Genomic DNA, 141,411 nt, shown 5'->3' with positions numbered 1-141,411 from the left:
AATTGGCGCAGCCACTATGGAGAACAGTATGGAGGTTCCTGAAAAAACTAAAAATAGAACTACCATATGATCTAGCATCCCACTCTTGGGCATATATCCAGAGAAAACCATAATTCGAAAAGATACTGCACCCCAGTGTTCATTGCTGCACTATTTACAATAGCCAAGACATGGAAGCAACCTAAATGCCCATCAACAGATGAATGGATAAAGAAGATGTGGTGTGTGTATATATATATATATATGTATATAGAGAGAGAGACAATGGATGGACCTAGAGATTATCATACTAAGTGAAGTAAGTCAGAGAAAGACAAATATCGTATGATATCACTTACATGTGGAATCTAAAAAAAATGATACAAATGAACTTATTTACAAAACAGAAACAGACTCACAGACACAGAAAACAAATTTATGGTTACCAAAAGGGAAAGGTGGGAGGGAGGGATAAATTAGGAGTTTGGGGTTAACATATACACACTACTATATGTAAAATAAACAACAAGAACCTGCTGTATAGCACAGGGAACTGTACTCAATATTTTGTAATAACCTATATGCGAAAAGAATCTGAAAAAGAATTTATGTGTGTGTGTATATATATATATATATATATATATAACGGAATCACTTCGCTGTACATCTGAAACTAACACAACATTGTAAATCAACTATACTTCAATTAAAAAATAAATAAAGTTTTAAAAAAGAGAAACAGTTTTCTTCCTGTGTAACCTGTTGAGAGCAACAGAAAAAGATGAATAGACATCACCAACTCCCTTCAGGCAGATGTTGTGTCTCCTCCTTGACACCCCAGGCCCAGCACAGGGTGAGGGTGGCACAGAGGCACAGTGAAGTGTGTTGGTAACCAACGGCTTCTATGACTAGGTTTCCTCAGACCCTCTGGGATAACCACTCTGGATGCGTCCTTACCCCTCAAAACCCCTCATTTCAGCCTAGAAATCTTCCAAGAGGGGTAAGGCACCCCAGGGGAAACGCAAAATGACCCAGTGGGGCACAGAAAGAAAATATTAGCATTTCTTTCCATTTAAATTTTGACTCTCTTGGGCTTCCCTGGTGGCACAGTGGTTAAGAATCCACCTGCCAATGAAGGGGACACAGGTTCGGGCCCTGGTCCGGGAAGATCCCACATGCAGCGGAGCAACTAAGCCCGTGTGCCACAACTACTGAGCCTGCGCTCTAGAGCCCACGAGCCACAACTACTGAGCCCGCATGCCTGCAGCCCGTGCTCCGCAACAAGAGAAGCCACCGCAGTGAGAAGCCCACATACTACAACCAAGAGTAGCCCCCGCTCACCGCAACTAGAGACAGCCTGCGTGCAGCAACGAAGACCCAATACAGCCAAAAATAAATAAATAAAATAAATTAATTAAAAAAAATTTTTTGGCTCATTTTTTGGAAACTTCTACTTTGCATATGTTTAATATAGAGTACACGTATATAATTTGTAAATAAATAAACAAACAGGTACACCTTGAGATCTGACTTAGGAACTGAATAGATTCTGTTCTAATAGATTCTGTGATCTCTTTCATACCCCAAACTCAGGAACCAAACGTATTTCAATAATGGCCTCAGTAATCAAACTTGGCATTGGATTCTTGCCATTCAAACTCAGGAGCCAGACAGATTCTGACAGTGAGGAATATTTGTACACATTTGGGACATTGTGCCCCCCACATTTTTACTGAGAAGGACACACAATCAAAAAAGTCAGAGACAGGGACTTCCCTGGCGGTCCAGTGGTTAAGTCTCTGCACTTCCACTGCAGGGGGCACATGTTGCATCCCTGCTCTGGGAACTAAGATCCTGCATGCCGTGCGGTGCGGCATGGAAAAAAAAAAAAAGTCAGAGACAGCTGCCTGGACCGTTAGAGTAGTGAAGTCTGTGGCCCCATTTAAAGGATGGAAGAGGTGAGACTGTCATTTTCACACCTCTCACAGGAGACAGATGCCATTATGCCCTTTTATAGGTAATGAAACAGGCTCAGAAAGGTTCATTAGCGGGACTTCTCCAGTGGTCCAGTGGTAAAGAATCTGCCTTACAATGCAGGGGACAAGCGTTCGATCCCTAGTCAGGGAACTAAGATCTCACATGTTGCAGGGCAACTAAGCCCGCGCTCTCTCAGCTAGAGCCCACATGCTGCAAACTACAGAGCCTGCGCGCCACAACTTGAGAGAGAAAACCCGAACGCCACAACTAGAGAGAAGCCTGCACACTGCAACGAAAGATCCCACGTGCCACAACTAAGACCCGACACAGCCAAAAATAAATAAAATAAGTAATAAATAAATCTTTTAAAAAAAGAAAAGAAAAAAGGTTCATTAGCTTCTCCAAGGTTACAAGGCTAGAAAGCATCACCTGGGTCTAACCCTTGAACTATACTATTTCTTCTGGAGTTCCTCCCCACGAACCATGAGGAGGAGATCGGCAAAGCAGCCCCGAGGCCAAGCTCCCTCTTTATCAGCAAGCTCTGGGCCACTCCCCGACAACACACACACCCTGCCTGGACTTTCCTCCTTATCTGCACACCTGAATAAGGTTCAAGGACGCCTTTCCCCAGCTGGGCAGTCCCCCAGCCCAGCCCTCCCTTGCTGGCTGTTGTCCCCCAAGGTGGCAGTGGGCTCCCCGAGGATCCTCCTCTGTGCCCTGGATGCTTGGCCAGGGGCCTGGTACACGATAGGCCTCAGTGAGTGGTTGAGTGAAGGGGCAGGAGTGACATACACAGAGCAGCCCTCTTACTCGGGGCCCCGCACTTGTGGGTGTGGCACTCAAGTTCCTTCAGACAATGACACCCTATAATGACCCTGAGGTAAGTGAATGTGCAGCTGACCTTTGGATGAGAAAGAAACCCCAGAGATCTGGGGGTACGGGGGCTAAGAAAAAGGATACGGAGAACACAAGAGGACGAGGGCATAGAAACGTCCAGGGGCCATCTTCCACCTATTCGGCTACTGGACGGTGATGGCAAAAAAGAACCAAGAAAACAGTGGCAATGGAGCGGGGGATAAGCAGCAGACCTTCAGACCCCACCTGACCTTCTCAAAAGGCACTGAAGATCCCGGCTGCAGTGAGCTGCCCCACCCACGTGATGAAGGGATGCCACCTTCCTCCCTGACAGTGGCCTGGCCTCAGCTGGTGCCCCCACTCTGTGCCCACCCTTGTCCTCCCATAGGACTCCCTCTGTTTGCCTTGGGCTGGTCTATTTCCCTTGACAGGTTCCTGTGAATTTAGGTTGTGCTTGGGTGATCTGGGAGGTGTGTGGTCCACAGGGTCATAACCAGGGCCCATAACCTGAGAGTCTCACTCCCCCACCGCCTCCTGAGGATGTTCTTGGCAAGGTCATGGACTGTTCCAGAGAGGGCTGCTCCTGGAGTGCTTCCTGCTACCAGACAGTGGGTCACGGGCTCTCAGCTGATGGGTTGTCAAGGGCTCAGATGCCAGTCATGTGGGATGGCCAGGACCCTCTGGGGATGCAGAGGCTGAGGGCTGAAGAAGGGGCACCAGCAGCTTGGGGATGGAGGGAATGTAGAGGGTGGAGGACAGTGTCACCCTACCCCCATGATGACACCACCCACAGCCATACACGTGCCCCCCCAAACACATGCATGCTGTTACCATCACACTCCCAGACAGGCACATCCATACACACAGCCCACAGGCACAAGTATTTCCCCATCAACACACTCCCAGCCCACATACCTGCACACATGTCTACACACACATTCACGATTCACCATGCAAGGCATGTCTGCACAGAAAGAAGGGCCAGATGCCCCTGAAATTGCTCTTTCTCTCCTGTTCCACCCTCTTCCACCCCGTCCCACCCTGGCCACTCTTCTCCACGTCAGCCATGTTTCCCAACCCCAAACCACCCCCAAGAATCTGTTGGAAATCCTGAGGGCAGTGGCTTGGTTCTCACACCTCTGGAGAGCCTGGGGAGGATTTCACCTGCCCAGGCCATCTTGACCCTGACCCGTATCTGACCCCCAGCCTCCCCTGCTCACAGGTATCAATCGCACTCTGGTCTTCTCCCATGGGCTGCATGGAGAGATGTTGCCTCACTGGCAACCCTTGTGCTGTGCTCTCCTGGCACACCCTGGTGCTGCCAGCTCTGGTGACGGCTTCTGGAGATTGACGTCTGCCATGGAAAACCTTGGTGAGCTGAGCCATTAGAAAGCGAGATGCAAAAAAAAAAAAAAAAAAAAAAAATGCATATTCAAGAGTTCAGCCCCAAACAATGTCACCTAATAGTAAAAAACACAGCCTCCGACTGAGTCCTGACCCACAGCCACAGATGGAACCTTGACTCCAGTTAGAGATCGTCCATCGAACCAGGGTGATAGTCTGAGCCTCGACCCCAGCCTGCACCTGAGGCCTGACCCTGACCCTGACCACAAGCAGAGGCCTGACTCTAAACCCCAGATGGATGCTAGTAAAGCCTTCTTGGCCACAGATTGGAGCCTCATCCTGACACCAAAAATGAACACTTCCCCTGTTCACAGCCTGAGCCCTGACCCCAGACTGAGCCGTTACTCTAGCTCCAGGATAAACTATGTCAGACATTATCTATAAACTGAGCCCTGTTCCAAGCCATAATGATCCTGGTCTTGACCCCAGAATGAACCCTTATCCTGGGTCAAGCTTGAATCCTGACCTTGACCCCAGACGGAGCCCTTGCCCTCTCCCAGAATGAACTCACCCCAGCTGCAGCCTGAGCCCTGACCCTGGCCCCGAACCGAGTGCTAATCCTGACTGACTGCAGCCTAGCCCGGATCCTGACCGAAGCCTGGGTCCTCACCCCGAGCTAGTCCTCTCAGAAAACTCTGCCTTTATTCACAGAAGCAACGGCCCCACCTTCCTTTCCCAAGGACAGGAAACGCTAGATGAAGCCTAGGAAAATCTGGAGAACTTTCCACAAGAGCCACATGACAGCCTTTGCCACGTGGCAGGAGGGCAGGGACGATCCTTCTCATTTTACAGGCAAGGAAACTGATTCTCAGGGAGGCTTAACTCGTTCCCTGTGGTTCCAGTGAATAGAACTGGAACCAAAAGGCAGAAGCTATAGGGAGACACGTTTCAGAAAGAACTTCCCAAAATTCTGGGCTGGGCAAGGACAGAGCGAGCCAGTGCAGAGGCCTGAGCTCCGTGTCACTGGGGGTGTGCCAGCAGAGGTGGGCGACTTGTTGGCTGGTGCTACAGAGAGGCCTGCAGGAAGTGGAGGCCCCTCCGGCCCCGAGATGTCAAGGAGGCTTCATGCCTCATTCAGAGGCTCTGAACTCTTCGTCCCAACCCAGCAGCCCCCGAGATACAGCCCAGGTGGCCACACCTGGAAGGCCCAGAGTCCTACCATCTGAGGAGGGAGAGACCCAGCCCAACCAGGTGGAACCAGAGCTCCACCCTCCCCTGCTCAGGCTCCTCTCACCAGCCCTCTACAATGTCTGGACCAGGCGCAGATGGGAGATGAGGCCCACCTTGCCAAGCTGGCATCAGGCACTGTCACGCTCGGGCAGTGCCAGGCTCTCTGCCCCAGTGTGAGTCCCCACTCCGCCACAGGCTCAGAAGTACACACCCAGGACTGGGAGGACATGCCACCATTTTCAAAATGCCAGAGCAGTCTTTCTCCCCCATCACCCTCATTTTGTAGACCTTGGACACCAAGACCCAGAGAGGCTCAGTGGCCTGCCTTGGGTGGCACAGCGAGGCAGGGGCACATCAGGATGTGGACCCCAGACCCTGGCACCTCTCCCACTCACATGGCCCCACAGCTGCCCCAGGAGGATTGGAGGATGGTGGGGGGACCTGGTGCCAGGCGGCAGAGGCTGGCATGGGGGGCTGCATGGCCCCTTGCGCCACCGCCCCCCAGGCACCCCGGCCTGGCTCCATCCACCGGCCGCCCAGCTGCCGGCACATCCGCCCAAGCCCAGACATCAATCCACACCAGGGCCCTTGCTCCCTCTTTCTCTTCTGCCCTCCTCTTCCCTCCCCAACTCACGTCTTTTTTTCCCTCCTCTCTCTCTTCCAACATGTCATTACAGTAGAAACAAAAAGCGCGGGAACAATGCGGGCATTGACGAGGGCCCCCTCCCGGCCCCCTCCCCCCACGGTGCGTGCCAGCACTCTTTCCACCCGCCCAGGGCTGGAACCACTGCCAAAGGAGCCCTGCTAATAAACAAGAGGAACCAGATAAACCAGGAACACAATAGAGGGATTTGTTGCACTTAGAATGGTGGGAACAATGTCAACGTCGCGCGCAGCTGCTTCTAAGCCCCCACCCCACCAAGTTCTGCCAAGCAGCCCCCTCGTCCCCTAGCCCCTCTGATTTATGAAAGGTCAGAGGGCATCATGGCTAAAGGACCCCTTCCTCCCATCCCTCGTTAACCCTTCGGACACAATGGTCCCTTCTCTGGGAGGTGGCGAGTGGGGGCGGGTGTCATGCACAGTACTTCCTGGAGCATCCTGGAGTTGGCTGGCGCAAAGGGAGGAGGAGCAGACTCCAAGATGCCTTCAGGCCAGGGGCTTCGTCTGGAGTCACGGCCTCATTGGTGGAGGCCTTCTTCTTAGTGACCCCCCAAGGCTGTGACCAGAGCCACAATTGGGTCTACAAGATGGCAACCTGTGCTGCTGCCTGAGTAGTGCATTCAGGGCAAAAGATTCATTCTCTGATGTCTTAGTGGGTGCTGAGATGTGAGGATAAGCCAGACATAGTCCCTAATTTGGGGAAGCACAGGTGATGAGTGTGTGGGAGCCCAGGGAAGTGGGCCTGAGACTGCTGGTGCACGGCAGGTAGTAAGGAGGACAGTCAAGGGAGAGTTCCAGGAGGAGGTGATGCTTGAGCTGAGGAGGCAGCACCGGCACGACAGGCAGTTCCCAGCGGGGCTCGGGAATCAGACACCCTCCTCCACCACTTTACCACAGCTTTTTTGTTAGCAACTTGGGGATAAGAAAAATACCCATCTCGCAACGTACTTGGGAAGATGAATTAATCCAAATAAGGTACTTAGGAAACAGCCTGGCGCAAAGCAGTAAGTTTCAATAGCTGTGACCATTTTTATTACTGTTGATGGTGGTGATGGTTGTGGTGCTCACAGCCACCCTGAGCCTCATAACATGGTCCCATAGATGGGGCAACTTAGGCTGGGACTCCCCTTGGACCACAGCTGGCATTTACAGAGCCAGGATTCCAACCCAAGTTTCCATACTCCAAATCCAGGAATCCTGCCTACTTAACTGCTTTGGGATGGACACTCAAATTAGGAATCTGGGATTATGGGACAGAGGAGTACTAAACGACCTATTTGGGAGCTAATCCCACAATGAACTTCAGCCCGTCTTCCCTCAAAAAAAAAAAAAAAATCACATGGAATCCTCTTAGTCCCTTCACATTTAAGCCCAAACTGGAAGAAGTAAGATGCATAGGAAAGTCTCCTGTTCACCCACCTCTCACCTCTGCTAAGCAGGGACCTCCTGACAACGCCCTGACCATTCCTGCCCCCCACAAACCATCCCTACTACTCCTGCTGGGGCCTCAGGCTCCTTCTGTGGGCACTGACTATTCCTCCAGCAGAAGAAAGCCAGTGTTCATAATAATCACTAAATATCAATCCTTTAGGAAATCACCTTAGCTTTATCTTCAAAATATATCCAGAATGCCCAATCTCACTTCTATTATACATTGTACTAGAAGTGCTAGTCAGTGCAATAAAGCAAGAAAATGAAATAAAAGCCATACAGAGTGGAAAGGAAGAAGGATTACTACCTTTATTCACAAGCAACATAATCATCTATATAGAAAATCCTAAATAATCTACAAAGAAAAAAAGTGAGTTTAACAAGGTTGCAAAATACAACATAAATATACAAAAGAACAATTATATTTTTATATACTGGGAAAGCAGAAATTAAAATTTTTTACATATCATTTAAAATAAAACCATAAAGTGTGAAATACTTAGGGATAAATTCATATTACAAATGTATGGGACTTCCCTGGTGGTCCAGTGGGTAAGACTCCACACTCTCAATGCAGGGGGCCTGGGTTCGATCCCTGGTCAGGGAACTAGATCCCGCATGCGTGCCGCAACTAAGAGTCCACATGCCACAACTAAGAAGCCCAAATGCCACAACAAAGATCCCACATGCCACAACTAATACCCAGCACAGGCTAAATAAATAATTTTAAAAGTTTTTAGAAAGAAAATGAGTACTCCATTAAAAAAAATGCATAATATAATAAGACTTAAGAGGCTAGAGAAGAAAAGACCTGACCTAAGTAACTTTGTACAATGGTATTTTCCCTAGATACTGTAAAGCAAGAAACAAAAGGAACTGTATACAAATATTATACGTTGGTAAATTAGTTTTTCACAAGGCCTGGGTTGGCAGTTCTGAGGCAATTTTATATGTACACTAAGTTTGAACAAATAGGTAAGTATGCTACAGATAATGAGAGCCGTATTTCTCACTGTTAGAGAAAGAAATTACAAATAAGCAATGGGGAAAGCCTAGGATAAAGCCTGTGGTGCTGGAAGAGGAGCTCAATTTCCCTCTCCTTGTCTGTGAGCTGGACTTAGTGACTCACTTCTAACAGATAGAGTACGAATAGGAAAAATAGTATCTTTACAGTGGAGGAACCTGGCAACCACAACCTTAACCAAATGGTCAAAGTTGACATCACCATTAATAAGGCCTATCCATGTCATGATGTGATGAGAAGGAGACATCCCCTATGCAGTGGTTTTCTCCAAAATTCATACCCTCAGATTAATAATGAGAAAATATCAGAAAAAACCCAAATTGAGGGACATTCTACAAAATGCCTGACCAGCACTTTTCAAAAATGTTGAGGTCATGAAACACAAGGAAAGACTCCTGAGGAACTGTCACAGACGGGAGGAGAGTAAGGAGGCATGACAACTAAATGCAATGTAGGATCCTGGCTTGGATCCTGGAACAAAAAAGGGCATTAGAGGAAGCTGGATGAAGGATATACAAGGACTCTTTGTACTGTCTTTACAACTCTTCTATAAGTCTAAAATTATTTCAAACTAAAAAAAATTTTTTAACCTTATCACTTAATATAGCATAAAAATACTTAGGGATAAACTGGACAAAAGGTGAAACCTGTAAGACACTGTTGACAGAAATTAAAGAAGGACTTCCCTGGTGGTGCAGTGGTTAAGAATCCGCCTGCCAGTGCAGGGGACACGGGTTCGATCCCTGGACCAGGAAGATCCCACATCCTGCGAAGCAACAAAGCCCATGAGCCACAGCTACTGAGCCTGCACTCTAGAGCCCACGAGCCACAACTACTGAGCCCGCGTGCCACAGCTACTGAAGACCCCGCGCCTAGAGCCCATTCTCCACAGCAAGAGAAGTCACTGCAATGAGAAGCCACTGCAGTGAGAAGCCCGCGCACCGCATCGAAGAGTAGCCCCTGCTCGCCGCAGCTAGAGAAAGCCTGCATGCAGCAACGATGACCCAATGCAGCCAAAAATAAAAATAAATAAATAAATTTATTTAAAAAAAAAAAGAAATTAAAGAAGACATAAATAGAGAGATATAACATGTTCGTGGATTAAAAGACTCAATATTGTTAAGATATCAATTCCCCCCCAAAATTGCTCTATCAGATTAATTGAATCCTAATAAAAATCCCAGCAAGCTATTTTGGAGAAATTAACAAGCTGATTCTAAAATTTATATGGAAATGCAAAGGATCTAGAATAGTGGAAACAATTTGAAAAAGAACAAAATCAGAGGAATTATACTGTCTGATCTTAGGACTTATTATAAGGCTACAATAATCAAGAGTGTGGTTTTAGCATAAAGAAAGACATATAGATGAATGGAAAAAAACAGAGAGCTCAATAATAGGCCCTCACATATGGTCAACTGATTTTCAACAAAAGTGCAAAAGACAAGTCATCGAGGAAAGGAGAGTCTTTTCCACAAATGGTACTCAAACAATTGAATAGCCACTTGCAAAAAAACCCCCAAAAACAAAAGGCAAAACAAAAAAAACAAAAACAAAAATCTTGACACTTATCTCACACAATATGCAAAAAACAAAAAACATAAAAAACAACATCTCATCACCTCCAAACAGATCACTATAAAACTTCTAGAAGAAAATATAGGAGAAAATCCTGGGGACCCTGGTCAGGCAAAGATTTCCTAGATACAACATTAAATGCACAACCCGTAAAAGAAAAAATTTATAAATTGGACTTCTTCAAAATTTAAAAATTTTGCTCTTCTAAAGGCACCATTAAAATAATGAAAAGACAAGCCAAAAACTGGGAGAAAAATATTTGCAAGTTGTACACCTAACAAAATACTCCGATCAGAATAATGAAGAACGCTCAAAACACAATAATAAGTAAATAAACAACCTCATTTTAAAAATGGGCAAAAGATTTGAAGAGACACGTCACCAAACAAGATATACAGATGGCAGATAGGTACATGAAAAGATGTTCAGGATGATTCGTCATTAGGGAAACGCAAATTAAAATCACTACACATTTATTAGATGGCCTAAAATTTAAAAGGCTGACCATACCAAGTCTGTGGAGGAAGTCGAACTCTCATACACTGCTGGTGGGAATGTAAAATGGTACAACTACCTTGGAAAATGGTTTGAGAGTTTTGTTTTTTTTTAAATAATTCTTTATTTATTTATTTTTGGCTGTGTTGGGTCTTCGTTTCTGTGCGAGGGCTTTCTCCAGTTGCGGCAAGTGGGGGCCACTCTTCATCGCGGCGCGCGGGCCTCTCACTATCGCAGCCTCTCTTGTTGCAGAGCACAGGTTCCAGACGCGCGGGCTCAGTAGTTGTGGCTCACGGGCCTAGTTGCTCTGCGGCATGTGGGATCTTCCCAGACCAGGGCTCGAACCCATGTCCCCTGCATTGGCAGGCAGATTCTCAACCGCTGCGCCACCAGGGAAGCCCTGATAGTTTCTTAAAAAGTTAAATATACACCTTGCGTACAACCCAGACATTCCACTCCTAGGTATTTACCTTCTAGAAATGAAATCATATGTACACACCGACTTCACATGAAAGTTCACAGCAGCTTTATTCGTAGTAGACAACATTTGGAAACAACCCAAGTGTCCATCAACAGGTGAACGGATAAACAAATTGTGGTCTATCCATACAATGGCATATTCTTCAGTAATAAAAAGGATAAACTGTTGATACACACAATGACATGGATAAACTCAAAACAATTATGCTGAGTGAAAGAAGCCAAGCCCAAAAAAAAAAGAGTGCACACTGTATGATTCCATTTAGATATAACTCTAGAAAATGTGAATAAATCTATAGCGAATGAAGCAGATCATGGCTGCTTGGGGATGGGGTGGGGGTGGAGGGAGGGATGACCAAGGGACAGGAGCAAAGTTTAGGAGGTGATGGATATGTTATTTTCTTGACTGTGGTGATGTTTCACATGTGTATGCTGATGTGTCAAAACTCATCAAAGTGCACATTTTAAATATGTGCAGTTTATTGTATGTCAACTATACCTCAATAAAGCTGTTAAAAATAGTCATTAAAAAAATTTTTTTATAAACTTATTTTATTTATGTATTCATTTTTGGCTGCGTTGGGTCTTCGTTGCTGCGCACAGGCTTTCTCTAGTTGCAGCGAGCGGGGGCCACTCTTCGTTGCGGTGCGCGGGCTTCTCATTGCAGTGGCTTCTCTTGTTGCGGAGCACGGGCTCTAGGCGCGCGGGCTTCAGTAGTTGCAGCACGTGGGCCCAGCAGCATGTGGGATCTTCCCGGACCACGGCTCGAACCCGTGTCCCCTGCATTGGCAGGCGGATTCTTAACCACTGCGCCACCAGGGAAGCCCCCAAAATAGTAATTTTTAAAAAGGAGAAACAAACACAGTCAGGAATCTGCCTACCACTCACAGCCACCCCGGTGCCACCCTGGCCATGGCTGCCACCCCCTATCCTCTGAATTACCTCAGCTGCTTCCTCACTGGTCTCCCGGCTCCTGCCCGGCCCCTCAGGCGGTTCTCAGGCCCCCTCACTCACTGCTCTTGTCCCTCCAACACCCCAGACACACTCCCACCTTAGGGCCTGTGTCCTGACTGCTCCCTCCGTCTGGAATGTTCTTTCCAGACACCCCTATGCCCAACTACCCCAAAAACCTCAGGTCTTTACTCAGTGAGGCCTCCCTTAATCACCCTGATTAAAGCCGTGAGCCACCCTTCCCTCCACTCCTGACACTGCTTTCCCTGCTTGGCCTCCCCCCTTATTACATCATATACGATTAACTTATTTTGGGTTTTGTTTCCCTCAACTGGAGTTTGTATTTTTGTTATTGTTCACTGACGTAGCCTGAGGGCCCCTAGCAGGTGTTCCATAAATGTTTGCTAAAGGAATGTGTATTGTATTCCAAGTGTTCTAAGTGCTTTTCATAGATCACAGTGAGCTCCAGAAGGAGCACTGTAATTCTCCCCACTTTACAGATGGGGAAACTGACGCACAGGGAGGTTGAGCGTGCCCAGGGTTACTCCAGAGCCTTGTTCTTAACCAGTGTGCTCTACCGTCTCCTCCCCAGGGACTGGGTCACCAGGTCTCAGCTTCTGGTCACACCTGACAGCTACACCCCGATTCCTCCCAACCACTGGAATCCAGGCCCCGCCCCTACCCCAATTCCAGAGGTTGAACCAGATCTTATAACAACAACAACGAGAACCTTCCTGGTTTCCTCTTGGTGTTCTCTCTGCCTTGGTCCAAGAGAGACAGTAGAAGGGTCCATAAAATACAAATGGCTTCATTAAAAAGGGGGCAGGGGGGACCTCCCTGGTGGTGCAGTGATTAAGACTCCGCACTTCCACTGCACGGGGTACAGGTTCAATCCCTGATTGGGAATCTAAGATCCCACATGCTGCGTGGCCTGGCCAAAACAAAAGAGGGGGGGCGACAGGGAGTTAGAGAGAGAGACAAGGGGGAATGTGGTAACACGCAGACCACACTCTGAGTGGGGCATGATCCTGCCAGCGGGTCGCAGGGAGCCGACAATACTGTAATTCACAATGTTCTCAGGACAGAAATCAGCCGCGGCTACAACTAGTTTTAGTTCCCTCTCTCCCTCACTCAGGCATTCACGGCAAGTATTTACAGGGCCTGCTGCGTGTACACGGCACCTGTAAGGAGCAGAGTGCCCCAGGCCCGCCTTCTTGGGAACCAGAGGCCCCATGGCCCCAGCTCTGTTGTTTGCCCCCCACCAGAACCCCCGGGAGGCATCACTCCCACCCTCGTCTAGCAGTTGTGGAAGCGGGGCTTGGAGGCACGGCAGCTGCTCCACAGTCTGAGCCCAGCTTGATCCCCCGCCTCTGACCACCAGACGCTTCGGCTTCTCCACCAAGAAGGAGGAAGCTACCACAGCTCCCACGGCCCCTGCCCCTCTCCCCACCTCCTCTGAGCCCAGGGCCTTCTTTTTTCTGGCTCATCCTCACAGGTTAAGACCCCGGTCCCTGCAGCTGGGTGCCCCCTCCTGCCCGGCAGCCACCCTGCCACCCCTCAGGGTCTGCTATGTCCCCGAGCATAGGTCTACCTGCTTCCCTCTGCCCCCTGCCCTCTCAGGAGGTGCCCCTACCCTGCAGTCTGGGGCAGGTGCTGTCAGAAGACCCAGTGAGGAAGGGGTGGGGGCCGGCCAAAGACACAGTCACTGCTGTCTTACTGCTCCCCGCAGGCTCCCAGGGTGCCCGGCACTGTGTGCTGGACCTCAAGTCAGGAGTCAGGTTCAAGTTCCCAAGCTCAGCTCACCACTGGTGACCTCAGGCTCATCCCTGACCCTCACTGGACCTCTTGGTTTTATTCACTGAAAAATGGAGCTCTTGTTACTAGTAAAATCCAAGTTCCTTCCAGATTTTTCGAGCCTTCCCCAAAGACTTTTGGGCTTCTTGTCTCCATCCTCCAAGCTCCAGCAGCCCTTCTCCCAGCCACTTGTGCAGAAATTGGGTGCCCCACCTGGCACTGTTTTCAGTTCTGCATAGGAAAGTGCTCTCAACCCAGGAACACTGTAAGCGGCTACTCAGAAATCCTCGAATTCCCCACAGCACAAGGCCCTGCAGACAGCGGGTGCCCACTCGTAACAATCTTTTTTTTTTTTTTTTTTTTTATTTTTCCTTATTTTTTTCGCTGCATCGGGTCTTAGTTGCAGCACGCGGTCCCTTCGTTGAGGTGCTCGGGGTTTCCCTCTAGTTGTGACACGCGGGCTTCTTTCTAGTTGTGGCGTGTGGGTTTTCTCTCTCTAGTTGAGGCTCGAGAGCTCATTAGTTGTGGTGCGTGGACTTCGGTGCCCCGTGGCATGTGGGATCTTAGTTCCCCGACCAAGGATCGAACCCGCGTCACCCGCATTGGAAGGTGGATTCTTTACTACTGGACCACGAGGGAAGTCCCTATTTTTTTATTGTATTTATTTTTTAATTTTTTGGCCATGCTGCACAGCATGCCGGATCCTAGTTCCCTGACCGGGGACGGAGCCCGGCCCCCTTTAGTGGAAGCGGGGAGTCCTAACCACGAGGGAAGTCCCAACAACCTTTTATTTTTAATGCAAGACTTTTCTCCTCTAGTCACAATAACGCGGTGAAGTGGTTATTAGTCTCTTTCATTGAAAATGAAGATTCAAAATATTAAGGGACTCACCCCCAGCCACACACCCAGTGAATCTCAGAATCAGGATTCCAACTCAGTTCTGTTGGCCTCTGGAGTTCAAACGTTTAAATATCTACAGTGTGTATTTGTTTGCTGATGGTGAGGGCATACCAAGAAAACACCGATGACCAGGGCTTGCAACCTTATGCTCTGACGAGGTTAAATTTAGGTCAGAAAGCATTAACAATGATGAGAAAGTGAAATTTATAAAGCTAAAACTGAACATAATAAGGATATAAAAATATAAATATTTATGCACCAAATAACATAGTGTCAACATCGATAAAGTGAAAACTAGAGAAGATTCAAGGAGAAACTGAAGCATGCTAAGAACAGGGGACTTCAGCCAGCGTCTCTCAGTCCCTGACAGATCCAGTGGGCAAAAATAAATGAGAATCCATGGGATTTCCCTGGTGACGTAGTGGCTAAGAATCCGCCTGCCAACGCAGGGGACACGGGTTCGATCCGGGAAGATCCCACGTGCCGCAGAGCAGCTAAGCCCTTGCAGCACAACTACTGAGACTGCGCCTATGTGCCACTACTACTGAAGCCTGCGCACCTAGAGCCCACGCTCCACAACGAGAAGCCACCGCAATGAGAAGCCGCGTGCCCCAACGAAGAGTAGCCCCCGCTCGCGGCAGCTAGAGAAAGCCCGCGCGGCGGCAAAGAACCAACACAGCCAAAAATAAATAAATAAATAAATTTATTTAAAAAAATAAATAAGGACCAGAACAGCTTGCTGCCCGTGAAGCTGATGTAAACCCAAACTCTCAGATACGCACATGTACACAGATAAACCCCAAACATCTACTATGTCCTCCACCTAGAGACAAGCTCATCTAACGTGCGTTGAACTGTTCACACAGACACACAGACACATTCAGATGTACACATAGCTGCACACACGCAGGGATAAAAGTGTGGAAACATTTACATCAAACTGTTACCGCTCTCTGAACAATGGGATTGAGTGAGTTTTACTTTCTTCTTTTTGTTTCTCTATATTTTCTAATTTGTCTATATCTCAGTTACATGTTTTTTTGACTTTTGTTTTTGGCCATCCATGCAGCTTGCGGCATCTTAGTTCCCCAACCAGGGATTGAACTCTCTTCCTCAGCAATGAAAGCACAGAGTCCCAACCAGTGGACCGCCAGGGAATTCCCCAACATTTTTTTAAACGCAGGGCACCTAGGACTATGGTTAGTTGAAGGATCACACGATGCAGATTTCCGTTAAGTGAAGCCTGTCTCCTGTTATGAGGATTCAGCCAGGAGATCACAAAAGCGCCAGGCCCACAGAGAGCACTCGGGGAATAGCAGGTGTTGGTATCACCACCTGTTTCCAGCAGCATCTTTCACTCCAACCACTGCCTGATTAGTTCTTAAATCTCTCCTCCCCTTCTCTCTCCATCTTGGCCCTGTTCCAGCACAGGTCCTCATCATCTTTCACTGGGATTAACACCTCAGCCTCTCAACTGGCCTCCCTGCCTCCAGTCTCTTCCAGCACCTCCCTCTCCTCCCCCACAGCATGCATCTTCCATGATGCTCTGAGAGTGAACAAGTCTGACTGTGTCACCATCCCCCTCTCCTTCTTAAAATTTCTCCATGGCTCCCCACTGTCCTCAAGATAAAGTCCCCTGCCAACCTTTCTAGTGTCACTCTGGACCCTCCCCTGTTCTCCATACCCCAGGTCCAAGACACCTTGCTCTTCTCCCAAATTCTCCATGTGCTTCCCTTTCTCTGTGCCTTTGCTTCAGTTGCCACTAGGCTGCTTCTACTTCAATTGCCATCAGGCTGCTTTTCCCTCTGTTCAACCCCTTCTCTCTAAGGTTTGCCCCCAAATATCACCTCCACTGAGAAGCCTTCCTTGATTGCCACAGGCACAGCTCCCTTTGCTAAGCACTCTCAGTCCCTGGTGTGTAGAATCATTTCATAAGAGGGTACCAAACTTATCCTGCATCATATCAAACACATTAAAATGTATTCACATCACATAATATTGGGTTGGCCAAAAAGTTCATTCCGATTTTTCTGTAAGATGTTAGTTACGGAAAGACCCAAATGAACTTTTTGGCCAACCCAATAAATATAATCATTTAGCTTTAAACAAGTTTTAAAGGACTTTTGTGATTCTTCATTTGAAATTTTGATTAATTTCTATTTTGTCATTTTCTTCACATACTTTGAAGCTAGTGATTTTTTCTTTAGTTCTCAAACTTTTGGGGGGTCAATGAAAAGCCTTCCCTGCCAAAAGTTAAGAAGATACCCCCTGGTATTGTCACCCCCCAAGGCTGACCACTACTGGGTACAATGAATTAGGTGTTTATCTACCATCTCCTCCTCAGAACCATGAACCTCAAGGTCAAGGGGCAGTGCCTGATTCCCCTCTGTATCCCTGGTGGCCAGCAGACAGGCAGCACGGAGCAGGCACTCAGGCACTGTCCACAGAATGCGTAAATTCATGAATTCCCCTAAAAATCTATCTTTCGTCTCTATGAATCTAAGACAATGCAACTTGTATTTATTTCTGTATCTGTCAACTGTGTCTCTATAAAATGTTTCTGTAATTTATATCCGTTCTCTCCAAAGACCTCTGTTCATGTCACACTGTGCGAGTGCCCAGCGTGCAAGCACTTGAGAACTTGCATGTTTTACCTTTGCTGAGTCTCAGGTCAACACCTTGAAATAGATCCTATTATCTCTATTTGACAGATAAAGAAACTGAGCCTCAGAGCAGGGAACTAGCTTGCAAGTAGGAGGCCACAGAGTGAGGACATAAACTCAGGACTGCCTGACTCCCTGTCCTCGACCTCCGTCACCACCCCGCCCTCCGTCACCTCCCCGCCCTCCGTCACCACCCCGCCCTCCGTCACCGCCCCGCCCTCCGTCACCGCCCCGCCCCCCGTCACCACCCCGCCCTCCGTCACCGCCCCGCCCTCACCGGCCGCAGGGCCCAGCCGTCGCTCCTCACTTACTCCACGTCCATTGCTCTGCTTCCAGGCAAGATACGGACCTTGCCTCCATCTGTACACTTCATCTTGCCAGCAGCGGGGTCGCCTCAACCATCACCCCATTCAATCCCATAAACGTTTCCCTAGTACCACGTCCCAAGCGCTAGGCTGAGAACTAGAGCTAACATAACAAGTGCCAAGGTCACCAGGCTATGAGCTCCTCAAGGGCAGGGACTGAGCCCAGAGCAGCGAGACAGTGGGACCTCATCAGCCTGCCCTTCACTTTGAGGATGTTGGCGAATGTCACCTTCCAACACAGGGCCCACCTCCCAGGCTGGGCAGGGAACTCCTGGGCTGCCCCCACCTCTCACCCAGGTTGAGTCTGTCCCTCTGGAGGGGCCTCAGTCCAGCAGTCTCTGGACCTAGGCCCCTAAACGGGGTTTGTAGAAGAGCACGGGGACAGGCCTGGCCAACTGCTGTCCTCCTCCCAGGGCCTCTAGGCCAGCGGGGTCCCAAAGGGGCCCTCCTGATAACCCCCCAGATAACAAGCACTTTACAGTTTGCCAAAGGCTCCCTCTCCTTTCTTTCAGTTGACCCTCTCTCCATCCCACCTGGGGGTATGGAATTTTCCAGGCCCACTTGGCTGCTCGAGGCAGAGTTTGGACCAGGACCCAGGAGTCTAGACTCCAGCCAAGTGCAGAGGGGCTTGCAAGCTCTTCTCATCTCTCAGTACCTCAGAAAAGCCCCTCTTTTTTCTGGACCTCCGTTCCCCATCTCTCCCATAAGGGGATCCGACTGGACAACCTCTAAATCCCTTCAGCTTCAACATGCCCAGAGTCTACCTGTTACAGAGGAGAAAACGGAGGCCTAGAGCTTTCCAGAGCTCCCAGAATGGCTGCACACTCTTTCCCTGCACCCGGCTATCGGGGGAGAGGCACCAAGTTCTAGAAGGACCAGCAGGATGGGTCACCAGGTGTGGAAATGATGCTGACACCAGGAGGTTTGGGGGCTGGGAATCTCACCCCCGCCGAAACCACAGCCCAGGAGCAGCAACCATGGGATTCCTACGATTCGCCCAAGAGGACACAGCCTGCCCAGAGTGGATTCAGGCAAATGGTGCGCAGGTGTGCCTTTCAGTCCGAGGGCAGTGGACGCTGCCCAGACCTCCAATAACGACGATAATCGCCATACAAATCGCAACAGCGCTCCGCAGCCTGCTACAGTGTCAGGCACTGTACACCTGTTACCTTCTCTTACCTCACAACAAAGCTGCCAGTTGGGTGTCACATGACCTCATTTACAGACGAGACCCCCCCACCCCCCGCGGGCTCAAGAAACTAGCGAGCTCCACTCCCGTCACACAGGCAGGAAGCAGGAGCCCTGCTCCCATCGCCCTAAAGCCCCCAACCTTTGCCCGGTGGCCTGGGACGCCCTCAGTGGGGTGGAGTCAGGGCACTGGGCTGAGAGACAAATGACCCGGGGGCAGGCAGTGTCTTCCTGGGCCTCAGCCTGCAGGTCTGCAAAAACAGGAGTTTGACCTGGAGCTTCTCCAAGGCCCTTCCTTAGGCCGTGACATTCAAGACGCCTCGGAGGCCTGCAGGACCTCACACACGGGCTACAGCCGAGGCTGACACAGAGAGGGGAGGCTGAGGCCTCGTGGTGGCTGCAGCGTCCCAGTGCCTACCACGAGCACACAGCTGAAGGTGCCTGCTGTCACCAGACAGGAATGTGTCTGCGCTGGACCTGGAGCCAGGACACTGGACCCTGGGACAGAGGGTACACGTCAGGAGCCCAGGCTGGCAGTCCATGTTTCCAGAGGGAACACCAGGGAGCCTTAGGCAAACATGGACTCGGACTGGGGGCGCCCAGGAGAGCAAACCCGATGGCCCGCCCTGACAGGCCCATAGCCCAGGCAGAGTTCCAGGCCTCAGGGAAGACAGTCACGTGGGGATGGAGGGCGCAGCCCTTCTGGGAAAGAGGGAAGACAGAAGGAGGAGACCCTTGATGAGGGAATGACGGGAGGGGGTCTCCATCCCGAGTGGGGCAGGGGCACACGTGTGACGAAAAGCCAGACTCTCGTCTTAGGGCCATGGACCCACCCGCCAGGGCGGGCTCCTGTTCCCAGCGGACCCCGATGCCCTTCCTCTGACATCTCTGCCTCAGGCCCCTCCCCCCACCCCCACCCCAACTCTTTTACTCTCCCTCTCTCTTGCATTCCTCTGGGAGCCGATCAGGGCTTGAATGACACCCCAGATGACTCTTTGCTATTAATTCCCACACAGAGAATGGGCCCCTTGTTCTCCTCTCCCGGAGGAATAGCCGTGCCCAAAGCCATCCCAAGAGTTCCTGACTTAACCCTTCTCCTGGCCGCTCCTCTGCATGTCCCCACACCCGGGGCCATGGGGCCAGCAGGGGATGAGGTGCAGAGAGGGCATCTAGGAGAAACAGGGGCCCCTCCAGCCCAAGCTCCTGGAATGAAGTCCCCACGATGGGAGAGCAGGGCCACCCTCACCTTCCCGGGGGAGCCTGAGGCTCTCGCCAGACCCTGGTGGCCAGAAGGCCTCTCCCCCGCAGTGTGGGAGGCCCAGGACCTACAGCCTCCCCCCAGGCCAGCCTGATGTCTCTGGCCCCCTGAGACGCTCCTTCAAGGGGCAGCTGGGAGGCTTGGACCCTCGGCCCCACCCTGGCCCCGCCCTGGCCCCGAGGGGGTTAACAGGACCAGAGGCCCGACACCACCTGTCCGGGCAGGTCACTGAGGAGAGACAAGAGGTGCCCGTGGCCTCTTTTGATCCTCTGAGCCTGGAGGACAGGGAGGAACTGGCCTGTTGAGTCAAAACCCACCATCTCTTCACTCCCTGTCCTCACCCCCACCCCCACCAGTTTAGACAATGAGACTGCGCAGAGCTTCACGGGCCATCGAGGCCAGCCCCTCGCTGCTCAGATGGGGAAACTGAGGCCCAGAAGGGCGAGAGCACGGCCCCCGTCCCTCCGCAAGTCTGTAGCACAGCCCCGTCCCCAGGTCCCTGGCTTCTGGACCGAGACACTGTCTCCTTCCCCATACCCCCTCCGTTTCCACATTCCACCCTCCCCTGCTGCTGTCCAAGTCCTGCAGGCCTGCTGTGCGACCTTGAGCAAATCATCTTGGCTCTCTGGGCGCTGGAAAACTCACGCACAAAGGGAACCCAAAGACCTGCTCTGCCACCAATATCTGCAGCCTTTGCCTCTTGCCCCAGAATAAGGTACAGATCCTTGGGTCTGACTCAATGAGGACCGTCCCAGGGAGGCTTGAACTCATCCTCTGGCCTCATCTCCTGCCTGTCCCCAACCCAGACTCAGTGCTGTGGGAGCACGGGGCAGGGGGTAGGGGTGGGGCGGAGGGAAGGCCTCAGAGGCAGCGGCGGTGATGCTGGAAATAGAAAGAGGGAGACGAGGTGCTGGCACAGGCCCGAGGGAGCAACAGGGGGACCAGGGCATGGCAGTGGACCGGGCAAGATGGCCTGGGGTGAAACAAGCTGGAGAGGTGGGCTGGAGCCAGGCGGGGAGGACCCTGAAGGTCGGGGCAGGAAGCCCAGCACTCTTGGCCCTGAGAGCTGCTCTGCCGCGTTCGTTCGCACAAATCTTGGTCTCTCTAAGTCGCCTCTCCCCACCTTTCTCATTTTCCCAGGGCCCTCCACTCCCTGGCAGCCTCCCCAGACTTCCCGGTAGACAGCGATAGGGCAGGTGAGGGACGGTAGGGGGGTGAGCCAGAGATATAGAGAGAAACAGAGAGGTAGAGACAGACAGAAAGATGAGATTCTGAGAGCAGACCCAGAGGCTGGAGAGAGAGCATGAGGACAGAGACAACTCCAGCCAGGGGCAGAGAGGGCCGGAAAGGGAAAGATGCCAAGACAGAACCACCAAGTGCAGGTTCAAAATGACAGAGCTTCCCAGAGGGGGCGGGCTGCGGACATAAAGAAGAAAAGTGGACGTGATGGAGGGAGAGAAGGAAGTCAAAGCAGAGAGAAAAACCAGGCCGTGGACAAGAGGCGGTGACAGAAGAGGAAAAGGGAGAAAGCGAAGGTCAGGAGGAAGAGGAGGGGCGGACGCAGTGGGGGCAGCCCTGGCTGCGCTGCTCAGGCCCCTCCCAGGCTCCTCTGCGTTTCCAGCAGGTCCACACAGCCCCCATGGGCCCCTGCAGCCTGCACACCTACCGTGCTCCCGCGCCACGCAGGAGGACTCGGCCATTGGCTTTGGAGGGCCTGAGCCGAGCCTCTCAGGACACAGCAGGCAGGAGGGCACCACGGAAGTCCAGAGGCACGGCCTGCCCAAGAGGCTGGAGATTTGAGGCTGAGGATGGGGGCCTTAGGGACCATCTCTTCCAGTAGTTCTCCCACCAGCTGCAGCATAATCACAGTGGAACTTTCAAAAGGAAATCCCACCCAAATCTACGACTTGGAATAAGACCTAGGAATCAGTGTTTACAACAAGCTCTCCAATGAGCTTGCAGCGACGCCAGGTTTGGACCACACTGACAGATGAGGAGGATGCTGGTGGCCAGAGAGGGGCTGTGCCCCACCCCAAGGTCACAGCACAGTTCCCTGCAGAGCCGGGCCTCACAGTGAGGCCTCCCCGGTCCCAGCCCGGGGTCACAGGGTGGTCCGCACAGTGCCAGGCACACAGGAAGGGCTGAAGTGGGCAGTGCCCTCTCCCTTTCCCTCTGTCCCTCTAGCCTAAAGGCTCTGGATCCAACTCTCCGGGGGTAGCCAGGGCAGTCGCCATTCTCAGACCCAGAAATCAAATAGGGGAGAGGAAGGCATTGGGCCAGAATGGGATTTCTATCCCCCATTTCCCTGCCCCCATCCCCCTAGTGCCAAGGCCTGGGGCTGCCAGCTCTAGCCAGAGATGGGGGTGGAGGGTGGGGCAGGAGGGAGGGGGAGAAGACACGCGTGCTTCCTGCCCCCCAGCCCCCCACACACACACCCTCCGCTCTTTCCCTCAGCCTCCTTGGGCTCAGGGCTGGGTCCCCCGGAGCGGTGGTGTCTGAAGCTGACAGATCTGCCCTGTCCTTCCTGCCTGCTGGGGGAAGGGGTGGAGCTGGCTGGGAAACTGGCTCAGATGCCCCATCCCCTCCACCCCTTCCCTACGTCCTCAGGGGCTTTAGGTGTCCCACGAAACCCAGCCTGGCCCTCCAGGCGCCCCGCATTCCAGAAGGAGGAAGAACACTGGCCTGGGAATCAAGACACTTGCCTCCATCACATGAGAGACCCTGGAAAAGTCTCCTCCTCTGACCCACAGCCTCTCCCCTCTCATCACCTCTCCAGTCCTCTCCCCACCCATCCTCCCCATGAGGCTATGTTTGTTCACTCATTCATTCATTCATTTACTGGGCACCTCTGGTGTGCCAGGCGCTCAGCTGATCACCAGGGGTTCATGAAGCTGACATCCTTGTGGGAGGAGAGACAATGAATAAATCATCTCGGGAATTCCCTGGAGGTCCAATGGTTAGGACTCTGCGCTCTCACTGCTGAGGGCCCAGGTTTGATCCCTGGCCAGGGAACTAAAATCCCATAAGCCATGGCACAGACCAAAAAAAAAAGAAGAAGAAGAACTAATCTCACAATAAATATATGACCATAAGTTGCAGTGAGTGCCGTGCTCTCACCCTTCTGGGCCTCAGTTTCCCCATCTGAGCAGTGAGGGGCTGGCCTCGATGGCCCGTGAAGCTCTGTCTAGTCTCATTGTCTAAACTGGTGGGGGTGGGGGTGAGGACAGGGAGTGAAGAGATGGTGGGTTTTGACTCAACAGGGGGCTGTCAGAAAGGATAACTGACACTGGAGGACTGGGGAGGCGACTCTGCAGACCTTTAGGCTGAGCCCAAAGGAGAAGCCAGGTGATGGTGGAAGCGCATTCAGCGGAGGGAGGGCATCCCTGGGGGCTCAGAGGCCTGAGTTTAGGGAGGTGGAGGGTGGCCGCTCTGGCTGGAGTCTGGGGTTGAGTGTGGGGCCAGGTCATGCCAGACCAGGCTAAAGATTTGGGATTTTGACACTAGGAGCCATGAGAAGGAAACATTTATTTGATCCATCTGCAATCTGAGGTTTTATTCCCCTACGTGCATGTGTGTCTGTGGCACCTATGTGCATTAGAACAAATGGGTGAATGGCCGACCACGGAGAGTGAACTGAGGGTCCTGCCCGCAAAGGGCTAACAGGATGCTGGGATGCAGGCCAGTGGACAGGCTCTCTGGGGAGAAGAGACGTGGGGCGGGGCTGTCAGTGAGTTCTCTCCCTGGTCAATGAGATTCAACTAGCACTCACTGAGCACTGCTATATGTTCACATGCCCAGACCTTAGCAGCTGACTCAGGGAGACAAAACCAGATACGAGCATTTTCCTATAGAACCCCGAAACCCCTGACAGTAAATCTGAAAGCACCCCCAGATATCTCAGAGGCCAACTCCTGCGTTGTACAGATGAAGGAATGAGAGGCCCCAGAGAGGGTGGCTGACCTGCCCAACGTCACACAGCAAGAGTGGAGACCTTGGCAGAGTCGGAAGCAGCTCCTCCCACTGCACCTGCCAAAGCTGAGGCACGGAGACTTCCGCTCAGGGTTGTAGCCCCAAACAGGAGATCTTCAAACTCTGACTTCTCAACCCGCCACCTGGATACAAAATCCCCGTGCCTGGCAGCCTCAAGGATTATTACACTTTCTGCTTGAATCAGAGCACCCCCAGGGCTGTGCCGAGTCCTGTGCTCTTATTGCAGTAAGTACAACTCTCGCCCCTAGAAAAGGAAGAGATTTTCCTGGGTGCATTATATCCACGGCATTATTTTACCTGACACGACCTGGAAAATGCTGGGCATCAGGCAGCAGTTGAGATGAGTAGAGAAGGCAATGACCAAAAGGCCTGCCTTTTGTCCCGGGCACAGTGCTAAGCACCCGCCCTTCCTTGTTTCTTTCGCCTTTGCATTCCCATGAGGCAGGCAGTGTTATCCCCATTTTACAGATGAGCAAATTGAGGCACAGGAAGATTACAGGACTGGCGCGAGCCCGCTGCTGGTTAGTGGGGCAAGGACTGGATTTGAACCCTGGTCTCTCTGGCTCTGGGTCTCAGGCTTATCATCACTCAGCTCCTTTCTTCATTATAAAGTGACATCGACAAAGGATAAAGTCATCTCACTGTGGGGAGGCTGTCCTCCAAGCTCACACAAACACTGAAATCCCACCGGATCACCCATTTGCACTTTCAGGGAACAGAGGTAACCTTGCGAGAGCAGGGATGCACTCACAGCACCAACCTCAAATGGGCGTCCCTGGTTCCATGTACACCCAGCCCAGTCCCCTGCCATCTGGCATCCACAGCCTGGTCCTGGGCAATGCCCTGGAGGACAAAAAGGACAGGGAATCCAGAATGGGAAGACTCGGGTTTTTCCAGTCACCTCCTAAACTGGCAAACCTGGATAAGCCCCTCCCCACAAGCTGCCCAGTTGCTGCTCAGAGCAGCAGCCCCCCCCCCCAGGGACAACACCAGGAGTCCCATCTGATAAAGGCCACCCTCAGCCCTCCTCACCCATCCTTTCTTTCCTCCACCATCTCCACTCTCTTCATCCTCACTCAAGTCTGCCTAATAGGTGTGTGGGAAAGTCCGAATGAATGAACCAACTCCCAGCTCGTCCACAAGCTCCCTGAACACAAGCTGAGCGCTCGCCTCTCTTTATTACCTCACAGACAGCAGAGGGCGGGTCTTCAGGAAACCTGGGGCAAAAAGTCCTGGCAGAGAGGTCAAGTTCCAAGACCAAACAGTCATGTGACCTCAGCCAATCACTTCCCTTTCTGCTTTTGTTTAGTGGGATGATGAACCTGCCGATGGGAGAACATCTAATAACAGCGCTTGGACGGGACAAGAAGCAGTGACTTCTATCAAACCCAAGGTCAACCGACAGCCACGCTTTGAGGCAGGTCCCCGAGATGCTAATAACAATGGCTGCCATTTACTCAGCCCCATAATGTGCCAGGCACTGTCCTAAGTGTTTACACACATGATCTGCCTTAATCCTCACCCTGACTTGGAAGGAAACTGAGATTCAGAGGCATAAGGCATTTGCCAAGGACACACAGCTAGGGAGCGGGGCCGCCAGGATTCAGACCCTGAGCTGCCTGACTCGAGAGCACCACACCTCGCCGCCTGTGTATGTTCATCGACCTGCAGGTCACTCGTTCATCTGCATCACTGTGCACCTTCTGTGTGCCAGGCGCCGTAGAGGAAGATGAGAAAGACAGCTCACAGCCCCACAGCCCCGCAGGCACAATGTCCTGCTGGAAAGGTGACGGAGTCAGGGCACAGGGGAGGCTCCATGCCTCGACCAACAGGCAAGGCGTCCTGTGGGCGGGGCTTGGCCTGCGGGGTTCGGGCCACACAGGGTGGCGGGGAGAGGAGACGTGGCTGCAGTTTCGGTCAAGGGCGGGGGTAAAAGGGGCATGGGGGTGGTGGAGCTCTGTGCTTGCACTGAGGGGAGTGAGTGTGGCAAGGGGGTCACCAGCATCCTTGGGGAAGGGTCAGGAATGAGGGGGAAAAGGACCCCTCCCACCCCGAGCAGGGAAGGGAGCAGAAGCGGGCGCTGACCAGAAGGTTGCTCTGGTAAGGGCAGAGGCACCGCCGTCCTCATCCAGGAGCCCTCCCCCTCTCCAAACTCCCTGCTCTCCAGGGAATTGAGGACCATGCCCTACGGGACACCCAGGCTCCTCACGGGAGCACGCCACCTTCTTCTTGACTCTTAGGAGAAAGGAAGGAGGAGAGAAAAGGACCAGAGTCAGAGGAAAGGCGTTAGGAGAAGGATAAGGAGGAAGAGGAGTTGGGGTATTTTAAACAAAGATCCATTCTTGGGGCTTCCCTGGTGGCGCAGTGGTTGAGAATCTGCCTGCCAATGCAGGGGACACGGGTTCGAGCCCTGGTCTGGGAAGATCCCACATGCCGTGGAGCAACTAAGCCCGTGTGCCACAAGAGAAGCCACCGCAATGAGAAGCCCGCGCACCGCCACGAAGAGTAGCCCCCGCTCGCCGCAACTAGAGAAAACCCGCACGCAGCAACGAAGACCCAACGCAGCCAAAAATAAACAAACAAACAAAGATCCGTTTCTTATCTGCAGCACTTAGAACTTTCAACACCCTCAAAGGCCCTGCATCTTTAAGAAGACAAAGTGGAAAGCAGTATTTCCCAAACTTACTAGACCACAGAACTGTCTCTTCAAGAGATGCCAATCAATGTCTAAGGAACACCGAGGGCCCTGAGGCAGCACCTTGGAAACACTGGGTCAGGCATTGGCCTCTTGTTTTGAAATAAAATTCACAGGCTGTTGAATCTGGAAATGCCCTCGGAGATAACCTAGCCTGCCTCTCATTTTATAGATTGGGAAACTGAGGCCTAGAGAGGGAAGAAGGCGACAGAGGCAACACAGGACCCCCACAGCCCGGCTGGGACTTGACCTCCCTCACCCCCGTTTGGCCATGGAGGACCTCGGCCGTGCCAGGGTTCTGGGTTTCCATGCAGGTCTCTCTCGTCAAAGTCTGAGCTCCTCAAAGCAAGGTCTGGCCTCCAGCACCTCCCTACCCCAGCTCCTGGCTCAGTGCCCTGCACAGAGGGCACATTCACAAAAGTTCACTGCAGCATGAGGTTTGGGGAGACACCAGGAAGGGCTTTCCGGCAGCTGGGTTCAGATGACAGGAACGAGCAGTCTCCGCTCAGGGCTTCTAAGAAGAGGGCAGAGGCCAACTGCCCTGAGGCAGCGCTGGGCACTGGCCCCGGCTTCCTTGTTCCCGGAGTGGGTGCGGTTGGGAGGGAAGGAAGACGCAGGCCCCAGGAGCTGCCTTCCTGGCGCAGGTCCTCAACCCTCAGCTTGGACCAGAAACAGGGACGGGAGAGAGCGCTTGTCGGGACAGGCCTGGAATGCTGTCCTCCCCCCTTCTCCCCCCGCCCCCCACCACTGCCACCAGCACTCAGGCCCTCCACCTCCAGGAAGCCACTCCTGCCCACCCCAACCTTCCTGATCTTTCTCCCCTTGGAACTCTGATGGCAACTCCACTCAGGGAAGACTCCCTGAGGTTGTGCTGGGGCCTCGAGAGGCCAAGACCAAGAGGAAGGCGTGGCCCTGCCCTCGGGGAGCTCCCAGGAGGAAGGGGAGACGGGCCTGGATGCCCGGCTGGCTGCGCAGTGAGGAGGTGAGGCAGCTATGAAGCCATCATCCCCTCCTCCACGGGAAAGTAATACAGGAAAAGAATTCCAACCAGGGCGTGTCCTGGAGTGCGTCCCTGAAGAGAGGGCCTCTGAGCTGGGCTGCAAGCAGTGACGACGGGGAGGGGAAACGCAGAGCAAGTGCAAAGGCCTGGGAGGCGGTGGGGGGCCGTGCCGGGGGTCCAGAGGCAGTAGAGCAGCATATGATCAGAGGCTGGGCTACGAGGGAAACTGCGGGCACCAGGCCGCGCCCTCCCATCATTAGCTGGGTGAGCCTGGGCTCATCACTGACCGTCTCTGTGCCTCAGTTTCCTTCCTAGAAGGAGAATAATGACAGCACCTACTGAGAGAGTTGTTGAGACTCCAGGGACAGAGGGGCCCGGAGCTGGGCTGGCCCACAGGGGGGCTGTGGAAGTGCAGGCCTTCGCTGTTGAGGGGCACAGCAGGAGAGGCCTGCCCGTGAGGAGGTTATCACGCACCGCCCTGGTCTGATGCTGGGATTCGACAGGCAGATTACAAACTCCTGAGGTGAACACCTGTGCACTTGAACCGACGTGAGCCTCCCCCACCTCTCAGTCCCTAAACTACTTCTTCTAACTAACTGCGGAGCACTTACTCCACACCAAATGTGTATGTGTGTGTGTTCTTTTCTTTTTTTTTAATTTCGCCTCCCTGCATGGGGTGGGATCTTAGTTCCCCAAACAGGGATCAAAGCCAGGCCCCAGCGGTGAAAGGGCCGAGTCCTAACCACTGGACCACCAGGGAATTCCCTGTGTATTCTTATTTAATTCTCCCATCCACTTGGGATACGGTGATATATAAAATCATCAACGTTTTATACATGCAAAAACCAAGTCCTGAGAGGTTAACAGCATAATCCACCCAAGGCCATATGGATACTAGGGGCAGGATTTCCTGACTCCAAGACCAATGCTCTTTCCACTGCACCCGAACCCAGAAGAACACACTTGTCCAGAGGTGGGGGAGCCCCCACCACCCCCCGACCGTACACTCACCCAGACTAAGCTTTGGTCTCAGTCAGTATTGTACCCTTGACCCTGACCTGTGCCCCTCAGCCCTCCCCCTTTCCAATGCACAGCCCCTCCCCTGCCACACCCCACAATTCCCTGCACACCCCAGGTCACTGCAGTTCTGGTCTCCAGCTCTGGGGTCCAGAGCCCAGCACTCTCCCCTCTCCCTGGAGATTTTGGGGCTTGCAGAGGGTCACCGCCGCCTCGGGGTTCCAGAGACCCCAGTGAGGGAAAGCAAGGCCTCCCAGAGAGCTTCAAAAAGGAAACATGTCTGGACCCCATGCCCAGAAATTCAGAATTAGCCAGTCTGCAGGGGATCCAGGCTTCAATGTTTCTTTAAGACTCCACAGTGACCCTAATGTGGAGCGAGACTTAGAAGCAGTACTGAAGGCGCTTGCTGGGAGCTGGTCAGAAACGGGGAGCTGGGCCCAGGCCTGAGGAACGAGTGAGGACAGCCTGGCCCACGCAGGGCTCACCCTCACAGTGCCTAGAGGTGGGAAAGTGCCTTCCCCGCTCGGCCCTGGCTCTGCTGAACAGGAGGTTTCACCGTCTCACCTTGGGGTGCTCTGAGAGGCAGGCCAGGCAAGATGGTCATCACCCCAGGGGACAGATGAGCCACTGGGACCCAGGACGGGGAGCCAAGGGTGGGCCTTCCACAAAGCAGGGCCAGTGCCCCAAGAGGAGGACTCGGGGAGCTAAGGGGTTAAGGGTCACAGCGAACCGAAGCAGCTCCGCCAGGCAGGGGCATCAGCGGGCTTTGGGCTTTACGTTTGACTGACAGAATTTCATTTGCTCTCCTCCTCCAGGGGCCCATCTGAGGAGTAAATCTGGGACCAGCTTCACAGAGCCCAGGTTGGATCGCAGAAAAACCCTGATACTCCTGAAAGGCCTCTGCCCAGGGAAGGAAGCCTGAACCTCACCATTATACTCTCATGTTGGGCCCTCCCTGCTGGGGAGAGAGAACAGGCCAGAGAGTGCACCAGGCATCACACCTCACCCGGAATGGGCAGGTGGGATTCGGGGTGTGGCAAGGGGGTCACCAGCATCCTTGGGGAAGGGTCAGGAATGAGGGGGAAAAGGACCCCTCCCACCCCGAGCAGGGAAGGGAGCAGAAGCGGGCGCTGACCAGAAGGTTGCTCTGGTAAGGGCAGAGGCACCGCCGTCCTCATCCAGGAGCCCTCCCCCTCTCCAAACTCCCTGCTCTCCAGGGATGCACATGGACCCTTCACCCTCCCCTGTTGGAGAAAGCTGGGCCCCAGGGGCCTGCAACAGATGGAGGGGATCAGAGTTGCCCGCATGGTGGGCAGTGTGTTCACAGCATGGGGTACCCCACCCACGCACAGCCTTGGGCATCTCACGGCACTGTACCCCTGCCCCCCTGCAGGCCCACCTGCCTCATCCAGCACCTCTCAGCAGAGAGCCCACATAGCACTGTGGAAACAGGAAGAGAGGGACAGAGGGAGAGAGAGACAGAGGGAAGGGAAGAGAGAGGCCCCTTCTGTCCAGTGTGGCTTTTCTGCAAACCCAGAGCACCCACTGCCCCCCCACCCCCATCCTGGCACAGCTGGGCCAAGGAGGGTAGGGGAGGAGGCGGGGAGTCGAAAGGGGAGCTGTGGGACCCCACACCTGGCTTCCTACCCTCCACAGCCACCCCTCCCTGCCCCAGGGGGTCTCAGGCCGAGTCACAGACGCCACAGGCACCACACCTCCTCGAGAGGAGGAACCGAGGGGTGGAAGGATGAGCGGGGACCCACCGGGATCGAGAGATGCCACGCAGGCGGGCAGCGGGCGGGCAGCAGCGGGTGTCGGAGACTGCAGAGGGTAGCCAGACACGACCGGCTGGAGGCTCGTCCCTCTGTCCCTCTGTCCATCCAGGGCGGCTCCTCTCTGGGCGGTTCTGAGGCCAGGCGGGCGCTGTTAAAAAGCTTTTTATGTGTGTGTGTGTTAATCACATGATTGCCGTTCACCTGTATTTCGAACAAAGACAGCTCACTGTTTCAAGGCCCCGAACAAGAGTCCGGGCACAGGGAAGAGAAGGGAGGCGGGGGGGGACGGGGTGGGGAGGAGGGTTGGCAGCGCCGGGGGTGGCGTCGAGGAAAACTGGGGGGAGATTGTCCAAGGCCGGCGAGCGACAGAAAGAGAAAACCCTTATCAAACTCCTAATTCACTGGGCTCCGAGGGCCCAGACACACTGGCCCGATTGTCTGGCTGGTTGTGTGTGTGCGAGCGTGTGTGTGTGTGTGTGTGTTCCAGTGTCCGCTCCTCCCACCCCCAACATGCCTTCGCCTCGTGTGACTACCTCATTGTGTCCCACTACCCACCCCTCCACCCCCTTGGCCTTTCCCAAGCATGAGGCCTTGCCTAGGCCCCCTTCCCAGCCCCACTCCAGACAGGACTCCCTTGGGGTGGGCCTGGGGCCTCGCCCAGCTGCTGAGGAGCTCAGAGCCATCCATGGTCGCCAGTGCGGCCCAGGCTCCATCTGTCCTCCACACACACCCTCACCTCTGCCTCAACACCCACCTTCTGAGAAGAGAGAGGGGCTGCGATCTGTGGAGGAGAGGCCTGGGGAAGCCTTAGATGATGAGCAGGACAGAAAAATGGAGGGGTCACCCTGCTGGGGACGGGGCTGAGGGGAGAAGGGAGCAGAGAGGAGGAAGAGAGAGGCAGGGCAACTCCCCACTCTTTCTCGGGGTGGGGGGGACATCATGATAACCAGGATTGAGACTCACCCTACCAGGGTGGAGGGAGTTGGGTGCCAGGAAGTGGGGCCCCAGAAGCCTTTCAGACCTACTTGGAGAGGGACCCCAGCCCAGCTCACGCCCAGCCTCCTGCACGTTAGTCCTGTCCCTCTACCTTGAGCCAGCCCAGCCCTTGCGGTGCTGGGTGTCCAGTGAGAGGGGACCAGGGGTCAAGCGGGGGCATCTGCGCTGGGCAGGGGGTGGGCAGCTTCTCCCCACCTCACCAGGTATGGACCTGCAATCTTCCTCTCTTTCTGTTTAAGGTGAGAAAGAGAGGGCAGCCCGGGTGCGGGCAGGAGGTGGGGTGAGACAGGCTGGCACTCAACGAGAGGTCTTAAGTGAAGCGACACAGGCCAGCGCCCCACATGTGACAGAGGCTTCACCTGCCTTCTCCTCATTCCTCCCCAATCCTCTGCCAACTGCCCATCCCTCCACCTGAGGCAGAGGTGGGGGGTCCCAGTTGAGCCCAATTTTCCTTCAAGCTACAGGTTGTGACCCTGCCCACCTGCATCCATTGGCTTTCCTGGCCTGACCACCCCACTCCTACACCTCCCAGGATGGGCCTGGGGCAGCAGCGCAGGGAGCGGGCGTGGGGGGGCTGGCGGAGGAGCCCTGAGTGTTGGGGATGAAGGAAAGCGCTGGAGGCTCCACCTTCTGCCCTTCCCTCCCTCCCCTCCCCCTCCCCCTCTCCCCCTCCTTCCTTCCCCAGCCCTCGGCAGCAGCTCAGCGCTCAGTCAGTCTCAGGCTGTCCGGCCAGGGTGGTTGGTGGTGAGGATTCAGGCTCCGTCCTGACAAGGCCGTGGCCTGAAGCTCAGGGCCCCCAGCCCCTCCCTCCCAGCCCACCAGCGTCCCCCACCCAGCCCCGAGCTGGACCGCACACCTTGGGACACGGTTTTCCACTTCCTAAGGACGAGCCCCAGACTGGAGGAGAGGTCCGAGGTGAGTGAGTGCGCAGCCCGCTCCTCCCTTCCGGGGCCCAGGCCTGGGACCCTGCGGTGGGGCGTGGGGTGGCGAGAGGCTGACACCCGCATCTGCCCCCCACCCAGCTCCTCCAGGCACCGTCGGGGCAGGCGGAAGGGAAGAAGGAAAGGTGAGAGAAAAGGTGGGAAATTCCAGGAGCCAGGATTAGAGCAGAATAAAGAGTCCGTTTTTCTTCCTTTCCATCAACAAACCTCCACCCAAGAGGAGGTTTTAAAAAAAAAAAACCCAAACCCACCCACACCAAGAGACGGTTGAGACCAGGTGGCGGGAAGACACGGAGGCGGGAGCTAGGAGGCCAAGCCAGGGTCTAGCATGTGCGCGGGGCCCAGGGTCTGTGGTGGGTTTAGGGGGAGCCGGGCAGACGCCACCTCGGGGCCGTGCCTGCATCGCGTCCCGCGCCGCGACGCCGTCGGGGCTGCGCGCACTCCTCCCATCGCACCCGCCTTCCCGTCCAGGTGGGCGTTGGACTCTTTGCGAGGACCCCGGCGGCGGGCCCCGGGGAGGCAGCCGAGGCGGCGGCGGCCGGGGGCGACATGGCGGAGGAGCAGGACCTGTCCGAGGTGGAGCTGAGCCCCGTGGGCTCCGAGGAGCCGCGCTGCCTGTCCCCGGGGAGCGCGCCCTCTCTGGGGCCCGACGGCGGCGGTGGAGGCGGCGGATCGGGCCTGCGAGCCAGCCCGGGGCCCGGCGAGCTGGGCAAGGTCAAGAAGGAGCAGCAGGACGGCGAGGCGGACGATGACAAGTTCCCCGTGTGCATCCGCGAGGCCGTCAGCCAGGTGCTCAGCGGCTACGACTGGACGCTGGTGCCCATGCCCGTGCGCGTCAACGGCGCCAGCAAGAGCAAACCGCACGTCAAGCGGCCCATGAACGCCTTCATGGTGTGGGCGCAGGCAGCGCGCAGGAAGCTGGCGGACCAGTACCCGCACCTGCACAACGCCGAGCTCAGCAAGACGCTGGGCAAGCTCTGGAGGTGAGCGCCCCCGACCCGCCTCCGGGGAGCTCCCGCGGGCCCCCTACCTGCGGGTGGATTCGGGCTAGACGGGCACTGCCTGAGCCTTTCTCCTGGGGCAGCCACCGCCTTGATGGTGGGACTAGAAGGCCAGCTGGGTGCATCGGACCCGCCCTTCCCCCAGTACCCCTTTGTGGTTGCGCTCGCTCGGATCTCCAGCGGCCTAGGCCCGGCTCCCCAGCCGGGGCAGCGGGCTGGAAGGCGCCCCCTCGCGGTTGGAATTCTGTCGGTGGCAGGCGCTCGGGCCTGGGTTTCTTGGGGCGAGAGTGAAGGCTGAAGGGAGGGAAGGCTGGTGGAGGACTCCACACCACAGGGCTCCACTAACCCCTTCCACAGGCAAGCCACTCAAGGGTGCCAGTGCCGCCGGTCAGGGGGATTCGGGGGAAACGCTTGGGAAGGAACTGAAGGCCAGGCTGGAGAGGCAGGGAAACTGAGGCAGCCAGGTGGAGGGCTGGGGGAGTGAGATGGGGTGGGGTGGGGGGATGCAGGCAAGGAATTCAGATCCGGGTCTTTGAAAGGGTGAGGGATGGAGAACTGCTGAGGACAACTCGGCCACTGCAGGATCTTGTCCTACCCCAGCTGCCTTCTCTGTGCCCTTCTGACCACCCTTCCTTCAGGCCGGGGGCTTCTTCTTCCCCCAGGGGAGGGGACACATGGAAAGAAGCCTGCCCCTCCCACCCGGCCCCAGAGCTGCCAGGCCCGTCTCTTCCCCTCCCTCCCTCTCCCAGTCCAGGCGCCATCTTCTTTTCCAGGGCCCCACCCAGCAGTAACCTCCTACCCCTCCAGCCCTAGACCGGAGAGCCCTGGCCAGGAGGAAACGTTGGTGCCTTGCCTACCCAGCGTCCCTCAGAGTCCCAGGTTCTCTGGAAGCAGCCCAAACCTCTGGGAAAAACAGCCCTTGAGGAGGAAGGCGGCCTCACCTCAGGTCTGGGGCTTAGGCTGGCCCCTTGGGAATATGTTGTTGACCAGGGCAACCCCGCCCCCCAAGAAGTCCTGGGCAGCTCAGATCGAGAGCAAGGGCTCCAGAAGATGTGCGTCTGCAGAGGTTACCTGATTCCCCACTGGACTGCCCAAGAGATAGGCCCAGAGGGGCACAGGGACCACCAAGGCCACGTAACAGCTTGGGGCAGAGCCAGGGCCAGAACCGAGGTCTCCTGGCTCTTCGTCCAGTGGTCTTCCCACACACCATCCTTGGTGACAGAAGTGGGTCACGCCTGCACTCTAAGACATGGTCAGGAGGTGGGGAGGGTGAGGGCAGAGGAGAGCAGGAGCGAGGAGCCTCTGAGCTGCAGAAAGTTTGGGCTTTGTCAGAGGGGCCTGCCACCCTCCTGCCGCTGCCCTCCCCCTGCCGGCCCCAGCACAGTGCAGATTGGCCTAGAAGGCCAAAGGCTTAAGGTGGTGGAAAGTGCGGGAGGGCCCCCAAGAGACCTAGAGGAATTCCCATCCAGCCCCCTGGCCCCGTCCTTGGCCATGTGTCTGCTAAAGGCCTGGTGCTCCTTCCCGTCCCGCTCTCAGCGCTCTGCTCACCCCAGCAGGCGCTGGGCTCAGTGGCCAACCTGCTGCATGGACTCAGAGGGTCTAACCCTGCCCAGGAGCAGAGGTCGAAGCTAGCTCCTCTGCCCAAGGTCCATCCACACTGTGGCAGGGCTCAGCCAGGCCAGTACCCTTGGTGCCATGGGACAGAGAAGAGCAAGTGAGAGACGGACAACCAGGAGGGAGACAGGCAGACAAAACAGGCCCTGGGACCATGAGCAGACCACAGTGAGGGCATCAAAGCAAGGATGGACACCCTGCTTCTCCCCCATGCCACTGCCAAGGATTTAAAATTGGACCCTCCAACGTCCCTGTCTGTCCCTGTTCCCTTAGCCCAGGCATGGGCTACCTCAGAAGGACTTGTTCCTGGCCGCCACTCAAGCTGTGCGCACAGGGGCCCAGGGTGCCCCCCTGGGGCCAACCTGGGGTGGGGCAATCGGGAAAGCAGGCACTGCTCACTCAGGACCCAACCCCAGACAATGGCAAGGACCACAGGCTACGCCAACAGGGGGCGGGCTACCTAGAGCCTGGGTGGGGGCCCCAGGAGACATCTGTATATGCACTGGGCTGGCCAGTCTCTCCAGGGGCTCCTCCTGAAATCCCCCCCACCCCCAGCCCAGGCTCATGACTCCCAGGCTGTCAGGAAGGGGTATGGTAATCTGGGCAGAACTGGAAATCAGGGGCCCTATACCTGAGAAGAGAAAGACATGCATACCGACTGTGTGGGGTGCTGGAAGGGGGTTGGGGTCAGACACACCAGCGTCCGGGTCCTGGCTCCTAAATGGCTGGGGGAGCGCCGACGGTCACGCTAACCTTCGGTGCCCGCCTGGGAAAGGACTGTTAGATGTTGTTCACGTGGTGCTGGGGGTATACAGGTTGGCCTGCCCGGAGAGAATAATTACAGCAGGCTGGAGCCTCTCCCGACTCCCAGGTCCCTTCCCTGACAGGAGCAGGTGAAGTGGCAGCCAGTGCCCCACCGTGGAAGCCCCCACATGGGGTTCCAGTTTGGGTGGGGAACCAGCCTAGCCCCTCCCCATCCCTATTCCAGACCTCGGAGACCCAGAGATGAAGCGAAGTGCAGATGAGCATGAGGTTTGTAGTTAGAGCTGTGGTGACTGAGGGCTGGCGCTGGAGTCAAGATGAAGTTTGGGATTGGGTTTACGTGGTGGGGCAGGGCGGGTCTGGGGTCAGGAGAGAGCCTGAAAAGAGCCGAGATTGAAGGTCTGGGTGCGGCTGGGTGGTTTGGGGGTGAGGTTAGCATTGGGCTAAAGCTGGCCATCCCCCCACCCCGCCCCCGGGCTAGATTTCTATCGAGGTTAGGGTACTGCTGGGAACTAGCATGGGAGGTGCCAATGGGATGCAGTGTTGGAATCTTCCCTCTCTTCTGGCCTGTGCCCTGGCTCCGTGCCCCCTGCCATTTTCTTGCTGATTCACATCCGGTTGCCAGCTGGACCGAGGGCACAGGGAAGGTTTGGGGTGGAAGAGGGAGTGCAGTGTCCCCAGACATCCTGGGAGCCTCTGTGCCGGGGCCACAGCTGGCTGAGGCGCTCTCACATGCAGCTTCTCCCCTCACCACACACACACCATTGGGCCTGCCCCACCTACTCCCCTAGGCTGGCTGGGGTTGGGGGGTGGGCACAGCTGGGGTGAAAAAGGCTGCATCCCACTCCCTCACTCCTGAGGCCTTGGTCTGGGGTCTCCATCCCATCACTCAGCTAGAGGGACCCTTGGAAAGTGAAAGTTGCACTAGGGCTGGGCCGGGTAGCCTAGGGGGAGGGCAGCCAGGGGAGGCTAAGCTGCAGAGGAATGCCGCTGCCCGCTAGGAGGTGCCTGGTATGACCACCCCCTCCCATCCTGGGCAGGGAGGGCTCAGCCTTCTGCTGACTGGGTGAAGAGGGCGCCCACTGGGCGGGGGGGGGGGGGGGGGGGCGGGCAGCTGGAGAGAGAGGCCCTTTGGGCCAAAGGACAGAGCTGCTCCCACAGAGTGCCTTATGTCTCGGAGTCTGAGTGTGTGTTCTTTCCCCTGAGCCCCTCTGTGAGGTACCCCATCCTGCCCTCCTCACCCTGAGCAGCCAAGCCCTGAACTCCCCCTGCCCCAGCCCTGGCCTGAGGCTGGAGTACCCCTGCTTGAAGTGGGCAGGGGTACTGTCTTCAGGGGCTGCCTTCTGTTGGCTGGGCTTGGACTGGGGAGGAGGTCTGTCTGCCCCTGTCCAGGGTCTCAGAAGAGAGTCTAGCTTCCTTTACCCTCTGTCACACCCCTGGACAAGGAGATCTGATCTCCCCCAGGAGGCAGTGGCTCCTACATAGTAAGGGACACTCACATCCTGCCCCCTAGCCCCCACCACACTGGGATTCACAAAAATCCAGATTCTAGAGTTGAGGGGTTCCACGCCAGGTCCTCCTGTCCACCCACCCCACAAGCAGCATTAGAATTGCACCTGTTACTCAAGGTGCCAGTCCCCCATCCCCAGGTCTCGTGCACAGCGCTTCACAGCCATTATCTTGGCCAATCCCACACCTGGTGAAGTAGGTATTATCATCCCCGTTTTATAGGTGAAGAAACTAAGGCTCAGAGAAGTGACTTGCCCACGGTCACTCAGCTAGTAAGTAGCAGACACTGGACTCTTCCCCCTCACCATGCTGCTTCTGTTTGCACACCTCCAGTCCCAGGGAGCTCACCCCCTAACGAGGCAGCCAGCTCCACTTGCAGACAGCTTTGATGACGAGAAACATTTTCTCTTCCTTGAACTGAAGGAAGCTCTATGCCTCTTGTAAGCTCTATTCTAACTCCATGCTCAGGGGCTGCCAGGAGCAGCAGGCTGATTCCTCTCTCAGACTCCAGCCCCCGAGAGATCTGGGGCAGCGATCACTGCCCTCTGAGGCTGTGGTGCCTTGGGCTCACATCCTCCAGCCCATAAATCAAACGGCACAGCCCCCTGCCCGCTGGGCTCCCCGTCCCAGGGCCTCATTTCTTCTAGGGCAGACACTCATGATGTCTCCCCCTCTGCTGCCTCCCCCAACCACCCCACCCCAGGCTGCTGAATGAGAGTGACAAGCGCCCCTTCATAGAGGAGGCCGAGCGGCTCCGGATGCAGCACAAGAAGGATCACCCAGATTACAAGTACCAGCCGCGGAGGCGGAAGAACGGGAAGGCGGCCCAGGGAGAGTCAGAGTGCCCAGGTGGGGAGGCCGAGCAGGGCAGTGCTGCTGCCATCCAGGCCCACTACAAGAGCGCCCACCTGGACCACCGGCACCCGGGCGAGGGCTCCCCGATGTCAGATGGAAACCCTGAGCACCCCTCGGGTGAGCACGGAGCTGGGAGCTTGGGTTGGGGGAGGCTGGGTGGTGGGGAGAGGCAAAGGCTGGCTGGCTTGAGACCCGAGGCTCTGGGAAGGGCTGGCCCGGCTGGGTGGTTGCCCAGCTAGGGTGCAGGGGCCCAGAGGGAGCTCAGTGGGGACTCAGGTGTCAGGCGAGGCGGCTGGGCAAGAGGGCTCTGACCAGGACTGATAGAAGGGGCACGGCTTTGGGGTGAAGAGACCAGTTAAGGAGGCCATGGAGGCCAGTGGGGGAGTTACACCAAAGAAAAGTGGGACAGGACGATTTTGAGAAATGGGAGAGCAGATGAAGGGGAGATCACTGCCTCTTTCCCACCTCCCAGTCTGATGGGGGAGACACGGCATGTGACATTGAGCACGTGCCATGGATGAGCCAGACACAGGGTATCTATCCTGTTTCCTTCTCATTAATGATGATAACAGCTAACATTAACTGAGTACCTACTGTGTGCCAGGCACACATCCAATCACTCTAAACTGATGAGGCGGTCACACTGCCTGGGGTCAGACCTAGCTCTGGCAAATCACTCTCATTTTACAGAGAGAAAAACTCTACAGAAAACTGAGAGTAACTTGCCATACAGCTGAGGTCTAAGCCCAGGTGGTCTGGCTCCGGGGCCTCTGCTCCACCACAGCTGCCTCACTTGTGTTCGTAGCATACAGAACACCGTGCTTGGGGTCAGGCACGTTGGCAAGTCTCAGTGAGCAGAGCTCTGCCTTCAGAAGACACGCTCCGAGTACCCCTTTGTGCCAGACCTGGAAGCAGACGCCAGGCATACAAACGAGACGCCACGGTCCCTGGCCTCAGGAGCCCACTCTAGAGGGATGGAAACAACTGAATTAAGTACAGGATGAAACAAGTGCACACAAAGCCCATGAGGGGGCATGACCTCTAGGGAGGAGGCATCGACCTGTCCACCCAGTCGGTCTCCAAAGATACCCAGCTACCCGCCAGACTCTGGTCAAGGAAAGCTTCCAGAAGGAGGCCATGTCTGAGCTGCTTGCTATCACCTTTGTTTTACTAATAAGGAAACTGATGAGAAGATAGGGGGTCTGCCCAGGGTCACACAGTAAGTGGCAGAGCCAGGATTCAGACTCAAAGTCTAGACACTCTGGCCAGCACAGGACTCAGCATTGCCTCTGGTCTGATGGAGGTACAGGCCTGCCCTCGAGGAGCGTCTGGTTTCCGAGACCATGAACATGTTCTCTCTCCGATGGGATCCTCAATCCAGCCATTCCGCCCTCACACTCCTTCGGAGATTCAGGGACACAGACACACCAGAAGACCTTGGACCTTGTACAGAACAACCAGTTCACTATATTACTGTGGGCCTGGGCTTTCTCGTCCCCTTCAACAGCTCAGCTACTCCTCCTCAGTGAGACCTTCCCCACGTCCCCAGGGCAGGGTGAGCAGCTTCCTGCGCTGGTCCCCTGAGCCCTTCACACATCCCCTCATCACAGCACTTCGGATGCTGCCCTCTAGCCATGTGTGGGTCCCTGGATCTCCCCCAAGACTAGGAGCTTGTGCAGACAAGGACCCATTTGATTTACATTTGTATCCCCTACGCCTGGCACAGTGCCTGGCACTTAGCAGTGCCCCCTAAGTGTTTGCTGAATGAATGTGTGAATGAGCAAATGGACAGACAAAGGAACAGGGTAGAGCAGGTCACTTATCTCATCGCTCTCCTGAACAGGCAGGGAGAAAGCTGGAGGAACAATGGGACAGCGCGGTGTGTGATGGGAGCTGAGAGCATGGTCGGGGGCACTGGGTCACAGGGAAGGTTTCCTTGAATAAGGGGCACTTGAGGTGGCCTTGGGAGGAAGGAGGGGGTTGGAGGTGACACATCGCTGTTCAGGGCCCAGGGCTGGAGGAGGCCCAGGCAAGCCAGCAAAAGCGATGAGGGCGGGAGAGGTCAGCAGAGGGAGCGGCCAGCAGAGGCTGAGTGTGCTTAAGAGAGAACAGGCGAGCCCAGACCCACAGGCCAGACCCCATCGGGCTCAACAGTTAAGGAACAATGGGAGCAGGGAGGGAAGCCGACTTCAGCTGGTGTGAGGAAGGACTTTCCAATGGGAAGGGCTTTGCAGAATGAAGCAGGAGGTGGGTGACGCGGGAGTCCTATTTTGGTAGGAGACAGGACTCATTCCTAAGATTGGGGAACTTCATAAATAACTGGAGATCAACCCAAGATCATTACATAATTACATGCCACCTCGGGCTGCCCAAACGTGTAAAACTTGCAGGGTCACGCAGGGATCAGTCCTCAGCCTCTGGAGGCATCTTGTCTGAAAGTGAACCATCAGAATCCAGCAGCCTCTGACCTCGGTTCCTGCTTCCTTTCTCTCTGTCTCCCTCCCCTGCAGGCCAGAGCCATGGCCCGCCCACCCCTCCGACCACCCCAAAGACAGAGCTGCAGTCGGGCAAGGCAGACCCCAAGCGGGATGGGCGCTCCATGGGGGAGGGCGGGAAGCCTCACATCGACTTCGGCAACGTGGACATCGGTGAGATCAGCCACGAGGTAATGTCCAACATGGAGACCTTTGATGTGGCTGAGTTGGACCAGTACCTGCCGCCCAACGGGCACCCGGGCCATGTGGGCAGCTACTCGGCAGCTGGCTACGGGCTGGGCAGCGCCCTGGCTGTGGCCAGTGGACACTCTGCCTGGATCTCCAAGCCTCCAGGTGTGGCTCTGCCCACGGTCTCGCCACCTGGTGTGGATGCCAAAGCCCAGGTGAAGACGGAGACCGCGGGGCCCCAGGGGCCCCCGCACTACACTGACCAGCCGTCCACCTCGCAGATCGCCTACACCTCCCTCAGTCTGCCCCACTATGGCTCCGCCTTCCCCTCCATCTCCCGCCCCCAGTTTGACTACTCTGACCATCAGCCCTCAGGACCCTATTATGGCCATTCAGGCCAAACCTCTGGCCTCTACTCGGCCTTCTCCTACATGGGGCCCTCACAGCGGCCCCTCTACACGGCCATCTCTGACCCCAGCCCCTCAGGGCCCCAGTCCCACAGCCCCACACACTGGGAGCAGCCAGTATATACGACGCTGTCCCGGCCTTAGAGAAGGCCCTGTCACCACCACCCTCGCCCTGCCCCTTCCCCCAGCCCTCGCGCCCTGTTCCTCGCCCATCTCAGGCCCGGTGGCGGCTGTGGAGGCAGCTGCAGAGGCTGACAGCTGAGGGAAGGCCTTCTGTCTGGCCCACTGCCTTTGATGACCCCACCCCGTCCTATCCAGACTCCAGCCCAGGCACAGCCCTGGGCTACTCGGCTGGGCAGAGGAGAAGGAGGTTGCTTGTTGCCCCAGACTGAAAAACAAGGGGCTGCACCTTCCCCCCAGGAATGACCCTCGATCCCAGGATCTGAGCAGGCCCCGCTCACCCTCCTCTGGGAGGAGGGGAAGCATCCAGGGTCAGATGGGAATTGGAGGCCTTGCCACTCCTGTGCCCATGTTTCCTCTTTCGTGGGCAATAAGGGGACTGACATAACCCGTGCCACCTGCGCCATGTGCCTAAGAGCAAGGCCAGCCAGAGACCTGCGTCAGTGCCTGCAGCAGGCTCCGTCTGCCCCGCAGGGGCTGAGGACAGTTCTGAATAGCCTCGAGGGGGGGGGGGAGCTCAGAGGGAGGTCTCCTCAACCCTTCAGTGCCCCCTCCCCTCCTGAACACAGGAAGGGATTGGCACAGAGGCCCCCAGATCCAATTTCATGCCAGTAACCTCATTCTTTGTCTAATGGAGAAAGAGGACCCAGGTCCTGCTCCACTACAAGCTCCCAGATCTTGAGGCACATCCCAGGAGATGAGGAGGCAGGGACCCCAGGATTCGGAGACAATTCACAGAGCCTTCCTCCCGGCTCCCCGCCAACTCCCTCTCCCCTCACCAGGCTCTGTGGCCCCTGCTCTGTCAGCCCCAACTCCTTGGGCTTCCCAGAGTTATAGGCTGCTCAGGCCCAAACCCTCGGCTCCAGGGGGAGACCCAGGGCCCAGCACCCAGGTTGCTGGCAGCAGGCCGAAGACACTAAACTCCTGACATGTACATTCTGCCCTGGCCTTTTGCCCTTTGCCTCCCAATGGTATTTGAATAAAGTATGTAGCTCTGTTCTGCCCCTATCTTCCTGTTCTGCAGCCCCCCAATCCACATGTAACTCATTACTGCCCCCCTCTTATTTATCTCAGTAGCTCCCTCTCCCCCTTCCCCTCTGCTAGGTACTCTAGCCCCTATTAACTCTGCATTAAGCATTCTACATAATAAAATTAAAGGTTCCAGTTACCTGCTTGGTGGGCCTGACCTGGCCTGTCTCTTGGTCTCTTATCCCTGTACCTGTGCTTTTTCAAACACTTTCTGAAAGTAGCTAGGGGTAGAATGCAAAGAACAGACAATCCAAAGGTCTCCTCTCTCCCAGTGCAGCAGGTTAGGACAACTGGCATCACAGTGGGGTCAGTATGTGCTCAGAACTGAGGCCTCAGATGCGAGCTCTGCCCCCAGCCCAGCTGTGCCCACACTGCAGGTGGGCCACTTGCTGACCCAGCTGGAACTCAGCGAGAGCGCCTTCCAAGCAGCCCTTTCTCGCCCAGCAGAGAGGGGGCCTTGCACAGAATTCAAGGAACAAGTATTTGAAAGGTAGACCAGGCCTCATGTCTTGCTGTCTGCAGTCAGCAGGCCTGGTCCTTTAGGATGGGTGGATGGGCCTTCTCTCACTGTACCCTCCACTTGCCACCTCCCCCAATAACACACACAGGCGCCCGCGCGCGCGCACACACACACACACACACACACACACACACACACACACACACACACACACAACTTGTCCAACACCAGGATCTAGCCGAGTCCTCGTAGCAGGTGCCTGTGTCTAAGTGTAAACCAGGATGGCAGACATGCCATCTAATCCTTCAGGGTTTCCTCCCCAAAAGCTCTTTCCTCAACGGAATTCCAACCTGCACTCTGGCGCCAGGAGCTCCTCCACCACAGGGACAGGGAAATCTCTTCCCCTCTTCCCCGTGCTCCATTGATAGACACCTCCAATGGTTGGAAGTCCTTCCTTACACTCAGCTCATAGTAACAGTAATAGCTACCATGTACTGGGTGCTCCCTGGCCAAGTGCTTTATATCCTTCAGGCCTATGAGGGAGTGGGTCCAGTCGTTATCCCCATTTCCCAGATGGGGACCTGACACTTTGCGAGGTGGGTGCTGAGAACTGCTGGTGCAGATTTTGAAGCCAGCTGACTCCAAAGCTTGCGCCCTTAACCATCTCTTCCACCTGCCCTACTTCCGCTTGTAATCTAAAGCGATGACGCTTTCACGGCTCCAGGCCAGCATCCCCAGATCTTGCATCTATTTCTTCTGTCTGTGGGCTCCAGCCCCTCACCTTCTAGTCAGGACCTTGGGCGGGGTAGGGGGCACCAAGAACTAGCCCAGTCCTCCCGAGTGGCCAGACTGCCATCTGGAAGCTATGTCACGCAAGCTCTTCAGGCCACTTCGCCAAAACCGCTGGCTCCCATGAAGCGGAGTGGTAACTACAAACCCCTGCTCTTGTAGATAAAACCTGCGGCCAAGTCAGACCACCTGTATACAAGTGGTTTTCTAGTGTTTTGTTGATGTTGTGTGTTGTAGATAAATGCAGGATTTTACATTGATCTTTAACAGATTTCATCTTGTTGCATCTGACCATTTCCCCACCTATTAAATCCTTCAGAATTCTGAATCCAACTTATAGTTTTCCTGAGCTTTATGTCTGAAACTTGAATATCCTCATTCAGGTCACTAATGAAAAAAGGTTGGAATGATGAGGGACATGCCCTGTGTACACCACTAAAAACCTCTCCATCCATTCTGTTAACTATACTCTTAGGGAAAAGACTGTCCAATCAATTCTGAATCTAATTTTATCACCTTGAAGTACACGCTTCTCCATCATAGCTGCACAGAAAGACTGCCTGATGCCTTGTTAAAATCAAGGTTCACTGTATCTGTGGCATTCTTCCAACCTACCAGACCAGTAACCATTGAAAACAGAAAATTTGGTTCACTTGGTGATATTCTTAGAAACCCTATGCTAGCTCCAGGATCCTTTTATTATCCAAGTGTTTTCAACTATGCAATAGCCTATTCTAGAATTTTGTTAGGGATCAATCAGTACCAACCTCATGTGCTCATAATTCTTACAACCCACCCTTTCCCTCTACTGACAAGCAGGACATCAGTCCATTTCTGGTCTGTTCAGTATTTCCAGTCTCCTGTGCTCAGTGGGATTGTGGACGTGGAGCTGGCAGGGCAGGTGGGAGGGGCTACATCAAGAAGATGAAATCACCACCTCCAGGACCTCGTGAGGCTCACTGGAAAGTCACTGGGGATACGGGAGAAGGGGAAATGGCCCAAAAGAACAAATAACCCGGCAGAAGTCGGGAGACCTAGCTTGTGCTCATGCCTTAGACCTGAGCTTCTGGATGAGCTCAGGCCTCAGTAGCGGCTCCACATGTAAACAGAGAAGGGGCAGGTGTATCGGGAGAGGGCTGAGGAGACCATGCCCTGGCCTGGCCAGCTAAGCTGGAAGGGGCTGACTCCGTGAAAGAGCAGCAGAATGGGAAGGGGGAGATGGGAGGAAAAACACCCCTCTCTCCAACTCCTCTACACCCTATCCCCTAAGGGTTAACCCCCTCCCTCTCCCAGCCGCTTCTCTCCTCCTCCACCCAAGCCCCATCTCCCTTTAATCACATCTGATACTGAGCGGCCCAGCAGGAACAAAGAGACCATTTAGAGAAACGGGGCCAAGAAAGTGACCCCCGCACTCTGGGGCGGCCGCCTGGATGCCAGCACAAAGGCGGCATTTCAGAGCTGAAATTTCAGCACCCAACTTGATTAAAGGATTCCACAGGCTTGGAGGAGGGTGGAAGGGGGTACGAAGTCCACTGCTCCCCCAAATTAACCCTTCTCCAGAGCAGCAAACACCCCTCCCGCTCCTGGGGATGCTCATCACTCCCACCCTGTCCAGGGGGCACCCATACCCAGGGTCCCAGCCTCTTGCAGAGGTCAGGCGAGCTCCTCCTCTTCGTGAGGGGAGCTGGCAGCAGAAGGGAGGTCAAGGCTGGAATATTCAGGAAGCCCGTTTTCCCTTCTATCCCTGTTGGTGTCAGTATACACCCTCTCCCTGTCATCTGTTCCCCCCACCCGCCAACCCCGAGGAAGGGAGGAACCAGCATGATTGATTGGGTAAGCAGAGTGAAGAGAACAGGACCCATTAGAACCTAGGGCAGAGAAAGGGGAGCTCCAGTCCTGATTTAATGTCACGCCTTGAACCCAGAAGCCCTGCTCCCCTGCCCACCATCATCCCAGCACCCATCCTAGTGAAGGCCTCAGAGGAGCAGGGGCCCCACGCAGAAGGGGAAGGACACCTTCCAGAAGCTGGGAAGGAGAGGGTATGGGTGTGGCAGACCAGAGAGGTGGGTCATGAAGGATGGTGTGTGGGGAGTGGCCTGACGAGTGGGGATCGAGGGGGGGAAGGGGAGGCAGGGGTGGGCAGGTGCTCGGCCCTTGGTCCAGCTGCTGACTTGCCCGGCAGGGCTCTCTCGGGGAGGGCAGGAGATCACTGCATCCCCAAGCTTCCTGCTGGGGCACTGGCTCCTGAAAGGGGATCCGAGCCCACGATAAGAGGCTCGAGGCAGGTCCTTAGGAAACAATGGGTGGCTTGATGAGACCTGCTCTGTGATACTCCTGAGAAGGGAGAAGCCCCTGCAGCCAGTCCCCACTGGAAAGGAAATTGGGGGTTTCCGTGGCAACCAACTCCCTGGGCACAAAGGCTTGTCTGTCTGCTGGGAAGGCAGCTGAGGTGTCTCCTGCAGCAGCCTCTGCTCTGGTGGACTACGAGATGGAGGGAGGGACGTGGGGGAGCCACAGGGGGTCAGGGCCCCTGGTGCTTCCTAAAGAGCTGACAGTCGCAGGGCCACTGGGATGGATGCACCCTCCAGGCAGCAGGGCGGAAGAAGTGGGTAGGCCTCCCAGGCAGCTGGAGGCGGAGGGGTTGAAATGTTGAAGAATTTATTATTTACACGTATAAAGAATATGAGACTAGGAACTGGGGCTGAGGCACAGTCAGGAAGACGATTCCGGCTCAGTCGGTGATGATAAGCTCGTCTACCCCCCAGTCTTCATAGCTCCCGTCAGGCAGGTAGCGGCGAATGATGATGGGAATCTTTCGGGCCCTGTGGCAGGGGAGAAGTCAAGGTACATGAGGGCTGGTGACCCCAGCCCTGCAGCAGAGGGACAGATGTGCAGAAAGCAAGGCAAGAGAGGTCTCAGCAGCATCCTCTTGAGACTATGAATGCACTTGGTAGGAAAGGAATTACAACAAAAGAAGTTCCTGCATCTCTGAGTGTGGCACTTGAGTCTGGAAGGGCTCTGCCACCCCATGGCTGATGGGAGGAGGGGGAAACGTAGAGGGATGTTGGTAAGGCCAACTGCAGTAGGAACAGGGAAATTCGGACAGACAGCAAAGGTCTCATCAATGTCCTCCCCTCCGCCTTTGCCTGCCCCCTCCTCCCCCTCCCTCCTCCTCCCTGCAGGGCTGACTCCCAAACAAACTAAGGGTCTACAGGAACAAGAACCACACTTCCCATCAGGGAAGTGGGGGAAGGGTGAGCAGCAGAGAACCCAAGGGTTGCCTCCCAGGGCTCTGGAGCAGTGAACCATGATCTGGGCGACTTACTTGAGCTCTTTCATGGCGATGAGCAAGGGATCTGTCTCCCCCTCCAGCTCCACCATCACGGGGGCACACATCCTGTAGGTACAGGGACAGGTGTTGGGGGAGACTACAAACACAGGGAGAAAGGCCCAGCATGAAGTCGGGGGGTAGCTTCACAAACAGGATCAGATCAGCATCCCAGCCCTCACCCAGAAAGGGCACCTTCCAGGTAGGCGGGCACAGCGGATGCGGAGCGGCAGTTCCGGGGCACTGACAGCAAGGGTACGCGAGCGGGAGCCTGTACGCTAGACTTAAACTTTGCCTCCAAAGATACTGAGTTTCTTCCCCAAATCTCACTATCCTCATTTGAAAATGAAGACAAAAAGCCCTGCCACGCCCACACAACAATGATGCTAAAGCACTACTGGAACAAGCAAAGAGCAGGTGGCATGGCTGCTCTCAGCCCTTCAGAGTACTGTATCTGAGGTGAGCACGCTTGTTACTTCCGTCTCACTGATGAAGAAACTGAGGCACAGACGGTCAGTAACTTGCCTAAGGACACACAGCCAGTAAGTGGTAGAACCAAGGTTTGAACCCCGAAGGCTCCTCCCTACTGTGCTCCACCACCTCCCATTATTTTTAAAAGCTGGTGATTCACAAACTGAAGCCCGGTACTGTGAACGGGACAAGTGTGAGCTTTCATCACTGGGCCGTGTGACGTGCGTCATGTCAGCTCCCCTGCCAAGGGCCTCCCCCAGGGCCCATCACAGACTCCTGAGCCTGCAGCCACAGCAGAGTGTTCCGGCACAAAGGACCCGCACGTGCAAAAGCTCACCCTTCTGACCACTCTAACTCGACCCCCCAGCCCTGCCTCGGGGCCCAGCTCGCCTCATTTTCCTTCTCTGACTTGGCAATACCCCCTACAAGGGTCCTGCTCCTCCAGCCTCTACACAGGGCCTGTGGTGGGGCGCTCACCTCCTTGCCACCCTTCCATGACACCCCACAGCCATCAGGCAGGCAGAACCTCACCTGGCCCCTGCTTACCTTTCTAGTACCTTCTCATGCTACCTGCCTATATTTACCCCACATTCCAGCCATACCAAATTACTACAGTTCCCTAGACATACCCTGTTGTTTCCTTTTTTGCATCCTCATACAAGCTCTTCCTCTCCCTACAGGCCTGCAAGAGGCTCAGATGTCTCCACTCGGGAAAGCACTTGCTGAGGCCTCAGTGCCCTGACTCATTTTACATACGCTTCTCTTGGCACCACTACCACTACACTGTGACTACTTGTTTGAAGTTTTCCAACGCGACCTGGTGGCCCAGGACCCCAAGCCCTAGCACAACACTTGGCCCACAGCAGAGGCTCTAGAAACAAACAGGCCAGTTCTAGGCCCACCTCCTCTAGGAAGCCACACTTATTGATTCCAGCTCAAGTTTACACTAATGGATCCCAAACCTAATAATCATCAAAATTACTGGGAAAGTATGCTAAAAATACAGGTTCCCAGGTCCTTCCCCAGACCCTTCCCCCTCACTCTCTAGTGAAGGATCCTGAGAACCTGCATTAGCAAAGCTCCCCAGGTGCTTCTCATAACCAGCCAGTCGGAGAGCCACCAGTTCACACTAAATAATCTACTAATTTCATTGCTAAATATTCTGACGTCTGTTACTCCCCAAAGCCTGAAAATTTCCCAAGGGCAGAGACCAAGTTCTTTAACTTTCTCTATATCCTCTCTCAATAATTATTTGAACTTCCCCAAAATGTAAACCTTTAAAGAATGGGGCAAAATGCTTTCCCTGATCTGCATATGCCTTATTTCTTTCAAGATACGAATAACTCAACAGCATTAATTCATCCAGCCCTACTATGTGCACAGGAAGTGAGAGTGTGCCCGGAACGTCTCCACCTGTGGCAACCATTCAGCCACCAGGTGGGGCTAGTGAACCAGAGAGAGGTTTCATCCACAAATATCCAAGAAACATCTGTTCAGCATCTACTAAGTGCAGAATTGCAGGCCTCGTACTCAGGATAAGCTCCAGCCCTGGCTGTCCAAGGACTTACAGCAGCCGGGGAACCACCAGACAGCACCCTAGCCCTCAGTCAGAAAGAGCACTATAGACTAGACTAAGCTAGACCGAGGCTTGCTCCCCGAGGAAAGCAGGACCTGGGCCTCGGTAGTGTTTGAAATGCCTGCTCCATACTGTCCACCAAATGCAAGCCCATCTTCTGAACTTGTCACTCAATGAACCAGTGACATCTTTTCCAGTCTTGTGCCCCAAGCTACCTGCCATTCCCCCACTACAATCCATACATGCCTGCCTCTACCTGGACCTTTCCTAGTGCTGTTTCTGGCGCCTGGGATACGTTCAAAACCACCTCGCTTTAATTCTAATCTCTTCATGAGGCTTCCCCAGTCACCCCTGCCATTACTCCCTTCTCTCTTTTGTTTCTCTTGTAAAGCAGCAATCCCATCCGCCTTGGGTTCTGGGTATTTAGAACGGGTCCATCTCTCCCACCAGACTGTAAACACCTAGAGACCTGGGGAATTGTGATCAGCTCTGCATCCCCGACAGGTGCAAGCACTATATCTTATTCGATGCTGACAGACTTTAACTTGCATACAGTCTGTTTGTTTGAAAAATAATTTATGAATTATTCTTTCTGCTTGATCATGTTTAGCAGACGTAAGCACTGCCCAATCAGTGCTCTGCAATGATGGAAATGTCCTCTATCTGTACTACCCATTACGGTAGCCATAGGGAGCTACTGGGCACACGAAGTGTGGCTAATGAGACCGAAACACTGAACTTCTATTTCGTTTTACTTAAATTTAAATGACCAAATGTAGCCAGTGGCAACCATAACTGCGGTGCAGGCCTAGAGGATCCTGACCCCAGCGATACCAAAATCATCAAACTGAGTGCAGCTCTCATTTCACCCAGACCAGCAAGGAGCACAACCAGGCTGGCAGGACGCCTACTGCTGCCAAGTGGGTGAGGAACGACGCTGCCCGCCCATAAAGCCCTCTATCGAGGTGAACACGGTGGCCACCTTCACTCCACGAGACTGGAGGAGATGAAGCCCAATGCTGTTTAAAAACCTGGGCGGGGTGGGGACGGATGCACGCATAGATTGAGCATCACCACTCCGCCAGCACGCGTCGCCCCACAACTCTGGCCCCAGCTTTTATTTCAAGCCTAGTTTCGACTACTCCCTACTTGAAGCACCCTCTCCTCTAGGTACCCACCATTTCCCACAGCAGCTTATAAGAGGTCTGGGGTAGGGCTCCTTTCCCCGGCATCACGTTTCCCCGCGGAGGATGTTCCACGAGAGCCACAGTAACGTGCCCATCCCCTCTATGTCTTCCCACTTACTCTCGCCACAACGGAGGAGGAACTCATCTGACAAGGGAGCCTGGCGGGGAAAGCATGCATCTGTGGTCCAGCCTCTTCAAGAGTCCCTGCTTCCTCAAAGCCGCCTGACCTGTCCTCCACGATGCCCACAAGCTTAGCAGGCAGGCTGACACCTGCACACAGGGCCGCTGGCGGCAGCAGTGCCCACGGCTGTTGGGGTGGACACGGAAGCGTCGCACCTGGCGATCCCCACCTGCCTACTGCTAGCTCCTGAATCCTGTTAGTCTTCAACTAGCTCCAAGCTTGGGAGACAAAGGAAAGGCTGCTAATTTCCAATCCCCGACCCCCCCCTCACTGCTCTGTGCTTTCACGTTTCCAGCGGGACCTCTACATGGAGGGCTCCCCCACTCCTCTGGGCTGGCCCTTGTCTATCGACTCAAGAACCACCTTAAGCCCAGGGGGGTGCTGCCGCAGCACCCCCAACTAACCAGCCCACAACGGTCGAGGGCTGATCTTATTCTATTTATTTATTTATTTCTGCTTCCCTAACTGACAGGCACTCGTTACACTCTGTATTCTTATCACTATTCTTCTACTGTACTGTTATCTGACTTCTCAGATGTTTATGTCCTGTTTCTCCACTGGATCACAAACTCTCTGAGGGCAGGGGGTCTAGCACAGTGCCTGGCACACAGGGACAGCACCACCCTTGTTCAGCGTGTGAGAAGAGGGAAGGTCTGTGGTCAGGTGCCAGGCTGAGCCGCACCAACAGCGTGCAGGTTCCCTGTAGCCTGTCTGATGGAAAAGATGGTGAGGAGGCTCATACTCACGCGATCTGAAGGGCTCGGGTGCCCAGCACACGGGCTCGCTCATACTTGGTCATATATGGTGTGGTGATTCGCTTCTGGTTGGCCTGCGGTCGCTCTCCAGAAGGGAGGATCTCAACATTCTCCTGGCCCTCCTGGACACCAAGGAAGAAAAGAGGGAAAAATCTCAGGATGCATTATCGGGGGTGAGGGGCAGGATGACGACGACAGCGATTATAACCACCACTATGCTACTGCTTATTACGTGCCAGTGACCATGCAACTGCCTTGTTAACACCTCATTTAATCCTCACAATAACCTTATGCGGTGGGGATTACAATGCCCATTTTAGAGGCTTGGAGGGTTAGCTAACTTGGCCAAAGTCTCAGACCTAGTAAAAAAGGACTCATGATCAGGGAGTCCAAAGCCAGCTGCCTCATCCAGAAGAGAAGTCCTTGAGCACAGACAACAAATCACCCTAAGAGGAAGAGGAACAAGCACCCCATCTTTACATATTCATATATTTAACAATCACTTATTAAGCATCTGTCATGTGCCAGACATCATAATAGGTGCTGAGACAGAAAGCTAAGAGTTTCTGCTCTCAAAGAATACATAGTCTGGGGAAAAAGACAAGAGTAAACAAAACAACAAGTGCTATAAAAGTATGCAAGTGTGATGTAAAAGAATGAAATTAGAACACTCCCTAACACCATACACAAAAATAAACTCAAAATGGATTTGAGACCTAAATGTAAGACCGGACACTATAAAACTCTTAGAGGAAAACATAGGAAGCACACTCTTTGACATAAATCACAGCAAGATCTTTTTTGATCCACCTCCTACAGTAATGGAAATAAAAACAAAAATAAACAAATGGGACCTAATGAAACTTAAAAGCTTTTGCACAGCAAAGGAAACCACAAACAAGACGAAAAGACAACCCTCAGAATGGGACAAAATATTTGCAAACCAATCAACAGACAAAGGATTAATCTCCAAAATATATAAACAGCTCATACAGCTCAATATTAAAGAAACAAACAACCCAATCCAAAAATGGGCAGAAGACCTAAATAGACATTTCTCCAAAGAAGACATACAGATGGCCAGGAAGCACATGAAAAGCTGCTCAACAACACTAATTATTAGAGAAATGCAAATCAAAACTACAATGAGGTATCACCTCACACCAGTTAGAATGGGCATCATCAGAAAATCTACAAACAACAAATGCTGGAGAGGGTGTGGAGAAAAGGGAACCTTCTTGCATTGTTGGTGGGATTGTAAATTGATACAGCCACTATGGAGAACAGTATGGAGGTTCCTTAAAAAACTAAAAATACGGTTTCCCTGGTGGCGTAGTGGTTGAGAGTCCGCCTGCCGATGCAGGGGACACAGGTTCGTGCCCCAGTCCGGGAAGATCCCACATGCCGCGGAGCAGCTAGGCCCGTGAGCCATGGCCACTGAGCCTGTGTGTCCGGAGCCTGTGCTCTGCAACAGGAGAGGCCACAACGGTGAGAGGCCCGTGTACCGTGTACTAAAGGCCCGTGTACTAAAAATAGAATTACCATATGATCCAGCGATTCCACTACTGGGTATATACCCAGAGAAAACCATAATTCAAAAGACACATGCACCCCAATGTTCACTGCAGCACTATTTACAATAGCCAGGTCATGGAAGCAACCTAAATGCCCATCGACAGACGAATGGATAAAGTTGTGGCACATATATACAATGGAACATTACTCAGCCATAAAAAGGAACAAAATTGAGTCATTTGCTGAGACATGGATCAATCTAGAGACTGTCATACACAGTGAAGTAAGTCAGAAAGAGAAAAACAAATATCGTATATTAATGCACGTATGTGGACCTAGAAAAATGGTACAGATGAACCGGTTTGCAGGGCAGAAGTTGAGACACAGATGTAGAGAACAAACATATGGACACCAAGGGGGGAAAGCTGCGGGGGGGGTGGGGATGGTGGTGTGCTGAATTGGGCGATTGGGATTGACATGTATACACTGATGTGTATAAAACTGATGAGTAATAAGAACCTGCTGTATAAAAAAATAAATAAAATTTAAAAATTTAAAAAAAAAAAAGTTCCTGTGCATGTAATCACACCTTATGTACTGTTTTCTATATAGCTTCTTCCACTCAATGTTATATTTGTAGATTTATCCATTCTGTTGTGTCTACCAGTACTTTGTTCATTTTCACAGCCATCTAGGATTTTATTGTTGGAATATACCACAATCCATATAATCGTTCAATTATAATGAGCATTTGGACTAGTTTGCTATTATGCTATGAATTTTCTTGTACATGTCTTTTGGTCAACATAAGTATGCATCTGTGTTGGGTATACACCCAGGAGCGGGATCACTGGTCCCTAAAAAATATACATCTATACTCCCCTTTAGTACATAACTCCACAGAGTTTTCCAGAGCGCTGGCCCAATTTACACTCGGACCAGAATAATATAAATGTTGCTCCAATTGCTCCACATCTTTCTTCTCACTTGGTATTGTCACTGTAAGATGTCTGCTTTGTCTGGTTTAATTCGAGCCACCTCAGTGGGTGTGGAGTGCTGTCTTGTGGTTTTACTTTCCAGTTTCCTGATGACTAATGATGTTAAGCATCTTTTTTATATATTTATTAGCTATTTGGATATTCTCTTTTGTGATGTACCTGTTCAAATCCCTTGCCCCTTTTTGTATTGGATTTTCTGCATTTTTATGACTGATTTGTAAGAATTCATTGTATAGATGTACTTTCTCAGTTATATGTTTTGCAAATTATCTTCTTTAACTCTGTCTTTCCTGTTCACTCATTTACTGGTTGTAATTTAATTCATCCAATGAGTGCCATTTCACTAATTTACAGAGTTGTAATTGTGTGTGTGAGCTTGTGTATTTAAATAAATAAAATGGAATATCAAAGCACTTCAAAAAAAATTAACAAAAAAAAAAAGTACGCAAGTGTGCCACAAACTTAACAAGAAAGTGAGAGACATCTACCTCATACTGGGGGTTACGAATACAGTCCAGAGATGAGACTTGGGCTGGTCTAGAAGGATGAGTAGGAGCTGCCAAGCTAACGAGGAAGGAAAGGGCATTCCAGGCAGGCTGAAATGCATGCGCAACAGGCACAGAGGAGGGAGAGAATGTACTAGGTCTGGACACCTAATTGTGGAGTATGATTAGAGCAAAAGGTGTGTACAGGGTTATAGGCAGAAGAATAAATTCTATAATAAAGAATTAACTCAACAAATATTTACTGAGTGCTTACTACATGTCAGATAGTATTCTAAGCACTTGGGATAGTGCAGTAAGACAGATAAAAATTCTTTCTCCGGGCTTCCCTGGTGGCGCAGTGGTTGGGGGTCCGCCTGCCGATGCAGGGGACGCGGGTTTGTGCCCCGGTCCGGGAGGATCCCGCGTGCCGCGGAGCGGCTGGGCCCGTGAGCCAGGGCCCGTGAGCCATGGCCGCTGGGCCTGCGCGTCCGGAGCCTGTGCTCTGCAACGGGAGAGGCCACGACAGTGAGAGGCCCGCGTACCGCAAAAAAAAAAAAAAGAAAAAAAAAAAATTAAAAAAAAAAAAATTCTTTCTCCTATAGAACTTACATTATAATGAGATGAGACAAACAGTAAACAAAATTAGTTAAGTACAATGTGTAGTATAAAAACAGAGAAAAGACAGGGAGTGCCAGGGTGGTGATGCTGGAGGAAGGGGTTAATGTGGCAATTTTAAACAGGATGGTCAGGAAGGCCCCACTGAGGTGACATTTAACAAAGACCTGATGAGGCTGAGGAGCAGGTCACGTGCATATCTAAGGAAAAGGAAGAGGGAACAGCACAGTCAAACGTTCTGAGCTGGGGTCTCCCTGGCATGACAGGGACAGCGAGAAGAGATAAGGTCCCAGAGGGAGCAGGTGGCCGGTCAGTGAGCTAACTGCCCCAGAAGCCATGCGCTGTGCTGTGCTCCAAGTGGACAAAAGCCTTCAGGCCCACCCTGAGAGGCTCCTCCACTACCCAGGACTAGATCTCTCCTCACTCTAACTGGCGGTGCCCTGACCACAGACGGGAGGCAGATGCATTCAGTCAGTCATCACTGGCTGGGCTATGCAGCAGCTTGGGCTGCAGAGAGGGGAGCCCAAGGCTAGATACTGACCTCCTCGGCATTCTCCAAGTCATCTAGCCCTTCATCCTCCTCCACGTCATCAAAGTCGTCGCCATCAAAACTGTACAAGAAGCAGCAGCCAGTTAGAGCACCACTTAGTAGAATCAAAGAGGGCAGAGATCTGTGTCTCATCTGAGTTACTAGCATAGGAGGCACTCAATAAATATCTACTTAATGAGTGAATCACTTAATAAATCATTAAGTCATTTGAGTTCCTCGTCTAAAAAAAAAAAAAGCTTACTTTTCTACTCCCTCCTCACAGAGCCCTACTTCCATGCTCCCCTTGGGAGCAAAATTCTTGCAAGAGTTTTCCATCTTCACTGTTTCCGATTCTTCTCTTCCCATCCTGTCATCATCTCACTCCAAAGACTTTCACCTCCATGATTCCACCCAAACCATCCTTTCAAGTTTGTTCATGTTTTCCACATTGCTAAATGTGATGGACTATTCTCGTTCTCATTTAGCCTGATGTGTCAGTTGGCCCACAGGACCACTCGTCTCACTCAAAACACTCTCCTCACTTGACTGCAAGGACTCCTCACACTCTTGGTGTCCTCCCACCTCACTGGCTACTCCTTCTCAGTCTCCTTTGCCGGTGTCTCCTCTCTTCCCCCGAAGCACTCCATGTTGGGATGCTCTGACACGCAGACATCTCCTCTTCTCTACTGACACCCGCCTGAGGATCTCCTCTGTTTCTCAGCTTTGACTAATATACTTATGCTGAGAACTCCCCTATTTTTATCTTCAGGATAGACCTCTCCTCCAACACCACACGTCAGGTAATCTCCTGGGCTCTAGCTTCAAAATAAATCCAGACTTCAAAACCACTTCTCACCACTTCTACTACTATCACCCTAGTGCAAGTCACTGCCTTCTCTCACCTGGATTACTGCAAGCCTCCCAGACCTTTACCACATCAAAGTCTCCCCAGACCCTCCTCGGGATTACTTCTATACTGCAGACCTACTACGCAATTCACACGACCCGGCATTATGTCTATGGGCCTGCCCCCTCTTCTAGAAAGGGACCCCACCTGGAGAGCAGAGACTATACCTAATACACCTATTAGGTATTGACACAGAGCCCGACTCAGCGGAAGTTTGCTGAAAGATACCTTTTTCAGCGATCCTCTCTGGACCCTCGAGCCAGGGTCTTTCTGTGCCCAGCCTCTGGCCGGGTCTATGCTGCCGGCTCACCGCCCTACCCTTCTCCAGCTCCGCGGGCCCCCTCAGCACCCCCAGTGCCCTCAGACACTGCCCCCCGACGCCTGGCTCCTCAACTTCCTTCGACCCAGGCTCCCGCTTCACCCGCCCCTTGCGAGGCTCCGCAAAAGTCACTTCGCTCCCGCACTCACTTGTCCTCGTTGTCTGACATGACACCCGCGCCACAGCTACCGGGTTCTGCGCCCCAGACCCGAGCAGAGACCCGCAAAGAGCACGCCTCCTCCTCGCTCGACGCCAAGCGTACTCTGCGCCTGCGCCGTGACCTAGAGGTAATCACTTCCGGGAGGCAGGCGCGGCGATAAATGTGCGCATGCGCCGAGCGGCGCGTGCGCGTTACCATGGTAGCCAGACAGGCTAGCTGCGGGCTCTAGTCGCTGAGATCTCAAAAGTATTTCTGCGGCGCCCCGGCGCGGGTGCTGCTTCAGAGCCCTGGTTACGATCTGCTGAGCGCAGCCTCCGCTCTCTGTGGGGAGGGATCACCCAGCCGGGGTCTTACTTTAGGGTGAGGTTTCCGTTTAGGCGTGTCACCCAGCGGGCACGGTTACCCTAACGCCCCTTTCCTCCCGAGGGGACTTCTCTGACACAGGCGCCAGGTCAGGTTGAGGTCTCTGTATGCGTGTGGATCTGCCAGTGGATCTGTTCTGGGTGGGAGGATCGGGCACTCTCGCGATGTTCACAGACGGCATCACGATTCTCTTGCGACCCGATCCCTGCTCCCAAACTATGGGTGGTGTTGGGGGTGTGGGAGCAGAGGTTGGATCTGGGAGACAGGGGTTGTGTCGTTGCGTTTTTCCCTCCTCAGAGCCCTCCATGGCTTCCCAGGAGAGGGTGGAGACAGTGACCAAAGGAACAGGGTTCTGGCGCTGCCCCAAGCCGGCCACTTACACCCCAGAGACCTGCGAGCTGCTCAGAGGTCAGTGCGTTAAAGGACAAGAAGAGCGGTGGTCACAGTTACTCTCTGTAACTCAGTTCTCCCCTGCATGACTTATGGTTTAGCAATTGCTGTTTCCATTTTACATATAAGAAGCCTGGAGTTCAGAAAGATTCAGGGGTCCTACAACTTGGAAGTGGCCAAAAGTCAAAGAACTAAGAATTTTAGAGTAGTTAACTCCCCTGCGTCCCTTAGATCACACGTTCAATTTCCCCAGGGAAGCTTTATTTCCTCCCCACCCACCACCACAGTGCAACCAACTGTTAGGCGCCAGCACTCTACCAAATACCTTTTCCTTTGTGGGCTTAGTAGTCAGATACTTAGTAGTCAGTTTCCTTCATTGGCAACCTGTAGTCAGATACCTAGTGTGTCCCGTTGAATTAACATTGAATCAACATCCATCTGCCCCTCTAGTTCATGAACTCCATCAGGACAGGATGCCTGTTTTGGCTACATTTGTAGCTACAATTGTAGCTCCAGCCCCTGGCACATGCTTAATGAATTTTTGTTCATTCATTCCTTCATTCACTCAACAACAAAAAAAATTTAAGCCCACTATGTGCTTTAGACATCGTTCTAGGTGCTGAAAATACAGCAATAAAAAAAAAAAAGAAAAGAAAAACAAGCAAAAATTCTTGGTCCCATGGAGCTAATATTCTAGTAGGAAGGTAACAAATAATAAGATACATAGAACTTAGGTAGTGATGAGTGCTATAGAAAAAAAACAAAGCAGGAAAGGAAGGGAATTCCCTGGCGGTCCAGTGGTTAGGACCCGTCGCTTTCACTGCCAGGGGCCTGGCTTCAATCCCTGTTCCGGGGAACTAAGATCCCACAAGCCGCAGTGCGGGGGGGCGGCCAAGTACTCAAGTGCTGAATGGGGGCAGGAGGTGATACAATGTTAAATTTCAATGGGGTGAGATAAAGGCATCTGCTTGCAGCTCAGGAAGCCTCACTGAAGTGCTTTGTCCTGCAGTGATGATGAAGGAATCCAAACTGACAAACTTCCAACGGCGCCACATCATGGACACCATGAAACGTAAGAGGCCATCTGCAGAAGCTTCCAGGGCAGAGGGATCCTATGCCACATTTTTCATGCTTCTCCATATTAAGAAGTAGGGGACCTCATTTTAAAAGAGAAAGAAAAATTGAATAGTATTTCTGACTCTTGCTCCTGGGGAACTGACTTTGCAGGGTCTTTGCTTCTTCCCCCGACGTGGGTCACAGCACATGAGCCCCTCCTGCAGTCTGGCTCCAGCCAACCTTCCCAACAGATCACAGCCCACTCGAGACTTCCTGCCCAGCCAAATACTCTGAACGTTGTCAAGTCTACAAACTAATCCCGCCCTCTTACACACATACCATATGAGCTCGCCAGAGGAGAGGACTGTGTGTGTCTCATTCATAGATTTTTTCATTCATAGCTTAGCTGGCAGGAACAAGATTACTGGCAGGCTTCCAACTTAGCAAAAGTATGCAAAACATTTCCACAGCTCACCTCTAACCACACATTGTATTATTTATTTTCAAGGAAAACAAAAAAGTGAATGTACATGGGCACAATAACAAGGTGCTCTCTAAGATCTTAAAAACAACCTTGCTTTCTGAGATTTAACTGAATCAACACGTAGTGGATCAGAACAGAGATCTGTAGAGTTACCTTTAAGAGGATGCCAGAAGGTCCAAACCTGCCAAATCTCACTTGAATCTACCAATAGCTATTGCCGTCTCTCCAGAAAGAAGGTACCTATCAGGAGGCATCTGGTCAACCACAGAGGCATAGGGATGAGAAAGTCAGAGAGACAAATATCGACAGTGCCTGCCCAGCACTGGCAGAGGGAGGGAGGCTCCGTCAGACCAGTTCAGAAGTCAGATCTCCTTCCTCATTGTAGACAAGGACAACTCAGGCCGCCATTGCCTAGCACCGCAACACGGCTGAGTCACAGAACTCAATCTCCATGCTCAGCAGTCTACTAATCATTTGGGGTCCCCTATAACATGACTACAAAGAATATGCTAGAAATCCCACTAAAAGTAAATACCAGGAGACCAAGGACTGGGTCCGCCTTGTTCACCATGGTACCTTGACTCCTAGGCGCTCAACGTTAGTTGAAGGACTAATTGCATTAGTGGTTAGGGCAACACAAGTCACCGGTTTGCCTGGAAGTTTTGTTCTCCTTAAAAGTTTTTTCTTTAAAATAGTGCCTCCAAGCATTGGCGTTGAGTCTGGTTTCTTCTCCTAGAATCATCTCTCTATTCCTCTCTTCCTTTTTTTTTTTAAATTTATCTTATTTATTTATTTTTGTCTGCGTTGGGTCTGCTGCGCGCGGGCTTTCTCTAGTCACAGCGAGCGGGGGCAACTCTTCCTTGTGGTGCGCGGGCTTCTCATTGCGGTGGCTTCTCTTGTTACGGAGCATGAGCTCTAGGCGCGCAGGCTTCAGTAGTTGTGGCTCGCGGGCTTTAGAGCACAGGCTCAGTAGTTGTGGTGCACGGGCTTAGTTGCTCTGCGGCTTGTGGGATCTTCCCGGACCAGGGTTCGAACCGGTGTCCCCTGCATTGGCAGGAGGATTCTTAACCACTGTGCCACCAGGGAAGCCCTATTCCTCTCTTCTTAACCAAGTCCTACTTGTTGGTTTGAGGCTTAGTTCAAATTCTGTTGCAAGCCACAAATTCCTCTCCTTCACCTGAACTCCCAGAATTACTTGGGCCATAATTATTTACTGAGACTGAGCCAAAGGAAGAGGTAGCATTTGGTACTGGACAGGTAGAAATAGCAGAGAGAGTAGGAGGAACATTCTAGAAAGCACAGCATCTCTTCAGAGAAGAGAGATAAACCATGGTGTGGCCCTAGGTAGAGGGTGTGAGAAGGGAAGGGTAGTGGGGAATAATGGCAGCTCTATCCTTCCGGTTCCTCAGGGCAGACACCTCAGAGACATCCTGTCTCCTCTTCCTCTTTCTCCCAGACCCCACATCCAACCCATCAGCAGTCCTGTCTGCTTGACCTTCAAACCATATCCTGACTGTGACTACCTGTACCCTCGACCCCCAACGCTGTATTTTTTTTTTTTTTTTTTTTTTTTTTTGGCCGTGCCGAGCAGCTTGTGGGATCTTAGTTCCTGGACCAGGGATTGAACCCATGCCCCCTGCAGTGGAAGTGCAGAGTCCTAACTGCTGGGAAGCCAGGGAAGTCCCAACGCTGTATTTTCAAGGGCAGCTAAAGGGCTCATGTCATTCCTCTGCTCAGAACCCTCCGATGGCTTCCCACCGCACACACAGTAAAAGCCAGTCTTTCCAGAGGCCTACGAGGCCCGGTATGTCTCTTGCCCTCCGTGACCTCTGACCTCTAGTCCCACTACACCCCACCCCTTGCTCAGTCCGCTCCTGGCACCCTAACCTCCTGGCTGTTCCTCAGGCACTCCAGGCACATTCCCACCTCAGGTCCTTTACCCTTGCCATTCCCTCTGCCTGGAATGCTCTTCCCTGAAATACCTGCAGGGCTGGCCTCTTACCACTTTGGGGTCTTTCCTCAAATGTCTCTGTCTCCATGCGGCCTTCCCTGGCTACCCTATTTATAACTGTAAATCCTGCTCCGACACACCCTGTGCTCCATCGCTGTACTGTCACTAACGTACTATATATTTTACTTGTTTTATCATCATCTACACCCCAGATGTGCGTGCCACGAGGGCAGGGCTTCATCTTACTCACACTTTACCCCCAGTGCCTTGGGCCTGGCACAGAGTACACGCTCAATACGTATTTGCCAGATGGATGATAGAAGGCTGGAAATGTAAGGGAGGTAGACAGGGGCCAGATCAGAACAGTGGCTGGGGACTGTGCTGAGCTGGGCTTTAAGGCAATTGAGAGGAGGGGCCAGTCAACCAGGTAGGAGGTGACACATTTGGCTGGCCTGGGGGAGGAGCCCCAGGTCTGGGTGGGTCAAGGCAGTGGGGATGGACGGTAGGAGGGATCGGTGTCTAGCACCATCCAAACCACCCCTCCCTGCCCATGGACCAAGCAGGTTTTAGGGATCCATCTATAGAAACCAAAGCACCAGGATGAAGGCTGGATGTACGAGGATGTTTATTACATCATTGTTTGAAATAGTTTAAAAAAAAACAAACTGGAAATTTCCTGCATTTCTGAAACTAGGAGACTCATTGAATAAATAATGTTTCTAAGGACTAGTATACAGCTATAAAAAATAAGTTATATATAAATGGAGTGATCTGGAAAGATGTCCATGATAGACTGTTAAGAGTCTATTACTGAATAGAATACAGTATGATCCAGTGTTTGAAACATGAATCTTACATATGCACACATATCTTTGAACATGTTTATGTAAGCAACAAAAAGAATGGGCCGAGACCACCAACTTGTTACCATGGCTTCTTGTAGAGGGGGGCTCGGAGGGGAGAAGGGAAGACCCTTCTGTACTGTTTGACTTGTTATAACAGGTAGGGACCGCTTTTATAAACTAAAAAAAGAAAGCCAGGAGGGCCCCCCCACCCTGACCCTTCCTTCCGCAGGAGGAGACACTCTCCCCCTACAGTGCAGTCCAACTTCCAGCCAGAGGGTGTTGCCTTCCAAGCAGCCGGCCCCAGCCACCTACTTGCCTCCCATCCTGGCCGTCCGGTCGCACCTCCGGCCTGCCAGCATGTGCCAAGCCGACGGGGCCTACAGCCGGGAGCAGTTCAAGCCCCAGGCCACCCGTAAGTGAGGGGCCTCCACTAGAGCCCCTCTCCTACCGCCCTCCGAGGGGGTAGGGGGCAGGGAGACTTGCAGCCCGCAGAGCGCGGAGCGGGCAGCTAATCAAATTCTCACGTTGTTTATACCGATGCTCTTGAACCTCAGCACATGTTAGCTTGGGGGCATTCAGGGTGCACGGGAAACCAGTTAGGTGTTCGTTTTCATACATTTTTCCGGAACTCTCTTTAACCATTAACTGGTTTCCGCCCATCTCTGATGAATGTTCGGCGGTCAGGCATCACGGCCACTGCTCTCTGAAGCTCACACGGTGCCTGGAACCCAGGGCTCCTCTGCGCTGCAGCCTATTTCAGGGAGTCGTTCCCCCCCACCCGTTTCTACTTGGCACCTGACATGGCTCTTGGGCTAGCCCCTCCGACAGCTCCCAGGCAGCCTCCCCATCCCAGCTGCACTGCGGCAGTCACTGAGTTTTCTTAGCCTTGCTCTGTACCCGGGCAACATGTGGGTTTTGACGAAGCTCTCTTGTGGGTCCTTTCAACCCCTTCCTGCCTATCATGACTGACCAGCTCAGGGACACCTAGGGTAGAAGGTGCTGGGTTTGCAGAAGCCCTACCCATGTTACCCTGGAGCGAGCGTGCCCAACTGGGAACACGGACCATGAATGGGGGTGCTCTTCACGCCTTAACTAGGCCATGTCCGGGCCCAACAGGAGATCTGGAGAAGGAGAAGCGAAGACTCCAAAATATTTTTGCCACTGGGAAGGAGCCAGCGGAACGGAAAAGAAAGCCCCCTCCTGTGCGACAGGAGAACCCAGCCCCTGAGCTGGACCGGTTTGAAGAATGTGAGCCCCTGATGGGCCAGTTACGCTGGGGAGGGGAGTGTGTGTGGAGGGGGGAATCCCTGAGGGGCAACCGCAGAACTGCTTCCTGTTCCCAAGAAAAGCAACCTGCCGTCCCTGCCATCCCTCCTGGGAGCCTGAGGGCCCCCGTTGCCCTGTACACTGACGGCCCTTTCCCTTTCCAGTGGTAAAGGAAATCCAGGAGAGGAAAGAATTCCTGGCTGACATGGAGGCCCTAGGGCAGGGCAGACAGTACCAAGCGATCATCCTTACTGAAATCTCGCAGGTAGGAGAAGCAACAAGGAAATGGAGCCGGTGGGGAGGGGGCGATGCACCCCTGTGAGTGTGGAGGACGAGATGTGAGCAGAAATAAAGGGTCTGCTGCGGCCATTTCGGGAGTCCGGCTCTAGCCTCCCATCTGCGGTGGCTCCTGGAGTTCCTTCCCTGATCCCCAGCTTTCCCTGATGCCCTCTGCAGAAACTACAGGAAATGGAAGACCTTGACCACAAGAGGAGTGAGGAACTTAGGAAGGCTCTTGCCACCACTTAATCTGCCTCCGGAGGGGGGCGGGGGAGCCCAACCTCTACCATTGGAGCCCACCCCCTTGCCAAGCAGGGTCACCCCCAGGTCAGCCCACCCACCCCAGCCTTCAGCCATGTAAATGGTTGTATAGCACTGCCCCCACCTAGGGCACCCTGCACATAGCACGCTAGAAAATGGACCACGTCTCAGAAAATGAGCTGATTCTCCTTGAGACGCTGCCCAGGGATCCTCAGTCAGCTGAGCCTCTGAGACCAGTCACAGATACAGACACATACACACACACACAGTCTTTTCTTGGGGAAAGAGCCACACACACAGTGAAAGCAAGGATCCAGGTCTCACCATCTTGGGTGTATGTCTAAGGGCATCCATTGGGCTCCCTTCCCACAGCCTCACCCACTGCGTGTCCCTGTGTCCGGCACATTAGGTTTTCTGAACTTAGTAATGAATATGATTCCTTTCTTCCTACCTGTCTTAGGACCTACTTATTTGACTTCTTACAGCTTTGGGCAAATATTTAACCACTGTGATTAACAGGCTAATAAAACACATTTAACGTAGGTCATCACACACACCATTTTGTTTTCAGAGGGATAAACCTTATTTGTTCAAGGGGTTAGAATTTTTCACGCCCAGTTGGTTTCTAGCTGTTTTGCACATTTCAAGTGAAAATGGAACGAAGGCTCCTGGAGCACCCCATGGCCGGGCACGACGGCAGGTGCCAGTGTCACTCTCAGCTGATTCTCAGTAAATGCCTGTGATGATACATTATCCCTATGTGAAAACCAGGGCTCACCAAGATGCTATGACCAGAGCCATTTAACTAGCAAGTAGCCTACTCAGGATTAAAAGTTAGCTTTCTGTCTTTCTACCAAACGCACAGCCCATAGAAAGAAACCCAAAGGGGTGGGAGGGACCCAGACGGAAGGGGTCCTGCTTTGGAAGTCCACTCCCAGCCTGTGCGGTCTGAGCCCAGCAGCCTCATCTCCGATGGCTCGCCTGTGCGGCCTGCCTCAAAGGGCTGCTGAGGAGACATCCGCCCCCAGGAGCAGCGCCCCAGGCCTGGCGCACGGCACACGGCAGTCCCCGTGTCTTGACAACCACAAGCCTTATGGTCTCCAGTATTCTGTCATTTTTCTGTCCCCATAAATCAAAGTATTTCAGAAATTTCAACCAACCATCCCACTTGGAGGGATTCATATAATCTTCTCAGGCCACATGACCCAAGTCTGGGTTTGCAGAATAAACACGGCCCTGCAGCCCCAAACAGACAAACAGAGAGGACCAGATCAGGGGCTGGGCTCTGTAACACTCCATGAGAAGCCTGTATCCACACACCCTCCAGAACCTGAGGGCCAAGGGTGCAGCATGACGAGGACAGCCGCCCTCCACCTCGAAGGCCCCAGCACGTGGCCCAGGGGCAGCGAACCAGAGAACCCAGGACAGCCCAGGACAAAGTCGGCCCACCCGTGACACCACAGCAGCCTGCCCTCGATTTAAATTTGCATCGGTTGCCGACATTTACAAATCACACACACGCACCATCTGGATTTCCAGTTTCTCTTGAAAAATGGAAAGATCTGGCCCCACTGGGCCCACATCCCACAGGCTACAGTTGACTTAAGTGAGGAAGAACTTCCCCTCTAGTTGTGGCGTATCCACCCCCATTCACCCCAGTCCCCACCACCCGGGTGTCGGGGCCGTCCCTCAGGACACACCCAGCCCGGTTCAGGTGCGTCACCTGCCGCTGGCGTTGGTGACCCCAGCTGCAGGTCAACAGGCATGTCAGGAAGGAGGCGGCCGCGGGCTGCACAGGCGCGGGAGCCACCTGTCCCTGCAGAGGAAGGGGTCCTGCCCGGGGGGCAGGCAGTGAGGGCCAGGGCCCCCAGCGGTGGACAGCCCCTCCACGCCCTCCTGGGCAAGCAGAGACGCCGGCCTCAAGGCGTGGCAGAGGCAGGGAAGAAGGCAGGCCTGGCGAGGGGAAGGCGCCTCGAGGCTGCAGGGCACTGGCGACTGAGGTGGTCTCCATTTATTGTCGGGGAGGAAAACCCTCTCAAATTAATACAGTACAACCTCTCCCCATAGGCGGGCTGAGGGAAGGGGGCCCTAGAGGCACCCCGGAAATAGCTTACAGCAACAGTGCTTTGACCAAGAGCTGCTGGGCACACTCTGTGGGGGGAACGTGGTGGCCCCCATCGGCTCCTCCGCTCCCACAGCCATGCCAGGGGCCGAGCGACCATGAGTCTTTCGGCAGCAACAAGTCGGGAGAGAACAGACAACAGACGAGTGTGAGAAGACAGGCTGGCGATGACCACCCGGAGTGGGTCCACTGCGCCCCAGCCCTGGGGTGGCGGGGAGAGCCTAAAGGAGGGGCCGGGCCGCAGTGCGGTAAAGGACCAGGGTTAGCACCTACGGCAGCAGCCCCGCCTCCTGCTGATCTGGCCGAGGGGCGGGGCCAGAACCGCAGCTGGGGCCTGTGTCCCCGGGACCCTCCCTGCGGGGGCTCAGCACTTGGCTCCCACCCACCCCGGCACGGTGTCCCGGACAGAGAGACCTCCTACAGAATGAGGGGAGACGAGGGAAGCTCCTAGAACTCTGAGCAACACAGGGAGGGATCTGTCCAGGCCCATTCGTGTCTGAGGACACAGTAACTACCTCGAACTTAATTAAGAGACTTCATAAATAGAGGTCCTGAGTGAGGAGAAAGAGAGTCAGGGCCGCCTGCACCGAAAGGAAGACAGAGACTCAGAACCAGGGCCGGGGCGGGAGACCCAGGCCAGAGGTCCACCCCGGGCCCACCTCGTGGGCAGGAAGACCCAGAGACTCTGACAGGTAAGGCTCCCCTCTGCACGTGGCACAGAAGGGAAGAGGGACCGAGGAGCTGCCGGGCACGGCAGGCCAGGTGCTGGGTGGGACGAGGGCGGGTGTGCTCGGCTGCGGCCGCTCCCCGGACCCAGGAGCCGGCTCGCTCCCTGGGTCAGTCCCAGCATCTGGGGTCATCACAGCCAGGCTGGGCAGGGCTGAGGCGCAGCTGCCGGTGGCTCAGAGGAGAGGGAAGAAAACTCTTTGGCCCAGACGAGCCAGAGGACCCTGAGGAGGGAGAGGCCATCACCCAGAGGCTCCCTCCCCTTAAGTCACCTTTCCCCTCGACTGATCCTGCAGGGAAGCTGGGCGTCCCTGGCAGAGCACAGCCCGGGGCCGAGCCAGGAGCGGTGGAGTCCCCAGCTGGCAGCCCGCACTGTTAGCTCTTGTCTCCTGGAGACTTGCTCTTGGTATCACGCTTGTTTCCTAGCAGCTTCAGCACCTTCATGGTCTTGAACTTCCCCTTCTTCTTGCCCTCGGGTTCAGCCTCCTTCTGGAACTCTGCAGAAGGGAGAGGGGAGTCGATCGGGGCAGGCCGGGGGTGGTGGTGATGGCCTAGGAGCGCCGGCCAACAGGCTCAGCCCACCGCTACCCCCTCTCCTGGAACCGTGCGCACGCCCCTTCACCTTTCTGAGCCTCCGGTTCTTTGTCTCTAGGACGAGACCCTACCCCTTCCCAGTGTTTTGGCAGGATCGGGACGAGTGCCCGCGAAAGCAATGGGGGAGCCCTACAGCGTGGCAGACGTTCGTCTCTAAACGGCTTGCTTCCCCTAGGCTGGTGCTCACAGCTCTGTGGGTTACAACACGAACACTGACTGTCAGAGGTAGAAGAGACCTCAGAAATCATCTCGCCCAGCCCCTAGCTTATTATGGACGAGGAAAATGGGAGTTTTGAAACAGACTGGCACCAACCAAGCTTTTTGCAGGGGCCAGGCCCTGGACTAAGTGCCTTATACACATTACCTCGGTCATCCTCAGCACATGCCCGGGAGGTGGGTGCCTTGTCCCCCATTCCACGGACAAGGAGAGCGAGGCCTAGAGGGGTGAAGCGGCTCAAAGCCAACCCGCTGGGAAGTGCCAGAGCTGGGACCGGAATCCAGTCTAACTGGAGCCCAGACTTAACCGCAAGGCCACCAAATGAGTCACTGGTGGAACCAAGATTAGGCCCAGGGCTCATGCCTCCCAGTCCAGCGCTCTCTTAACCATTCTGGGCACTATCGTATCTGCGGGAGGGCCTGCTGTTTGGTCCCACAGACCCCTCCTAGACCAGCTGCAGATCTCAAGGAGGAACGCACCGTTTAAGGCAGACGCGCCCTGGGAAATGCTCCCACACGCCACCCTCCTCCCTGTGGGCACCAGGGCATCCCACGCCCACTCTCCTGGCCGTAGGGTGACCTGCCTTGCTACACACGGCCTTCTTGGCAAAACAGGGGCTAGGAGTTTGCACACACTGTCCCTGTAGCGCCCACTCCAACCCTCTGTCCAACCTACCCCCCGCCCTCCAGGAGTTCAAGTGGGCCAGAGCCCCAGGAGGGGCCTCACCTTTCTTCTTGATCATGGCTTCCAACATCTTATCTTCCTCTTCCTCCCTGAAATGAGAAAGGAAAGCTGAGTGTCCCATGGGAGGAAGGACGACGTAATCTCTCAGGCCCCTCCAGACTCCAAGTCCACGCAGGCTGAGCAGGCGGCGCTGGGATGACTGGCAGTGAGGGCCCCGCCCCCAGGAAGCCCCGGGGAAGCCCTCCCCCAGCCACGTCACCTCTGCCGGTCCTCATCTAGGCAGTTGACGATGGCGTTGCGCTGCTCGATGAGGGTCACAAGCTCCTGCATCAGCACCTTCTCTCGGACCCGGTCCTCTTCTGTCCAGTCCTTTTCTGCCCAAGGAGAAAAGTTGGGGCCATGAGTCCCAGGAAGCGAGGAACTAACGCCTAAGCGCTAAGGGTGGCTGCAGACCAGCCCCACGCTGGACACTCTGAGGGAGGGGGGCCCAGAGGGGTGGGGATTACAGATTTTTGGAGAAATGAAGGTTGTCATAGGAGAGACCAAGGATACCAGTCTGCCTACCAAAAAAACTCTCCAAGGGGGCTCCGGGAGGTCCAGCACAATACGTGTTCTGAGAACAGAGAAGAGCACGTGCCAAAGAGTTTCCTGCTATGTTCATGCACTCATTCAACAACTGTTCACTAGATGGTTTCCTGGGGGAAGGATTCAGGCTGGGTCTGCTGAGAGCCTCCAATGGCGAGCTGGCCAAAGTGGGGCAGGGGTGGGGAGATAACAGGGAACCCCAGGGGTCCTCATGCAGGAGAAGCAATGTGACCCAAGGGGCATATTGGGACATTCATCTAATGCCATGAAGGAGGGTGGACTAGAGGGGTCCCTGGGGGCAGGGAGCCCTGCCAGGAGGTGTCCCTGATGTCTCAGACACCTGCTGCCCCTCCAGCCTCCTCTCAAGAACCTGAGCCATCCTACAGAACCCCCCTCAGAGGCCCACCTGCACCTTGGTATTCCTCTCACCCAGCCCACAGGCTCCCAGGGGAGGGATGCCCACACTTGACCTTCCCTCCGCAACATCTGCCCCTACCACCACCTCTTGCCAAAACTGGAACCGTTGACCCAGCATAGTTCTGGGGACAACGTGGGTTTCAGAGTCACCACCCCAGTTCAAATCCTACTCTGCTGCTTCCCAAATCTGGGGCCTGGGTAAGTTATGTCCCCGACCTACGTGTGGGAAAACCGAGGCTTGCGGAAGTTAAGTCCCTGACCAGTGTCACACAGCAAGGGTGGAGCCAGTGCTTGTACCCGGCCAGCCTTGGAATGCTTTGATCCAAGCTACAGCCCTTACAGTGTCTTATGGATCTCCAGCCCACCTGGGGCCTTATAAGCCAGTCTCACCCTCCAAAGGCAACAACCAGGACAGGATGACAAGCCCCGATGTGTTGCCACCACACAGAGGACTGGAGAAGCAACACAAAAAGCCCAGGGCCAGGCTGGCCTGGGGTACAGAGGTGCTGTCCCCATTTCGACCACAAGGTGTCGCTGCGGCTTCCTCTGAGTGGCGGCCACGCCCCAGCCTCCAGAGATTTGGGAGTGATTCATAGGTGGCAGCAAAGAGCTGGGACATTCTGTGACTTCCTCAGGGACACTCCTGCCTCTGGGTCACATCCAGCCTCCCAAGTTCCCTGGTCAGTGGAAAAGCAGGGCCACCGTCCCAGCCGGCAGGAGGGGCTGGGTGTGCAGGGACATGCCCAAGTCAGAGACATGGCTAGAAGCCCAGCTCCACCACCGATGTGCGAGACTCTCAGTCTCTCGGGCTCTTCATTTCCTCATCTGTTAAATGGGAACAACGGTTCCTACCACCTGGGCCAGAGGAAGCGGTCAAAAGCCCTGGCTCCAGCCTCTGGACACTCCACAGTCCTGTGCTCTCTCTCAGCCCACAGCTGTGCTCACCCCATGTCATGGCCAGACCCCAGCTCAGCCACATAAAAACCATCAGCCATCAGCCCCTCACAGGGCACAGAGTGTTTCCACGTGCACCGGCTCCTGGGCCTTAGAATACCCTCCCAGGCGGGCACCTTCATCCCTGTCTTACACATGAAGCCACTGAGGCTCGGTGGGGCTAAGGAAGCCGCCTAAGGGCCCCCAGCAAGTTAGCGGCAGAACGCAGGGCTGTGTGACTCCATACCCTATCCTCCCATGGCCCCGCTCCATTCTCAGCACATCCCATCCCTCCCTCCCAGAGTCACCCTGAGCCACGCTGTGCAGGGGCACTTCCACTGGCCCTCCCCCCGCCAGCAGAGCCCTGCCATGCTCTGGCCTAATGGCCACGAGCCCAGAGCTGCCTCTGGACAGGTACCTGCTCTCCCTCGCGCAGCAAGGCAGCCCTGGGCCCTGGAGCCTGACCCCTCCCCGCCAGGAGCCCACCCACACCTTCCAGGAGAGGAGGGTACCAAAACAAGCCAATCGAGACTTCCCTGGTGGCACAGTGGTTAAGAATTCACCTGCCAATGCAGGGGACACGGGTTGGATCCCTGGCCTGGGAAGATCCCACATGCTTCAGAGCAACTAAGCCCGTCTGTGCACTACAACTACTGAGCCCGAGTGCTACAACTACTGAAGCCTGCACGCCTAGAGCCCTTGCTCCACAACAAGAGAAGCCACCGCAATGAGAAGCCCGTGCACCGCAACGAAGAGTAGCCCCCGCTCGCCACAAGTAGAGAAAGTCCACACGCAGCAACAAAGACCCAATGCAGTCAAAAATAAATAAAATTTTAAAAAATAAAAAAATATTTTAAAAAATTACCTTATAAAAAAAAAAAGGGGGTTTCCCTGGTGGCGCAGTGGTTGAGAGTCTGCCTGCTAATGCAGGGGACATGGGTTCGAGCCCTGGTCTGGGAGGATCCCACATCCCGCAGAGCAACTGGGCCCGTGAGCCACAACTACTGAGCCTGTGCGTCTGGAGCCTGTGCTCCGCAACAAGAGCGGCCGCGATAGTGAGAGACCCGCGCACCGTGATGAAGAGTGGCCCCCGCTTGCCACAACTAGAGAAAGCCCTCGCACAGAAACAAAGATGCAACACAGCAAAAATAAATTAATTAATTAATAAACTCCTACCCCCAACATCTAAAAACAACAAGCCAGTCTGCTCCTGGTCTCGGTGTTCTCTGCAGGCCTGCCATCCCAACACCACAGACGTCACAGCCCCACGCTGGCCATGCCATTCCCTCTCCCGTCGTGGCTTGAGCTTAGTTTTCACCTGTTATGACCCAGGCAGCACCCCCTGCCCTGTTCCCAGGCTCTGCCCGTGCATCCCCATCAGGGCCCGGTCTGTCCCCTCCCCAGCCCACTCTTCCATGTCACCAGGCCCCAGCGCAGGTGTCTGGGGGGTGGGTGTGGCCACACTCACCTGGCTTGTTGAGAAGGCACCGGAGCTCATACTCCACGTCGGCCTGGCGTTGCTCCAGGTTCTGCTGCTTGAAGCTGGAAGGGGGGAATAAGGTGACTGTTAGTTCTGCGGCTGCCTGCCCTGTGCTGTCACTGATAAGGGAGGAAGGTGAACATTCCCAGTCCTAAGCTCTCTGGATCCTGGGGGGAGGAGCCAGGAGCCGAGGGGAGCAAGGACTCACACATAGATGAGCTCGGACTCCCGCCGAACCAGCAGATGCTTCTCGTGGATGAGCTTGAACCAGTCCACCAGCATGTCATCCTCACGGCCCTCTGGAAACCAGATGCCCACTGAGGCCAGGGCTGGAGGCAGTCCCCACCCTCAAAGGGGCCACGGCGGCTCCTACCCTGGAAGAGAGGCTCCCCCTACCCGAGTCCCACCCGCCAGGCCCCCGGCAGCTCCCGCACCGTCCACTCCACCACGCAGCTTCTCCTCCAGCAGGACCCCACGGTGTTCCAGGGTATCCAGCTGACGCTCGATGGTGTCCATCTCCCCATGGATGTCCTCCTCGGGGATGTACTGGTCAGCCTGAACCTGCCCGACAGCACCCAGTTATCTGAAGGTCAGCCCGCCCTCCCACCTGTTGGCCGCCAGGAACAGGAGCTTCCCTCTTCTCTCCGGCCAGCACTGGCCTCCACAGGCCCTGCGCCCTGGCTCCGTCCCACACCCCGGTGTGGCAAGGGATGGGTGTAGGGACAGCCACGCCCCTGCCATGCCCCTGGTCGCAGCTCCAACAGGCATGCCCAGAGGGCGATACAACTTCCTGCTTCTCTCTGGCAACTTCCTCCCCTCCTCTGCCACTCCAGAAAATATATCACAATGTGCGAAAGTGACCCTATTAGACAGAGAAACCTGAGAACACTCTAAGCTGTTTGTCACGTGAACGCTTCAGAGCCTTGAACTATTATTAGTAACAATTTAAATGCATCACCCAATGCTTTTGGTCAGAGCAGCTAATCTGCTCAGAATCCCCCTGGCTGCAAGTTCATAAATCTCCCAGCTGGGCCTCCCAAGCACGCCCCCTCCAGCATCTGAGGGAAGCTGCCCAGGCAGCCCATCCTGTGGCAGAGTCCCACGGGAAGCCTGAGGCGGCCAAGGGAGGGGGCCCGGGCCCAGGCAGCCAGTTGTCTGGGGCTCCCAGCTGTACCTTGCGTTTGATGAGCGGAAAGCCGTGTCCTGGGGCAGGCGGTCTCGCTGGCTTAGAGCCCTTGGTGGCCTTCTTTACGGTTGGGGACGCTGTGGGTGATGCCTTCCGGTTAAAAGGATTCTCCTTGCAGGAAGACTAAAGGCAGGGAGACGTGGCAGAAGATAAGTCAGGGAGGGGTCAGTAAGACCCAGGCAGCTTGATCACATGGGACCATGGAAAGCGGGCGGTAGGAATCAGGCAGAGACAGAATCCCCCAGCAGCCAGTCTCTGAGGGACTGAGTCATTCAACAAACACTTCCACTTCCCAGCGCCTCCCGTGTGCTGCCGCCGCACTGGATACTTCTCTACGTTCCTGTTCAATTCTCACAACCACTCCACAAGGTGGGCAGTGTCGTGCCCATTTTACAGCTGAGTAAACTCGAGTTCAGAGAGGTTAAGTAACTGGCTCAAGGTCACGCTCTTCCCAAGGGCCCAAGCTGCAGTGAGACTCTATTTCAGGCTGGGGCAGCCCTCCGGGGCTGGGGGCAGTGGTCAGGACATGCAGTGTAGGGTGGGACAGAGCTACAGTAGCTCATTCAGGCCTCACAACCACCCCTTTTCCAGCGGGGATGCCGGGGCTCAGCTCCTTGCCCAGGGTCCCCCAGCCAGGAAGAGCAAAAACAGGGAACCCACTATCACTAGAGGGAGGAGGAAGGTAGCTCCCTTCCTGCCCAGGGACGAGCCCCATCCTCTGCTGCCCCCTAGCTCTGCATTTTTCTGTCCTTCTGGGGTAATCCCTGTCCTGAGGCCAGCACAGCCGGGCAGGCCCCCCACTGGGACAGGCCTTGCCTGCCACGTGGGCAGTGCCCGCACCTTCCAACCACCCTCCCCAGGCATCACTGGAGGCCATGGAGTGTTCCCAGGAGTATTTACCGGGCTTTCCAACAGCTGGGGGGAGGGAGGAGCCCGCTCACCTCACCTGTGCCAGCCTGGGGGCGATTCCTTCAGGCTGGCGGCTGCTCTGGGATCTGAAGCAAGGGAAGTCCCAGGCCACAGGCGCCGCAGGGTGATAGTTTGGGCCCCACAGGGCAGCACCCGCCCAAGGGGCCTGCCTGGCTCCTGCCCCCAGTGTCTCGGGTTCTCTCCGAATCCTGGGGTTAGGGTAAGGGATGGGGCACCCCAGGAGGAAGTCCTCTTGGGCTCTGCCCACACCCTCCACAGTCACACCCAGAGGGGCCCAGCAGGGCCAAACAGCCCAAAGGCCCCTGAGTCCCTCAAGGGTTCTCAGCCACAGAACTCCTTCAGACCAACCTTTCACAGACCTCAGGACAGGAAACAGACTGAAAGGCAGCTGCCTGTAGGGGGAAAGGGAGGGGCATCCAAAATCAACTCCCTCCCCCACCTCCCACAGCAAGGAGCCCTGGGGCTCCTCAGAGCATCCTGAGGCCCAGAGATGGGATGGGCCTTCTCCAGGTCACACAGCAGGTGGTGATAGAGTTGGACAGGAGGCAGTTGCCCAGGCCAGGGAAGGTTAAGTGGCATTTGAAAGGTGCACAGACCAACAGCTCAGGCTCCTCCCCAGACTTATCCTCTGTCAGGTAGGTCAGACCAGGACTACAGCCGGGCCCTCAGAGGGCTGCAGAGTACGGGAAAAAAGGTAGAATCAGAACCTGGTGGTGCAAAGGGACTCTGGTGGCAGGAGAGGCCCCCTCATGAACTAGGTGCCCAGAGGAATGTCCTGATCCCTGGTGACCCCTGGTTCTCGGCGTGACACTGAGAAACAAGTGCTTCACCAGCCACAGAGGTCAGGTGGAAAACGAGCTCCCAGGGATGGGTGTCCAGCAGACCCTCCTCGTGCCCACTGCAGCCCCCAGAGGGGATGGAGCGCGGGGCCAGCCTGGGAAGGGGCCTGGGAAGGGGAGCCCACAGCATGGGCTGTCCGCACCCCTGCAGTGGCACACAAGAGAAGCACCCAGGAAAGCTGTTTCCTCGGCCCTCTGCCTGTTGAGGGCCGACCCCTCCTCTACCCGTCCCCGCCAAAAACAAACTCTACACAAGGCACAGTCATCCCACTACCCTACCCCGACCTGTCTGTGAGCACCTGGGGGGCAGGGATCGCCAAGGTCGTCTCACCTCTGGAGCCCAGGCCAGCCCATACACACAGGAGGGACTCAATGAACACCATCTGCCCCATTCTATAGGAGGGGAGACTGAGGTCTCTGGAGAAGGAAAATGAGCCCAAGAAGGGAGTCATCCCCTCCGCTCTGTGCTCTACCCCAGGCGGCCTTGTAGAACCATCATCTAGGCCTGCCTCCCTGAGCAGCTTGTGAGCCCCTAGAGGGCAAGGACAAGGTCTCAACGCCACTGTGCCAGGGTCTGGCACAAATAGGACCTCAGTGAATGGAAGGGTGAACGGAAGGATGTGTGGGATAAGTGGTGGCTAGTGGATGTGTCCCAAATGGGCACGTGCATGTGCTAGGCAGGTAAATAAGGGCTAGACGCCTCAAGACATGGAAGACCAGGCAAGTGGAGACATGAACAGATGGACGGGAGGTCTGGCTAATGGATGAAAGGATGGAGAGGGGGAGCCGTGCCTCAATGAATGCAGTGGTGAACGGGTAGATGGGCACAGCCAAGGTCACCCAACAAGTCAGGGCCAGCAACGATGGAAGGATCAGAGACCCTGCCCTGAGACCAGGCCCACGGCCACTAGACAGGACAGCAGCCTTTAGCGAGGGTGAGGCACTCACCTTTACCTGGAGCTGTGGGGATGAGGTTCCAGGGGAAGGCGCAGGGCTCTTGTCTCCAACCAGCACGAGAGGGGTGGGAGCAGCGCCACTGCAGGGCTTGGCTGGAGGGGGACCTGGGCTGCCCCTAGTATTGGGGGCAACGCCAGGGCTGGCTTGAGGTGTCCGGGCCACACTGGGCTGCACCAGCTCCCCAGAGGAGGACAGGGAGGAGTTGGCAGAGAGGCTGGCCGAGGTCCCAGGGCTGCCCGGGGCATGGACAGCAGGCTCTGAGGAGCTCTTGGGCACGACTGGTGGCTCCAGAAGCTCCCCACTTGGGGGCTGGCCGGAGCTCTCGGACGACAGGCTTTCCACGCTGAGGGCTGGCGACGGGGTGGCTGAGGGTGGCTCCGAGTGTGACAGGCGGGAGGTGTGGAGAGCTGTACAAACACACACACAAGTGGGTGCCACGTGAGGGGGCACAGTCAGGCTTTCCGGCCTCACCCAACACGCTCCACTCTCGACAGAGCTGCAGGCCCTGGCAACCCAAGTCCTCCACATCCAGACAGGCAAGAGCCCAGAGGACAGCAAAGCTGTGACTGGACCCAGGTCACTGGCAGACAAATCATCCCAAGTCACCCTGCGCTCCTCGGGCCCCGGCGTGCGCCTCGTGGCACGTCGCAGCCCTGGTTTCCTTACGGCCCTCGCTTCCCCATCCAGCGGGGCTGCAGCCTCCGCTTCCCCTCCCACGTCTGATGTGACCCAAAGCAAAGCCAGACGGAAAAGGCCAAAAAAAAGCCTTGCTTCTGTCTGCCTTCTCTGCCTCTGACCCGAGCAGAGGTGGGAGGGAGAAGCAGGCAGCCCTGGTGGTGGCCGGCGCCAGGCCAGGCACTGCCCCGTGCCAGGTTCATCCTCATGCGTTGAGGGACACCATGCTTCAGAGTATCATCTGCGCTTCCCCAGGAGGCAACAGACTCAGAGAGGAGAAGGGCTGGGATTGGACCAAGCTGTGTCCGACTCAGAGCTCATCCCATTGGCTGCATCTCCCACCCGGCAATCACCTCCAATCAACTGACCCACCACGCTCAGCTGGAGGGTCCCAGGGCACCAGCAGGGGCCGGAGAGGGGGGCCTGGGCCACCTGAACACCGGCCTCCGGTCATCTCTAATGTGCCCTCGGACCCACTGTCTGAGGGGCTCCCACTGAGGTCTCAGAGGCAGCTGGACCCCAGCCGTGGTGGAAGGTGGCCAGGCACAGGGCCCGAGAAGATTGCAAGACGGCGAGAGGGAGGGCTGGGCGGAGGGAGGCACAGCGCCTGGGAGCTGGCCCACCACCTCCATATCCCGGATGGGGAGACGGAGGACAGACACAGGGGAGGAACTGCTCAGAGCCACTAGCACCCGTGCCACGCAGCCAGGTCAGAGCCCGAGGCGCCTGGCAACTGGAGGAGAGTGACTAGATGGGCAGGGCTGGAGCTAACCCCTGCCCAGCGCTTTCCACGAGCCTAACTCGGTGTTATGCACACTGATGGATAACACGTTTAATTCTCACAAGAGCCCTGTGCGGTGGGTTACAAAGGGTTAAGAGTATAGTCAGGAGTCTGGGTTCAAATCCTGCCTCCACTGCTTAAGCGCTGTGAGGCTTTGGGCAAATCACTTACCCTCTCTGTGCCTCAGTTTCCTCACCTACAAAATGGGGTATGATACCTACGTCACAGGTTTGCTCAAGGATTGAGGACAGACATGACACACAGGGCACCTGGCCTGGAGAGGATCCTGTGGCACCACGTGCCCTTCCCTGGCCCTGGGCTGACCCAGGTGCCCAACCCCAGAGTCCCAACTGTCAGGAGAGCTCCCGAGAACGGCACTCACCAAGGGGGGATGCGCTGGGTGCTCGGGGGGCGGGGCGCTTCTTTGTCCTGGGGCTGCTCGTGGGGGTGATGCCGTACCAGGGGTGCAGGGACTTGGGTGTGGACTCCGGGTGAGTCGGGGCAGGGCCGGTGGCTGCACGGGGTGCAGCTGGGGGCTCTTCCTGCTCCTCCTCGAAGGGGTTGTAGGGCTTGGGCTCCGGGCCAGCCACCTCATGCACACCTCCGTTCTCCACCTGCCTGCTGTCCCGGCCCGGGGGCGGCGGCCCGGGGCTGCTGCTCGGGGGCAGGGGGGCTGGCTTCTTCTTCGGCTCTGCCTGCACCAGTGTGATCCATGGGGGGTCTTTCCTGGGGGCTGGTGTCCTGGACAGAGGCAGGAAGAAGCAGAGACCGTTAGGAGGCAAGGGGGGCATGTCCTTCTCTCCCCAGACAGTCTTGAGTGCAGCCCAAAGGGGGTGGATGAGAAACTGCACCTTTCTCCTCTCCCACCCCAGCCCAGTGGGGCCAGTCTGGCCCCAGAGCTGAAACAGAAAGAAGGGGGCCTCTCCCTTCCCCTTCCTCTGTCTCTGGCTCTCTCTCCCCGGCCCTCTCTCTCATGGACCATACAGGGGAAACACAGCTCCCAAACAAGAGCTGGCAACCGATGTCCTCGCCTGTGACACGGGGTCCCAGGGCTGGAGGATCTGAGCCAGGTGTACCGCTGAGCTCTGCTGGGTCTTCTATACTCTGCTGCTGATTCGCACGACGACTCTAGGAGCGAGGCCTAGGCCTCCCTCGTTCCACAGGCAGCGGAGGCTTGGAGGGGTGAAGGGACCCCAGAGGCAGCCGTCTCCACCACCATTGCTGCCCACAGGAGAGGGGGTCCCAGGGGAGCCACAGGGAAGGGGATGTGGGCACAGGCTCCTGCCCCCACAGATGAGCCCCACCCCTTCTCGGGAGGGTGTGCTGGTGGGTCACATGGCCTTGTTACCCGCCCAGACCCCAGGGTACTCCCCTTCCCCCTACCAGGGCCCTGAAACCCCTCAGGGCCAGCATACCTCTCTGACAGCTTGGGTGTCCCTCTGGGCTTGGGGATGGGGGGTTCATGCAGCTTCCCTAGATGGGAAAGGAGAATGAAACAGGTCTTCACGGGCAGCTGTGAGCCAGGCAGCACGGTGGGGCACCAAGGGAGCCAGCCCAAGTGCCTGCCTTACCAAGGATGCCCTTCCGTCCCACCTGGCAGGTCATGGACTCCAGGTGGCCATGGCAACCTCACCAGCACCCTCCTATCTCCCCAGCCCAGCACTCAGGGAGATTAGATAAACACCAAAGGTGACAGGTAGAGAAGGTCAAAGGGGCAAGGCCAGGACACCTAGAGACCCCATTCGTATTTCAGTTAAGAAGGGGGAACCCTGGACTTCCCTGGTGGCGCAGTGGTCAAGAATCCACCTGCCAGTGCAGGGGACACGGGTTCGAGCCCTGGTCTGGGAAGATCCCACATGCCACGGACCAACTAAGCCCGTACGCCACAACTACTGAGCCTGTGCTCTAGAGCCCGCGAGCCACAACTACAGAAGCCTGCGCGCCTACAGCCCGTGCTCCGCAACAAGAGAAGCCACTGCAATGAGAAGCCCGCGCACCACAACAAAGAGTAGCCCCCACTCGCCACAACCAGAGAAAGCTCATGCGCGGCAACCAAAAATAAATAAATTTATTTAAAACAAAAAGAAGGGGGAACCCAAGTGCCCCTCTGACACTTCCCCAAAGTAGACAGGAAATATTGTTTCAACTCAGCCCCAGGGTCACCTCCTCCTGCAAGCCTCCCCTGACTCCCAAGTGTCCTCCGTGAACCCCACCATAGCCTCTGCTCCCCCATCTTAACAGACGTCTACATTCTACCAAAATCCTCATGTCTGTGTCCATCTCTCCCTTGAGACTGGCAGCACCTCAAAGGCACAAACAGGTCTGAACAGTATCTCTATCCCCAGTGCCCAGCTCAGGAACGGGCCTCCACAAGTGCGGAACAGAACGAACAAGTCCCAGGGGGAGACCCTGGGAGTCTCCCTCCCCTGGGCCTCCTCTGATAAGAGTTGCCCAGCACGTCTCAGGTTACAAGGAACCATGTTTCCATGAGCTCATGGAAGCCCAGGGAGGTCATGTGGGAAGGTCTGACAATGAGGGGTGAGGCAGGGGTCTCCACTACAGAACAGGCCAGCCTGGGGAGCGCCCCAGGGGCCCATCTGACCAGGGACACACCCTCCCCTACCCCCAGCCCCTGAGCTGTCCCCTGCCAGACATCCAGATGTGGACAAGCACACAGGCTGGGCCTGGGAGGGGAGGTCACCTGAGTGTGGACACAGAACCAGACACACTCGGGACACAGGCACACATGATGTACACTCCCTACACCCCGAAACTGAAGCACACAAGATGGACACAAAAGGACACACATCCTGGGCACACAGAATGGGGCAGGGGTCTGTGTCCTTGCAGCATGGAGAACAGAGCGTGCACCGAGGGGCCTCAGTAACTGTTTGCTGCGTGAATTAATAACCCCAGCACCACGGTCGTCCCCAGCACATCCCCAGCACGCACAGGCAAGGACAGCACGGCCCCATGAATACTCCCAGGCACGTGTACGTTTAGACGCCAGGCACACCTCAGGAAGCGCCCAGCCGGGGCCTTGCTCACCATTCACCAGGCTGCTGCCGCCTCCCTGCTCCACCAAGTTCTCCTGCTGCAGGCTGGACCGGGGCCGGGGCGTGGGGAGCGTCAGGACTGTGCTCTCAGAGGCCTTCCTGGGGGCAGGTGTGGGGCGGCTGCCCGGGGTGCTGGCCAGCTCCTGTGGTTTGCCGGGAACCTGGGGCTTGGTGGGGATCTGGGGTCGGCCCTCAAGGCTGGCCTTGGGTACGTCCACCTCGGGCCCTGCAGCTGCATTAGGGCTGGGGCCGCCTCTCTCCACATCCTTGGCTTCTTCTGTAAGTTGCTGCTGCTTTGGCTGTGGGGGGAGTGTGGGCCTGGCCCCTGACCGCCCACCAGGGCCCAGCCTGGCGCAGTGCTCTGCACACACGAAGGTGCCCTCCTCTGGCCCACTCCTGTAAGCTCCGGGGAGCAGGGTGCTGGAGCACCGCTGACACCTGCCAGGGAAAACAGGGGTGGGGTGGGATGGGGGGATCAACTTAGCCAGGCAGCCCGGCCCAGGGTGCTGGCTACCCCTCCTCCCAACTGCCAGCCTGGATCCCGTCTCAGTACCCAGAACTTCCCAGCGGAAAAGAAAAAGGGTAAATGTCAGAATCACACCACAACAATAAAACCATGTGAAATCAGCAACATAAATTGTGAAACACGCCTTCAGTTTCTGCTGCAAGAGGAAGCAAAGGTTCCCCCAGCTCCTGCGGAGGTTCCATCCAGTGTGCGGGCTGCCACTCATTAGTGGCTCAAGAAATCAATTTAGTGGTTTTCAACCAACCAGACGTTTTTGTTTTGTTTTGTTATGAAATAGAATAAAATAAGATATATCAGAATGTATCACACTTGTTTTATGAAACTCTAATTCCAGTTGTGCATCTATTCATACAAGTTTGATTTCAGGGATGTACTTACAACGGTCACAGTGTCAAACGTATGTCACCATAAAAAGTATTTAAAACACTGCCCTGATGGCCAGACGTGACTGTGCAATGGTTTCCTTCCTCGAGATTTTTCCCCCATGACACCTCAGTTCTGCAATCAGGTGCCTGGGGTTCCAGGTCCACCCACCACACACACACACACACACACACACACACACCACACACACACCACACACACCACACCACACACCAAACCACACCCACACAACACACACACACAACACCACACACATACCACACAACACACACAACACAACACACACACACACACCACACACAACCACACAACCACACACCACACACACACCACACACCACACACACAACACACACAACCACACAACACACACCACACACACAACACACACAACACCTACACACACCACACACCACACACACACACACACACACACACACACACACACACACACACACACATACTCTAAACCACAACTGAATACACACTATAACTCCCAGTCACTGGCTTCCATGGACTATTCAATTTTCTTTGCTGATTTTTTTTCTAACATATAAAACGTTTTCATACATTCTCTAAGCTATTTATATTTTCCCTGCCTCTTATTCCATTTTTCTTAAACCTGGCTTCCCCTGGGAACCACACACTGAAAACAAGTTGTTACTATGATTTCTTTTTTTAACTGCTTTCTTTAGGAAAAAAAAAAAAAGGAAGAAAAAAATAAAATAAGATTTTTTAAATGCTTTCTTTTTTCAACAGCTCTTAGAGCACATTCTGCTCCTTAGTCATCATCAGGTACTTAGTCTCAAAGAGCTCTGGCCCCATTTCTGTCTCTAATTCTGTGACTGACCGAGTCTTCTCCCCTCACTAGGCCTTATGCTCCAGTATGACGAGCCTGCCAAGGGGCTTGGCACACCATGGTGCTGCATCTAGGGGAGCTCCCCGCCCCCCCAGGGTCCCCACCACTTACCGGAAGCAGTGCCGGTGGTACAGCTTGCCGTCGGCCAGGTAACGCTGCACCAGGTGCACGTGCTGCTGGCAGGCCGCACACGTGCTGCTGGGGGTCCGGTGGGCGCCCTGCTCTGACAGGCTGCCCGAGGAGCACTCATCGCCCTGCAGGGAATGGGGTGGGCAGACTGGGGGTGGGGCTGGGGTCACCAGCCTTCCTGTTCAAGAACACTCCCTGTTCCCCGCTCTAACGGTGGCCATCTCCCAAGAGTGCGCAGTGCTAACACACTCCGTCAGAGCCCCAGAAGGGCAGAGGGTGGGGACTGTCACTGCTTTGCACATGAGGAAACTGAAGTCCAGAAAGGGGGAAAGACCTGCTCAAGGTCACTGAGTCAGGATGGAAACACAAAAATCCAGACTTCCAGTTTCTGGGGCCCTGTCCGCCAGGAAGGCAGCTTCCGGCTGTATAACCCCTTCGCCTGAGCTGCTCTTGTCCCGCTCCCGTCCCCACAGGTGGGCCTTGCCCGACAGGTGGCTGCCCTCTTAGGCCCACCTCGTCTGCCTTCTCTGTCCCCCCAACTAGAACCAAGCAGATTTAAGGCCAAGTTTCGCAGCTTCTAAGCACTGTGACCTTGAGCAAGCTGTCTTCGTCTCTGAGCCTTGGGTTCCTACCTGCCAAATGGAATCCTATAACCCCTGCCTGTCTCAGCCCTGCACACGCTCGCTGGACACCCACCGTGGGCTGGGTTCCCTGTCCCTCAAGAGGTCCTCCAGCAAGGTGCAGTTGGGAGCAGGTGGGAAAAGCCCTCTGCACACTGTGAAGTGTTGTCCAGATGTGAACTGCTGGTGTCATCCCCTAAGCATCTTGGAGCAGGGGGCTGGCAGTGAGGCCCCCACTTCCCAGCTGAGAGATCTTGAACAAATGACCAAACCTCTCTGAGATTCAGTTTCCTCATCTGTACGTCAGGACACACAATACCCACCTCCCAGTGCTGCTGAGAGGATTAAGCAGAATCACCCTAGGAAGTTTAAGCCCTGTCTCACGGGAACCAAGGGGAGAATTTGCCGTACTGCATGGGCGAGTCCTGTGAGTCCCATGATGGGGAGTCAGTGCTGTGGGCGCCCTGGGCCCCTCCCAGGCCTGCCATCCCCTCTGCCCCTACCGCCCTGGCCTGGCCTGTGAGAATCTAGTCCCAAAGCCAACGGGAAAGGGACCAAGAACACCCGCGGGACGCGGCAGTGGCAGCTGTCCCCCCACCCCACCTGCCCACACCGGCATCTGCCTACCTGAGCCCTGTCTCCTGGTTCCGCGGGAGTGGGTGCTTTGGATGGCGGGGAGGATGCTGCCAGGCCCTTTCTGGGTGATGAGACCCCGGCTGCCAAGAGACCAGAAAGAGACTCTGAGGCAGCTGGAGACCCTGGAGGTCCAGGAGGCCCAACCTGGCCTGAGCTTTGAGCTCCATGGCTACCGCCTGAGGGCAGACCAGCAACGCAGTGGGACCAGGCTCCCACTTCACACAGGCAGGGGATGCCTCCTTCCAAACTAAGTGCCAAGGGCAAGCTACCCAACCCTGCCAGGCCTCCGCAAAGCGGAACAGTGACTCCCACCGCACAGGGCAGCGTGAAAAATAAGGCACCAGGGACTTCCCTGGTGGTGCAGTGGTTAAGAATCTGCCTGCCAATGCAGGGGACACGGGTTCGACCCCTGGTCCGGGAAGATCCCACATGCCACGGAGCAACTAAGCCCATGCCCCACAACTACTGAGCTTGCGCTCTAGAGTCCCCGAGGCACAGCTACTGAACCCCGTGTGCCTAGAGCCCATGCTCTGCAACAAGAGAAGCCACCGCAATGAGAAGCCCGGGCACCGCAACGAAGAGTAGCCTCAGCTCACCGCAACTAGAGAAAGCCCGTGTGCAGCAACGAAGACCCAACACAGCCAAAAATAAATAAATAAATTTATTTTTAAAAAATAAAATAAAATAAGGCACCAGGACAAGCACAGAACCATCAGCACCCAACATGTGAAAGGATGGGTAGCTTCCTTCCCATGAGGCTGAACAGGTGAAGGGAAGGAAAGAAGAGAAACCACATGGCGCTGGCCTGAAGGTTCAAGAAGATAGGCTGGCTCCCTGGGGCCGAGGAGCTGCCCCACCCAAGCCCAAGTGGGCAGGTGCAGCCCGGAACCCTGCCTGCACGCCCTCGAACCAGAAGAAACCCACCGCCCAGCCCACCCGCCTCCTCCATGACTCTGCTCCTTCATTACTTCAGCAAATATCCACTAAGCACCTACTCTGTACCCAGTGATTAAAATAAAACCCCCAAATTCAGAGACCTGTATACCAAAAGATAAATCAATACTACTGTATGCTAATTCTTTTTTTTTTTTTTTTTTTTGGCGGTACGCAGGCCTCTCACTGTTGTGGCCTCTCCCATTGTGCAGCACAGGCTCTGGACGCGCAGGCTCAGCGGCCATGGCTCACGGGCCCAGCCGCTCCGCGGCATGTGGGATCTTCCCAGACCGGGGCACGAACCCGTGTCCCCTGCATCGGCAGGCGGACTCTCAACCACTGCGCCATCAGGGCTTCCCTATGCTAATTCTTAAAAATAAAATCCAGGGAATTCCCTGGTGGTCCAGTGGTTAGGCACCGCCAATGCAGGGGGCCCTGTGTTGGATCCCTGGTTGAGGAACTAAGATCCTGCAAGCTGTGAGGCCCGGCCAAAAAAAAAAAAAATCCGAATTCCTTACTGTGGTCTAAGGTAGCATTGCCAGAAGCTCAGGTCACAATCCACTAACGGACCCTGAAATCAACTAAGTGGACGGCAACCAGCATATTGTAAAGATGAAGTAGAAGGAAATATCTGCGGGCATCTCATGTTTTAAGGGGAAGAATCGGTTCCTGAAACTTGTTTCAGTGACATATGTGTATGTGAACATGGATTATAATGGGAAACATATTTCTTACCATGAGTCATGGTCAAAAATTTGGGGCCCACTCCCTACCACCACCACTACCCCACCCCCCCACCCCCTACCCCCACCCCAACCCTGGCCTCACCTCCTCCTTCCCCCTCACTCCCCTGGAGCACACAGGCCCCCTGCTGCCCCGTTGCCTGGAATATTCCTCCCCAGATCTTCACATGGCCTCCTTCTCCTCCTTGTTCAAGGCTTAGCTCAAATGTCACCTCCTCAGAGAAGCCCTCCATGACTACTCACCTGAAATAGCCACTTCCTCCTCTCGTTGCTGTTTTTTTTTTTTTTTTGCGGTACGTGGGCTTCTCACTGCTGTGGCCTCTCCCGCTGTGGAGCAAAGGCTCCGGACGCACAGGCCCAGCAGCCATGGCTCACGGGCCCAGACGCTCTGTGGCACGTGGGATCCTCCCGGACCGGGGCACGAAGTCGCGTCCCCTGCATCGGCAGGCGGACTCCCAACCACTGCGCCACCAGGGAAGCCCCTCTCGTTGCTTTTTATACCATTACCTTATTCTGTTTGGTTATCGGACTTATCTGCAATTATATTAATTACTTTGTTCTCTCTCTCCCTCCCCCATCCTTTAGACTGCAAGCTCTGTGAGTCTGTATCGTTCTCAGCTCTCTCCCTAGCACCTAGCACAGTGTCTGGCACACAGTAGAGGCGAAATAAATATTTGTTAAATGAATGAATAAGTGCCAGGTGCTGGAGTCATGTAGCAGGTCTACAGGGGAGAGGGAGTAATTGAGATACTATGACCAGAGTCTTATATGTTCACCACGGGGCAGGGGGCTATAAGAACACCTGGAGTATATCAGGGCAGGCTGCTTGGAGGAGGCAAAATGTGGGGTGAGAGGATGAGTAGGAAAGAATGTGCCAGAGCATGGGGGGTGAGGACAGGGACTGGAGGATCACCAAGAAGAAAGGCTTAGCAGTAAAGGAATGTGATACATTCAAAGCAGCACAAGAAATTCAGTATGACTACAGCAGGGGCAGTGAGTGGCTTAAGCTAAGTGGGGAGAGGCCCTCAGGGGCCCCGCCAAGAAACTGGGCTTCATCCTGATGACACCACCCCTGTCACCCTGGTAGGGGGGAGGTACCCCTCCTCTGAGTCCCTCAGCCACTGGGCTTCCTTCCGTCACACTCTGGTTCCAGACTAGGCTGTGGCTCCTGGAGGTCAGGGGTTAGCTGACATGCCCAGGGTCACCGGCCTCCACGGAGCCTGGCACAAGATGAAAGGAGAGCACGGCACGGTGTTGTCTCAGCCACAGCCAGCTTCCAAAGTTACCCAGTACAGTGAAAGTCAAGCCTGGTCAAAATTACCCTTGAAATCCCTCCCCTCACCCAGAAAGTACAGAAGAGGACCATCTGGGGGAGCCTAAGAGCCAGCTTCGCCTCCAGCGTTGGAACACCTCGCTGCATTCCCTCTGGTTGAGCAGCAGGTGGGATAAAAATGGTTTGCATTTAGGGGCCAAGCCGTATGGTAGCACAAGCTGTGCCTTTAGCAACAGGAGTTCCCCACAGGCCCAGGGGGTGCTCTTGCGCCGGGCAGAACACGGGGAGCTGGGCCACCAGGGTGACCTCACTCCCAGGGTGCCTGGTGAGGACCGGGAACAAAGTGGGCACCACCGACAGTATTACCAAGGGCCCTGCCCCACCTGCCCAGCCCGCAGGTCCCCGGAAGGAGGCCCTCCAGAGAAGAGCTTAGTAGAGGGAGATCGGGGTTTGGCCACAGGGAACCCTCCAGAAGATACGACTGAACTGTGATTCTAGCTGAGCAAGCTAAATTCTAACCAATGGAATAAAAAAGTAATAATAATAGTAACCCTGAGTCCTCAATAAGGACCAGACACAGGTCATCCTTCCTCATTTACTCCCATCAACCCTGCGAGACGGATGCTGTTCTTATCCTCACTGCAAAGGGGACCCTGAGCCGAGAGGTGACCCTGTGGCCCACTGTCACCCAGACAGTAAATGGCAGCACAGAAACGTTCAGTCCACCTGCCTCTCACCAGACACTCGGCAGTTGAGAAATACTTTCATTTTTATTTCTAGTAAAATACATATAATGTTATTTGTTCGATTATAATATTAATGCCTAGCATTATGGGGGGGGATGGGGAGTAACAGATTACTTTAATCTTTTAATTTTTATGTTTTCTATGTTCTAATTTTCTACAGTAAGCATGTTTTACTCCTAGTAAGAAAAAGAAAATCGGTACTTCCTAGAATACTTTTCTTTTAAGAGATGGGCTGAGATTGTCCACATGGAGAGCAGAGGCTGGAGGAAGGACTGACATGGCAGTGGAGGGGCAAGGTGCCCACCCCCAGCGGACCCCTGACGGCAGTGACACAGCGCAGGAGTCGGGACACCTGAACTTGGTTTTCCTGCTGTGTGACCTTGAGCTCCTCCCTTCCCCTCTTTGAGCCCATTTCCTCTCTGCGGAAGACAAGGCCCAGGAGAGATTCCCACATGGGGACTCTCCAGGCAGGAGGCTCAGTAGCCACCCGGTGACCTGACTCAGGGCCGAGAAATACCCTTGCAGCCTCCCATCCCCCCACCCCCACCCCCCTATCCCACCCCACACAATTCCCCAGCCTCTTAGTTCTCAGGCCTTGAAGGTCACTGCTGGGGAAGATGCTGTACAACAGCCCTACAGGACCACTTCCCCACTGGAGGAAAAAAAAACCCAGGGAGGTGTCTGCAAACAGGAAGTGAGGGTGGGTGCCAGAGAGGTGAACTCACAGACAGCGGATGAACTCGTCCTGCTTTGTCTCCTCTGACATTATTAATTTTTTTTTTTTTTTTCCCCTCACCAAGTGGCTTGTGGGATCTTAGTTCCCCGACCAGGGATTCAACCCGTGCTCCCTGCACTGGGAGCGCCAAGTCCTTAACACTGGACCACCAGGGAATTCCCTCCTCTGACATTATTTCACTCAGTTACTGGTTCACGCGTTTGTTGTCTGTCTACCCCGTCAGACTATGAGCTCCCCGAAGGCAGCGATCTCCTTCACCGCTGTGCCCCCCGGGCCCAGCACAGTGTTATTTTACTCAATTAATATTTCAGTGAGTGAATGAATGATGAGCTGCCTCCCTGTGCCTGTTTGCACCTCAGAAGACAGTGTGACACATGCCCCGCCCCCAGGGCCAGCCTCCCTGAAGGGCTGCACCCCTCTCACCTTGGCCAGGGCTGGCGAAGTGGTTGTAATATTGGGACACGTAGGTCATGATGCTGAGGCAGTCAGGGACACTCATGGAGACCATGTCACTGGGATCCAGGAGAGCAGGGATTCCCAGCTCCTTCTCAGCCACTTCAAAGGCCTGGGGGCGTGCAGATGCCAGAGTGGGGGAAGGTTTGAGGCGGGGGGGGGGGGGGGGGGGGTTGGGGGTGGGGGGGACGTGTGGGGTGGGGGGCAGGTGCGGGGTGGGAGAAGGATGGCGGGTGCACAGAAGCAGTCACAAGCAGGAAGAGGAAGATGAGGCAGGGTCAGTGGGCGCCACTCTGCACAGACCCAGCTTTGCTCAGTGGGATGAGGGGGATGAGGGCAGGGGTGACTGTGACCTGGAGAAGGGGAAGGTCTGGTGCTCCAGGCACAAGTGGGCCAGAGGGGAGCAGGGGGTGGGGAGAGGAGCGGCCAGGGCCCCAGTGCAAGGCAGCTGCTCTGGGAACTGGTCCATGAGTCCCTCACCTCAGCTCCTGCCCTGCAAGACCCCTGCCCTCCGACACACACCCTCCCAAAACACACAGCCTCGTGGGCTTCCATCTGTCTGGGGGACTCACCAAACGGTTATTCTCGAAGACATTGTCCTTGGAAAGTGAATCAAACTCTCTGCAAGAGACAAAGTCGGGGAGGAGCATTGAGGAGAGGGCTGGGGCAGGGGCGTGACCAGTGGAGGTGACCACATCCCAGCCAGCCTGGGTCTCAGCAGGGTTGGGGGAGGGGACTGTGGAGGAGGAAACTGAGGCAAGGAACGTGTGCTAATAGAGCAGGGGCTGCCAGGTGGGGCAGAGAATGAGCACATGGCCCCTGGGGGCCTCCAAGCAGAGGCTGGAAATCACTCAGAAGGGGCGGGGTTGAAAAGCCCCAGCTTCAAGTTTATCCCCCAGGAAGCCATGTCCTGACTCAGTGGCAAAGACAAAACTAAGACCAGGACCAGTGCTGGTGACAACAAGGACACCCACAGATTGCTGGCCTCACGCTGAGCATTGGGCTGAGCTCCTGTCTTGAATTTATTTTCAACTCTACTTGGCAGGTATTTACCCCACTTTACAGATAGGGACACCGAGGCCCAGAGAGAGGAAGCCACCCCGGGAAGAGGAAGCCGCCCTGGGAATCCACATTTCTGTTCCTTCCACTGCATGTCACAAACCTGGAGAGCCACACCAACTTGCTGAAACCCTAACCCAGGCCGAAGAGGAACGTTGTTCCAATGGGGCCGGGAATAGAACAAGTCTGAACCAGCCTGGAAATAGTACATTCTCCAGAGCTGCTGGCACTGAACGGTCGGCCAACCCTGCTGAGCCACTCCTGGGGGCACCATCCTTCGGGGAGCAGTGAAGGGTGTCCCAGTTCCTAAGCTGGGACAGGTGAGAAGTGGCAGGGCCTGCCGGAGTAACCTAGCTTTTATTTATTCCCCTCCTCACCTCCTGGCTCCAGCTGCTGGAGTGGCTGAAACCAGCAGAGGAGACCCAGCCTTCTTGCTCAGCAGCCTCCTGGGTGCACCCGCCCCAAGCCTTGTCCTTCTATGGCTGGAAACTGCAGCCTGACTGCCTGAGACCTGGGCCCAGAGGCCGGAGAAGGCAGTACGGCCTCCAAAGTCTGGGTCCCAGGCCCTGTTCTTCCAGGTCAGGCTGTGTGACCTTGGGCGGGTTGGCAGTCCTTGTGGTCTTCATCTTCCCATCTGCAAACTAGGGGAAGCCCTCGCACCACCTCCCAGGCTGGTGGGGAGGACCAGGCTTGTTAGAGGCCGGCCTCACAGACACAAGAGAGCCCTCCTCCTCCTGCCCAGCTGCCTGCTAACTTCTCCAGGCAGAGATCAAGGTACAGTGAACGTGGGCCAAGGCAGGAAGGGGTAGTTTGCAAACCCCAGGAGGCGCCGAAGGCCAAAAGGCGGAGTGGACTGGGGAGGGGATTGTGTGCCCCTCAGCCCCTTTGCCACCTCTGGCCAGACCGCTTCCTTCTCCCCTCAGCTGGGTCCCGAACTCCTCTCCTTGCTTGGCCACGGCCTAAGAGTGTGACCCCGAGCAAGCTACACAACCTCTCTAAACCTCGGGGACACTGTGGCACCAGCCCAGCCCCCAACAAAAGCTCGTTCTGAGGCCGAATGAGACAAAAGCAGCTCGTCTGGGCCGTTTACTTCAGTCTCCCAGCAGTGTTCGTAGAAGGCTAGGGTCACCTTTCGTCCACGGCGCGCACTCAACACCCTCCACAGTGCCCGGTCCTTAGCCGGCACTCCATCAATGTCTACTGAATGCATAAATGCCAGAAACAGCGTGAAAACTGTAAAGGTCCCCACGATACTGCAATTTTTCCTCCACTTCTCCCTCCCCTACCTTCGTCCCTAATCAACATCTAGGCTTTGGAAACATATTTTCTGAGAGTTTTCGAAGGCTGGGAAGTTCTATTTGGCTCTGGGGGAGGTGAGGAGCACAAAAATGAAACCCACATGGTCCCTCAAGGGAGCTTAAAGATGCCTAGATTTGAGGAGGGGGAATGAGCCCACAGCTCGAGAAGCCTGAACCACTTTAGAAGATGGTGCTTGCCCTCACCCCTACCCCAGCCCTACTCTCATGGAGATCCTCCCTAGCCATCACCGAGGTCCTCTCTATGCCTCATATAGGACCTGGGCCTCGGTTTTTCTCCCGTGCAATGGGCTGGCAGCCCAGATGCTGGCCTGCCTTGCAAATGAATGCCTGGACCTGATTCTGGATCTCTTCGCAGGAGGGAAGCCCCCTCCGCTCCACACGAACTCTAGCCACATCCCTCCCTGTGGCCCCATCCACCCTCCTTAGCCAGCAGGAAGCCCTAAGCACTCTGGCCCAGCCACATCTCCCAGCCCTCCCTGCCCTGTGCTATGGGCTCCAACAGTGCCGCCTGTGTCTCTGCTCAGGTGGTCCCCTCTGCCGGGAATGCCCTTCCCTCAGCCCTGACCCAGCTCCTACTATCTCCTTGAAGACTATGTGACGGCTGGGAGGCCCTCCCAACCTAGCCCTTTGATACAGCACTTCCCCACGTGGAGTTATCAGCACTGCTTATACATCTGTTACCCGCATAGGCCATGGGAGACTGTGTGGGGTTTGCCTCTTGGTTGGTTAGTAGCTATTTCCATTACCAGGCACAGTGTCCAGCACAGAGTATAACTCTGCAGACATTTGTGGAATAAACGAAGGAATGAGACACTTTCATCATCCCTTCCTGTTAATAACACTTCTTATAATAACTAATGTTAATTGAATGTTCATTGTCCCATTTAATTTCTCCCAACAATCCTGTGAGGTAGGTCTTATTATCAACCCCCCTTTACTGACCAGGAAACTGATGCCTGGAGGGATCCAGTGATTTTCCCAAGGTTGCACACCTAAGACATGGAGGAGCTGACCGGAAACCAAGCAGCCTGCACTTTGTGCTGGCAGGCTCAGGTCCATTGCGTGGCTTAGCTTGACACCTAAGTCCTGTCACACACTGGCCAACCCTGCCTCACCACTTGCCCCCCAGCCAAAACAGAAGACCCCTTGAGCCCTCCGCTCTAATGCGTGGGTCCAATCTGGGTGCCCTCCTTCTCCAACCTTCAAGACGCAGCTCCTGAGCCCCCTTACCCCGTGCCACAGGCCCCACAAGAGGCAGCAGCCCACCTACATCTCCACCTCATCTCGTTCGCTTCTGCATCCACACCCCCCAAAACCCTCTCCTCCAGGGCCCACCCCACCACCTACATGGTACAGAATAAATGCATCTACACCATCGAATCCTCGAGGCAATCCTTCCCTTCCTTCCCTCCTTCATCAAAGCCTCCCAGGTGCTGTCTTTGGGGAGCACAGGAGGTGGAACAGACACACAAAGACTCCAGACCCTGTCAGGCTTGGGGAGCCCTGTCCGAGGGGCTGTAAGCAAGACAGACAAGGACCATGACTCTTGTCCCCAGTTTGCAGATGAGACCGGAAGTACAAGGAATGGCAGCTGCCAGATGAACATGCACTCAGTGTTTTATGAATGAATGAATGAATGAATGAATGAATGGAAGAGGTTCCAGGGCCCAAGGAAGAGGGAGCTGAGATAGAAACACCAAGTCAACTGTTCTGGGGTCTGAATAAATTTTCCCGTGGAACCTCACTGGGCACCTGGGGGCAAGAAGAGGCCATTTCACACCCTGGAGCAGCCCATTAGGGCTGTAGGTCAGACCCTAGGAGTATTCATTCAGCCTCCCTGCCCCACTGAGGACAGCAGAGTCATGCAGAACACACCTGGGGAGACAGGTCTGTGTCCTAATGGGGAGGGGGTTACATCCATTCATCTGACCTCTATTAACCCAGGGATTCCTCTGTGTCAGGAACTGTGCTAGTGCCCTGGAAACATGATCGCATGGGGGAATCAAAGCAAGGGGGCCCCACAGAGGGAACAGGCCTCAATGCCCCACGTGGAGGGGGCTGCTCAGAGTGCCGTTTAGGAGTTTAGTGTAAGAAAGGCCCAGGGTCCCCGAGGAGGGCTCGGTGCTCCTTCAAAGAGGCAAGGCCTTGGAGGCTTCGGTGTCCCTTGGGCGGAAATCAGTGCCCTGTGGGCGGGGCCAGGGCCTCAGCAGAAAGACCAGCATGGGAGGCGGGCTGTGTTCCAGTGGGCGGGGTCAAAGAGGCCAAGTGGGGGAGGGGTGCCCTGGGTCAGAGGGTCTCCGCGATGCGTTGGGGGCCCGCGGGAGGGTGGGAGTCTCGGCCTCCGGGGGCGGCGCCTGCCGCCGCCCCGGCTCCGCGTCACTGAGCGGGGCGGGGGTCCCCAGCTCGAGCCCGCGCCGCCCTGCGCCCCAGCCGGCCGCCCGCCCGCCCTCCCGGCACTCACAGCAGGTCGGGCCGGTGCCGGTGCAGGATGGCGCAGAAGGCCAGGCCGTCCCGGAAGGAGCTGCTCAGGTCGCGGATGTCCACGCCGCGGTAGCCCTCGCACTGGCGGCGGCACCAAGCCAGCAGCGCGACCCGCGGCCCCGCCATGAGCCGCGCGGGGCTCGGGCCCGGCTCCGGGCGCCGCCGGGACCGGGCTTCACCCTTGGACCCGGCTCGGGCCGGCTTCCAGCTACGGCTGCGGCTATGATTCCGGCGCGGCCCAGCCGGGGCGGCTTGGAGCTCGGGGCGCGACCCGCTAGCGGCGGGCGCGGGGCGGGGAGGAGGCGGGGCCGCGGCCTCGGAGTCCTCGCTCGGGCTCCGGAGCGGGGTCCCGGATCTGCTGCCTGCTTGCCGCCCGGCCCTGCCCGGACCTGCCCGAGCAGCCGCTGCCCGAATGGCCCGGCCCGGCCGGCCGCCGCCTACTCACTGCCGCCCGCTCCCCTTGCTGTGGGCCGGCCGCGGGCGCGGTCGTCCCGCTGGTCTCGGTCCCCGCCCGCCCGCCGCCGCGGGGGAGCGGGGAGGGGGCGGCGGCCTGGCGCCCCACCCAGCGGTGGCTCCGCCCCCCAGACGCGGACCCCGCACCCCCACCCGCCTCACGTGACCAGCACCCCACCGCCCCTCTCCTCGGCGATCCCGGTCACCCCTTCCCACTCCCCGCCGTGGACTCCTCAAAGAACTCTGGGATGGCCCCTGAACCCCTCACCCACCGCAAACTAGCCCCTCCCCACAGTGACTTCTTCCTCCACCACGCTGCCCACCGGGAAGTCTCCTCTTCCTCCCATCCTGAGTGCTTCCCACTCTAAGGACCTGCAAATCCCCCACATTCCCCTGGCCTGAAACTTTGCGGAGGCATTCTCCCCACCCCCGGCTGATCAGGCAGTTCCCCTGCAGACCCCAAAGCACCCCCAGATGACTACTAGCTTCATTCACCCTGTCTCACCACTCCAAAACACCCTTGACCTACAGGTAGTTCTGTCTGCCACCTTCCCCTCCCCCCAGAGCCGGACCGGGAGACTCCATGCTCCCACCCATGGGACCCCGGGGCCCTTCCCATGGGACGCCACCACCACCACCATCACAGTGGTCCAGGTGTCCACTCAGTGATGTATTGAGCCTGACAAGGGGTCCTGCAGAGTTTTCCTCACCCCCCGTGTAGGGTCAGGGATCTCACCCCTCCCCACTGGGGCATCCTGACTAGGGTTGGGGGGGCTGGGGTCCCATGGGAAGGACCTATGGGAAGCAGGCCCTTGTCTAATGGGACATTGGGTGTCTGGCCTTGGAACCTCTGCAGCCTCATTCTCCTGCTCCCCCATCCAGACCTGGGTTAGCCACCCTCCCCAGAGGCCTCTCCCGACCTCCAGATGAATCAGTTTCCACTAGGCTGCCGTGGCAGTGACATCACTCTGACCAGTGCAATAGTTAGCTGGGATGAGTCTGTCGCACCACTCCCCCCAAAGGAAGGAGCGGGATCCTACTCATCTCTGTCAGCCATCAGCCCTTGGAGGAGTGGAAAGAACAGGGGTGTACCAACCCAGGCTCGAATCCTGGCTTTCCCCACTCACTCTGCCGTGTGACCGTGTGCCTCCATGAACCTCAGTTGCCACATCTTAATAATGGGGATAATTCCTGCTTTACAAAGTGGCTGAGAGGAGTAAGATGTGCCTCACAATTAGTCTTCACTCATAAACTCTAACTATTGATACCTGGTGCCTGGTAAACATGTGATAAAATGGATTGAAAACATTTTGTACCCAGCCTGTCCCTTGGACCTTTGTGAGTAAATTATGGAGGAAACAGGCCAACTTGGGGAATCCCACCTCCTCAAAGGTTCACTGAGTCCCAGCTCGGAATACAATTATGACCCAGGGGACCCCAGCTTGCCAGCCTGGGGCAGCCTCACACCCTGGATCTGTCCACAGCTGGGAGGCCACCATCTTGGCCCAGAACGCCAACTTTCAGGTTACCTAGGAAGGGGCTGCCATGAGCCAGGCTGCCTGGCCAGCCCCCTTGGCCCCTCACCAACCCTTCGCTGCCGCCTCCGGCCCTGTCCCTGTGGGAAAGCAACTCTAAGAAAGGAGGGTTCCAGGTACTCTCATTAAATCAGGGACTTGGGCTCACACACCCACCTTGGCCTCCAAAGACCACCAGTACTCTTCATTAAAGCCCAGGAGGGATTATATTCCTCTCCTCACCAGCCTAAGGGGCTCCCTTCAGGTCCCTGAAGACAGTTTCAGATCTGACCTTGATCCCTTTGCCATGAGAGTAGCTCACCCAGCCCAGCCTCTGGGCCCTAATTAGCCATTTGTGGGGTTTAGAAACTCATTATCTGAGTCAGCTCATCATGATAGGAGGTAAGGGCCTCCATGACCACAGCTGTGTGACCACAGGCCAGACAACTCCACCCCTGTGAACCCTAATTTCTTACCCTATAAAATTGGGATAATAATCTTTGCCTTGCCTGCGTCCCAAGGTTGTGGGTAATCCGGTGAGATAATGAATGGAAACATGCCGTGCAGACTGTAAATCCAGGGTTCAGGTGGGAGGTGGGACTGTGTTTACAGGTGAGGTCAGAAGCCACAGACAGCTATGCAAGTCAGGTCACCAGCCCAAAATCATACCAAAATATCAGGATTAGGACGAAGGCATTTGGGCCCTTCGTTTGGTGTGTTTATTTTTTAACTATCGGTTAAGAAGTAAATACACTCTCCTTATCAAAAATTTTAAAATAAAGCTAAAGTTCCTAGTTGACTGTCTCCCTCAACCCCAGTCCCCTCCTAAGATGTAGGCACGGTTGTCAGTTTTTTGTTTTTTTAATATTTATTTATTTATTATTTATTTGGCTGCTTTGGGTCTCTAGTTGTGGCATGCACACGGGATCTAGTTCCCTGACCAGGGATCGAACCTGGGCCCCCTGCACTGGGAGCACAGAGTCTTAACCACTGGACCACCAGGGAAGTCCCATGGTTGTCAGTATGAAGTCGAACCTTCCAGACCTTGTGCATGCATTTATATTCAAACATGGATTCAACAAATATTGACCAAGTACCTGCTCCTTGGCTGGGGAGCTCCAGGGTAGATAGGGTGAACAAGACAGGATCCCTGCCCTCATGGAACTTACATTCTAATGGAGAAGACAGGCAGGGAACAAATAAAGCAACAAAGGTCATTTTAGATGGTGAAAGGGGCTTGGAAGAGAATAAAGTAAGACACTGTGACAGAGAACCATGGGAACAGACGGGGCTTCCAGGGAAGGCCTCTTTGTGGTGGGAACATTTGAGCTGAATGACACCCATCCCCCAAGAAAGCAAGTCGGATGCGAGCCAGCGAGAGATCATTGCAGGTAGTTGGAATCCTTCTAATTTATTCCCAGTAATAGCACGAGGCAGGATCCTGGCAGGGAAGTGCTGGCTAGTGTGGTGAGTGAGACAGGCTAGTGACTACTCTTCGTCCAGAATGATAAGGGGCAAAGGAAAAAGAAGCCCGAAGGAAGAGCAGGTGTCCAGAGGAGGGCCCTGACTAGTCTGGGAAAGGATGCCATACTTTCCACTTCCCATTCTTCCTGCCAGCCTGCTTTGCAGGAGGGCTGTGATGGAGGGAGATGCAAAGGCAGAATGAAGAAAAACCCCACGGGGTGGGGGGGGAGGAGTGGGGGGAGAAGCTGATGTCGAATGAGCACTGGTGGGAATGGCTAAGTGAATGAATGACCAGCACTTACAGCTTACGCTTATTTTCACACACAGATCTCAAGGTAAATTTCAGAAAGATGAAAGGGAGAGGAACGGCCATGGTGGGGACCTAGAGAGGCTGAGGGAGAAAAGAATGTCATCATTGCCTCTGGGAATCTCTGGCTGTTGAGTCCCCCACCTGACTCTGCGCCTGCTCAGAGGCGGGGGCTGGGGGCCGCTTCTCTCTCAGAGCCGGAAGTCCACCTGTGTCTGTGCGTTCCTGGGTGTGGGAGGTGATGCCTGGTTGGCCCCATTTCACTCACCACCTACTCTCTTTGCCACTGACTTGCTGGGAGACCCTGGATAAATATGTCACCTGTCAAAGGTTCAATGTCAATATCTATAAAAGGTGGGCCTTTGCCCACCTTGGGATGCAGCAGGCCTGTTTCTAGGACTCTATCCTCCAGAAATACTATCCCAGGGGCCCCAAGATGCACATACAAAGATGGTCATTGTTCGCTAACAGCAAAGCACTGGGAGCAACCTAAATGTTCATGAGGGACAGCATAATTGAGTTTCAATACAGCTGGAAAACAGAAAACCACCAGCTGTTAAAAAGAGCGTCCTGGGGGATTTCCCTGGCGCTCCAGTGGTTGAGACTCCACGCTCCCATTGCAGGGGGCGCAGGTTCTGGTCAGGGAATTAGGATCCCACATGCCCACGGTGTGGCCACACACACAAAAAATATCCTGGAAACAACAAGGTCCTACTGTATAGCACAGGAAACTATATTTAATATCCTGTGATAAACCACAATGGAAAATAATATGAAAAAAAAGAATATATATATGTGTATAACTGAGTTACTTTACCGCACAGCAGAAATTAACACAACATTGTAACTCAACCATACTTCAATAAAATTTTTTTTTTTTTTTTTTGCGGTACGGGGGCCTCTCACTGCCATGGCCTCTCCTGTCGCGGAGCACAGGCTCCGGACGCGCAGACCCAGCGGCCATGGCTCACGGGCCCAGCCACTCCGCGGCACGTGGGATCCTCCCGGACCGGGGCACGAACCCGTATCCCCTGCATCAGCAGACGGACTCTCAACCACTGCGCCACCAGGGAAGCCCAATAAAATTTTTTTAAACAAGTGTCATGGAAATACATCCTCAAAAGAAGTGAAAAAAGCTAGCTGTAAAATAACAGATATACTAGGATTCCATTTTTGCAAAACAAAATTTATATATATATAACATATATATCATGTATACTTATGTATATAAACATGTACATGTGCAGATATATGGAATTTTAAAACATCACAAAGAAAGGAAAAAATCTACCCAAATGCTGTCAATGGTTCACTATGGGAGTGAGATGGGGGTGTGGCAAACTCACTTTTTTTTTTTTAATAAACTTATGTATTTATTTATTTTGGGCTGTGTTGGGTCTTCGTTGCTGCACGCAGGCTTTCTCTAATTGCAGCGAGCAGGGGCTACTCTTCCCTGCGGTGCACGGGCTTCTCATTGCGGTGGCTCCTCTTGTTGCGGAGCACGAGCTCTAGGCGAGAGGGCATCAGTAGTTGTGGCTCACGGGCTCTAGAGCGCAGGCTCAGTAGTTGTGGCGCACGGGCTTAGTTGCTCTGTGGCATGTGGGATCTTCCCGGACCAGGGCTCGAACCCATGTCCCCTGCATTGGCAGATGGATTCTTAACCACTGAGCCACCAGGGAAGTCCCAGATTCACTTTTTACAAGTCATTATGGTCCGAATTTGTAACAACAGCAGGCAGAACTTTTTAAAATAACAGTTTTGAGATATAATTCACATACCATAAAGTTCACTCTTGTGAACAATTCGTGGTTTTTAGTATATTCACAGGGTTGTGCAACCATTATTTTATTTAGAATATTTTCATTACCCCCCAAAGTCTGTACCCATTAGCACTCACACCCAATACCTACCTGCCACCCCTGCCCCACCCCTGGCAACCACTATTCTGCTTTCTGTGTATTTGACTCCTCTAGGCACCTCCTGTAAGTGGAATCATCCAATATTTGCTGCTGATTAATTTTAGACTCCTGCTCTGATCATAATCTTAACCAGTCACTTGAAAAAACAAATGAACTTTCTCATACCAGCACAACATCGTTTGCAGTTTAATTAACAGTGCTAGAAGCGAAAGGGGCTCTCATTTTAACACAAAAGCAGCCCCAAATAAGCAAGAGGAGATTTGCTCACACAGAGGGTCACAGCAGGTCACTGGAAGACAAGAAATCCAGGTAAGTCAGGTAGAGCAAGTATAGTTTCATAATGAAAAAAATAACAGGGGAGGGAGCAGGACTTTAGGAAGTGGACCATCCTTCCAGTCTGGACAGCTTGGAGCCTCAGTACCCGTGAGCTTCTAATTCTAGGATTTCATTTTTCGAAGCTTCTCTGACTCCAAGATCCATGTGGGTCTGACCACTGTGCTTTTCTCTCAGGGCCCTACCCAGGCCCTTGGCTCTGAGCTGCTCCCTGGGGGAGCAGGGCCCTGTGGACAATAGGAACATTGTGGGACCTCGGAAGCTGGGGCCTGGAGGCATGTGGGAGGTTTCGCTGCTCTCCTGGTCCTCACTTCGCCACAGGCATGCCCTGAGCGTGCCAGGACAGCATCCTGCGCCCCCGTCCCAGCCTGCCGGGATGAGCCTCGGTTTCCTGGAATCCCAGCAATGTCTGCGGATAGGCAGCTATTCCAAGCCATTCTCCACAGACCCTACTGTTCCCCACATACTGTATATACATTCTGGAAAATCGGTCTGGGATTGGGCAAGTAAGTTGGAATCCTTACCCCAAAATGAAACAACTCTCCAATTAAGCCCTCCAGAGCAGAGAGGACCATGTGCTGTCCGTCACTGGGAGGGTTCTCTCTGAGCTGGGAGTTACTCCTACTTTGCCTTCTGGGTCTGTCCCCGGAGGGGAGGCAGGTCAGAGAAGCCACTGAAATATCCAGGCTGGAAAGGACCCTTTGGGAGTAATTGGCAAAGCCCCTCGGTATACAGGAGACTGGAGCCAAGGAGGGGAGGTGCTTGCCCAGGATGCTAGAGGCAGTTAGAGGGGGAGCTGGGGCTGAAGTCCAGCCCCAGCCCCTTACTCTCCCTGCTACAGGATGCTTGGAAGGCCTCAGCCTGCCACGCTGTCCCCCGCCCCTTTTGGCTTCCTCTGAAACACGTATTGCTGCTGCTCCAAATCCTGCACAGGCTTCAAGGCCCAGCCCAGACATCACCTCCTCCCTGAAGCCTTCCCTGACAGGCCCAGATGGAAGCCACAACTCCAGGTCTTCTTACAGATTCCCACCCTTGAATTAGATGGAAACTACAGGGAAATCCTTGCCAATTTCAGAGAGAAATTTCCACATGCCTACCCTGGAGGGACTGGCAGGCCAGTGTGGGAGACAGACATGTAAACAATCACAAAAAACAGTCACAGAAAGACAAGACAAGGGAGGTGATATAGAGATGGACAAAGTGCTATAGCATTTCCACAAGGAGCCTCTCATCTCCTGTCCGGGGACTGAGGCTTTATCCCTGAAGGCTGGAGGCTGGAGGAAACGGCATTTGAACAGTGGCTCACACTGTGTGGCATTTATTTGTGCATATGTGTCTCTCCCCATTAGGCTGTGAGATCCGATCCTTAAGAATATTTTATTTATTTATTTATTTATTTATTTATGGCTGTGTTGGGTCTTCTTTGTTACGTGCGGGCTTTCTCTAGTTGTGGTGAGCAGGGGTTACTCTTCGTTGCGGTGCACAGGCTTCTCAAGGCTTCTCATTGCGGTGGCTTCTCTTGTTGCGGAGCATGGGCTCTAGGTGCACGAGCTTCAGTAGTTGTGACACGCGGGCTCAGCAGTTGTGGCTCGCGGGCTCTAGAGCGCAGGCTCAGTAGTTGTGGTGCACGGGCTTAGTTGCTCCGCAGCACGTGGGATCTTCCCAGACCAGGGCTTGAACCCACGTCCTCTGCATTGGCAGGTGGATTTTAACCACCGCACCACCAGGAAGTCCCCAATCCTTAGGAATATTGATGGCTTGGGACATTCCTGGTGGTCCAATGGTTAAGAATCTGCCTTCCAATGCAGGGTACTTGGATTTGCTCCCCGATTGGGGAACTAAGATCCCATGTGTCAAGGGGCAAACTAAGCCTGCACACCACAACTACTGAGCCTGCACACTCTAGAGCCAACGTGCCACAACTAGAGATCCCACGTGCCGCAACGATGAGTCCGTGTGCCACAACGAAGACCCGATGCAGCCTAAATAAATATTTTTTTAAATATATTTTAAAAATGTATATGTATAGCTGATTCACTTTGTTATAAAGCAGAAACTAACACACCATTGTAAAGCAGTTATACTCCAATGAAGATGTTAAAAAATATATACTGATAGATAACCTTTACTGACACTAACCGTATGCTAGACATTGTGTGTGTGTGTGTGTGTGGTGTTTTCTTCTTTCTTTCTTTCTTTTTTTAAATTAATTTATTTATTTATGGCTGCGTTGGGTCTTCGTTTCTGTGCGAGGGCTTTCTCTAGTTGTGGCAAGAGGGGGCCACTCTTCATCGCGGTGCGCGGGCCTCTCACTATCGCTGCCTCTCATGTTCTCTGCGGAGCACAGGCTCCAGATGCGCAGGCTCAGTAATTGTGGCTCACAGGCCCAGTTGTTCCGCGGCATGTGGGATCTTCCCAGACCAGGGCTCGAACCCGTGTCCCCTGCATTGGCAGGCAGATTCTCAACCACTGTGCCACCAGGGAAGCCCCTTTCTTTCTTTTTTTTTAATTTTGGCTGCACCACGCAGCATGTGGGATCTTACTTAGTTCCCCGACCAGGGATCGAACCTGTGCCCCCTGCAGTGTAATTACAGGGTCCTAACCACTGGACATACAGGGAATTCCCATGTGGTGTTTTTCTTGTTAACGTGCATTACCTCTGGTTTCTCACAACTCTGTGAGCTTCACATGATCACTGTTTACTAATGAGGATAAAACTCTGAGAGGGTAAAGCCCTCTCGAAGCCACACCGCTGTCAAAATATGGTCAGGACGCCGTCTGGCTCTTTCTGACTTCACAAAGAACTTTCACCACAAGGATGTGCCGCTGGTGGACTGAGGCCAGCATCGTGTCTGGTTCACCCCTGCATACCTAGTTTTCACTATAAGTTCATTCACTGCTATGTACCTGTGAGTTTGACGAGCAAGAACCTCCCAGGTGCCCCATGTCTGCAGCCCCTGGCAGCAATGCTCCTCACCGTGCACCTCACATTGGGACCTGAACCTACGTGCCGGGACTCGAACCCACGCAGCCGGGACTCAAACCCGGCCCAAACCCACAGTGTTCCAACTGAGATCACACACCTGGTTTCAGGACTTAATGAAGCCCAGGTTCTTGATGTCTCATCATAGAAAGAATTCAGTGAGAGACAAAGTGGTAGGTAAGAAGTGGATTTATTTAGAGAGAAACACACTCCACAGACATAGCGTGGGCCATCTCAGAAGGTGAGAAAGGCACCAGAGTATGGGGGTTGTCAGTTTTTATCGGGGTGGGTAATTTCATAGGCTAATGAGTGGGAGGAGTATTCCAGCTATTTAAGGAAGGGGCGGGGATTTCCAGGATTGGGCCACCGCCCACTTTTTGATCTTTATGGCTGATCTTGGAACTGCCATGGCGCCTGTGGATGTGTCTTTAGCTTGCTGATGTGTTACGGTGAGCATATACTGAGGTTCAAGGTCTAGTGGAAGTCGACTTGTCTGCTATCTTGGACCCATTTGGTTTTAATCAGTTTATGTCATGTCCTCGGGCTATGTTATTCTTTCAAAGGTTGTGCCCTGGGCTTCCCTGGTGGCGCAGTGGTTGAGAGTCCACCTGCCGATGCAGGGGACGCGGGTTCGTGCCCCGGTCCGGGAAGATCCCACATGCCGCGGAGCGGCTGGGCCCGTGAGCCATGGCTGCTGAGCCTGTGCGTCCGGAGCCTGTGCTCCGCAATGGGAGAGGCCACAACAGTGAGAGGCCCGCGTACCGCAAAAACAAAAACAAAAACAAAGGTTGTGCCCTGCCCCCTTCCCTCCTGTTTCACTCCCAGCTCACTTCCGATGGCAATAAACAGGACTAGTACTGGAAGGCTAACAGGGTTGGTGCTTGGATGCACATGGAATGTTCTAGGCCCTAAGTTGGGTTCCTGTGGCTCTGCAGTGGGGCTCAGGGGCAGAAATTTGGCAGGAAGGAGGGAGAGGGAGGCCAGAGGGGCTTGACTTAGAGTTGGGTCTGCAAAGCCAGCCCTCGTTTATGCTTGGACTCTTTAGGGGTGACTGGGGTTACAGTTGAGGTCCTGGGGCCTGGAGCCCTCTCAACTACCCCTCAGTATCAACCCAGCCCGATCTGCAAGTCAAAAGCAGGCAGGTGGGAAACAGTTTCTGAGCCTCCCTACCCCAGGAAGGTCACCTCTCCTCTGCGGACCAAGTGACAAGGAAGGGGCTGTCAGGCTGGAGAGATTTCGGTCAGCCAGAAGGTCAGACCACCTGCCACCTGTCAGACACTAGAAAAGGACTGTTTGTCTCCCACCTACCTGACTGTCTACACGGAACTGTGAGCAAGGCAGCTCTTCCCATTTGAAACAGAACATGAGACTTTCCTGCAGAAGCTCTGAGTGAGTTGTTTTCCCGGTAGATAGAACAGAGAGAGGTTAGCAAGGGCGAACCTCATCTCCAGGTGACACAATACAACACAACTGGGACGGGTAAGGGTAACAGCAAACACTTGTATCATACTCGACAGCTTTATATGCTGAGGCTCAGAGGGGCCCAGGGAGGCAGGTGGGGAAGAACTACTCACTCCATTTGATGCACGAGGAAGCAGAGGCCCAGAGAAGTTAAGCAACCTGCCTGAAATCTCCCAGCTTCTAAGAGGGCAGTGTCAGGACTTGTATCTAGGCCCCCTGCCTGATCAGAGAGTGGAGAAGGCCACCCTCCAGGTCCACCAGCCCCAGGGAGAGAAATGGGAGTGGGGGTGGGAACAGGAGGAAGGTACCTTAATCAAGGGCAGGGCCAGGAATACAGCCGCAGGTTTGATAGGAATGTGGAGCCGAGAACCGGGATGACTTGCTGCTTCCGGTACCCGCCTCCTTCTCAGAAACATCAGGAAAATTGCTGGTCAGGCTTTGGATCAAATTGGCCGCCCCCTGCCTCCCTCTCGACCTCTTCCTGATGTGCTTCCCCCACCCCACAGCCTGGCTCCTGACCCCAAGCAACAGCCCAGGCCGGCCCCTCTCCAGTGTGCGGGGCAGGTGGGCACGGGGATGAAAGGCCATCGGGAGGAAGAGCCAGTGCGGCACACCCACACTCTTCATTTGCTGAAGAGTGAATACATTCATCATTTATTCACTCTATGCATCTGCCTTCTAGAAAGGATTTAAGACACACCATCACTTATTGATACACTTATATCGTTTCATTTGATGAACCCCATTGATTCACTTCCTTGTACCTTCATCATTCATTCATTCAACTAATTCTCTTTATTGCAAAGGCCATTGCTCCCAACTGCTGCCTCCCTTTTCTCAGGTGTTCATGGGGGCTCCTGGCCCATTTAATCCTAGAATGTTACCCAGAATTCTAGAACTGCAGGGCCGCAGCCTTTGGACAACAGCAGGTCTCAGTGCCTCATTTTGCAGATGAGGAGGTGGTCAGTATCCACCGAAGGCCAAGGCCATTCCGGGAAGAGAAGCCCCATCTTGGGCTTGCAGTCCAGTCCACACTGTGGAAAGGAAGCCAAGGCCACCAGAGGCTGGTCTGTGTGGCGAGGAACCAGCTCCAGCCTTGGGGTCTGAAGAGCAGGGTTCTGGCCCCAGCTGTTCACTGCCTCTGCCCAAGTCTTACACCCTGGGCATCTCCACCTGGATGTCTCACAGGGTCCTTGAACTCCTGTCTGAACCCAGTTCTCTACCCACCTTCACATCCTTCCTGTTTCAAACCTGCCCACTCACCCCATCTCAATTGTGGTTCCACTGTCTCCGCAGCTGCAAAAGCCAGAAGACTGGGCATCTCCCCACCCCTGCCCCTGCATATCTGGCCAACTGCCAAGTCCTGCCCTCTGTAACCTCCCAAATGGCTCTTGAATTCTCCAGCCTCTCTCCACCCCTGCTGCCACCACTCTGCACGAGCCCCAGCTCCTCTACAGCTGGGCTGCTCTAGACAAGTGTCTCAGCCTCTCTGTGAACTGGTCTCTACACTGTCCCTACACAGACTTGCCTTGGGTCCACCAACGAGCAGGGAGTAGAGAAAGCCCCTGGGTGAGTCTGCAGGCTCCGAGTCCCAGCTCCACCATGAAGTAGCCTTGCTGATCCATATAATCTATGCCTGTGATTTCCAAGGTCATGGCCAGCTAATAATAATGGACTTCATTCGCTAATCACACACTACAGCCAGGTGCTGTGCTAAGTACTTTATATAATTTAATCAAGTGAAATGCTGCCCCCATTTTATAGATGAGGAAAGTGAGGCACTGAGAAGCTAAGTAACTTGGCCCATGGTTACACAGCTAGTATGTGGAGTCGGGATTCAAACCCAGGTCTGGCCAAGCCCGAGCCACACACTTTGCTGTGCTGCCTTCTCTTGCTGGTGCAGGAACTTTTGGTAACTGGCACCACCCAGAGCTCCCCATTCCCTGCTAATTAAACCCTCACTCCCTTTATGCGTGGGAGGATTATGAACCTGCTTCTTCCACTCCAGGCAAGCTGGAATAAAACCCCTGCGAGCTGGCTGCAGCTGCTTAAAGCCCTGCGTTCCTCAAGCCGTACCAGGCAGAGTTCAGCTGTGCCTGCCCCCTCACAAGGGCTGCCGGCTGCCCAGCACTGCCGCGGGACATGGGCCAAGACACTGGGAAACGGCCCAAGCCAGGCTCTCACACACTGGCTCTGTGTGACCTTGAGCTCCTCAAATGGCCCATCTACTGGTAAGAAGGGTGCTGAGGCTGATGTGTATAAAACTGATGACTAATAAGAAGCTGCAGTATAAAAAAACAAACAAACAAAAGAACCACTAATACGAAACTTTCTTTGGGTTATTTGTATGGAAATATGTTAATATAAATGTTTCAGACATTACATGAAATTTCTAAAAATCTTATATGTTCTGGTATAATGTTATAAGTCATAATTCTAGTTATTACTTTAAAATGTATATCTCAGAAATAACTAAATTTCCTTGTCAATTGCATTATTATGAACTTTCATCAAATCTTTAACCGTGGTCATTTTTAAGTCTTTTGTCATTTACAGACAGTTCTGGGTGTACACTGATGCTTTCGCAAAAACGTTCCTATAAAAGGGTTCCATCTTCAAGGAATTCATGGAAAAGACTCTGACGAGGACAGGTTTCTGATAACTGACTATACTGCGGAACTGAATGAATAAGCATTTTCAGAACTCTAATGGAAAACTGATGAATTTATAAAAGTGCTAACAAAAGATCAAGATGAAAAAAAATTAATTACATGGACTGAGTGAACTGATGAGGATGATTATAATTTTTGTGACTTTCTGTTTGAATTAAAAAAAAATTCCCACAAGGACTCAGAGGCAAAAAATATACAAATCAATTTTCACTGCAAAGTAAAGGAGCTGTTACAGTGGAGGATTACTGGACTGAATGTCAATATTGTGACATAGTATGAGTGTGTTTCATGTTTGGTAATTGCAATCATTGTTGCTTTTATTGTGGTCATCTACTTACAATGCTTGGTGTCAGTTTATTTATCTCTTGTAAAAATAAAATGCAGTGTGTGTGTGAAAAAAAAAGTGAATGCATGTTGTATTTTATTAATAAAATACACATAAAAGGGCTTTCCTGGTGGCGCAGTGGTTGAGAGTCCGCCTGCCGATGCAGGGGACACAGGTTCGTGCCCCGGTCTGGGAAGATCCCACATGCCCCAGAGCGGCTGGGCCCGTGAGCCATGGCCGCTGAGCCTGTGCACCCGGAGCCTGTTCTCCGCCACGGGAGAGGCCGCAGCAGTGAGAGGCCCACGTACCGCAAAAAAAAAAAAAAAAAAAAAAAAAGCACATAAAATATTTTCCCCAAAACCTAAAAAAAAATAAAATTAAATTTAAAAATAAAATTTACTGTTAAGAAGCAGAAAAAAAAAAAAGAGTGCTGAGGGACCAGGTGAGACACAACACACCTTGACCTGGCATAATTTTAGTGATGGAGACAGGATACTCTGACATGAACTATGAGACTCTGGTGGTGAAATCAAAACAAGTTAACACCAGGGGTGCTCAGGTGCGTCTATATCCTATGAGTCACCAGTGCCAAATGTCAGGACTGGTTGTGGGTACAGAAGAGACGGTACTGCATGGGCCATTCTTTTTTTTTTTTTTTCTGTACGCGGGCCTCGCACTGTTGTGGCCTCTCCCGTTGCGGAGCACAGGCTCCGGATGCGCAGGCCCAGCGGCCATGGCTCACGGGCCCAGCTGCTCCGCAGCATGTGGGATCTTCCCGGACCGGGGCACGAACCCGTGTCCCCTGCATCGGCAGGCGGACTCTCAACCACTGCGCCACCAGGGAAGCCCTGCATGGGCCATTCTTAACGAGGCCAGGGAACCAGGGTGTACGCAGGCACTGGGGGCGGGGGTGCAGTAAGGCCTGGCTGGCACTGGCCTGGCGATCCAAACGCTTGGCAGGATCCCAATGCTGCCACTCGTTAGACTCCAGCAAGGTAACAGATGAAGTGCCTGGAAAGCTACCAAGAGCTCTATGAATGTTTGGACTTATTACATATTAACTAAGAGGCTGCTTTTGGTTTCCCTTCCTTTTGGAGGAAGGATGGCATCCCAGAGACAGCACAGCCTTTAGAGCTGGGCTGACCTGGGTTCTGTCCTGGGTCCTCTTTAGCTCTGGGAACTTGGACAAGTTGTGTAACCTCCCTGGTGGAGAACGGCCTCCTAACTCAGACTTAGTCACAGCCTTTATAGTCTCGACAAGGCCTATATGACTCTCCATGATCGGGAGCTTCACTGGTCTCTGGCCTCTTCCTCCCTCGCCCTTGCTAGCTCTGCTCCAGCTGGTCTTTTCACTACATTCTCTCGACATACGAAACATGCTCTGACCTCAGGGCCTTTGCACTTGCAGTTTCCTCTTCCTAAGACTTTCTTCAGGTATCTGCAATGTGGCCTCCTTGCCCCCTGCGTGTCTCTGACCAAATGATACCAATTAGTGTGATCTCTTCTGACCATGCAATTCAAAGGGGTAACTCCTACCCTGGATTTTTCTGCACAAGATACCTCGCCATCCAACATACTATATATGCTTTACCACCTGTCTCCACGCATTAGAATTTAAGTCCCATAAGGACAAGGGCTTTTTTTCTTTATAACTGAAAAATTAAATTGTTATTTGTTTTCTAGGGGTTTTGTTTTTTATCCACTTCCTTTTCCCTCTCACCTAGAAGTGCCTGGCTGGCTCCCTTGTAGAAAAAAGGATACAACCTTCTGTGCATAAAATCCTATAATGTGCCTGATACACAGCAGGCATTCTATTAGACACCTAGAGCTGCCGCAGCAAATTACCACAAAGTTAGTGGCTAAAACAGAAACTTATTCTCAGTTCTGGAAGTGAAAAGTCCAAAATCAAGGTGTCAGCTCTAGGGGAGAGCACTTCCTCGCCTCTCATAGCTTCTGGTGGCTCCAGGTGTTTCTTAGCTTGCGGCTGCATCACTCTAATCTCTCTGCCTGTCTTCATGTGGTCCCCTCCTCCCTGTGTGTCTCTGTGTCTAAGGACACTTGTCATTGGATTTAGGGGCCACCTGGATAATCCAGGGTGCACTCATCTTGAGATCCCGAACTCACATCTTTATCCAAACATCACACTGATAAGTTCCAGGGGTTAGGACATAGACGTATCTTTTTGGGGACCAGCATTCATTAACTACTAGGAAACAAGGATACAGAAGAGCTTATGAATTCCAAGCACGAGGGAGAAATAAATAACTGAGCATCTCACTTATTCCTCACGACTGCCCAGTAAGGCAGATTCTACTATCCTTGTTTACATGCAAGGAACGGGGCTCCTGCAAGCAGGAGCTTCCACCCCAAGAGCCAAAGTGGCGGCCACCCGAGTGACAGGTGACACCCCAGATAAGGAGGAAGCCAGTTCACCCAGCTCCAGCCACTGCCATCCCCATGCCAAGCCCCTGGAGCAGGCCCAGCTCTGCCTGACCGCAGGCTCTAGGGACCCTCAGGTGTGCCCAAAGGTCACATAGTAAATTAGTGAGACAATTCAGACTTGAATCTAGGTGTCATGCCTTCAAGCCAGCGGCTCTTCCCATGTTCTCAAGCTCCCTTATAACCAGAAAACTCAAAAGGAACCAGCACAAAGCCTAGCTTGAGAATTCACAGCAACCCTGTCACTGGGTGGGGGGTAGCAACCTCATCAGCTACACCCATCCAAGTTCCAGGAAATACCCCTTGCTTTGGAGCTAATATAGACCACGCGGCGCGGCACACAGGATCTTACTGCCCAGACCAGGGATGGAACCCGTGCCCCCTGCAGTGGAAGCGCGGAGTCCTAACCACAGGACCGCCAGGGATGTCCCGACCATGCAGATTTTGACGGGGTATTTATTGCTGTTTCACCTCTTGCTGCCAGTCTTAGGGTAGGGCTTTCTAAAGTAAAACCACAAGTTTGAGAAACAAAGACCTGCCTTCACTACCTACTGCTTTGGCCTTGGACAAGCTATTTAATTACTCTGAGCCTCACTTTCCTCATCAATAAAACCAGGATTCCACATCTACCCATCTCCAGAGTGAGATAATGCATGAACAGTGTTCAGACCATTCTGAGGGCCTTACTCCTGAATATAAAGTTTCTACAGCTCCAGGAACATTTGATCTTTGATGGGTAGGTTGTGTGAGTTACCTGAGACAACCAGTTTCGGTAAAGTTTGTTATTATTATAGATCAGTATGATCTGTGCTTTGTTAGAAAAGATTAGAAATTGGCTCTGATAACAGTGTGGGCTGCTCGGTTTGGGGATGCAGAAGATGCCATCTCAAAGAAATGCCCAAGATGGCAGATCCCATATGGTTGTTTAAGGGAGGGATGGCAGAGAGAGGGAAAAACAGACACAACTCAGCTGTGACTGGCCGTGAAGGTCCCGGCAGACAAGCAGTAGCTCCGAACCTCACTGAGGGTGGGAGAGGCTGCCCACGACATAAACCAAAGTTTTCAGTGTGAAAAGTCAGGACACCTGGGAGCAGAAGACAGTAGAGTTTGGAGCCAACTCTTTGCTTTTCCTTGTAACTACGTGACCTCGATCAAGTCACTTAACTCCCCGAGTCTGTTTCCTCATCAGTGAAATGGGGATCCCACTAAACCCGAGCTGTGAAGTATAGGCAATGTACATGGAGTCCTTTCAGCACAGTCCTGGCAGTAGGTGTTCAGTAGTTCCTTCCTGAAACCCAGCACTTCCACGAACATGCACGCAAATTATGGCAGGTCATTAATGCTCACAGGAGTCTTGTGAGATGCAGGTAAGATACTGAATATGAAAATGTCCTGTATACTGCTTTATGAATCCAGGGATTAAATAATTCAAACACCAATAACGAATGCATCAGGAGAAAGTATCTCATGACAAATGGGAAATTACGTATTGTTGCCCTTGTCCACAGATGCTCCCCAACAATAATGAGACGACAAATGTGACTCTAAAGAAGATTCTTTATTGAGACCTACTTAAAAAATTTCACTCCCTGATTTAAATAAACTTCAACTCAGTTGACTGGCTGATGGCTGAGCTAGGTAAAGGCTTCATGGTGGCAAAAACACTCCCCACCTATGATGACATCAAAATAGGTTCCTGAGTAGTGTCAAGTATGAATATACTCAGGGTCTCTGTCCCATCTTCTTCAGGGTTCGATTAAGCTGGAAGAGAAAGAAAAGCAAAGTCAGATATGGCTTTTTTTAAAAAATTTGTTTGTTTGTTTGTTTTTGGCTGTGTTGGGTCTTCATTGCTGTATGCGGGCTTTCTCTAGTTGTGGTGAGCAGGGGCTACTTTTCGTTGCGGTGCGCAGGCTTCTCATTGCAGTGGCTTCTCTTGTTGCAGAGCACGAGCTCTAGGCACTCAGGCTTCAGTAGTCGTGGCACATGGGCTCAGTAGTTGTGGCTTGTGGGCTCTTGAGCACAGGTTCAGTAGTTGAGGCGCACGGGCTTAGCTACTCTGCGACATGTGGGATTTTCCCAGGCCAGGGCTCAAACCCATGTCCCTTGCATTGGCAGGCAGATTCTTAACCACTGTGCCACCAGGGAAGCCCAGTCAGATATGGCTTTTTCACCAAACCTTTTCCTACAGTGTGCACGATCACCAGGCCAGGCCGCCCCTCTGACATGAGCATGAGTTGTCTACTATCATGTGTAAATGCTCGGTTAGGTCCTCCACCTGACATTCTTATGGTGTCACACAATTCATGCAGCTTGTCCTATCTGCCCTTCACACTCAACAAACACACATCCCATGCTGCTCTGCCCATTTTATAGACAGGAAAGGGACCCAGGGTGACTAGACTTGTCAGGGCTCTATTATTATCCTGCAGGAGGAGTCTGGTAGCATGGACCACAGCACAGCAGTGACCTCTGCTGGAGCACTCAAAGCACCAAGACGCAGTGGCTCTAGCTACGGACACAAAAAGTGACCCCCAAGACCTCTCCAAGGGCAGGATGTGGAATGCACCAAGTCTGTCAGAACAGAGCTTCATGGTCTCAGCTTGCAGAAACTGGCCAGACCTGTCTAAGTCAGAGAGTAACTGCCAAGTGGTGAGGGATGGGTCAGAGCAGGCAGTGAATCCACCCATATTAGGAAATACCAGGGAGGGAGAAGAGAGCCGGCCACCCGCAGCGGGAGATCTTGGAAAGAGATGCTCCAGAGAAGGCTGACACAGCAACTCCTACGGGCCCAACCCCACTCCCCAAACCCCAAGCAGCCAGCCAGTCTAGCTCAGAAACTTAAAGGGCCAATTTCAGGCTTTCTTGAAAACAGAAATGAGAAATAAACAATTTATAACTCCCCACCCAGTTCCTAACCTCTGTCCCCAGCCCACACACCGCTCTCAGACCTCTCACCTCTTCAAATTTGTGAATCTGCCGGATGAAGAAATCCCCATAGCGCCTGGCCACCTTGGTGTCTGCGATGTGGATCATGTCCTATGAGAAAAGCAACCAGACAGGAGCGGTGAGGGAGAGCCGCTTTCGGGCCTGCAAACAGCAGTGATGCTAAGTGCCAGATAGACCCTTATGGAAGAGCACTACCAGTCAAGAGCTGCTCTTTCTGTTTAGATGGCTGATTTTTATTTTCTCCCTGTTAATTCATTTATTTTATTTTCTAGTCTTTTTAACGAACATGAATCTTTTGGCTATAGTAACATTTAAAATAGCATTTTATTCTTATACACTGTTTATGAGTATAAAGTTGCAAATTAGTCTAGATTTTAAATTGCTTTTTAGCTCAAAATATTTTGTTGAGCACCGTTTTACTTGTAAATTACGACATAATCTAGGTTAAGATCCAAGAACTTTCTGAATCTCTTTGATAGGATTTTTTTCAAGTCAAGGATGAAAAAAGGCAAAAAAATAGAAAGTAATTTGCCAAAGACAAACCTGAACCAATAAGGAACAATAATAAAAACATGCAATTAAAAACATTTTCATGTAGGAAATTTAAATCATGTTATTAATTTAACCTGAATATAACCTCACAGCAAAATTTTATTTGTAATAACCAAGTTGCTAAATCTTGGGAGAAGTGTTTTATTAAAGACCATCCAGATGGTTGGGACCAGTTCAGCTGGGCCACTAAAAGGGATGGAGGGATGGAGCAAATGACTGATACTGCCAAAGAACGTGTACATGTCAGGCATTGGGAATAAATGCAAAAAGGACTTTAGTTAGCTGACGTGATACGGCAGGGGATAGACAGTTCTGATATTTAAAAACATGACTTAAAAACAACATTGAAAAACTTCCCCAACAGACATGTTTCTGCTTTTGGTGAGTCTGTTCATGGCAGGGATAGCCAAGTTCTGCCAAACACCAAGCCTTCAAAATGCCATTAAGTCTAAAATGAGAGGATCTGGTTTAGCAAGATGAGCTTCCAAAAACAAACTACCCAAACTGGCCAAGCAATTCCACAACTAGGTATATATACCCAAGAGAATATTGTTCACACAAAACTTGTACACAAAAATTCATAGCAGCATTATCCATAATAGCCAAAAAGTGAAAACAGCTCAACTGTCCACGAACTAATGAACAGATAAACAAAGTGTGGTATACCCAAACAGTGGAATGTTATTTGGCTGTAAAAAGGAATAAAGTACTGATACCTGCTACAACCTGGATTAAACTTGAAAAGATGCTCAGTAAAAGAAATCAAACGCAAAAAGCCACATCTTTCATGATTCTATTTTTAGAAAATATCAAAAATAGAAAAATCCACGGAGACAGAAGCAAGATCCCTGATTTGCCAGGGATGCGGGGGGAAGGAGGAATGGGGAATGCTGTTAATGGGCAGGGATTTCTTTTGGGGATGATGGAAATGTGGAATTAGATAGCAGAGATGGTTGCACAACACGGTGAACAAACTAATAATCATGGAATTACACCCTTTAAAGTGGTGAAGTTTGTTATGCAAATTTTATCATTAAAAACTGTCAGCCAAAAATTAATTTTAAAAATTATTTTTTATTGGATTATAGTTGATTTACAATGTTGTGAAAAAAGAGTATTTAAATTAAATAAATAAAAAGTAGTTGTTAGCAATGGATAAACACACACATATGTATGGTATAGGTGTTGTGAGGTTATTTGTCTCTTAGGGTTGTGTATCCCTAAGAGATGTTGTGTACATATGTGTATTGTAGACCAACATCTTTCTGAAAGCAACCAAAAATGTAGGATATTTTAAAAAATTGCCTCATAGGTGCTTCCCTGGTGGTGCAGTGGTTAAGAATCCGCCTCCCAGTGCAGGGGACACGAGTTTGAGCCCTGGTCCGGGAAGCTCCCACATGCCGCAGAGCAACTAAGCCTGTGCGCCACGATGAAGAGCAGTCCCCACTCAGCTCAACTAGAGAAAGCCTGCATGCTGCAACGAAGACCCAACACAGCCAAAAAAACCCAAAAAACACCGTTATGTATACTGTTCAATAGCCAAAAACCACCCAAATGTCCACCAGTAGAAGAATGGAAACACCGTGGTCAGTAACTGCAGTAGAATTTGGACCATCACACATCACAGAACAATAAGCATGACTGACCTACTGCTACATATGACAACGGTGGATGGTGATTCTCTCAAATACAATGTTGAGCAAAAGAAGCTGGATAGAAAATACCACATACTGCATAATCCCATTATATCAAGCTCAAAACCAGGCAGCACCAATCTAGGGTGGTACAAGTCAGGACAATGGCTTCCCACCCACTAAAGGACTTCCAGCAGTCTACTAAGCACCCTCCCCCCTTCTTCTCCAACCTCATCTCCCACCACAACCTCCTCTCAGGCCACTCCAGCCACACTGCAGCTGTCTGGGCTCGCTCCTGCCTCAGGGCCTTTGCTCTAACTGCTCCCTCCACCTGGAATGCTCTTCCTCCAGGTATCTGCTTGCTAATTTCCACACCTCCTTCAAGTCTTAGCTTCGGTTTCACTTTCTCAACAAAGTCTACCCTGAGCACCTTAATACTGCAGCCTGTGCCTTCCACCACCATTAACCCAACTTACTCCACGGCACGTGGCAACTTCCAAACTACTACATGCTTGCTTAATTATAACGCTTTTTGTCATTTTTTTAACACTAGAATACCAGCACAAGGGCAAAAATCTTTGTTGATTTTGTTCAATGATGTGTCCCAGATGCCCAGAACAGTGGGTGCCTTGAGAACATAGCCCAAGGGGCAGTCATACCTTATCGATATAGAAGTCAACCTCAGAGGCTGACTGAAATTCGCCATCGAGGGCAGAGATGCCACTGGTCCACACCAGGTTCTTCATTTTGTGTTTGAAGACAAGAAGCTGGATTCGGAACTCCTGCTCGGTGAGGTCCAGGAAGCCGGCCAGCTTGGCCACAGGCATGGTGGTGTAGAGCTTGAGGAAGCTGCGGATGGTTGAGAGTTGGGCCTGCTGCTGCACCTCATCAGAAAACACCTTCAGCTGCTGTAAGAAGGGCTCCTTGTGGTAATTGGGGTGTACGTTGTCATAGTTGGGCACTACAGGTGACAGGAATTTGGGGCAGGAGTAGCTGAAAAGTTCCTCGTAGACCTGTGGGTCACCTTTCTGCATGCGTAGCATCTTGTCCCCATATTTCTCCCGCAGCTGGAGGTGAATGCTCTCATCGATACGCATGGGGTACATGGTGAGGGCGATGGCCAGCAGGGCGTGCATCTGCTCATTCTGCTTGTTAATCTGGGGGTGGGGGGAGAGATCGGTGCAGGGTCAAATGAATGGATTTTCTGAGGTCCCCACCATCCTCCCAAGTACACTCTGTACAGACCTTCTGACTTCTCCCTTTGTCTTACACCCTTCAGCCAACTTTCCCAATGTCTCCTCCAATCCTCCCTCTAGCTCTACGGAACTTCTGGCCTAGTTCCAGGTCCTCTGTAGTTGTTTCCTGGACTCTTTACTGGTACCTCTGCCTCGGTCTCACCAATCCGCCCTACACATCACTGGCAGGTCAATCGTTCCACACCAAGTATGATCAATTCACCCAGAAATCTCTGCTGGCACTTAACGCCTCCAGAATAAAGATTAAATACTTCAGCTGGGCCGTGAAGGTCACCCCAGACTCTAACACCCCAATCGGACTGTTCTCCTGCCTTCTAGCCAAAATGATTTATTGTGCTACTACATGACCACACTTCCAAGTCTCAACACCTCTGCTCTGCTTAGAAACCTGCTCCCAATTCTATGCATGTTTTGAATCCACCCTCCTCCAGGCAAACTGCTTGAGGGCAGTACCCACATCTAACTGATTTTAAACACCCACAGCCCAGTGAACACTCTAGGCACCGCTGGGGAATAAAAGTGAAACAAAAATCCTGTCCTTATCATCAGGGTGTTAATGATCCGAAGTAATAGGTGTAACAAAGAAAACACTTAAGTAGGCGAGCCGTTAACAAATCATCCTACTGAAAAAGCACATAGAAGAGCAAAATTCTGGAAGGCGTTCACCCAAAAACTGTTGGCACATGTGTGTCAGCTGGTCAGAGGCCTCCTTACCATCTCATATTTGTACGTGGTCCTTTGGAACATGCTCTTGGTCCTCTGGATGTAGAGAAGGATGTTGGCAAAGACCCGGATAGCATCCTGGTATCGACGCATCATCAAATATGCAAAACCGACATAATAGTATGTGGTAACCTGGCACTCGGGCACACGAGAATACATGCTCTGTGGAAGGAGGCAGAAGCAGCAGCCATGAATCTCAAGACCAATTCATCCCAGGTAGGATCTGAAAATTGCTGGGGCCTAGTGTCGGCTGAGGTGGAAGCACTGAGAGCTCCCTGCAGAGGCCCTGAACTACCCAGAGGAATCCTGGCTCTGAAGTCAGAGGCTCTGAGTGCAGATCGTACCACTTACTGATTATGTGACCTGAGGACTCCATTTTCTTGGCTGTAACAGAAAAGGACTGGACCAGGTAACCCTAAAATTTCTTTCAGCTCTAAAATCACCTACACCTCACTTTCACATTCTTTCTTGCTTTCTAGTCCTTGCTTTTCCAAATAGCCCTATAAGAAAAAGGACAGATAAGATACACACACGTCAAACAAAAACGTACCAAGTTTCTGTGGCTAGGAATAGGAACACAACCACTGCTAACGTATCATTACCTGTGCCACCTTAGAACTAAGTAAGTCTTTCATTAATTCTTCAGTGAAAGTTGAAAAGTAAAAATCTGCCAGCATCAGTCTGGTCTGAAAACAGAATCAAAAGACTGCTGAATATTTTAAGTGTTGTTAAGCACCAAAGAGAAACCACCTGGTCCAGGTTCAGATTTTCCCTGCAGTGGTTTTCCCAGTTCTTGTCTCAATTTTCCACTGACCTGGGGAGGAATCCTGTTTTATTCTCCATGAAATCTGAAGCAGACAGACAGACTTTCTGGCTCTGGGAAGGTGGGCCTGAGGAAACAGGGAATGAATTACCTTCTTGTTCAGTTCGATGTTCTCCAGCACCTTGATGGCCTGGTAGTAATCCCCCAACAGGGAGTGCAGACGCAGAAGCCCCACCAGGCTGAAGTAGCCAAGCATCTTGTAGAGGGAGTGCCGTCCATACTCCCCAGCCACACTCTCAGGGTCACCTGAGAGAGACACACAGACACTGTGAGCACTTCAGCAGAGGCAGTGGAAGGAGGGCAAGCCTGACCCTTGAAGTTTACCCTCAGTAAACTCTTCATCTACTGCCAGTCTCTAAAGCTTCCTGCAATAGGGAATAACTGCCTTAGAAAGAATACCAAGCAACATCATGCCTGGCCTTATGCTAAGCTTACATTTCTAAGTCACCTAAGGGGTGTGGCAGCCCCCCCCACCATACACACCTAAGAATATGAGGGGACCCCTCTCATCAATAAGAGCTACTTGGCAAGGCCCCTCCTTTCAGGAAGCCCATGAGATCAAAGCTATCTTCCTAATAACACTATTTAGGTGTGTTCCTATTTATCTTCCTAAGATACTATTTGCCTTTCTCACTGAGTTGACATTTGCACTGATGGTGCAAAAACAACGCGGGTAAAACTATGGACAACTTAGCATCAATCGGGTAGTGGCACCAAACTCTACTGTCATCACTGTATTCTTTACCACCACTCACCTGCAATAAAAGAACCAGCCACTTCCTTTTCCCCACAAAACCCCATTTTTAATTGAAAAAATAACTGATACACAGACTGAATAGAGACATGGGTATTTTCTCAAAAATGAGTGCAGTTAGCTTGTTAAGATGTCAATGAAAACAACTGGCAGTGTTTGCTGCCAATGAAAACTTGAGCTTTTAAGTAAAAATTAGAATTTCATAAAACTTCTATCTGCCACTATGAACTCAACAGCTCCCCAATGAAGACCTATCTGATAAGGTTGATGGTCAAAGTAACAGATGTGGTTTCAAAAAACTGTATAATTGACTTCCCTGGTGGTCCAGTGGGTAAGACTCTGAGCTCCCAATGCAGGGGGCCCAGGTTCGATCCCTGGTTGGGGAACTAGATACTGTATGCATGCCGCAATTATGAGTTCACATGCCACAACTAAGACCTGGCATAGCCAAAATAAATAATTAAAACAACAACAACAAAAAAAACTGTACAATAAAATGTGTCAACTTTCAGAAAATCTTGATAGCTCAATGAATCAGTATTTTACAAAATCACACATGAGTAAAAAAAATTCATTCAAGCGGCAGGATAAACCAATAAACTTTAATGTAACAAAGTATAAGTTCACTGATAAGGCTTCAGATTCCACACTGCAACTAACCTGTATGAAACTACCCGCTGTCAACTTCTGATGCAGAACCAGAGAAGAGCCAGGCTACCTGTAAAGGCTATTGAGTTTCTCTTTCCTGTCCCAATTAAATATCTGTGTGAGGCCAGATTTCCCTCAGATACTTCAACCAAAACAGCATATTGCCACAGACTGAGTGAAGAAGCAGGAGACTCCAGCTCTCTTCTACGAAGCCAGATATTAAAGAGGTTTGCAAAACCACCACTCTTCTCACTGTAACAAGATCTGTATATAGATAAACTTGTGATTCTTAATCTTTTAAGACTGTAAAGTGGTCCTCACACCAAAAAGTTTGAGAAGTGCTTATCTAAACAAAGGCCCTGGAGAGGGACTAGAAGTGTTTACAAATGCAGCTCTCAGGAAGTGCTTGTTCAGTCTGTCGGCCAACAGACTGCCAAGCCCAGCAGCCTCCAAATCAGCCCTCGGCTCCTGTTCACACCCAAATACCAAAGAGGAGCAGCCCATCGCTCCTCCGCACTACCCGCAGCCTCTACTCATGAGGCACAGATGGCAGGCAGCACTCACCTCCACTTGTGTACACCTCCAGCTGTCGGTTGATGTTGGACTTGTCTACAAGGGAGTGAAGGACATTGAGGACACTGTGAACATTCCAGATTTTGGGATTGGAACGAAGGAAGTCGATCTCCTCCTCTGACTTCTTGGCAGTCTTACAGCGGTACTGACTAAACGACTGAAACTGTTGAGGAAGAAGGGAAACGTGCAGCAGTGGCATTAACGCCAAAGGGACAGCACAGCACATAACACGCTACTGCTACCACTTCTCCCGCTACACCAGTCTGTGCACTACTGGTTCTTTCAAAGCCATCTTTGATTAAGCTGTGGATTTGTTCATTACTGACTATGTTACTTATTCCACAGCTAAGCAAAAAGCTCTAAAATGAGAGGTAATTTGTGGAAAAAAACATCGATTTGGAGTCAAACATAGTCTAAAGTACTTAACGTCTCTGGGCATCACAGTGCCATCAGCCTGGCCACCAGAATCAGGTGGCTTACGACAGATCTACTCATACGTGGTAGAGATGGGGCAGGTACCTGCATGTGTGTCTTCCCTTCCAGAGCTGACCATCAATTCACCTGTGACAGGAACCCAGTCTGAGTCACCCCTGTCCCAACCACAGAGCCTGGACAAGTGTAAGGCACATATAGGGTACATACCACAGCTATTTGTTTGGGGCAGGGTTTCTATCTGGAACCAGCACTGGGCTGGCTCCATCTGTCACCCAGAGACTAGCACAGGAGACCTAGTTACTGTGTCAGAATTAAAAGCTCCCTGGTTGATTTCTGGTGCATACACAGGTTTGGAAACCAGGGACCTAGAATCTAGGTTCTAGATGACCTAAGATTACTTTTCAACTCTGAAATATCATCCTCCTCCAAGAGCACAGGAGAAAACGTTTCCAAATTTACAATAAACAAATAGTATCAGGGCTTCCCTGGTGGCGCAGTGGTTAAGAATCCACCTGCCAATGCAGAGGACACAGGTTCAATCCCTTGCCTGGGAAGATCCCACATGCCGCAGAGCAACTAAACCCGTGTGCCACAACTACTGAGCCTGCGCTCTAGAGCCCACGAGCCACAACTATTGAGCCCACGTGCTAAAACTACCAAAGCCCGCGCTCCTAGAGCCCGTGCTCTGCAACAAGAGAAGCCACCACAGTGAGAAGCCCACACACCGCAATGAAGAGTAGCAACTAGAGAAAGCCCACGCGCAGCAACGAAGACACAATGCAGCCAAAAATAAATAAATAAAATAAACAAATTTATAAAATAATTTTAAAAGCAAATATCCTTCAGCCAACAATTCTACTTACAATCATCCCTAGAAATAGACTTTATCTGTAACACATACACCAGAAGAGTGGTACACCATGTACATGGCACAAAAGAACAAGGCAGGTCTCTATACGATGACTATCTTTCCAGACAGTAATTGATGCCTCTGCAAAGGCAAGCAAGGAAGACACTTTCACTTTATCTGCAGTTAAAAAAAAAAATCTCAACAATAGCAACACGTTCATATATTGCTGCATCAATACAAATAAATGAAAGAGTGGTGGGAATAAGGAGCAAAAAAAAAAAAAAAATTTTTTTTTTTTAATTTTAATTTTAAAAAAGACAAAAAACAACAAGAATAAAGAAGAGAGCGGTGGGGAAGAGCCCCTCACCCCATGCGGTTTAACTGGTGTTTTCTTCTTAAGTGGCTTACAGTGCTCTCACTTTTCACAAAGACTGGCTGGTGGAATCACACCTGGCCCACACTGGCCAGTCTTTGTTAGAAGCAAGAGCACTTAAACTCCTTAAGAGAACACCAGTTAAGCCCAGGGAATTAGGATTATTTTAAGACGGATGAAGAACCTTAACACAGATGATCCTCGCTGACTTGCTGCTAGCCAACAGGACAGCCAATCTTCTAAAATTACGCCAAATAACAAGCCAAGGAGCCAGAGAGGGCAAACGAGGCCAGTGTGGTTTGTGGCCTTCACTGCACAAAGGACTGAAGCCTGTCTTGAGCAGGAAGCCTCTTTCTCAAAGTGCCCTAGGAAGGTTTCCTCAGCTCACCAATCACAACTTATCAGCACTCTGTACTCAAAGTCTCTTTGATCCATGGGGCTCAAATAACTGCTTTATTAGGAAACTGATTTCCCCTGAAATACCTAGTAAGAACTGTGCCATCCCTGTAAAACATGGAAAAGATGTTTTTCCAAAATCAATTATTTTATGGTTTTTAGCAACAGCACTCTGAGACAGGTAATTTTTCCCTTTTGATAAAAATGTTCTTTCATTCTGATCCAACATATACTCACATCACCAGCACCACAATCAAGATATGGAATTTTTCTCCTGTAGGCGAGGAAAGTGAGGCTCAGAGAGCTAAGTAACACATCATCACTACAGAGCCACCAGGTGGCAGCCCCCAGACAAGTACCCACTCCTAGCTGACTCCAAAGCCTGGAAACCTGTGTTCTTCCTGCCAGACCACCTCTCAAGGTCAGTTAAGAACGGGGTGAATGTCAGGAGCTCAGTTCTCCAGACTTCTGAGGTCAGAATGGAGCTCTTAGACCTCAGTGATTCAAAACACCACAACATAGAGGCCACTTCCACAGGGTATTTCACACTACCCTAGGGTGGCTATACACCATAATCTTTTTAACAACACAAACAATGGTAATAGCTGCTCCTTGTCTGGACCAGTTATTTCAAATTAGGCCAAGGTTGACCAGATACCTGGTAGATGAACTCATCGATAATATCCCAGAGCCACTGGTTGGGAAGTTCGAGGGGAGCAGGACCATCAGCATCTGGGCAAGAGACCACAGAAAGGTCAGACTCGATCAATGACTATATGCCCATTCAGTAAGGCTGCAGAATGCATTTTGTAATTTCTCTCTTAAAAGGACTATGAACCACAAGACTTCCCCCTCTTCCCACCTGCACATTAAAATCCTGCTAAAAAGAGCTGAAGGCCAATACGAGGTCTCATCATAACCTCAGACTCACTGAGAATGTAGTTGAAGAGATTGCAGTAGTTGTAATAGGATTCAAACCTCTGCTCCAAGGAGGGTCCCCCCTGTAAAGAAAGCAGAGAAAGGAGGACACATTTAATCTAAATGCGTTCTACTCATGGCCTGCCACTGACAGTTGAAAACAAATACAGCTGATCCTTGAAAACACAGGGGTTTTGGTCAAAAATCTGTGTATAATCTGTGTATAATGTATCGTTGACCCTCCACATCTGCAGATTTAACCAATGGTGGATCCTGTAACACTATAAATATTTATTGAAAATACCTGCATATAAGTGGACCCGCATAGTGCCAACCCGCGTTGTTCAAGGGTCAACTATATATGAGAATTGACGTCAGCTCTCCCCTTCTTAGCATGTGAGAGCACTCAAGTGACAGGGAAGATAGTTAAGTGCTACAGCAGTTCAAAGGGGCACCGAATACCTGACGCCAACAGTCAAGTTTTATACCAAAAACTTGAACTGACCATTAAAGATCAGGCATATAGATCTGGCAAGGCAGAGGAGTGAGGGGAAGGTGTTTCAGGAAAAACAGGACTAATGAAGGCAAAGAAGTAAAATCGTGGTGCTTGAAGGTTAGGGAGTAAGGCAGACAATGCTACACTGGGCTACATTGGGCCAGAAATGCAGAGGTCTTACAGTGCCAAACAAGAATTAAGCCAGGGGGTCAGCAAATCCACCACCACCTGTTTTTGTAAATAAGAACCTTAATTGGCACACAGCCATGTGTACTCACTGTCATGGCTGCTACAAAGCTGAATAGATTCGACAGAGACCATTACAGCCCTCAAAGCCTAGAATACTCTCTATCTGGCCCTGTACACAGCAGGCTGCTGACCCCTGATCTAGACTTCATGTGGCTGGCAACAGAACCACTGAAGAGTTCTGAGCTGGGGAACGTGATGTATGGTGTATGTTGTGATGGAGTAGAAAGAACACTGCCTTGGAGTCGTAGCCCCACTGCTTACTAACTGTGGGGTCTGACAAGGTACTTAATCCCTCTGAAAAATGAGATTATGAAGTGAAAGTGCCTAATACAGTAAATGCTCTTTCAATGAAAACCTCCCCCTCCAACTCCCCCCCATCATGTATGTGAAACTGCCCCATCTGGTACCTAGTGAAGAGATCACGGGGTCAACAAACTTCTGCTGAATCTTCATCTACAGACCAGAGGAAAGATCAGAGGTGGGTTCTGATGCCACGTTCTGCCGAAAGCCATGTTATACAGGCTGGCTAGATTACTAGCCCAGCCTGCAAAGTACCTGAGCCATAGCATCAATGACAGAAGAGAATCTTTACTTTCTGTCAAATGAGGTAGTCAGAGAGCTCACTGGGATGCCAGAAAAACATGGCCCCCCGCATTACTTTGGCAACAAGAACTCCTTCACCTACCGCCATTGATGGTGGGGGGCTCCTGGGCCAAGGCCAGAGCTCTTGTCAGGTCAAGTCATCCTCAGGGGGATGAGAATGAGTGTGAGAAGCTGGGAACTCTTTAGATGGAAATACCGTAAGGAGACTGTGGTGGCAGTTTCTTTAATTTACACACGCACATACACGCTCCAACAATTAACGTGTCAACGTGGGGGATCAGACACTGGATTAGAACAGCTAGCAAGACAAAGTTCGTGCCCTGCTGGAGTTTACCCTCTAGTGGGGGAAGCAAGCAAAACCCAAGTAAATAAGACAATGTCAGAGAGCGATAGGTGCTCTGAGGTGTCACATAGTAGGGCTAGCAGCCAAGGGAGGGAGGGAAAGATGCAGGAAATGAGACTGGCAAGGAAGTCAGGGGCCAGGTCAAGCAGGACCATGACTAAGGCTTGGGATTTTATTCTAAGTATGATGGGAAGTCACGGTAGGATTGTGAGGAAGGGGGCGACTTGATGAGACTATGTTTTAAAAGGATCACCATGGTTACTAGGTTGAGAATAAACGTAAGTGGGCAAGAGTGGAAACTGACACCAGGTGAGCAGTTATGCCGTCATTCAGGCAAGAGATAATAATGCCTTGAACCAGGGTAGGTATGTGCATTTTTAAGATACAATGCTATATGCACACCTAATAGACTACAGTACAGTGTAGCATAACTTTTTTTTTAAGATTATTTATTTATTTAAAAATAAATTTTTGGCTGTGTCAGGTCTTAGTTGTGGCACGCAGGCTTAGCTGCCCCGTGGCATGTGGGATCTTAGTTCCCCAACCAGGGATCGAACCTGCATTCCCTGCATTGTAAGGCGGATTCCTTACTGCTGGACCACCAGGAAAGTCCCTAGCATAACTTTTATATGCACTTGGGGACCACAAAATTCATGGGACTGGCTTTATTGCGATATGCACTTTATTGCAGTGGTCTGGAACCAAACCTGCAATACCTCCAAGGTATGCCTGTAAACAGTGTAGATAGTATTTTAAGAGACTTAGGGCACTCTAAAATTCAGAAATCAGGAAGAAAAGAATCCAGCAAGTGCCCAAAGTTGGAAGAGTGTGGTAGAAAAAACAATGATGTCACAATAAGACAGGCCTAGCTTCAAAGAATTTTGCCATTTACTAGCTGCATGAATTTGAGAAAAAGCAACCTCTCGGCGCCCCAGTTTGCCTACTTTGCAGGATCACCATGAGGACTAGAGACATGCAGATGTGTGCCAAGTGCCTAGAATTGTGCCTGGCACACAGCGACAGTTGTATGTATTTCTCAGAGAGCAGGAGGCTCAGTGGCAATGCACTGAAGGGAAAAAGCAAGGGCATTCCAAGCGGAGGCATCCGAAGGTACCTGGGAACACACTTTTAGGATGACGTCCTGCAACCCAGTGCATGTGATAAGTGTCCAGTCAAGAACTGTGGGGATAAAGAAATTAAAAAGGATGGACAGGCTATGCAGTGGTACCATTTGCCTGAAACAGACACCCAGCTTTCTGGGTTCAATCATTCCCTCCATCCTTTCTTAAGAGAAAGCTCAGAAAACATGCCAACCACTCTTGGACACTGAACCAATATAAACTAGCAACTGTTTTCCAGGGACAAAAATGGCATAGTTTAAAAACTGCCGGCAACGTTTAGATACTCACACTGACTTTGGCATATATGTGCCTGTAGTATAATTCTTTGTACAGAATCAGAAAGACAGCATCTGAAAGAGATGGCAGAGGGGTGCTTTAGTAATCCACCAAACAACCGGGGTCTTCTGGCAGTTTTAGCCCGTGGTGGGAAGTAAAGTGGTAAATGTGATTTCAGAAACCAACCAACATCAAAATTCTAACACTTACACCCCAAGAATACATGCAACGAGAAACTTCATTTCCCACTTTATCCTTTCAACCTCATCTTAATCTCATTCAGGCCCGTTTCCCTTCACCACTTAGATATTTTTGCCATACAGTTGCTTAACCAAGACGTAAATACTAATGGCTCCATGGAAGGCAATATGACAGGATCAAAACTGCAAATACATGGGGATCTTTGACTTAGACATCCTATTTTAAGGAATTTATCCTATTGATATGATGCAGCCATTAAAAAGAAAGAAGGCGGGGACTTCCCTGGTGGCACAGTGGTTAAGAATCCGCCTGCCAATGCAGGGGACACGGGTTCGAGCCCTGGTCCGGGAAGATCCCACATGCCACGGAGCAACTAAGCCCGTGTGCCACAGCTACTGAGCCTGCTCTCTAGAGCCCAAGAGCCACAACTACTGAGCCTGAGTGCCACAACTACTGAAGCCCGTGCACCTAGAGCCCATGCTCCACAACAAGAGAAGCCACCGCAATGAGAAGCCTGCGCACCGCAACGAAGAGCAGCCCCCTCTGGCCGCAACTAGAGAAAGCCGGCGCGCAGCAATGAAGACCCGATGCAGCCAAAAATAAATTAATTAATTAATTTTAAAAAAAGCGGGGATGAGCTCTTTGGATATCAGTGTTGTGCAGAAGTTAACATACAGGTCTGAGACTATTAGCCTTAGAAAGGCCTGCTGGTAAAGTTGGTCCTTGCTTGGCATCTGGGAACCTAGATTTCAGGAGGGTTTCCCACCAATCTCATAAGGGTGGTCTGCTATCCCTAAACTGTTTGTGCAAACAACACGGTTTATACTGAACACCTGCTTTCCTTCTGGGAGTCTGGAATTTCAGTACATGCTAGCCAGAGGATGTGCCTACACGACCAGCCCCCAATAAAATGCCTGGACATTGAGTCTGTAATGATCTGCTCTGGTAGCTCCATAGAAAGCACCATAGCTGTCGGACTGAGTCCTATGAATCCTCCTAGCAAATAATCAAACCTGGTGGGGGGGGTCTTGGGAATCCTGGAGGTGCAGAATACTCTCCAAAAATACAATAAATTTTAAAAACGGAAAGAAAGGAGCATCTATCTAGTCTTTGTAAAAAAGGAAAAAGTTATTCCTAATTGCTTATATATGCATAGAGTATCAGAGGAAGGATAAACAATAAAATGGTGAACACTAGATGGCTCCAGAGAGAAAAACAGACAACTTGGGATAGAAATGGGAGGGGGATTTTTATACCAAATCTTTCATACTTTGAGTCCTGTGAATCCTTACCTGTTTAAAAACATGTATTACAGGACTCCTGTTGTGCTCAACATACATAATATTATATTCTTTATAGGCAAAATATTAAACAGAGCATAATGTCTGAGCAACATGGAAACACATTTAAGATTGAGTTCTAGCAAACGTTATGGACACTAAGGGGGGAAAGTGGGGGGGATGGTGGTGGTGGGATGAACTGGGAGATTGGGATTGACATATATACACTAATATGTATAAAATAGATAACTAATAAGAACCTGCTGTATAAAAAATAAATTAAATTAAAAGAAAAAAAAAAAAGAGTGAGTTCTAGGACTTCCCTGGAGGTCCAGTGGTTAAGAGTCTGCACTCACAATGCAGGGGGCACGGGTTCAATCCCTGGTCGGGGAATTAAGATCCTGCAGGCCGCACTGTGTGGCCAAAAAAAAAAAAAAAAAAAAAGAATGAGTTCTAAACCTGAGTAACGATGATGATGATACTAATGTTTAGTATTCAAAAAATGTTAGCTGTAACAAAAGAAGTGAAAGACTTGTACGTTAAAAAACTACAGAACACTGTTGAAAGAAATCAAACACCTAAATAAATGGAAAGACATCCATGTCCATGGCTTACAGGACTTAATATTGTTAAATGGCAATACTCTCCCAAATTGATCTTCAGATCCCACATAATTTCTATCAAAATCCAAGCTGGCTTCTTTGCAGAAATTGACAAGCTGATCCTAAAATTCACATGGAAATTCAAGGGACTCAGAAGACCCAAAGCAATTTTGAAAAAGAACAACAAAGGTGGAGGATTTACACTTGCCAATTTCAAAACTTACTCCAAAGCTACGATCATTTAGACAGTGTGGTTGGTACAAGCATAAGGACAGACATAGATCAATGGAATCAAAGTGACAGTCTAGAAATAAACCTCTACATTTACATGATAACAGATTTCGGGAAGTGCCAAGACAATTCAATGGAAAAAGAATGGTCTTTCTGAAAATTGGTACTGGGACAGCTGGCTAATCACATGCAAAAGAATGAAGTTGGCTCTTCTTACTTCACACCATATATAAAAGACACCATCAGAAAGTGAAACGTGAGAGGAGGCCAGAGAGCCCATTCTGGAGCAACTGTAATGACCCCAAAAATTACAGAGGGAAAAGGAAACCAGTCAAGACAAAAATCCCAACTTCAGTTTTCACCACATGTGAAACACCTCTGTCCCCTCTTCATCTACTCAGTTTTCATTCAACAAGTTATTTACTAAGGAATTTACTATGTACCAAACCCTGGGGAAATAAAACGGTGACCAAAACAGACACAGATCGTCCTGAGCTTTCTAATGAGCCTCAGTCATAGGATCCCATCCAACACACAGGACACAAAACACTCACACCTACCGTTGCCAACCTGTGGAGCAATGGTTTCAGCCTCAGGCCAAGGTGTATTCTTGAAAAATCTTTCAGTCAACTTGGTCCAGCTGAAAATCAAGAAAAAATATTCTAGAACTCCAAAACAGGAAGGATGTGAGAAGAGACAATCCTCATATTTTATAAATAAGTACCCAAACTCTGAAAAGGGAAGAAGTCACGGAAACAGAGCCAGGGCCAGAGCCTCGAAGTCTACAACTTTCCTCACCCCAGACAATCTTTCTTAATAAGGTGAAACATTTCTTTTACATCAGCTAGGCACCTACCAAGCTCTTCAGGATCATCTCCTGCCTCTGTACCATGAACTCTAGTCATATTTCACTGCTTACTGTTCCCTGACTTGAGAACTACCTTTTAGACACCCCCACCCCCCTCCCTCAGCTTTCCACCTCCCCTTCCACTTCCTGGAGCACTGTGCCTCCTCCCCCTCTCCAAACATGGAAGCACATCAGTCTATTTGTTGCAGTCTGATGCCACAACAGCCCTCAAGCATCCAACACAAACACTGATGCCCAAGATGCTTCACAACCCTACTTCCTTGATGAAGTCTTTCCTGACTATCCAACTCTGATTGACCTGTCTCATTTCTAACGCCCATTACATAAGGGCCGTCCCCTCAAAACCAGAAGCAGGGCTTCCCTGGTGGCGCAGTGGTTGAGAGTCCACCTGCCGATGCAGGGGACACGGGTTCGTGCCCCGGTCCGGGAAGATCCCACATGCCGCGGAGTGGCTGGGCCCGTGAGCCATGGCCGCTGAGCCTGTGCATCTGGAGCCTGTGCTCCGCAACGGGAGAGGCCACAACAGTGAGAGGTCAGCGTACAGCAAAAAAAATAAAAAATAAAATAAAAACCAGAAGCAACCACTCAGAGCTCAGCTCACCCTGTTTTGTGTTGAGAAGTTGTCCAGCACAGTTTAGAAATTAGGTTCTGGGGACAGACTGGACAGGTTCAAAACTCAGCACATCCACTTAGCTAGCTATAAGATTTATCCTTTCTGTGCTTTGTTTTCTCATCTATAAAATGAGGAAAACAACAGAACCTACTTCATGGGGTTACTGGGAAGGGTAAATCAGTAAATACAGAAAAAGCGCTCCGAACATTGCCTGATCTATAATGATCATACATATTATTGCTATTATAATTATTGATAGTCATGGTATTATTTTAGGCCTTGTACAAGTTCTGGGCAATGAGGTCAACAATATAACATGTCCCTAGCCCCCAAAGAATCACAGAAACCCCTCGGGCACTCTCTTTACAGAGAAATGAATAAACATCACCCCTTTTTAGAGACTGCATTACTAAGCCAGTCTCACCCAGTAAGAGATCATTTCAGCCAATGGCCCATACCTGTTCTCATAGATGTCCTGGATCTCATATACCTTCTGGTCAATGACATCGCTGGAGACACGACTGGCCTGTAGCTCATACACTTTCTGGTCAATTAAGTCTGAGACAGTTTTGTGGAAATACTGGATGAAATTTTTGATCACTTCAGGGATCACTTGATAGGTCTGCTGTTCATACTGACGTTCATAAGCCAGATCCTGCTTCGGATCTCCTAGAGATTAGATACAATAAACACTTCAAATCCACATACAGAACATAACAAAAGGGCAAGGCCATCCGCTAAACAAAACTCAAGTCTATAAAATCGGGTACAATTCCCTTTTAAACACTCAGAAATATAAATCGTCTCCAGGTCACTCCCAATCCCCACGGGCCTGTTTCCTCAGAACATTTTCCCACTACTTATTTATTTTATTTATTGAAGTTATTTATTTGCTTATTGTTTCCCGCACCAGAACCTAACGTCTATGAAAGCAAGAACCCTGTCTGTCTTGCACCCAGGTGTACCTTCAAGACCTGGAACAGCTATGGGGGGAGGGGGGGAACTGTGTGAAGGGCAGCAAGTAGTAGGCACTGAATATTTTTTGAATAAATGAATGACTGCCATTTTCTACCCATATGACTTGGTGCAAGTAACTAAACTTCTCTGTCCTCAAGTTTTCTCACCTGTAATGTTAATTTATGTCTTTGGAGAACTGCTGTAAGGGGCAAATGAAATACTTCACCCCAAGTACCCAGAACAACACATGGCACTTAATAAACGCTAAATCAAACCAAGTTACTGTAACAACTCAGGAAACATCAAAAACCTTCCAAAAAAGATTTCACTTGGACTTGGTTTCAATTACTTTAATTTTTCACAACAAGATTTTCTTCTTCAACTAAAAGCTTCAACAAGGAAACCGCAGTCAGGACAGTAACCCTTCCCTTCTGGGACTTTGAGGTGGACCATGAATAAGGCCTGGTTTAATAGCTCTCGTGGTGAGAGCTAGTAACTGACTCTAAACCTGGACCATCAAGACCGAGTTTTAAGCAGGTGCCCGTCAGAGCTGCTCTGAGACATCCAAAAAGGTGTCAATCCCTAGAAGCTGGCCAGACCTGTAGACTCACCTGTGTGCATATCATAGTCGCCCGGGTAAGCGTAGGGATCGTAGGCAGCCTAGAAACGAAAGAGACACAGACAAGACAGTCACCAGCTCGTGAATCCAAAATGCTCGTTCTAGGTTCTAAGGATACAAAGGTGGATAAGACACCGTCTCGTTCTTTGAGGAACTCACACGCCTGTGAGAAAAGGGAGAATAAACAATGACAATAGCGCGTTACGGCTGCAATAAAGTAGAGCAAAGCACAGGAGGCTGCGGGAATCTGCGGGGCCTGACAAGACTGAACCCAGACCATAAGAAATCGGAGTGCAGTTAGACACACAGAATCCTATAACTAGCCTCCGTTCCCGGATTTGGAAAAGGAGAGAACCAGGGGACCGGACACACGACATGGGCGGGCCGAGACGGGCTGATCAAGAGCCGGGAGCTGCGGGTGGCAACGGCATGAGGAACGCGCAAGCGGGGAGGCCGGCTGGGGCTGGTCGCGGCCCGCGAGTGCTCCCGGAGAGGCCCGGACACCGTCTCCCCGCGGGGCCCAGCATCCAAAGAGCCCTGCCCCTGTCGCGGAGCTCCGCACACGCTCTAGACCAGATTACCTCAGACTCGTAATCGTCAGCAGGATACGACATGGCTGCGCCGCTCGCGGACCTAGGCCGGAAAGAACGGAAAAGGCGGGCCTCGCCTGCCTCTTGACGCCGGAAGTCCAGCCCCCTCGAGGCTGCCGGGAAACCGGAAGCTCTTCCGGAGCCGCCGGAAATCTAAGGCAGCCATGTTTGGAAGGGCAAAAGCAACAAACCCATACATTATTCCTCCTTCAAATAGAGGCTCCACAAGGAAGGTGATTCTATAATACTCGCAAAAATTTAGAATTAAACACATTAAATATTTCGGCGTAATAAAGGATGGGCAAAGTAGTTGAAACAAGAAGTAATGCCACTCAAAAGATGGCTGACAGCTTCCTCGGCCGCCCTCTCGCACGAAGGGAAAATCGGATATGGGGGGGCCTGATCGTGGATTTAGCTGCAAGAGGTTTGCCTGCGGCAAAAAAAAAAAAAAAAAAGTCTTCAAACGTTCCGCCCTCAAAAGTCTAAACTTACTGGGTGTAAAAGTTGAGGCTTAGTCCAATACAGTGAAAGGGCATTGAGAAAAGGCGCCCGCCGACTTTGGACGTTAAGGCTGGAGCAGGCAAAGATGAAGCCAGCTGTGATGTGAGGAGAGAGTCGTGGGACCCACCCTCTCGTGCAGCCTTGAGCGCTGTGGGTGGTGGTCGGAATCGGGCATGGGGGTGGGTTGGGCTCCTGAAGAAACCGTAGAGTTAGGGAGTGGGTTATAAAATAAACCAACACAAACCGATACGTAGGTCAAGGGCCTTAGTTTAGCCATTTAGAATAGCAGTGCCACGCCCCAGCTCCTTGTACCGCGTTTTTGCTTTGCGTTCCCTCGTTGTCTGTTACCTAGAGGTGATAACCGTCGTGGAACTAAGCTTAAGGACCCATCGAGACTCTTCGTCGGCGCAAGGAGGGTAACCCAGCAACGTGCTCCTCTACTCCAATTTCTCCCCTGTCACACTTCCCCTTGTGTCTAGTGGCGTTTGGGATTCAGCTAAAGGAAATCCTGTTGGGAACATTTGAGTTTAGTAGGATATATTTATGTGACACTCTAACGTGAATAGTTATTGCTGGCCTTCCGTGTGTAAGATACACCTAGCCCGCTGTGATCAATGAGTGTCTTCAATGAAATAAGTATTTAAGGTTAATCAGGGCACTAGAAGGCTTGAAATTACCTGAAATTACAGTTAATCTATGACAAAAATTTGATACAGTTTGCCCTCGACTTTGACAACTCCCCAAATGTTCATAACATTACTAGAAAAGAATTGTGAACTCAGAAGAAATTTTTTCTAAAATACAGTAATAAAAAATTTTTGATCTGACATGCTAGAGGAAAGACTAAATTATCTTTCCATTTTCATTGTGGAAAATGATACAAAATTGTTGTTTTCTAAAGAGGTGATCAAAGTTAATGTAACCTTAAGAAAAATATATTATGGACGTGTTCAAGAAAATTAAATTCGTTTCTGGATTTTGTGATGTTCGTGTTGTCAGCTTTTTGAAATTACAAATTGCAGTTTGTAACTGCAAGATTTCTCCCACAATTTGTGTTGTGATTTCTTGTTCTAAATAAATACTCTCCTTCCTACCTAGTTTTGGTTTTGTCATTTTCTGTTCTTTATTCTTCATGTAAGCTTCAGTCACCAGAAACATGCATCCCTTGTTTATAACCATCTAACATATATTTTATTTATTTATTTAGGACTTTCTACCTCTTCCAGAATGCATACCCTAACTTAGAGAACAGTAAAGGCTCTGGGAGGACCTTCCTCACTGGCTACTCTTTTTCACTTTCCTTTGTGGATTCCTCCTCTCCAATCACTAAATAGTGGACTGACCCTCCTCCCTGGGGTTGGTCCTTGGGTCTCCTCTGTTTACCTTCCCTTCCTGGGTGGCTTATCCAGTCCAGTTTAAATATCCTCCATCTGCCATTGACTCCCCACATTTCTATCTCCATCCCAGACCCCACCCATGAAGTGGACTCATGGCCCATGTGAGTATCTGAATGTCTAATAGGCCCTCAAACTTAACACTTCCAAACCAAGCTTCTGATTTTTTTGCCTCAACCTTGTTCCTCTCACAGTTCTCCCCATTTAAGGGCAACTCCATTCTTTCAGTCCCTCAGGCCAAAGACTCAGAACTACCCTTGTCTTTTTTTTTTTTTTAGACGTTGGGGGTAGGAGTTTATTAATTAATTTATTTATTTTTGCTGTGTTGGGTCTTCGTTTCCATGCGAGGGCTTTCTCTAGTTGTGGCAAGCGGGGGCCACTCTTCATCGCGGTGTGCGGGCCTCTCACTATCGCGGCCTCTCTTGTTGCGGAGCACAGGCTCCAGACGCGCAGGTTCAGTAGTTGTGGCTCACGGGCCTAGTCGCTCCGCGGCATGTGGGATCCTCCCAGAGCAGGTCTCGAACCCGTGTCCCCTGCATTAGCAGGCAGACTCTTAACCACTGCACCACCAGGGAAACCCCCACCCTTGTCTTGAGTCTTCCTCACAGCACACATTCAATGCATACATCTGCCCTTGGTTGGCTCTACCTTCAAAATGTTCCCAGACTCGGGGCTTCCTTGGTGGTGCAGTGGTTGAGAGTCCGCCTGCCGATGCAGGGGACGCGGGTTCGTGCCCCGGTCCCGGAGGATTCCACATGCTGCGGAGCGGCTGGGCCCGTGAGCCATGGCCGCTGAGCCTGCGCGTCCGGAGCCCGTGCTCCGCAACGAGAGAGGCCACAGCGTGAGAGGCCCGCGTACCGCAAAAAAAAAAAAAAGTGTTCCCAGACTCAATTCTCACCACCTTGCCTCTATCATTCTAGTCTAAGCCACTATCACCTCATTTGTATTGTAGCAGCTTCCTCACCGTTCCTGCTTCCAGTTCTCCCTATTTGTAGAATTGCTTTTGAATGGAAATTTCGGACATTGCTTGGCAGCACATTTAGTCTGCTTAGAAATCCAACTTTGACCTGAGAGCAGCTGGACCCCATTGTAGACTATGAAATGTTTGATCACAGGGTGTTTGATTTTGTAAGTCTCCCTGGTTAATGGAAAACCAGTACTTCAAAGGGAAAGAAACTGTGGGCAGAACAAAGCTCCTGGAATAATTTTACCTGGGAGAGTTGGCTGAGAGGATTCAGCAGCTGAAAAGCTACCCTATTTCTCTTGATCTTCTTTTGCTTGGGATTTGAGGCAGGAAATTCTGAGTCAGAAAAGCCATTAGTTATGTTTTATAGTCGTCCTGGGTTCTTCAGCTATGTTCAAATTTCAAGCCCCACTTCCCAAGAATCTCCAGTTTGTTTGTAGTTCATGTACTGTCTGGTTTGTTTCCCTCTCCTGAGATGATCTCAGAAGCCTCTGCTCACTGCCTTTTGGGGCAGGAGTATGTAGGCCTTGAGAGACCAGTAGCTGAGTCTTTACAAATCAGAGCTAGAAGTGTCTTTAGGGATGATCTGGTATAGGAATCCACTAGATAGAAAAGAACAATGTTTCCTGAGTGCATGTTAAGTTGTAGCCTTCTTTCACAGAGAATATTGAAGACTGTTGTTCTTGCCTGCAAATAAATATTCACTTACTTTTCTTAAAACACAGTGCCCTCTCTCTGCAGTCGAAAAGATCAATAGATCAATTCTCAAATTGTTAAAAATATAATCGTCATGAAAATATAATCGTCATGCTATATATCTTGATTGGGGTGATAGTCACCTAAGTGTATACATTTGTCAAAAATCACCAGCCTTGAGCACTTAATCCCCTTGTGTGTGTGTGTATTTTACTGTATATACTTTATACCTCAATAAATTTGATTTAAAAATTATAAGTAGGGACTTCCCTGGTGGCGCAGGGTTAAGAATCTGCCTGCCAATGCAGGGGACACGGGTTCAAGCCCTGGACCCACATGCCACAGAGCAACTAAGCCTGTGCGCCACAACTACTGAGCCTGTGCTCTAGAGCCCGCAAGCCACAACTACTGAGCCCACGTGCCACAACTACTGAAGCCTGCGCGCCTAGAGCCTGTGCTCCACAACAAGAGAAGCCACTACAGTGAGAAGCCCATGCACCGCAACAAAGAGTAGCCCCCACTTGCTGCAAAAAGAAAGCCCGTGCACAGCAATGAAGACCAAATGCAGCCATAAATAAATAAATTTATTTAAAAAATTATAAGTAAAATTAACAACAAATTACTAACCAAAAAATTTTGGAACTTACACAATAGACAAAAGATTAATGCCACTAAGAGATTAAAAACGTAATTCTCCTACCAATAGTGAGCTTATTTAATCATTAATAAAGGAAACAACAGTATGACAGAGCTGGCATGAAAAGAATTTGAGAATAGTTAATGGGCAAAGGAATGATGAAATACAATTACTAAATTAGATCCAAATCTGTTTCCTGCCCTACAGAATAATAAAGCCATAACCTTTGGGGTTATCTTCTCCATTGGACATAGAAAAATCATTGCACTTTATCAGTTTCCTAAAAGCTAACTTCTAACTTTACAGATTTATAAGACATCACTGAGTCCTAGTCAATTGTTAGTCAAAGTTAAACTTCCCCAGAGAGTCAGATGTCCCTTATGTGGGTTTATTAGAAATACTCTAGCATGACATTAAGAAGTCACATAATCACTGTATGTCATGTTTTTAGACACTAAATAATTTTCCTCCACACTAGTTTTCATTACTCCACATTTGATAAAGACAAGCGATATTTTAATTTCCTGTTAACTCCATTTAAGAAAAACAACGTCACTGGGAATTCCCTGGCGGTCCAGTGGTTACAACTCCGAGCTTCCACTGCAGGGGGCGTGGGTTCGATCCCTGGTCGGGGAACTAAGATCCCACAAGCCGTGTGGCGTGAAGAAAAAAAAGAAAAACAACATCACAAGTATGAAAAGTATGAGGATAAATGGCAATTGTATTTAGGCCTCAATGTGGAGGTAACAGAGAGTGGAGAGTGGTGGGGACTGCAGCACGCCCCATCTCAAGAGGAGAGCTGCTGTGCAGCTCCAGCCAACTAGTCCTGTATTGCCATATCTTCTGTCTCTTTTTTATTTTTTTCGGCCACGCTGCGCGGCTTGGGGCATCTTAGTTCCCCACCAGGGACTGAACCCCGGCCCTCGGCAGTGAAAGTGCATAGTCCTAACCACTGGACCGCCAGGGAATTCCCTCTTCTCATTTTTAAGAGAATCTGGAAATCAAAAGTTTTATGTTAAAGCTCTCAATTTTTATATGTTGGCAACTAGTTCAAATTGCTCTTAAATATTGTGTAGCATACATGGAATCTAAAAAAATGTTTCTGATGAACCTCGTGGCAGGGCAGGAATAAAGACGCAGACATAGAGAACGGACTTGAGGGCACGGGGCTGCGGGGGAGGGCGGAGGGTGGGGAGGAGGGGAAGCTGGGACGAAGTGAGAGAGTAGCAGACATACATAAACTACCAAAGGTAAAATGGATGGCTACTGGGAAGCTGCTGCATAACACAGGGAGGTCAGCTAGATGCTTTGTGACCACCTAGAGGGGTGGGATAGGGAGGGTGGGAGGGAGGCGCAAGAGGGAGGGGATATGGGGATTTATGTGTACATACAGCTGATTCCCTTTGTTGTACTGCAGAAACTAACACAACATTGTAAAGCAATTATACTGCAATAAAGATATTTTTTTAAAAAAACATAATAAACTGTGATTTGGGCATTAAAAAAAAGAAAATTCACTGATTATTTTGATTAATTAATTAACTTGCTTTAGGTGAATGGGAAGAAATAAAGTACATTTGTGGTATTTTGGAAAAAAAAGAAAAAGGACTGTGAATAGAACTACAGAAAGCCACAGCTTTCTTTATCACATCTGAAGCCACGGGAAGGAAGCGGCTGGTGGCATTGAGACAGCAGGGACAACCTGCTTTTTGATCTTTTCTCTTGTGCCCCTGTTGACACAAAGAAATAAAATATAAAACAAAAGCAAAAAAATAAAATACTGTGTAGGCCAACAGGATGAGGGAAAGAATAAAAGGAAAGCCTAAGCCAGCCTGAGCCAGTGTCAGTAGCTGACCTAGAACAAAACCTGATGGGAAGATTGAAGCCCAAAGAAAGGAAACAGTTGCCCCCAAATCATGAGGTGAGTCACGGCAGAGTAGGACTTAGAACACAAGCTCTTGGATTCCCAGGCAGAAGCTTTTCCCCCAAAGCAACATTACAGGTTCTTTCTTTGTCTCCTGTTAAGTGCTTCATGTTCTATTTGCTGATTGACCAAACATAAATGACTTGTGTATGCATGCTTGCAGCACCCTTAGGTCAAGTTCATGCCAGTGTTATGTGCCCACAGTTGCGTAGGATTTGCATGGGCCCTAGCCTGCATCTAAACTTTTTATAATAAGAACAATCTACCATATTTTGAGCCCTAATTCTGTACCCAGCTCTGTACTAGGGGCTTTACTCACATTATATTATTTAGTCCTTGTGATAACCACATGATATAGGTACTACTCTTTTATTTATTTATGTATTTATTTATTTTTGGCTGCATTGGGTCTTTGTTGCTGCGCACTGGCTTTCTCTAGTTGCGGCAAGCGGGGGCTACTGTTCGTTGCAGTGCGTAAACTTCTCCTTGCAGTGGCTTCTCTTGTTGCGGAGCACGGGCTCTAGGCGCGCAGGCTTCAGTAGTTGTGGCGCATGGGCTTAGTCGCTCCACGGCACATGGGATCTTCCCAGACCAGGGCTCGAACCCATGTCCCCTGCCTTGGCAGGCGGATTCTTAACCACTGCGCTACCAGGGATGTCTGATATAGGTAGTACTCTTACCTTCATTTTATGGATAAGGAAACTGAAGATAAGCAAAGGAAATTCACTTGCTCAAAGCTATAAACCCACTCATTTGTGGCTTCAAAACTGGTGGTCTGAGGCTTCCCTGGTGGCACAGTGGTTGAGCCCTGGTCCAGGAAGATCCCACATGCCGCGGAGCAACTAAGCCTGCGAGCCACAACTACTGAGCCCGCATTCTAGAGCCCACGAGCCACAACTACTGAAGCCCGCGCACCACAATGAAGAGTAGCCCCCACTTGCCACAACCAGAGAAAAGCCCACGCGCAGGAACGAGGACCCAACTCAGCCAAAAATAAATAAATAAATATGTTAAAACAAACCAACAAAACTCATGGTCTTAACCGCTGGGCTACTATTTTTACTCATTCATTCATTTAATCAGTCAGTCAGTCAGTCAAATAGCTACAACATGCTGGTGCCAGTTGCTGAGCCAGGCATTATGAGGGAATACAACTTCATAGACCCAAGTTCCAGTCTAAAATCCTGCTGGTGAGGCTAACTGGGTCCACATTCAACCCACATCCCGTTCTTCCAGTCCAAAATAACAAGTGGTTCTTGCAACACACAGAGGGTTGGGCTATGTACTTCAACAAAGTTGATTTAAAAATTAGAAGTAACAGCCACCCCTAGATGTTTAGGGATCCTGTTTAAATTAAAAGATTTCTGACAATGCAAACATCTTTATAGACCAGATGGTTTGAAGACCCACTGGTAGGAGAAAGACACTGGTTGCAAAGACAACTGGGTCAGAATCATCAAGGGTCTTGACTGATAGGATAAAAGGTTTGGACTTTAGCCTGAGCTCAGTGGGCGAGCAGATCCTAGAGATGTGAAGAGAATTGTACTTTAGACAGCAAGTACACCTTTGGTTCTTCACAGAGGGACTGGAGGGATGACGACTATTTTGGAGGTTATTACATGGAAAAAGAGGAGAAATGAATAATAAAGTTATTTCAGGGTACATTCAGCAGGAGTGAGGTATACATATCCAGATGTCACTTAAATTTTCTGGAGGCAGATTTCCAGTAGGCTCTTCATTAAAGAGATCAGCGTGATGGAAAGAGAAGACTTTTCTGGGTTCAAATCCCAGTCCTCCAAATTTCTAGTCCCGTACCCCTGGACAATTCATATGACATCTAGGGACTACAATTTCCTAATCTGCAAAGTGGGTATAATAATATCTACCTGCTAAGACTCTTGTGAAGGAGAACTAAATGATAAAATACGTATCAAGCACTTGGTAAATGGTACGCGTTCAATGTTTATTTCTTTCCTCGGTTTCCTTCTAGCTACAAGTGGAGTTGGCATATGTCCTTCTCCCGCATCGGGCAGAGGAAGAGAGTTCAAATAAACATTTTTCTCCATACATTACAATGATAAACCTCATAGTGGTGTTCTGAGAACACTGCAAAATTTGAAAGTGTTTTTCAACTGTCAGAGAAAGATTACATTTTCTTTTTGTTTTTCTAATTTTCTGTATTTATTTTTGGCTGAGTTGGGTCTTCGCTGCTGCGCAGGGTTTTCTCTAGTTGTGGCGAGCGGGGGGCTACTATTCGTTGAGGTGCGCGGGCTTCTCATTGCGGTGGCTTCTCTTGCTGCGGAGCACCGGCTCCAGGCGCAAGAGCTTCAGTAGTTGCTGCTCGCGGGCTCCAGAGCGCCGGCTCAGTAGTTGTGGCGCACTGGCTTAGTTGCTCTGCGGCATGTGGGATCTTCCCGGACCAGGGCTCCAACCTGTGTCCCCTGGATTGGCAGGCGAATTCTTAACCACTGCGCCACCAGGGAAGCCCAAGATTATATTTTCACTGCGTTGAATGACAAGGAACAACTTTTTCCTGGACACAGCCTTCCTCTCAAGAGAGCTGGGCCTCCATGAACAAGTCCGTGATCTCTCTGGTTTCAGCTCCTAGTCTATAAAATAGGGATGGTCCTCCTTGCTCACTTTATAGAAGTGTTTGTGGGATTCAGGGTTGTGAAAATTCTACAAAACAGTGCACCTGGGAGTGGTTGCTAAGCTCATCATCGGCTGTTTGCGGTACACTTCCGCTTCCGGCTCTGACTTCTCCCATCCCACTTGAGCGTCTCAGAAGGCACCGAGTCTGATTCTGCGTCCAGGAACCAGCACAGAGAATTACCTGGGTCAGTGACTGGCTCTCGGACTCAAGCGTCGGTCGCTCTGGTGTTGAATTATAGAATTCTTTGTAAATCAGTGATCAACCCCAGAGTTACCGAGAGAACGAACGGGATCTATCGCATTTAGAAACTATCACTCCACAGTTCGTGTTGCTAGCCCCACATTTTAACATATTCTCACTTTCCTACTTACATTCTGTATTTGTGGGAAGTTCTGTGTTGTTTGTTTGTTTTTTTTTTAACGGTCATTGATTTACACATTTTCTTATCTCTCAATCCCTTTCCTTTGCCTTCTTCACTTTCCTTTGTGATTGGCTGCAAATCATCTTAACATGACTGGCTAGGGCATCTGCCAGTTATCTTTCCCTTGATCCGATGGGAGAAATGGGAAGAAAAAAAGTGTCTTAAACACCGCTGTTTTATTGGCTCCGCTTAGGGACGTACGGCGAAGACTTGGGCATCTCAAATTTATGATTGGTTCTTATATCCGTCAGTCACGCTGCAGCGAACCAAGTTCTTCGGCCCGTACTACTCCCGTTTGGCTGTAGGGGGTGGGGTTTAGGCTGCAAGGGTTTTCATTGGTCTGGAACTGCCCCGCTTGCGGCCCGAGCCCGCCCCCCGTTCGGTTGCCGTGGTTGCAGGCCAGGCCCGCCCGCTTGTCCTCTGACAGCGAGCCTTAGGGCGGAGGGAAGCGGGTCGGTCGGTCGCACAAGCACGAGGCTCCCGCGGCCAGGCCAGCACGGAGCCGTTGCCATGGCAGCCGCCGCCGGGGGCGCGGACGAAGAGTCGCGCTCTGGCCGCTCGAGCTCGGATGGCGAGTGCGCGGTGGCGCCAGAGCCGTTGACGGGCCCCGAGGGCCTCTTCTCCTTCGCCGACTTCGGGTCTGCGCTGGGCGGCGGCGCGGGGCTCCCGGGCCGAGCGGCCGGCGGGGCCCAGTCCCCGCTACGCTACCTTCACGTCCTGTGGCAGCAGGAGGCGGAGCCCCGCGATGAGCTGCTCTGTAAGATCCCCTCCGGACGGCTGAGGCGCGCCGCCAGGCCCCACCGCCGGCTCGGGCCCACGGGCAAGGAGGTGCACGGTGAGGAGCGCGGCGGGAGGCGGGGCTGGCCCTCGGCTGAGAATCGGGCCCTGATCTCCCCAGCCCGTTCAGGATGGTGTCCTCCGACGTCTGAGTTACGGACCTGGAGTGACCCCTGAGTCCACTTTCAGTACCAATAGTAGAATTATAGCTGCTAAGGACCATGAGTGTAAAAAAAGTAGTCTTCCCGCTCAGAACCAGTCCCAGTGGCTTTTCACATTTGGTAGTTCTTGAATAGAAACTTTTCCTGACTCCAGGTGTTTATTTGTAGATAATAAATGGGATACTGGAGAATATTATGATATCAGAGCCAAGTCCTACCAACTTACTTCTTTAAATGCACAGACCTGGATTGGACTTTTCTATCTCATTTAGGTCTTAGGCAAACTGTAGAACCTTTCAGCTTTAGTTTTCTCATCTGTAGAATGGGTATGGTATGCTTTACAGGGATGTTGCCAGAGTTATTAAGTAAGGTAAGGAATATATAGTTATTATTCTGCCTTTGTTGTGTGCCAAACACAGTTGGGTGGTTTCTGATCATTTCTGATCCTCGTCATAACTCACTGAGATCCAGATACTGTTCCCATTTTACTGAAGGTGAAACTGAGGTTCAGAGCAGTTGTCTTGCTCCAAGTCACATAGCTAGAAATTGGCTATGCTGGTATTAGAACTCCTGCTCTGGTACTTCCACCATATTGTCTTTTACATTTTATGGGTGCCATGGAAACCCTG

General features: G+C 52.2%; 6 protein-coding genes across 9 annotated transcripts in view; 3 read left to right on the top strand and 3 right to left on the bottom strand.

Annotated features, from left to right (window-relative positions):
• Window positions 1-32,567: 32,567 nt before the first annotated feature.
• Window positions 32,568-41,541, top strand: SOX10 (SRY-box transcription factor 10; the record flags this gene model as incomplete). The annotated part of the gene is made up of 3 exons (XM_082850984.1): window positions 32,568-33,569; window positions 38,176-38,444; window positions 40,838-41,541. Exons 1-3 carry the CDS (start codon window positions 33,136-33,138, stop codon window positions 41,539-41,541), a joined length of 1,407 nt encoding a protein of 468 aa, XP_082707110.1. The 5' UTR covers window positions 32,568-33,135.
• Window positions 41,542-46,496: 4,955 nt separating this feature from the next.
• POLR2F (RNA polymerase II, I and III subunit F) lies at window positions 46,497-56,992 on the bottom strand. The gene is made up of 5 exons (XM_082849460.1): window positions 56,871-56,992; window positions 55,508-55,577; window positions 51,345-51,475; window positions 47,181-47,252; window positions 46,497-46,677 (listed from the first exon to the last, which is right to left on the bottom strand). The coding sequence occupies exons 1-5, from the start codon at window positions 56,888-56,890 to the stop codon at window positions 46,587-46,589; spliced, it is 384 nt and encodes a 127-aa protein (XP_082705586.1). The 5' UTR covers window positions 56,891-56,992; the 3' UTR covers window positions 46,497-46,586.
• Window positions 56,993-57,142: 150 nt separating this feature from the next.
• Window positions 57,143-63,764, top strand: LOC309968800 (UPF0193 protein EVG1; the record flags this gene model as incomplete). Its single annotated transcript, XM_082850273.1, has 7 exons — window positions 57,143-57,241; window positions 57,542-57,652; window positions 58,644-58,706; window positions 62,200-62,382; window positions 63,087-63,218; window positions 63,401-63,501; window positions 63,693-63,764. Exons 2-7 carry the CDS (start codon window positions 57,550-57,552, stop codon window positions 63,762-63,764), a joined length of 654 nt encoding a protein of 217 aa, XP_082706399.1. The 5' UTR covers window positions 57,143-57,241; window positions 57,542-57,549.
• Window positions 63,765-65,648: 1,884 nt separating this feature from the next.
• MICALL1 (MICAL like 1) lies at window positions 65,649-92,980 on the bottom strand (the record flags this gene model as incomplete). The annotated part of the gene is made up of 16 exons (XM_082850645.1): window positions 65,649-67,121; window positions 68,162-68,208; window positions 68,379-68,493; window positions 71,523-71,596; window positions 71,743-71,833; window positions 71,969-72,095; window positions 72,709-72,843; window positions 75,438-75,853; window positions 77,285-77,643; window positions 78,318-78,375; window positions 79,951-80,396; window positions 81,838-81,980; window positions 83,103-83,191; window positions 87,966-88,107; window positions 88,568-88,616; window positions 92,835-92,980. The coding sequence occupies 16 exons, from the start codon at window positions 92,978-92,980 to the stop codon at window positions 67,000-67,002; spliced, it is 2,559 nt and encodes an 852-aa protein (XP_082706771.1). The 3' UTR covers window positions 65,649-66,999.
• A 17,283-nt stretch (window positions 92,981-110,263) lies between these two features.
• EIF3L (eukaryotic translation initiation factor 3 subunit L) lies at window positions 110,264-130,702 on the bottom strand. Of its 2 annotated transcripts, XM_082850123.1 has the most exons (13): window positions 130,646-130,702; window positions 130,057-130,105; window positions 128,947-129,157; window positions 127,568-127,647; window positions 124,706-124,767; window positions 121,619-121,688; window positions 121,346-121,419; window positions 118,625-118,796; window positions 116,750-116,904; window positions 115,827-115,997; window positions 114,516-115,013; window positions 111,680-111,760; window positions 110,264-110,485 (listed from the first exon to the last, which is right to left on the bottom strand). In XM_082850123.1, the coding sequence occupies exons 1-13, from the start codon at window positions 130,676-130,678 to the stop codon at window positions 110,447-110,449; spliced, it is 1,695 nt and encodes a 564-aa protein (XP_082706249.1). In that variant the 5' UTR covers window positions 130,679-130,702; the 3' UTR covers window positions 110,264-110,446. The 2 variants fall into 2 exon arrangements, with proteins under 2 accessions (XP_082706249.1, XP_082706250.1); XM_082850124.1 differs by lacking the exons at window positions 127,568-127,647; window positions 130,057-130,105; window positions 130,646-130,702 and having other exon boundaries at window positions 128,947-129,153.
• Window positions 130,703-140,293: 9,591 nt separating this feature from the next.
• Window positions 140,294-141,411, top strand: part of ANKRD54 (ankyrin repeat domain 54) — an 11,321-nt gene continuing 10,203 nt past the window's right edge. For 2 of the 3 annotated variants that reach the window (XM_082849603.1, XM_082849602.1), the window contains exon 1: window positions 140,294-140,679. In XM_082849603.1, the coding sequence (XP_082705729.1) occupies window positions 140,355-140,679 (325 nt within the window). In that variant the 5' untranslated portion in view covers window positions 140,294-140,354. The remainder of the gene's footprint in view (window positions 140,680-141,411) is intronic. The other variant, XM_082849604.1, reaches the window with a different exon arrangement.

This window comes from Leucopleurus acutus (assembly GCF_964270905.1).
Source record: "Leucopleurus acutus genome assembly, chromosome: 11".
NCBI lineage: Eukaryota > Metazoa > Chordata > Mammalia > Artiodactyla > Delphinidae > Leucopleurus > Leucopleurus acutus.
This window is presented reverse-complemented; position numbering and strand designations above follow the sequence as displayed.

What these genes read in the sequence shown, in the direction of transcription:
- POLR2F (XM_082849460.1), bottom strand. Translation starts at nt 56,890, where the DNA reads ATGTCAGACAACGAGGACAA. An exon ending in ACTTGGAGAATGCCGAGGAG is followed by an intron (nt 51,476 to 55,507) that starts GTCAGTATCTAG and finishes CTTGGTGTCCAG; the next exon opens with GAGGGCCAGGAGAATGTTGA. An exon ending in ATCGCCATGAAAGAGCTCAA is followed by an intron (nt 46,678 to 47,180) that starts GTAAGTCGCCCA and finishes CCCCTGCCACAG; the next exon opens with GGCCCGAAAGATTCCCATCA.
- EIF3L (XM_082850123.1), bottom strand. Translation starts at nt 130,678, where the DNA reads ATGTCGTATCCTGCTGACGATTACGAGTCTGAG. An exon ending in ACATATATGCCAAAGTCAGT is followed by an intron (nt 121,689 to 124,705) that starts GTGAGTATCTAA and finishes CTTTCTTTACAG; the next exon opens with GGGGGACCCTCCTTGGAGCA. An exon ending in CCACGTACAAATATGAGATG is followed by an intron (nt 115,014 to 115,826) that starts GTAAGGAGGCCT and finishes CCCCACCCCCAG; the next exon opens with ATTAACAAGCAGAATGAGCA.